This window comes from Artemia sp. Qi Xiang Cuo, chromosome 1 (assembly GCF_049724085.1).
Source record: "Artemia sp. Qi Xiang Cuo chromosome 1, ASM4972408v1, whole genome shotgun sequence".
Classification (NCBI taxonomy): Eukaryota; Metazoa; Arthropoda; class Branchiopoda; order Anostraca; family Artemiidae; genus Artemia; species Artemia sp. Qi Xiang Cuo.
Window position 1 is genome coordinate 85,965,615 of NC_142794.1, and position 125,542 is coordinate 86,091,156.

At 34.1% G+C, this 125,542-nt stretch overlaps 3 protein-coding genes across 3 annotated transcripts; 2 read left to right on the forward strand and 1 right to left on the reverse strand.

Moving 5' to 3' along the window:
- The first annotated feature begins 6,205 nt into the window (after nucleotides 1-6,205).
- Nucleotides 6,206-27,533, forward strand: LOC148956854 (actin, muscle). The gene is made up of 7 exons (XM_089087585.1): nucleotides 6,206-6,331; nucleotides 11,837-11,981; nucleotides 16,432-16,671; nucleotides 19,118-19,256; nucleotides 20,679-20,914; nucleotides 23,154-23,316; nucleotides 26,909-27,533. The coding sequence occupies exons 2-7, from the start codon at nucleotides 11,856-11,858 to the stop codon at nucleotides 27,133-27,135; spliced, it is 1,131 nt and encodes a 376-aa protein (XP_088943711.1). The 5' UTR covers nucleotides 6,206-6,331; nucleotides 11,837-11,855; the 3' UTR covers nucleotides 27,136-27,533.
- A 5,026-nt stretch (nucleotides 27,534-32,559) lies between these two features.
- LOC148956855 (uncharacterized) lies at nucleotides 32,560-91,617 on the reverse strand. Its single transcript, XM_089096582.1, has 6 exons — nucleotides 91,556-91,617; nucleotides 67,052-67,231; nucleotides 61,130-61,238; nucleotides 57,584-57,703; nucleotides 53,095-53,344; nucleotides 32,560-35,111 (listed from the first exon to the last, which is right to left on the reverse strand). The coding sequence occupies exons 2-6, from the start codon at nucleotides 67,195-67,197 to the stop codon at nucleotides 33,940-33,942; spliced, it is 1,797 nt and encodes a 598-aa protein (XP_088952708.1). The 5' UTR covers nucleotides 67,198-67,231; nucleotides 91,556-91,617; the 3' UTR covers nucleotides 32,560-33,939.
- A 7,002-nt stretch (nucleotides 91,618-98,619) lies between these two features.
- Nucleotides 98,620-119,143, forward strand: MED27 (mediator complex subunit 27). Its single transcript, XM_089096595.1, has 4 exons — nucleotides 98,620-98,822; nucleotides 110,246-110,615; nucleotides 115,061-115,288; nucleotides 118,237-119,143. The coding sequence occupies exons 1-4, from the start codon at nucleotides 98,626-98,628 to the stop codon at nucleotides 118,369-118,371; spliced, it is 930 nt and encodes a 309-aa protein (XP_088952721.1). The 5' UTR covers nucleotides 98,620-98,625; the 3' UTR covers nucleotides 118,372-119,143.
- Nucleotides 119,144-125,542: the final 6,399 nt, after the last annotated feature.

Below are 125,542 nucleotides of genomic sequence, written 5' to 3' on the forward strand. Positions count from 1 at the left end.
AAATAAATGCCTGGTCATTAAGGCTCATGCAAATAGTCAAATTAAAAAAAAAAAGGATATGAGTGTCTGGGAAAGCGAATGGAAGCAGGAAGAAAAAGATGAAATAACAGTCTCTGCTGCTGAATTAAAAATTTGCTGCCTGGGTTGCAGCCGAAGACTCTTTGGTTGCAAGTTATTGGCTGAAGACCATTTTGAAAATTGAATACTCTATAACCAGTTATAAGAAAGTTTTGAAGACTCATCAACAGTTCTATAGGTCAAAATGAACCGTACGAAATTGACTGAAATGTTTAAAAATGTCGTAAGAGATCATGGAGAGGGAACATTATTATTCCGTTTCATGAACAATACATTTTTTTATCATTACCAACGAAAGTACTGATAGGTCAGATGTAAAGTCGTTAGTTGTTTTTGTGAAGTATGTGGTTTCACACAATACAATAAAGATGGTAATTTTGTCTTTATTAGAAGTCGACAGCAATTGCAAAAACGGCTGTTGACAAGTTACTTTTATATATTCTAAGTTTGCTAGAAAAATATAACTGGACTTGGAATAGAGAATTTTTTCATGAACATGAGACATGAAAAAAGGCTTGCTACCTGCCTTTCCCGGGGACAATTTGGAAACGTTTGTGCTTGGCTGCACTTTCCTCAAGGCTGCATTGTGTGATTCTGCCACAGGCAGGCATTTGTGATGTGGAAACTTTTGTGAGGAAATTAATTTACTTCATCAGTGCAAGTCCTAAGAGATAGCTAGAACTGAAAATTTTCTAAGAATTCTGCATGATTACTAAAAAGTGGTTTTTCCCAATAAGCGGTATTTTCTGCCATTAATGCCAAGACACTGCCACTAATTGTCGGCTTGAAGAGTGGACTGCGCTGCACTTACATTTGGCCGACCTGTCTCTGAGATCCTCTAAACATTCAACCAGGCATGAGGCAACGAAGCTTCTAAGTGCCTTGAATAGGGATAAATACCCAAGAATAGGGATAAATACTAATTTACACTTGGAAACCCTGTGAGGAGAAGAAAGACAGAATTGGGTTCAAGCCATTTAGAAAGGTATTTCTACTATCCAATTTTAACATGCAAATCAAGTCACCATCTAGAACAGTCACCATCAAAGATCACCATCTAGTAATGTCTAGGGTTAATTTAAAGATGACATTTCGGAAGGGTAGCTACCTCTCGGGGAGTTATGATGCTGGTAGACTCCAGGATGAGAATTTGAGAGAAACTTTCCAGGAACAGTTGAATGCTAAACTTGAGATTTTAAAATTTGACAATGTGGAAGATGACTGGAATAATTTTTTAAAAAACGATTTGTGAAGTTGCTGATGGCGTCATAGGGAAGAAAGTTAGGACTGCAGCTAGGAATATTAGTGAAAAAGCTTTATGTTTAATAGAGAGGAGAAGGGGCTTGTACGGGAATTATCTGAGTGATAGATCATATGAAAACAAAAGTAATGTAAAGAAAGTAGAGAAAGAATTAAAATATGAACTAAGGAAGTGTGAAGTGGAGGCCATGGATAAAATTGCCGAGGATCTGGAAGATATAGCTAGACGGCATAATAGTAAAATATTGTACTGACATGTTAATAAATTGAGAGGGAGTAGTCAATCCGGACTTTTCCTAGTTAAAGATAGGAATAGGGCCACAATTAGTGGTAAGGGAAGAGTCAAATAGTGATTGATAGAATATTTTGAGAATATGCTAACCCAAGATTCAGTAGCAGGAAAAGATATAGACGAAAATTAAAAAGTTTGTGATACCTTGGATATGAAGGAAGATTTGTTTTGTGAGGAAGAATTAGCACCAGTACTAAAAGGGATTAAAAAATAATAAAGCTCCAGGTGCTGATAGTGTGATAAATGAGTTTCTTAAATATAGTGGCTCTGAGGTTAGAAATAAGTTACTGAAGATTATGAATATGATTTTTGAAAGAGGGGAAGTACCTAACGATTTTAGTAAAACCTTAACAAAACCACTGTATAAGAAAGGTGATAAGAGTGAGTGTGGTAATTATCGAAGCATTAGTCTAGTCTCTGTAGGTAGCAAATTACTTAGTAATATGATAATTTTAAGGCTGAGAGATGATGTAGACAAAGTTTTAAGAGAAGAACAGTGCGGTTTTAGAAAAGATGGAGGATGTGTCGACCACATTTTCACTCTTAGGCTAACAATTGAGAAGGGCCTGAGTTGTCAAACACCTTTGGTCCTCATTTTTAGAGATTATGAGCAAGCGTTCGATTCTGTTCATAGAAGAGCTTTAGCAAAGGTCTTATCCTTGTATGGTATTGATTAAAAAAAACTTTTTCCACAAAATAAGTTTTTCAAAAAAAAAGTGAGGCACCCCATTAAACCAAAAATGAGCAAAAATAAAATCAAATAATCTACCAAGCCTGAAACTACCACAAATCAGCATCGATAAATAAATGAAACCCAAAACCAACGGAAATTATAATAAATAACCGATTCAAACTCAAAACGAGCAGAAATTAACATGAGTAGTGCTCAAAACCCCTATGCCATCCCAAGGCCAGAACATAATTTGCACTTTATTGAAAAAATATAAATGTTTTTACTTTTATAACTTTAATAAATCAAATAATATTAACATTTTGATTACTAAATATCAGTATATGTATATTAAACTGACAATGCACATCCATTTGTATTTTTTTCAGTGAAGTACAAATTATGTTCTCGAAGTTTCTACAACAACTCCTTCGATACGAAGTGCCCTGGTCTGAGACCAAGAACCAAAAGAAAAATAATGCATTATCCCAACATCGCTCTTTACTTATGCAGAGCTATTGCGCCTCTGATAACGGACAAATACATTAAAGTGATTAGTGCTATGTATAAGAATAACACTGCTGCGGTTAAGGTAGGAAATGAGGTTAGTAGCTGGTTTTGTATGAAACCAGGAGTTAAGCAGGTTTGTGTTCTATCCCCCTTTATATGGATCATTTTGGAGGAATTTGTCTTAAGGAGCATAGGAAAGGCAATGGGAGACGACGGAATCAAACGGGGAGAAAAAATTTTCCTGGACCTAGATTATGGACTTAGATTTAGCATCCTAGATGAAAGTGTGATCAAAATAAATGAGCTTTTAGAGGTTTTGCGAGTTCAGGGTGCTAGAATATGTTTGAAAATTAATGTTAAGAAGACTAAGTCACTAAGGCTAGGAATAAGTGAAGAAGTAAAGGTGACGCTGGGTAACGAAAAGATTGATCAGGTGGGCAGCTTAACTTACCTTGGTGGTATTATTAGTAAAGACAGTGGGAGCAGTGAAGATATTAAAAATAGAATAGCCAAGGCTCAGGGTGTTAAAAAAGTTTGGAAGAATAAGAAGATAAGTCTGCAAATTTTGATTATAATATTAGAAGCTACAGTGTTGCAAATTGTTGCAAATCGAGGTAGATACAATAGAAAGTCTGTTGCTAAATTATATTCTGTTTTTACAGATCACTCGGTTTTGTTTCTGTCTGGAATTTACCCTATTTTTCACCAAAAAGACATCAGATCAGTTCTTTCATATTATTTCCAGTTTTCCTGCTTTCTATTGTATCTGCCTCCATGGTATAGAAATCGGACTCTCATGTCTGTTTACGGTCTTCCGGATATTGGGTCGAGGCTTACGAACCTTGCCGGGAAACTACCCCAGTCTACATATAAGTATCTGCCAGCCCACAGTGGCGTTACTCGTTTGCTAGCTTTTGTTCTTTTTTTGTTGTTTGAAGTGTTGTTAAATTTGTTTGTTTTGTATATTTTTTTTACTTTTTTCCGCAATAGTAATTTAAATTCGTTGTATTAATGAACATGTAATATTAAAACATTTCAAATATCAATGTCAATGATGCTCCATTAAGTTCTGGTCAATTCTATTTAGTCTTGATGTGTCTTTTGTCATAAATATAGATATATTTTTTTGTTGTATCTTGAATGTTTTTCTTTTCTTTGGTTACTCTGCTCTTGTGAAGTTTTTAAGTTTTATGTACTCATGTATGTAGTGTATTATATAATTTTTTGGTCATACTCCACAATTACCATTTTTGTATATGATTTGGGCTAAAAATAAATTATTATTATTATTATAGTGTTCACTGTGGTCATTCTGAAGCATAGGCGCTCCGAAAAGCGGAGGAAGATTTGCTAGATGTTTTCCAGGAAAATTGCCTACGGATTGTTCTAGGTACCCGGTTGACTGATCGAATCTTAAACAGCAGAGTCTTAAACGGATCTTTAAACGAAAAATGTGGTTAAGTCCCACTTTCTAGGGCTATAAGAAAAGAAAGGTTGAGATGGCTAGGGCACATTCTGCGGATGAAGGATGACAGATTGCTGAAGATTCTCCTTTTCGACCAACCGTCTAGGGCTAAACGGAAAGCAGGCCATCCTCGTCTGGGGTGGGAGGACGTCATATAGAAAGATTTAAGGGAAATAGGAACTTCCTGGGAGGGTGTAAAAAGGAGGCGTTGAATAGAAAGGGACGGAGGAGGAGCGTGCGTAGCTGTGTTAGCCTCAGGTGGCTTGGTGCTACGGTGAGTTGTTAGTAGTAGTAGTAGTAGTAGTGGTTAATAGAAAAAAATGATGTTTTGTGGCAAAAACTCGCAGAAACGCCACTTTGTAGGGGTTAGTTATGTTGGTGGGACAGGACTTTATTGTAAGGGTTTTTAACCATGAAAACCTGATAGGGCATCTCAGAATTTACCTTTTCAAGGATTTTAAGTTTGGTTGCACAAACTGGCAAAAGACGTCATTTTCCTGAGGAAGGATCCCTTTTGTTACTTAAAGATCCCTCCCAACAGCCTACGGCCAATGGTTCAACATTGTCACCCCTGAGGGAAAAGAGAAGAAAAAAAGACACGTCAATGTTTCCCATGCAAAAACAGATTTTCCTTAATGTTGAATGTGGAGAGCTGTATGGGTCCTGTGACGATTTTCCTGGCCATGGCATTCCAATCGGTATTCTTTTATTTTATTCGGCGCCATTTTTAGGCTTCTGGGAAAAGATTTTTGTTCAGGAGGGAGGGGGTATTTTTTTCAGGTGGAGGGGTTACAAAACGAATAAAAATTTGTTTATACACATTCTGCTACTTTTTTAAAAATCAGAGAAAAATTTTGGGAAGGGGAGTTGAAAATCAGTGGCCTCCCCTCTGGATACGGCCTTGGCTCTATGCTTTTTTCCGAAACTCCTATAAATTTGTTTTCGCAATACCATTTTATTACTAAGGTCAATCGAAATAATGGTTATCATTCATGAATAAGCTACAAATGAAAATTCGTCTTTTTTTTATGAAGATTCAAAGTTTGGTTTACTATGGGGTATAGTTTGCTCTTTACTTTGTTCCAGATGTTGGTGGAACCATAATGGAAGGTAAAGTAAACACTCATGAGACTATGAAACAGTTTATGAAGGATTTATGTTAATGACAAGCAATTGGCTAAAATTTAGAACATAATTAAAAACATTAATCAATTAACAGGATTATTTTACTTAGACCTGAGGAAACTGGAGAGGGTCAAATTTTTTGGGTTTTATTTGGCGTCAAATCAAACTTTTTGAGAGAACTTTCACCGGATGTTTTGAAAGCTTATGCGACTAAACTTGAGAAAAAAATATACGAAAGTACCTACAGTAATGTTTGAAAAATAAAATATTGTTCGATAACCAAAAAATTGGGTTTCTGGTGCCAAGTCGTGATTTCTTATTGTCTTGATTTCTACTTAATCATGCACAATTTTTTTTCTTTTTTTACAAAGGTTAAATCTCTTGATTTCTACTTATTGTCTTGGTTTCTACTTAAACATCCACAAAAAAAAATTATAGAAAGGTTAAACTCTTTTGATTTCTATTTAAACATTGACAAAAATATATACAAAAGGTAAGAATTTCTTATCATTAAATAAATATATAATCCAATGTATGCAGTTGAAATTCGCTGTCTTTCCATGCCCGACGATCCCTTTAAATTAAATTTGTGTTAGTTCTGGAGTAATTTAAGTAAACACTTTTCTTTTTTCAATGGAGGATCCAGATGATTAAGATTTATCCTTAAAACTCAAATATTCAAGAAACATGTTTCACTTCTATTTGTACTGGCCGCCAATTCAACCCTCAGCTGTAAACAGTTCCGTATTTGGCTCTGTTTTTTCTCCCATACGTTCCGCGCAAAGAGCCAAGAAGGACCTCTAAATTAGGCGGTCAATTGGAATCTATTTCCGTCTTCTCCATCGGAGGATAGATATAGAGACCGGAACGTTGGGGTTTTCTAGCAGTGTGTGTTCGGATTCTCAATCGTTTAGAGGTTTTTGTGTCTTAGGTGTGTACTGAAAAGTGTCAGTTTTGGATATTGTGCTTGGAAGCTCTGGATGTAAAATCATTGCATAAACCATACCAAGATAAACTAAGCAAAATATTGATTATTAGTAATGATAAAGAACCAATGATATAGAACTATTTTTATTTGGGATATTGATAAATAACCTTAATGAATAGTTTCATCAAGGCTGTATCCTGGGAGGGGTGGAGGGTTCCCCCCCCCCGAAATGTTTGTCCGGCTCGAAAAACGTTACAAAAAAATGAAAATAAAAAATTTTGAAGCGTTTTTTAAAGTTGTTTTGTAAAAAAGAAGAGCAAAAATCCTTTTTTAACCTCCCCCCAACCCAAAAAATCCTGAATATGGCCGAGTTTCAAGTAATTACCTCTAAAAAATTATAGACATAGAACTATAGGTGCTATTTAAAAAAAAGATAAACACAAAAATGTATTAAATTTGCGAATATTCCTTCTTCAGAGAAATATTAAAGTATCACATTTCATTTGATATCATAAAATACAATTTCTTGATTCTAAATCTTAATTCTAAAACTAAATTTAATTAACTGACTTCAACCTTGTGTAAAAAGCAAAAATTTTGCAGTAGGGGCACAAAATGTAGAAATGTAGGCATAAAAAAAAAGTTATATAGCCTACATTTTTGTTATGTTTTTTGACAGTCAGACAGAAATATCGAGGTAGGGGGTCAAACCCCCTACCCCTGGATATATCCCTGCTTTTATCATTTTTGAGAAAACTTCGCTTTACTTTACGCCTCCCTTTCCCCTAAGGTGCAAATCTATAGCAAAATTCATATATTTCCCATTCCTTTTACCGTTTCTTGATTTCGTCGAGGTTTGTTCTTTGCCGTTAAATATGTTTGAACACAAGAGTGACGCAATCAAGAAACTGAAAAATGCATGGCAAATATTTAATTTGGGCTATATATTTACACATTAGGGACAGAGAGTTGTTTGTAAAGTAAATTGAAGTGTTTTTATTAATGATATAAGGGAGTATTTAAGGATTTTTAAAAGTTGTTTTCAGAATTGTATAATTGCTTAATTGTATATAATGCTTCCAGCCTTGGAAGCAATAACCAGTGGTAAATAAAAACGGATGAGGTCTGTTAGAAACCGAAATCGAAAGTTTTAGTATCCTTTCGAAGCAAGAGTTCTTTTTAAGCATAATTAATGCTTAAAAAGAATTTTCAAGGGGAGAGGAATCGGCCTAAAAGTATCGGCTTAACACTGACAAGGTGTCTGAACTAAAGAGTATGTTCTTTAAGTTCTTACGCTAATTATGTCTTCATATCAATAGCATTTAGCTTTTGATTAATTTAATTACATGTCAAAAAAAAAAATTTGTATTTGAAACCAAGGATCTATAAATCCAAAGTTTAAACTTCAAAAATTGTTTATAAAGAAGAAATAAGCATTTATTTCTAAATAGCTGTGAATTATAAATAGAAAAATGTAATTGGGTATATTTAAATAGCCTCTTTCTCTTTTCCATTTTCCTTTTTCAAAATAACTGGGTAATTGGCTGATATTGTCCTAAAGTAATTCTTTAAAATTCACTTGAGTTTCATCATTTTTTGAGGTTTTGTAAAATGTAATTCATAATTTGTAATTTTTAGTGAGTTACTAGCTTTTTTTCTTGTAGAATTTTTTGCCCCTATTCCCCGTCTAGATTTTGAAAAGAACTGTTTTATTATTTTAATTGAAATAATTGCTCCTGTATTTTTGTCGGGGAAAAATTACTACCATTGCCACCCGCCCTATATTCAGGAAGAAGACGTTTGATCTGGATTTGTGCCCTCCCCCCGCCCGCCCTGTCTCCCAGAAAACTTTCAGACCAAGTTTTAACAAAGTTTTTATTTATTTACAAAATTGTTTTCAAATTACTAATTAATTAATAAATTATATCTTAATTATTTTTTAGTTATTTAATTATTACTAATTTAATTTAACTATGTTGACCATTACTATTTAATTATTTTCATTTTTTAATTTATTTCTATTTTATTCATTGATTGATAATTTATTGATTATTTTCATTTATTAACTGCAGCCTTTACTTCATCTTAATAAAAATAAAACTTCAAAAATTACACTATTATTATAACACTATTATAATTAAACTATTAGATTGTTTATTTAAAATTTCGTGCCCCAAAAATTTCTGCACCCGGGGAAAACACCCCCTCTGTCCCTCGTCTAGAACGACCTCTGAACAGCCAGGTTACAATGCTGGAAAAGTTATTGAAGGAGAAAGTGGAGGTTTTTTTTTCTTTACAGCTAGTATTTGTAATTGTGAAGTTCAAGCAAGAGATATTTTCGTAAATTGCAAACCCTGCTTCCACTGAGTACGTGTTTATTCAGCGCCGAACTGACGCTTGAATAGGAGGGTGTTTTATGTTTGTTTTTTTTCCTTCTGTCTTAAACTTTGTAACAAAGTTAATGGGCGAACAAACGAAATATAGAAAGAACGACATTCCTTAAAGTCTTGCAATCGTCTTCTGCAACGGGAAGGGCTGTATCCAAAATTTTGATGTTGAGGGGGGTGGGATCTTTTGGAGGGGAGATTTACAACAAAAAACCTTAAAAAACCGCATCGATACTTAGCTTATATGCATTTTTGTAACGTTTTTACAAGTCACACAGATACTTCCCTTTAATGGGCACATAAGGTTTAAACACCCTGCAGCCCCCCCCCCCTAATATGGCCTTGGCACATAAGATTTAAACACCCTGCACCCCCTCCCTAATATGGCCTTGACAAAAGGTATTTGGAAAAAACAGTCTATTTTATTATATAAACGTAAGTAAAAGTTGATGACGCACTACGCAAATTGAGTAAACTATTTCAACACAGATCTTTAAATATGCAAAACTATCCACTTATATTTGCGTTTTTTTGCAGAATGAAAAGCAAATATAATATTTTGAAAAAAAACGTTAAAATAAGTTACTTTTGCATCCGGTTGCATGCAGCTATGGGCTTAACCGCAGCTATGTTTGCTATTTCTTCTGAATCACTCGACCATGAATATCTCTGGATTGCATTTCAGAACTGTTCACCATGAATGACAAAAAATCCCTATTTTTTTTTGGTTTGAATTAAAATCACGCAAAGCCACAATCAATATATAATGCCTTCGATTTATAAATGCATTGTAAGAAAGAAAATAACGTATTTTCTAAAATTTGTTGAAAGTATAAAAAAATTATGTAGAAGAAAAAAATATTACCGTATCCATGTTGATTAACTTACTGATTAAATTAAGCAACAAATTAATAATTAGATAGATCGTTAGACATAGATAAACACATACCACAATGTGTACATGGTGCCTTGCAGAACGAAATAATTTTTCAAGGCCTAAGGAAGAAAATAACCATATTTCATAAAATTTTGCAAAAATAAAACAAAACCTTTTCTAAAACAGAAAAAAATATCTTTGTGCTTGAATGATTAATTATAAATTAACTAAGTAAAAACATTAATTAGAGAAATGATTAATTAAATATATAAAGGTAATAATTTCATTAGTAGTACTTAAGGGTTAAGCAATTTAATTTAACTGAAAAGAGAATTTCTGCTAAAACCAAAAAAAGCATGACAATGCATGGGGTCAAAGGCAAGGCTATGTCGAGAGGAAAAAGGTCAGGGTTTGGCCCCTCACCTGAAATTTTGTCTGAACTGTAAAAACGTATCAAAAAGGCACACAAACAATTTTTTAAGGTTTTTTGTAACCCCCACCCCGACAAAAGCCTCCCCCATGAACAAAAATTCCTGGATATGCCCTTGGTCAAAGACACCAAATACTTCCGATAAAATGATTGCTAGGTAGGATCACTTATTGAGTACAAATAGTTTCAATCCCACTTGGATTGAAACTATGACCTGGAATACTTTACAGCGACATTCCTGCATTAATTTGCAGGCTGCATTTTCTTTTTAGTAATCATTTTTTCTTTTCTCAAAGGGAGAGAAGAGAAGTTACTGTCGATCCGCCAGTTCTAATTACACCATATAGCTTAAAAAGGAAAGTAAACAGGATAGGCTTCGATTCTAATGATTCGCGCAGAACTATAAAAAAGGCATACTTTATCAATTCATTTCACGGCTAAATACTTATTCTGGAGATCAGAAATCTTTACAATCGTTCAATTTCTTGTAGTTCTAACATAGAGCTTCAATAAGAATAGAAATTTACTCTTTATTATAATAAATTGTAATTTATTTGTAATTCCAACAATTTTATTTATAATAAAAATATACTACTATTTTAGTATTTATAATAAAAGCAAAATCTGTTTCACACTAAATATTCGTAACTAGCTCTTGATTTGACAAATAGGGCTGTTGGAATTCATTATAAGTCATGACCGTGGCCCATCAAGCATGGCCAGAACGCATTAATTTGCAGGCTGCATTTTCTTTTTAGTAATCATTTTTTCTAATCATTTTTTCTAATCATTTTTTAGTAATCATTTTTTCTGGTGATCGTTTGTTCACTTATTTGTTTGAAAAACAATAACAGCCTAATTAAAGAAAAACTACAAATCATACAAAGGTGATACTAAAGAATCCCGATTTGGCACTTTTCTATAGGTCATAAACGTGAACAAGCTACAAAAAAAAGATATATGAAATTGGCATAGAAAGTTAAAATAGTTCTGAAATTAAAATGAAAAATATTCTAATTAATATTTTAATAGTATTCTACCGTAGGTTTCTGCTTGCTTGTATCATTCAGCCTAGTTTGAAGTCCACATGTCATTATGCCTAAAATAAAATGACGAATTTGGCATTTCAAAATAATTTAGATGTTTGGAAACTTCCCCTTAGTATCTTCTTATCTTGTTGCAGATGACTATTTACTTAATAGTAGTGAGGGTGGGGGGTTTAGTCATAACTGAAATAGCTTAAAAATTAATAATGTTTCCCTGGTAAGTCTTAATCCTTCTGTCGTGTGCCGTATACAAAGAGGAGCATTTACTTCATAGAAGATAAAGGGGAGGGACTGTCATGCCTGGGATTCCCTGAGCTAGTGTATAGAGGGGTATTTATTTCAGAGAGGGTAGCGGGAGGAACAATTACGAATTGATTAGAAACAGAACAAAAAGCTGATTTAGAAATCTAAAAAATCTCCAAGCAGGTCTGTATCACCAGGTGTTATATGAGTAGAGTATTTACTTCTTAGAAGGTAAAAAACTCTTTAAAGAAAAGATTAAGAAGGTCCCTGGAAGATACATTTTTTACAATATAGCGATAATATAGTATATAGTGTCAATAAAGGCTTTTCAACTTGCGATTTCAACGTTCTGCTTCTGCAACATAATAGTGTGAAGTCAACTAAAAGAAAAACATAGACAATGTCATGTGTTGACTTGTTTTAGTATGTCTCTGAAATTGACAACACAAAATTATTTCGCCGGGACTCTAACTGAGAGATGCTTATATTTATTTTATTGTATTAATTATTAATATTCTCTTCTAGAAACAAAACATAATCCAAGATGTGTGACGATGATGTTGCGGCATTGGTAGTTGACAATGGCTCTGGTATGTGCAAAGCAGGTTTCGCTGGGGATGACGCCCCACGTGCCGTCTTTCCATCAATAGTCGGCCGTCCCCGCCACCAGGTGCTTTAAGTTAATATATGTGCATGTAATTTTTTTTTTGTCACAAACTGAACCGACGTTTTTGAAGTTTTTGCAATAGCGTTGACAAAAGTTTCTACTGGCTTATTCAGAGGGACACACTTTTCATTAAAAACCCTAAAGTTTGGAAAAAACCGTTCATGCGTACTTATCTTAGGCAGAATTAAAAAAAAAAACCGGTTATATCTTCTCAAAAGAAATTTTTTAGCTAATAGACGACTTTGTATTTTTGCCGAGCAGCTGACAATGCCTTAAGGGATTTATCTTTCTTTTTCGAGTTTACAATGCTCTTTCAATCAATCAGTCATTTATTACCCACAACTACAAGACAAGTAGTACAAGTTGATCATAAACATAGTAATAAAAAACAAAAACAAAAAAGAACTCAACAAACACTAGCAACTCAATTAAACTAAGAAAAGAACTAAAAGACCGTGGTAAGGGCCAAATTTACAAAAAGCATCTGCAGAAAGATTTTTGTGTAGGTCACCGAGCTTTCGAGTTACATCCGTAACATAGAAATTTTTAACTAGATACCGATTTCTAGTCCATGGCGGCAGAGAAAGAAGAAATTTGAAATATGTAATTTTAATCTTTTTTAAATCCTTTAGCTTAAGAACAGAATGAACACCCGAAAAATAAAGCACAGAATGATCAGAAAAAGTCTAGAATAATCGCCCAAGAACTCTTCCGTTATATTTTCCACGGTTTGCTACAATTTTTGAATAACTGAACTGAATTTTTCTTACTGAATCAGCAACAATCTGTTTACGAAAGAGAGCTAGAGAATTAGAAACAGTAATACCAAGCCACCGAAAGGAAGAGACAGAAAATTCATTACATACCAGAGGAGTAGACGAAGACAGATTATAAGATAAGAATTCAAACTCAATACAGTTAAGAAGCATATCTGCAAATTTGTCGTCTTTGGGACATACCTTTAAAGAATTTAATCTGGTTAGATTCTTTCAAATTAAATTATGCGTTGTTCATTTTCATAGGTGGTGAATAATTATTCTTATTGTTTAGAAAATAATTTTCTTTTAAATATTAAGTTTAACAATTCAAGAAATTCTCAAAAAGAATATTATCCGTCCTAATTGAAGTTATGACTATTTTGTTTACATTTTACACATAAAGTTTATTTGAAAATCAGTCTTATTGACAATGCCTAATGTTGATTTGAATCCCAAAACGAGATTTTTTTGTGCCTTACCAGCATTTCAACTTAAGTTTTGCCCTCTCTTGGTAAGATTTTTCTTTCTTTTTTCTTTTCTTCAGTTCAATAGATCGAATGTTTCAACTTAAGACAGACATTTTGCTAGAGTTACGTAATTGAGACTAAGTAAATTGAGACTAAGATGAAAAGTAAATTTCCTAAAAAGAACAAAAAACATGCCAAAATACGAAACTTTCACTACCTATTTTTTTAACAAGATTAAACCATCTTTAAGCCATATCCTAGCTTACTGAATGGATAGTTCTACAACCAATGAATCGAATAATAGACCTATCATGGCCTTCTCATGTAAGTTAGAGCTGTAGGGTTGTCAAAAGATCAAATGCCTCATGGGGATCATGCCCCTTAAAAACTGAAACAATCAGGGTGTAAACCTCTGTTTAGTTCTTTATTTGTATGCCCTTTTTATATTAGCAGATGTAACGATTTACGTAAATTTGAAGATAGTCAGTAAACGAGCAAATATCACTAGGGGAAAACCTCCAAGTGACATTTGAGTGACCCATATAAGTACTTACGACATCATCTTACGCTAAATACTGGCCACATATTGAAGAGCTATTTCGCCCGCTACCAAATTGCTTGTGATATTGAGCTGCAAATACTGCAAAAGACTGATTAATAAGACATCGAAAGTTTACGAGCTATTGAACTTTCTTCTATTCAAAGCGCCTTCTTGAGAAACACTTTCTTTTAAATGAAAATTTTAAAATAGGCTGTTACACAATGCCTAATATGGATTTCCTCGCGATAGCTGCTACCTACTAATTCAAATTTCTACAACTGAGAGTCTCCGATTGATTTCTACCTTCACTTAGCCATTCTACGTTTGGTGTTTTTTTTTTACCTGATTTTATACAGTCGACGTTTGATCTACATTTGACAGCTTTCAACCAAAATTTAACATTTTGAATTCGATAATCGAAAATTAATTCTCAATTGTCACTCCATTTGACGCTAGTGATTTAATTGAGACCAACTGAAAGTGGATTTAAGACAGACTACCTTTCGTAAGTGATTTAACACGGTTAAACAACCTAGTAAATTTTATTAGACCTTTGTTGTTAGAAGTGAAGTTTATTGCCCAAAATCTAGCGTCCGTAGTTACAGAACGGTGTTTTAAACCACTATTTAAATTTTTGGAGTAATTAAAACAGTGGAGGATAAATTGCATATTTCCACCTCTTTTATTTGACTGAAATGATCCTGATTTCGATCAAGATGAATTTTATGATTACCTTCAAAAGATCAAGACATGGGCCTCAACAAAACCCTCCAACTCCCCCGAGCACCACCGCAATTAATCCTCCAATAGAACAGCCTCAACAGTCCTAAGTAATTTGATCGCTAATTGACCCTCTTTCAGTAATAACGCCACTCACAAAGCCAGAAAGCAGAAAAATAATTGAGTTTGTTTCGCAGTTACAGAAATTTCAGTTGTTGCTAAATTGATCTGATTCAAGAGCTTTACAGACCGCGTTACTTTTGGCCCATGGTTTGTTTCGCCCCTTTTTTGACGATCTGGATCCCTCCGCTGCCACCACTCTGTAAACCTCTGTTTAGTTCTTTATTTGTATGCCTTTTTATATTGGCAGATGTAACGGTTTACGTAAATTCGAAGATAGTCAGTAAACGTTGGTATATGGTCTTTATTAAACAACGTGAGAAAACAAACACAGAGAAAATAAGGTAGCACAAGAACAACTAGCTAAGACGAAAGCGAAAGATGGACTGACTTTAGAGGTGTACCAAGAGTATACCTTTCCTGGAACGGAAGTTCCAGTTGGTTGTTCGACCATGCCTGGGAACGAACCCTTTCCCACGACTAGCCTTAGTCCCAAAAACCCCTCCTGGACCCAGCTCTCGTGGACATATACATGGCCAAATCTCTAAGAAACGAGACACCAGGAAAATCCTTCTCGAATTTATTTCCCAAATACTTTACAAGGGTGTCTATTCGCAAACATTTAAGGAGGGGGCGGTGAGTATTTTCTTATTGTTTGTAAAGACGATACAAAAAATGCCTTGAGAGGGGGAATTTTCTAAAAGCTTTGTACAAGGAAAATTACAAAACAATTTTTTTATAAATCTAGGGACACCCCCCCCCCACAATTGGCATCCATGAAAATAGTGCAAAACCCCATTAACACAAATCTTTATATTTATTCAGCCACGGTGTAAATTGAATGATTTTCAGGCTTAAACATATAAATATGACGCAAACATATTTTCTGGCTTCAAAATAAAGCTAGAAAAAAAAATATTATTGCCAGATTTGGTGAGAACAGAATCTTTGTCTAGTGTTCTAATTTAGAAGAAGTATTACCAGCATTGAATATAAAAAACAAATAATGACCGAAGGTTCTGCCCTTCATATAACAGGATATAACCCTCAGCGTAGATATGGTCTAGATTATTATTAACTAGGAATGATAAGACCCGTTTTCAAAACCATGGTCTCAAGAATTTCCTCTTTGAGCTTCTTGATAATAATTTTCGGATATCGTCGGTGTTAAAGGTTTTAAGACCTTAGGCGTGACAGCAACGATGTATAATGCTTCATTTCATAGCATTAATTTTTATTTCTGCCACTAGCCATTGGATACACTTTCGTTAAACCCCAGTAAAAAGATAACTAAAAAGCCCGAAGAAATGAAGGGTATTGAATTAAAGAATGTCCCCATTAACACATTTAAATTCCTTACTAATTAGCTCGAATTACCCTACGTTCTTAGCACTGATTGTAAACAGCGAATTTGCTAAGAATCCGTCGTTAAACATAAACTAGTAAAAATTGCAATAACACAAAGGGTATTATTGCGAAGGCGTCCGAAGAGGGATGTGCATGCTGAAATATTTAAGCTCTTGAGGGGGCATAACAGTGAATACAGTGATGAAAACCACATCTATGAAAGGTTAATTATCGTTTGCCTTCAATAGATGAGGTTTTGAGGTTTACTTGAGGGCGGCCATAAAATGTATCGGAAGATCGAGGCTTCTTGGGTACATACTCTTGCTATGAGTTGTTTCTTCCCCTTTTCTTCTTAAAAATACGCTCCCAAAAATATGTTCTTGTCACTTCTTACAAACTAAGTCCCCTAACCCCTTGTATGTAAAAATCATGTTTTTAAATAATATAGCTATTAATATAGTTAAACCAAGTTACAATTGAATTAACTAATTTTTCCGCAGGGTGTCATGGTTGGAATGGGTCAAAAAGACAGCTATGTAGGAGATGAAGCCCAAAGCAAAAGAGGTATCCTTACATTAAAATATCCTATTGAACACGGTATCATCACCAACTGGGATGACATGGAAAAGATTTGGCATCATACCTTTTACAATGAACTCCGTGTTGCACCAGAAGAGCACCCCATCCTCTTAACTGAAGCTCCACTCAACCCAAAGGCCAACCGTGAAAAAATGACCCAGGTAAATACCAAACAAAAACCTAGATTTTCTTTTGATACTTTTTAAATGATAAAATCTTGAACGGAAGTATCAACTTTTGAATTATTTGAGATGATAGCTCCCCCATCTTTTCAAGTTTTCTTTTATATCGTCTTGACATGAAGTTGTAGTGTACAAAAATATCTATTGATAGATAGGGGATCCAGTGTTAGGTGGATTTGATACCATAAAGGATTACCCTACCTTGTCAATTATAAACTTTTTTATTCTCTGTGACCTAACAACCTTGATTGAACGGTCTTGTCAAAACTTGATGAGCTAGGATAAGAGATCCGAATAAATGACAGAAAAGCCAATACCTATTTTCCCAAATACCTATATTCAGTTTTAATGAAACTTGTATTGTTAGAACGTAGAAATTTTTGTCTTTTCAATTAAATGTAGCAGAATTTTCTTTTTAAAGTTCGGGAAAAGATAGTCTCTAAATACCTGGTAGGAAAACGCAAAAATTCAGAACAAAGGAAATAACATTTTAACAATTTGGCAGCTTCGAGAGTTCTCCGTAGTGCTACCCACCGTGATTGAAGACCTTTACAACACAGGTGGCATAAAATATCATTGTGTTTTCAACCAAATTTCATAGTCAAAACCCAGATTTTCAATAGCTCTCAATGGTGGCAAGCCCCCTGGGAAAATTCACTATTGGGCCCTTTTTCTTTGAGACAATCAGCCGACACTTCGGCTCGCAAAATGATTTTAAGGTATCACAACCTCTTAAAGTTCATTGACGCCATTTTCAACCTATTCAAAGTACAGATACCGTAGGATGACTGAAACTAGGCATTTTCAGCGGATTCGTCAATTAGATTTTAGTTCTGAAACTGGCAAAGAGCTTATAATAGTAAACTGGCGGTAGAGAACGATCAAAGTTATGAATTACAGACTTCCAACTAAATTTCTGAAGAAACGGTCTCCAAACCTTCAATTGAAATGTTTCCGTACAAAAACAAATAAATTAAGATTTCATCTTCTTCCTCTAGTAGGGTTTTAGGTTATTTTTTCCCACAAAAGCGATTCATAATTTTGCTCGTTATAACAGGAAGTAAAAGAAACAAGTCAGCTTGTACTTAAAAAGATTAGCTTTATAATTGGACAAATTCTTGCTAAATAATACCAAGCATGGACACAACGGATGGGATGGTTGCGATCACCTATTCCAAACGCATTTTTTTAAGAATCCTTCTGATCTTTTCCTGAAATAGAAATAATAAAGCAATTATTATTTTATTAGATTCACCTCATTATCGGACATATTCTTGCTAAACAGTACTTCTTTTTATTTTAATTTCGCAAGGGAAAAAATATTTTTCATAATCCCAAACTGAGCCCTAAATATAAATTTAAATAGGCCTTTAGTTATAAATTGACCTTTGTTTTGAAATCTGGTTTTGTTGCAACAGTTTTCATTTTTCATCTATAGCTTTTCAATCCGAATTGGAGGGGAAAAAACTCTACATTCATTTTTTCTCTACAACAGTGTTGAGGAAAAAATCTCTACACTATTGGTGCATGTCCTTCCTTAGTTCTAAATTATTTCACGTTTTAGTTCTAGGCGAATAAAAAGCATTATGGGGTGTTACAGTTTTCTTGTTACAGTTACAGTTTGTTGCACTCATTCAGTGGCGTAATTTCGTCAAAATCCTGGAGGGGGGGGGGGTCAAATTTGGAGTCAATTTTACCAAATCAAGTGAAAATGACATTGAGAACTGAAAAATGAGCCACAAATTACCATAAAGGTAGGGGCGTCGTTTGGGGGAGGCAAGGGGGCAGTTCCCCCCAATAATGTGGAAAAAAATTATTATGTATCCCATGTCCCTTGAATATCTGGATATGGACCCCTCTTTCCCCCCCCCCCAATAAAATTCTGGAGATTCGCCCGTGCATAAAGGCAAAGACATACTAAAGAAAACTGACCTGTTTCTGTGGATACTTGAATTATACAGGCTTATCTTAGTTCTGACAAGATTTTTTCAGCAGAAATAAAATTTTGGATGGGGGGGGACTGAATTCTGGGGTTGGGGAACTGATAGGGGCCTTCCAACCCCCCCCCCCTTCTGCCCCATAGCAAATTACGCCCCTGCACTCATTGTTTGTAACAGTTAACAGGAGCATTATCTCTTTATAGTACTTACTCCCACTCTTTTTACTACCAATCATATATTTTTCCAAATATATTTGTTAATTAATGATATTGTTTTGCTTTGGAATAAAAATTCTCTTTGATTTTTAGAAAAAAAATATGTATAATTGTCTCATGAATCTATGTTTATGTATGTACAATTGTTACACATACTCGACAAAAAAAAAGGAAAAGAAAACACTCTCTTTTGTAAAAAAAAAAAAATTGCTTAATCCATACGTATTATAGTTTAGAATATACTCTGAGCAAGTACATTTCTTTTTTTAGATCATGTTTGAGACATTCAACAGCCCAGCTATGTATGTCGCCATTCAAGCTGTACTGTCCCTCTATGCTTCTGGTCGTACCACTGGTATCGTCCTTGATTCTGGAGATGGCGTCTCCCACACCGTACCCATCTATGAAGGCAAGAATCGCAATTTTCTTTTTAACTAAAATATAAAACATATCCAGTGTACACTAAAAGTTACCAAGTGGTACAAATAAATATTTAACCAATTTTAGCTTTTTTTTTCATTTGCAGATACACATTTAAGCTGAATTACTAGTAAACAAACCTTGACTTTGGATGTAGAGGGTGCAGGACCAGAAATCTATAATAGCCCTCTGGAAAACCATAAATACGTGAAAGTATTTTAAGGAATTTTTCAAAAAAATTTTTGTTAAAGCCAAAAAATGAGACATTTTCCAGAAAAAGCCACTGCACAACCCTTTACAAAGGGGGGCGTAAACAACACCCCCAAACCGACCCCTCGATATATTCATTTGGGATCAATGGAGATAGTATGAGGAGTGGAAAATCTGTTTTAATATATTTCCAACAATGTTCCAGCTCTTAGTGTTTGATAAAATGCAGGTATTTCCATAGCTAAGAAATAACTTGAGAATTTTAGTGTACAGTTTCAAATCCTTAAGTATGATATTTTCAATATGCTTCTTATACGTTTAAATATATATATATATATATATATATATATATATATATATATATATATATATATATATATATATATATATATATATATATATATATATATATATATATATATATATATATATATATATATATATATATATATATATATATATATATATATATATATATATATATATATATATATATATATATATATATATATATATACCTCTATATATAATTACCGTCCCTTCAAAATGTCAATCAGATTAGAGCTCATACTTATATTTGCAAGTTTACTTTAACGTCGATTATTTCAAAGTATTTGGAAAGACAAAAATGATGAAATAAACATTGGCTGAAGATTTTACTGTCATTTATACAACGACAATAAAATTTCTTTTCATTGCTTTACACTAGAATAAAAACAATAATGTTATTGTTATTCACAAAAAAATAATGCTAAGCTGAAAAAGGCTACAGTTGTTTCTTTCTTAGTACTGAAAATAACAATCTTTTTTTTTCATTTCAGTCGAAAATAAAATACAAATTTTAGTAAGACTGGCATAATTAAAATATCTTAGTCCACCAAATTATGCACTATTACAATGAAAGTTGGCTATATACAAATGTGGTATTCGCAACACGTTCATAATTTTCTACTCTAAAAGGTTGTTTTATGTCAGTTTAACCTAACACACTTAGATAAAATTTGAAATAGAGCCCGATTTCACTTGGCATTGTCAGTGTTGCAGAAAAGACTTGCTCTGTAAGATTAAATAACGTAAAAAAAAGTCTTAACTTTGCTAATGTGGAAATTTCTACGGCATAGTGTTAAAACACCAAAAGGACCTAGTCCCGGCAGGCTTTTCCACTGTTGGCATACGTACAAATTAACCCTTTTCATTTCAGGTTATGCCCTTCCCCATGCCATTCTCCGTCTCGACTTGGCTGGTCGTGACTTGACCGATTACTTGATGAAAATCTTGACTGAACGTGGCTACTCATTTACCACCACAGCCGAACGTGAAATTGTCAGAGATATCAAAGAGAAGCTGTGCTATGTAGCCCTTGACTTCGAACAGGAAATGGCAACTGCAGCTGCCTCCACTTCATTGGAAAAATCCTATGAACTTCCTGACGGCCAGGTAAGCAAGTTTTACTTCATTTTGAAATTTAGCCTAACTTTGAATATAATATAGCAAACATCATCTCTGTTGTAAATTGTTCCCACTAGTATCAAGGGCTTAGATTAAGTTTTGCTCCAGATATGATTGCGTATTAATATAGAAGAACAATCATGATATTAATTTCCTATAGTCTTAAAGATCTCTATAAATGCTTCTCATTCAAATTTAACGATACTTGTGTTTCAGAATTTATTCTTAAGGAATGGTGACAGAAAGTAAAACTTTAGCGTAAAGAGTTGGGGATGAGGAAGGAGCAGCCCCTTTCATGTACGGGATAATTTCTGTTCGTTTTAAGTTTTATTGTTGCTGCTTACTTTCGGTTTAAAAAATTTTAATTTCAGGTAGTTTTTCAAAGAATGGTCGAAAATCCCCCCCCCCCTGTGTAAAGTTTCGCCTGGAAAATCCTCCCTGAAAACTTCCCTCCCCAGGAAAATTCTTTCGGTATAAAATTCTCCTCAGAAATTCCCGACATAAAAATCCAGTTCTTTTTATATATTAATCATTAGCCAAATTCCTTTTTTTTAAGTTTGGTTCATTTTCCTTTTCTTTTCCAAATTCCTTTTCTCCAAGGATCATTGGTTCGAAATGATTGCTCCTGGGGTAAACAGAAAAAACAACAACAACAACGCGCACAAAAACAAGAAACCTCTACAACAAAGTTCTCTGATACGCTCAACTTGAAGGTGTGGTTTTCATTACGATCGTTTGACTTGTTGAGAATGTTTCCCGCCTCCCTTTTCGAAAATCAGGCAAGTTTTCTCAAGCTTGTAGCTTTTGATACGTAAAATTAAACGTAATGAACGTAATATATTTAGAATTTAATGAACGTAATATATTTAGAATCGACATAAGAATCCAGTTCTTTTTTTATATATTAATTATTAGCCAATTTCCTTTTTTAATGTTTGATTCCTTTTCTTTTCCAAATTCCTTTTCTCCAAGGATCATTGGCTCGAAATGATCGCTCCTGAGGTAAACAGAAAAAACAACAACAAATAAAGGCGCACAAAAACCAGAAACCTCTACATCAAAGTTCTCTGATACGCTGAATTTGAAGGTGTTGTTTTCATTACGATCATTTGACTTGTTGAGGGTGTTTCCCCCCTCCCTTTTCGAAAATCAGGCAAATATTCTCAGGCTCGTAGCTTTTGATAAGTAAAATTAAACTTAATGAACGTAATATATTTAGAATCAACATAAAAATCCAGTTCTTTTGATATATAAATTATTAGCATAATTCCTTTTCTTAAAGTTTCGCTTGCTATTAGGCCGAGTCGTGGATTAAATAAATTTATTTAAAACCACCCCATTTATACGATGCAGTTTAAGAAAACGTTAAAAATTCGCATTATTTTGTTTTTTAAAGCTTTCAGTACAATTCAAAGGATTTTTTATTTGTCGCCATATTTTTCTATTCAATTTGTACACATAAAAACTGATTTTAATCATGGTGATAGCTATGGCCTCATTCATAAAGAGATTTTGCTATCACCAAATCTTACTTAGCACTAATTTGAGCAAATCTGAATAATTTTTGCCATAATTTGCCTGCAGATAAAAGTGAGGTCAAGAGACATATTATTCAAAAATCGGTAATATTTCTTGAAAATCTAGCATCAAAGTTATTTAATGACCATTCGCTTAGTATACTCTTAAACCATCTTAATTGGTAAAGAAGCTTGTCTTAATTGGAGATTAAGGGTAATAATCATTCTTCATTTTTGGCAGTAACGTTAATAAAGTGAATAGCGCTAATATTGATAAAGTAGAAAAACACTTCATTTTTCGTACTGATCTTCATATTTGCCTGAACTGAAACAAAATCCAAATCAGCTAAGCATAAATCTTCCAAGCCACAAAATATTGCTGTTACCTTATAACCATTTTTAAGAGTCTTAATTGCTCTTAGCTGCAGTATTTGTTTGTTCTTAATTGACTAATAACGGTGATAAGCATTCTTCACTTATAATTAATAGCGTGATTGAAGTATATGATTTGTGTTTATGCCCCCTATGGTGTAGTATCCTTATGGCCTTTATTACACCATAATTACACCTTATTACACCACACGGGGATTTTCTTCGACTAAAGATCGAGCGTGTTTCTTGCTTTCTTTAAAGAGGTGATGGGTTTGCCATCTGAAACATCAGAACATACCCTATTTATGGGCAAATTAAGCAAGATTTTCCTTTTCTAGGTTATCACTATTGGTAATGAGCGTTTCCGTTGCCCAGAAGCTCTTTTCCAACCATCTTTCTTGGGTATGGAGTCATGTGGCATTCATGAGACGGTCTACAACTCCATCATGAAGTGTGATGTTGACATCAGAAAAGACTTGTATGCCAACACTGTTCTTTCAGGTAAGCATTAAGGTTAAATACTTGGTTATCGTTGTTAGTAAACCAGTCTTTTTCATTAAAAATTACTTTTATAATAATGATCAAAAATAAACATATGACTAATTAGAAAAGAGAGTATAAAATACCAAAGATAACGGGTATCCCAAACTAAAATAATAAAAAACACACTAAAAAAGATAGTAAACTATCTACTTATAAGAATAATTAATTACTTCTAAGCCAAAAAACTGTCTTGCAAGTGTCAAAGTAAAATGCTTAGGAGCCCCCAAGTGTCTTTTTAAGACCCTAACTGCAAAAATGCAAAATTTATGGGCATGCGTGTGCGTTTATAACTTTCTTTTTAGTTCTTTTTCGTTTTTTTGCCCGGGATAATTTTGTCGAAACGAATGTCAGACAATCTTGGGAGGTGTCTCAACCAAACAAAAATAACGAGTTGTAATGCAGGTTTTAAGAACCAAAGAGATAGGAGAACAACTAAGCCCCATTCCGAACCTTTTATTTGGCCCTTTAACCTATCATATTTATTCCTGACTTGACGACTTAGCCGAGCGACCAGAAATATCAATAACCAGAAATATAAAAGTAAATTAACCAAAAAAGTAACCCACCAATTGAAAAAAATTCTATGGACAGTAAGTCCATCAGAATTCGATATTAGATTCTCTTTTATGACTATTTAAGAAAAAAACTGAGTGCGCCTGTTGGTTGTTGGTCAGCAACCGACAAAAAGAAATCAAAACACAGCCATTCATTAAACAAAGCTCATAAGGTAATTCCACTTTAATTCAAAGTATTTCAGCCTCTACAAATCTACAGCTTTAGAAAAAAATTCCAAGTTACGAAAAAAAGATAACCACTTCCGCTGATCATCAAACCAAAAGCTAATTGTAAATTGAATTGTAATTAATGATTACACTAATTAATTTGTTTCTTACAATTAATAAATTCTAAATTAATTGTAAAATTAAAAAATTGATTAAAAAGTTCATAGAACTTCAATATCAATCGAGAAATTGAGATATAGAAAAACAAAAGATGAAGTAGGACAGGTGAACAATAAATAACCAAAACAAGGGGGAGGTCGTCGTGGGAAGGAAAGCAGCATTTACTTGATGATGCCTTATTAGAGAAATGAAGCTTCCCTGGTGATGTTCAATGGGGCAAAGACTGGGGAGCAATTTAGATTTCTGAAGAGAACAATCGGTAATAATCCAATAAATTGGAGAAAGTAATTATGAAGAGTAATAATAAAGCAAAAAAGCAACAATCAATTCGGTAAGTATAAACCAATACTGCCAATGGACACAATGCTTCTGGTCCACTTTTCTGCACTGCGCCAGGTCATAAAATGTGAGGTGAGCTCCAAAACCAATTATCAGAAATGCTGATTACCACTTTTACCACCTTTATCCAAAAAATGAAATACAACAAAAAACAAATTCCACCTCTTATATGCACACAATAAACAAAATATTTTAAAATATTAGTTCTTTTTGTACTTATAATATAAAAATTTAACCAAATCTTTTCATTATTTTGTATTTGAAAGGCAAAAACATAATAAATCGACAATCATTGTTAATGACAGCTTTCTTTTGGACAGCACCCTTAGAATCTAAAATACTTATAATGTATAAAATAAGCTACCATTTAATCCCTTCTTCATATATAGTAAAACGAATTCTTTGTAATTATGTTTTCCTTATGTCTTACGACAGAAATAATAAAAAACATTGAATCATTGTTAACAGTAAATTGGCTAGAGAACCCAAACATAATGCTTTCACGTCTTTAGTTGGTTGTGCTTAATTCCGTACAAGATTTATGCATTTTGTCCTTAATTTTGAAGATTGTAAGAAAATTGTTTCATAGCATTTATTGAAGTTATTTATTGGTATTTTTCTATTCCATTGTCTCTATGGTTGCTGGTCACCAACAAACCACAAACCATTTTAGTGAAAAACCTTTATATCACAAAAATCACAAAAATCACAAATATCACATATATCACAAAAATTCAAAATTGAAAATTCTTCATTTGTTTTATGTCTAGGAAAGAAAAATGACTGTCCCCGCCATATATTGCGTTTAATGTTGAAGCTAGGATTTATAATCCTGTCTAAAGTAGCCTCTAATCAAAATGTTTATTATACAAACAATTATAAGGAGTTTATTATATAAGCATAAGGAAATTATTTATAAGGCTAATACTGAATAGTGAATCTTGTTCATTACTAATTGCAGCTCCAATGATGGGGGATTCTAAAACTACGTAAAAAGTGAAACAATTTTAAAAGCATAAAACAAGAGGCAACTGTATTGATATTTAAAACAAGATTTGCAAGGGAATCAAATTTCTTATATTTTTTTATATATACCATAAGTGAAGTATTTAAATTTATGTCCGCAAATTAGTTCCGAAGTTAACCGCTATATGTGCGGTTATGAGCAGTGCATTTAACGAACTAGGAAACGAACACAGAACTCAATCTCACCGATAGCATTTATTTCTGCTGCAACGTACTTCGCTGGCGAAAAAATTGACCTTCTTAATTGTGAAATGTTAAACAAATGGGAAACAAGATTAACACTAAATTTAATATTTAAATTGAATTTGCGCTTCAATATAGTTAGTAAATGAAAAGCTTAGGTCACTTACGAGAGTGAAAATCTGCATCCCGAGACAAGTTGGAACCTCCAACAAAAACTGGATGGTTGAGCCTAAAAGCCTAAAAAGTTTAACTTTAGGTCAAAGAAAAAATTAATCTTTTTCGTTTGATAAAAAAATGTAAATATTATGTAATTCGATTTACTTCACTTTTATATAGAATAGTAAATTCACAATCGGTTTGAAGAACTTGTACTTCCTCTTCGAAAAATAATGGACTTAAACATCAGTTTCTTCGGGAGGTTTCGAGCCCCCTTCTCCTATTTGAATTCATAAAAACGTCTTCATGATAGGTAGTCTTGTTCGAACTTATTTTTATGGCTCTTAAGTTACAAGTAAATTGCAGCGTGAGAATGAAGCAAAAACTGCAAAGCAATTCTCCACAAACAAAATTCTATAATCATTTACCGCCAAGGGCGTCTCTTCAAGAGAATGTGGGTGGTGGAATTATATCTATCCCAATACAGCAGGAAGTGTAATTTTTCCAATTAGAATGCCGATTATGTTTTATTGTCAAAGAAAATATCAAGAACATACTGTTTGTAGGGGAGGGGGTATTAAGTAAGGGGTTAATTTTCTCCCCCCTTCTCTAAATATAGATCCTCTGATACCAGCCCGCATGAATAATAAAGTTATGTGTACTCTTCTCTCAATACGGAGTTACAAATCAGTTTTTAAGCTTACCTTTATGCAGATTAAGCCCCATCGGGTATAAGAATCAAAGTACTCATCTTCGCTTCTCCAAACCAAATTCTGGGGCAAAACGCAATTTAATAGAGCTGAGCATGTGCGGTTTGCTGAGCAAACCGCAAACAGAGCTGAGCAAAAACGGTTTTGCTCTCAAAACCGTTTTTAGTGCGAAAGTACAAACCTTAAAATAATCAAAGATAATACAAAAATCTTTATGAACTATTTTTCTTCTAGGTGGTACCACAATGTACCCAGGTATTGCTGACAGAATGCAAAAAGAAATTACCGCTCTCGCCCCGTCTACCATCAAGATTAAGATCATTGCCCCACCTGAGCGTAAATACTCCGTTTGGATCGGTGGCTCCATCTTGGCTTCTCTTTCCACCTTCCAACAGATGTGGATCTCCAAACAGGAATACGACGAATCCGGGCCGGGGATTGTTCACCGCAAATGTTTCTAAACGTCTTATTATATATTGTATCCTTTACTTTTACGCTTTTTCCATCAAAAGCGTAATTAGTGAAGTGAGATCCGGACTCTATTCAAAAATGGGATAAATGTTTTATTGGTTATTTTCAGTTGTCTAAGAGGATTGGAAGCGGTGTTGACATAGTCGCCAGATGTAGCTGAGTGGGAGTATTAGAGCACCATACGCCCTTTTTGGACACGGTGCATAGACGATGCCGTTTCTATTCAACTTTGATTGTTTATGTTTTTGTGTTTGTATGTTGAGTGAAATTAATTTTGGACTATTACATAAGACACACTGCCGAATAAGAAATGAATGAGCTAATGATGAAACTAACCGTTATTTATTTGGAATTAAGAATATCCGTAATAAAAGTTTCTATAGCAATGCATTTTTTGAATATCAGATTTAATAGCTTGGTAATTTTTAGTTCAGAGTCCTGACTAGGCACTTGAGTGCAGGCAAGTTCACACCTAAATCTTGTAAAACCAAAACAAGAGAAGGGCTTAAATAGTTCACAAGCCCCACGATTGCCTAGACTTGTTCTCATACCCAGGGCAGTGACAATGCAATCTGACTGTTCGATTTGTTTGAGGGGAAACTTACACACCCATATATGTCTTGACAATATCTTGAATTTGTTTTGTAATGAGGAAAAAATCTATATGCAGTCATTGACAGTAACAGGCCCCAAACTAGCAAAAAGGGTAACATGGGTAAAAAATTCGAAAGTTTCAAATTTAAAAACGTATGGCAGCAGACACATTAAGACAGTGTAATTTTCCTTTGAAGGTTTAGTTGTCTCCGGGAATCAATAGATTCTTAATATTTCAACGGGCGAAAAGCGTAGTCAAATTTAACTATTTAGTTCTCCTTGCTTCGTGGAGCGCGACAACACTGCCAAGAATGTGGTAGTACCTGGAAAAATTTCTGGTAGTACCTAAAAATAGCATAATTTGCTTTCATCAAGACCTTATTGGTGATGGAAGTATCAGATCAGAAATCAGAAAAAAAAACTACCAATAGTCAAAAGGAGTCGACTTGGATTTCAGGTGCTCTTTTTCAAAATAAGAAGTTTTTCAGACCGGAAAATTTAGAGAAATCCAGGTTTTCAAATATGAATAGGCCTAAGATAGATAAAGAGGGGGGGGATTTTACATTTTCTGTCCTTGGCACTTAAAGGTGTTTGATTCAGAATCGCTCAAGAGCTTTTCTGTTCATGGAAGTAAAGAGCTAAATCCAAACTAAAACAAACAAAAATTACTGTTTCATATCTTATGCAACGTAAAATCTTACAGCTAACACATGATATTTCCCTATATTTATGGAATTTTGAAAAGATAACACAAACAGAAGAAAATAAGATTTCTGTAAAGTATACATAATACACTTTAATAACTTTTTTTTCTTTACAATAGAAAATCAAGTAGTTTAGTATGTTGGGATTAATTTAGTACTTGTTGATTTAAATTTTGTGTAAAAATCAGAAGTGTAAGTATTTGGATAGAGTTGGGATTATAGACTAGCCTCAGATATTCGCATCGTAAATAAAAAACTCTAGAACTTGATTTTAAAAGACACTAAAGTGCACTTCAATAACTAAAACTAGCATTACTAGTTGATATTACAATAAGACTGGTGTGTATACTTATTTGAGGCAGTCATGTAGATAAACGGAAGGTAACCAGCAAAGCAATAGTTATTCCGCTTTTTAGGTTTTAGCCATCTACCTACATTCAAAACTTAGATTTACAAGTTATTTTTGAAACTTTTTGGGCATAAAAAATGAACTTCACGAAAATAACTTTGTCTAACTTAGAAACGGGTCAACGTCAGTTTCTGTTAAAATAGGCACTAGGTTTCACATCGTATCTTTCTGACACTACCCCACAATATGTGTAACTTTTGCCATATAGAGGAGAATGCCGTAGGGTTTATTATCGCCCTTATCTTTGATAAGGTGCAGATAGAAATTCAATTGTTTATGACATATCTCTCTTAAGTTACATCCTTTTTTTGTTTGTTTTTTTGTTTTTTTTTAAAGCCCTCAGTCACTTAGAGTATAGCGGCAGGAAAATTTGCACAAAACTGTCTTAAGTTCGAGTTCCTGGTTTTACTACACAATCTTTCTCAATTTCATGCATTTTTGCTCTACCGAAAAACGGCATAATTTCGGCCTCAAGGGGAAAGAGGCTGCCCTTTATCAGGCACATAGATATAGAGGGAATCAAATTTATCAAAGCAGAAACAACCCGCGAGAAGTATACAAAAACAATAAGAAAAATATCTCGGTATCCACATCTACAGTATCTTTCCTTTACTTCAATAATGGGTGTTCAGAAAACCCACTTCTGTATATCTCCTAGAAAATAATAGAGCCAATTGGACAAAACTTTCAGGAATTAGCTCCAATTTTTTGTGGCACTGTTATATTCTGGGTTTAGAAGAATTGCTAGAACTTCCATTCAAAACAAGCTCATCTTGATTACTTGCGACCTCTCTGGGAAAGAGAAAAGAAAACACAACGGTTACACTACCCATGCTGAAATACGATTTTCCACCTCCCCAAGATGAGGAGGTGCAAGTCATCAGTATAGGGCCTTAAACCACAAAAACAGAAATCAATTTTGGCATCGACAAAATGTGTATTTTTGGACATTTGGCCTATTGCAGCCAAAGTCAATGTTTTATAGCCCAAAAGGGCAAACAAAGGGGCATTGTTGAGGTCTGATATCCTTCGTTGCCTAGAAAGGGCACTAGATATAATTATTTGCGTGTAAATGAGCCCTTCCCGATATTTTGTAACCACATTATTGGATACAATAATCCCTGGGAAAAACAATAAACCCATTGCTGCCCATGTGCAACATGCGATTTTCCTGTGTTGATAAAGATGGGGGACTATAAATTCACAATGGAAGATGTTGTCAGCGGTTATTTCAGTGGTGAGCTATAATTTCGATTGAACGTTAATTTTGAGGATTTTCAAGCTCATTATATTAATTTTTCAAACATTCCTTTCTCATAGTAATAAACTACTGTTCTCTTCAATCTGAATGTTTTTTAATTTGAAATTTACTGTTCTATTTACTTACCGATTTTAAATTATGTCTACTATATACTTAGACTTAAATCGGGACTTCCATGCCTGAAATAAAAAATGGAATGAAGAGATATTAACCCCTCCAAGTCTAGCAGTATCGGGTTTGAATCCGGAAAAAATATTGTACCCCCCACCCCCATACAGAACAAAAAAATACGACATTATTAAATCTCTTATGACTTTCTAACTTTCTACAAAGGTGTTCATGAGTAAAATAAATATCGAAAAAAAGAAAGAAAAAAATATTATAGGGTCTTACTTTTCAAAGGATCGAAGACAGGCACATAATATTACTATGAGGTTTTAATACGGGTTTATTTTTATTTCAAAAAACTTGCATTTCGGAAAAGGTTTTCTCAAGTACATTTTATTAGTTAATAGCAGTTTTATTATTGCTCTTTGTAACTGAAGAATTAAAATGTTGGATTGCAATTTAATTTTTGAACAAAAATTGAATATTCAGCCAAAAATTGTCTTTGATCCATAACCATTTTGTGCAATAAATCTTTAATAAAAGTATTACTATAAAATTCCGAATGGATAGGGATATTTATTTATGTTGATTTAAGAACCTATGCAATTTTTGGTCATCTATCCAAAAATTCATCTGCAGGAAAATGAAAAAACTAAGATGCAAAATTGAAAATAATGAATAATTGAAAATAGTAGCGAAAAAATCAAATTTTTGGGGAAACTCAATTTTTCTAATTGTTATTCTCCCACTCAGTCAAAATATTGTGACGAATTGTGCTTAAATTCACAAATGTTGGCGCTAATTAATTAGATAAGAGTTTCTAAATGTTCACTACATTTCAAGTGTTGCTTACTTCTATTGGCATTTACTTTATTTACTTTGTTGACCCTGTGTTGACATAAATAAAATTTCTTTTATTAAAAATATTTTGGCTTTTATTCAAATATGAAGTCTTTTATTTAATGATTGCCTTTTATTTCAAAGATGGTCAACATATTTTTGTTCTAGTTTATACATTCTTGGAAATCTTAAACTATTTGCTATTTGACCCTTTCCATATTTTCCGAAGTAAGTAACTTTTCTGCTATACAACTCTGACAAAAGGAAAGCATGTCTTAATTTCAAAACAATCAAAAAGTTGGCATATTTCTAAATTATATCAAAATATACAAATATTGGCAATACTTAATACCATCAAAATCAAATTATATTTTTAAAATATATGGGGGGGGGGGTTTATTGTCTTCAATGAAAAAATAAAAAAAGCTTGTCTCTTTATGGCTGACAATGCTGTACCTAAAATAAGGATTTACATGGATGAAATCCATTATAATGTATTATAGGGCTGAAATGGTAATTGGTATATGGTATATTAGCACAACATGTTTAAAAGAGACTTGCCTAGCAATATGCTTAAAATAAGCATTATATGGCTGAAAGAAGCAAGCCTAGCATTAATCTCTCAATGAGTTATACAGGAGCAATAGGTGGCTGAAATGGTATAGCCTAATATTATGCTCTATATAAGCACTATATAACTGAAAGGGTAAGGCCTACTAAATGTTTGAAAGAACAGTCCGTTGTATTATGCTTAAAATAAGCACTATATGGCTGAAAGAGACATGCCCAGCATTAATCTCTGAACGAGTTATGCAGGAGCAGTATGTGGCTGAAATGGTAAGGCCGAACATTATTCTTTATATGAGCCCTATACGAATGAAAGGATTAGGCCTACTACATGTTTGAAAGAACTGTTCATAGTATTACGCTTAGTATAAGCACTAGATGGCTGAAAGAGTTATGCCTGTCTTATTACTTAATATGAGCATCAGACCGTATTAATAAGCAGCAAACTGCTGAGAGAAGTAGGCCTATCACTAGGCTTTCTATGAGCACTACGTTAATATTATACCTGACAAATTTATTAGACCTAAGGGTGGTTAGTAGAAATCTCGAAAGACAAAATGCAATACCAAAGAATTTAATCTTGAAAACCGATTTATTCTTTTGTCTAAAGCGGCGTTCACATGCATGTCTAGCTAGAATCCCATGTCTAGACACGTGTCTAGCCAAACTTTAATGTCTAGGCAATGACCGTTCTTAATTAAAATTCGGTGCTTAGCTAGACAAGGCGCTTGGCTATACTTTGAGTTCTAGACTCTAGAATTCAATTTCTAGGATTTTTGATTACAGCCAATTAGAATGTGTCAAGTACCACTATTTTCATCATCTATGTTTACATTTTCAAACTAAAATTTAATTTTTTTTTCTCATTAATTGGTTTTTTTTTTCATTTTTGGCAAATATGCAACCCTGACATAAAAGTGAACCACACTAAGGCAATTGTTTGGCTTATCTTATCCATTATCTTGTGACAGTAAAAATAGGGATTACAATTTTGAAAGTTTTGCCCGCATAAGCTCTCTTGATCGGCTAGAAATGACAACTGTAATCTATTTGAAACTAAATTTGTATTTTTAGCTAAGCACCGAATTATACTTGTGAACGGTCGTTGCCTAGACATTAAGTCCGGCTAGACACGTGTCTAGACGTGGGATTCTAGCTAGACACGCATGTGAACGCCACTTAAGATGATCTGTAGGATATGAACAGTTCAAGGAACGGGATCCCATATTTAAGGGTATATCTAGAGAGCGTTATTACACCCTAACTCAAATGAATTGACAGCTAAATTATATAATATTTGAATTTACTTGTTATAACCTGTTTGAACTGTTTAAAAATATAAATATCAGTTTCAATACAAATTTTGATAATATGAATGAAAATACAGATAAAGTAAAACCTATATAATAGAATGTACACTCACAAAACTGGGTCAAAGCCAAAAGTGTCCATTATCTCCTAAAGCTTGAATAAAAAGTTCTTCTTCCGCTAAAATTTATTTAATCAAGCAAGCCCAGAATAACATTTTATGCTTGTGTTAATAAAAATCATCATAATTGCAATAATAATCGTTTTGAAAAATTTACCAGTTTTTTTTACAGCAACAATAATAATTAGAACTATATAATTATACAACAATAATTATAAGTGAATCTTAGGCTTCTTGATAAAACAGAATTTCAGTGAGTTAACTGGAATAAAAAAGGCCTATTTTTCCTTACATCTTCTTTTCAAAAAACGCATTTCTAAATAACTTAAATAATATAATAATTATCGCTTAGCGTCTTGAATACAGATTCTTTTAAAGCCAAGTGCGAAACCTTAAGTTTTGACTGCATGCTTCTAAATATATAAATTTAAGCAAAACAACAATAAATCCAGATGTCCAAATAAAAAGAAATTATTCAAAATAGCCATTAACTACTCGTTAACAATACGGCTGCAATAATTAAAAGGACAGAATAAGCCATTTTGGCCAAAAATGAATTCTGCATGTGTCGATGGTAAACTCGGCACAATGAAACGAACGGTGCCGTCAGAATCTTCCTAACTCGTACTGTTACGAAAATATAAAGAGACATAGGCCAATAAGAGGCGTATGTCTCTTTTGTCAGGTCTTGTTCAATTCAGAATGACAGAAGAGCATTATCTTATGGTGTTATAACATGTGGACCAGGCATTTGTCTCTTTTTTTGTCAAGGAAAAAAAAGAAGTACGCCATAAAATGGAATAATTTGATATACAACCATACATACATGAACGATACAAAAAGTACATAGGAAACAATATCTGAAGTAAAATAAAAAACGAATCATGTAGCACAACGGTTTAAGTGAGTATTCATATCACGTGCAAGTATCTGTTCAGCACAAACAGGACATGGATAAAACGTTTCATTTTCATCTGATAGCACTACCACATCCCATAATTCTTCTGTATCATCTGCAAAATCACCCATAATTTCAATCTCATCCTTTTCATCCTCTTTAATACATAAATCTAAATGAGCATTAATCACATTTTCTAATATTGACTGGTTACACACTGGGCATGAAACTTTACTTTCACAGATGGCAGTGTCCGGTTGAATTGATATTTGTTTTCCTAATCCTGTGGCCTCATTTTCATCATCACTTTCAGAGTCAAGGATATATATTTTCCTCTTTCTCTTTATTTCACTGGCTCCTTGTTTGCTATTATTAAATTTTACAAGGTGCCCATTCTCATTTTTAACTTCCGACTTGTTGTCGTTCTCAATGCTAATCTCCATATCTGAAAAACTACTCTTTCTGTTGAAGTCCGTTCCCTTTGTTACTACATCTCGTTTAGAATTTTTCAAACTAGAGTTTTTCTTAATATTTTCCTCTGACTTATTCTTTTCAAGTTTTTTAGGATATTTATTCACATTTTTTGTTTCTGAATAATCCCTGTTTTCAAGACTTCCCCAATCTGTGTCACTACTCTTTCTTTTAACTACGTCTCCCCTTGTCACTAAGTCTGTTTTCAGATTATTCAATCCAGGAGTATGTTTATTAGTTTTTTCTGGTTTGTACTCTCTCCGTTTTTGAGGACCTCCATCAGTCCCTATCCTTTCATGGATACTATTCTTTTTCACATCCCCCTTTGGAACGAAACTGCCGCTCTTCGTCTCATCTCCGCTCTTCTGAATTCCTTCATCCTGTTTAAGACAACCTACCCTAGAAGTACTGCTCAACTCTTTTAACAGCCTAGACACTCCTGTGTGAGCGCCACCTAACACATGACCTTGGCCGTTGGGTGTTTTCTTCTCATTGGCATCCATTTTTATTTTGGCACTACCTCCTGCTTCTAAATTATTAGGAGTGTCAGCTTTCTTTTGAGGACTTGATGGACTGGATTTAGGAAAGGAGGTTGATTTTTTACCATTCAAATCTTTACTAGTATCATTCTTGCTGGGAGAAAAGAAATTTCGAATATCGATAGTTGTCTCTGTTTTCTGAGAGCCTGAAATAGATACACACAAAATCAATAAGCAAGAAAATATGATTACGATTAAGCATTTTTTTTTCAATTTGCAAGTCCTCCAAGGGCATATCCAGGATTTTGTTTTGTATGTCTGTGTGCGTGTGTGTGTGTGTGGGGGGGGGGGGTACAAAAAAGTCTTTCAAAACAGCATCAGAAATCTGTTTATATGCATTTTTTTACGTTTTTACTAGTTGGACAATATGATTTCGAAATAGGGGTCATGCCTGAATCAGCTAGAAATGGCAATTTTTTCTCATTAATCAGTTTTTTTTTCTTTTTATAGACGCGTTTTTTTATTTTTGGTTACTATTGGCCGTAGTTCTTTCGTTACTAGGTTCCAGCTACCGCTGCAACTATGGTATATAATTTTTGTCAAAAGATCCATGTGTTTTGGCATCTTATATATGAGATATTAAACAGCTCGCTATGTTGTTCCAGTTCCCTGCTAGCGATGCAAAAAAAAAAAAATAAATAGAAAAAAAACGGCAGAAAAAAGAGGATGCATTACTCCTATCAATGAAAAGAAGTGATTTACCTTGTTATTCAAGGTGGGGGGCTGTTTGTTTCCTGTATAGGGTTTTCGACAATGGTGATCCCAACAGAGTAGTTCGCTTAAATCTCACGCCATCTCTGAGGGGTTTCCAGATTCTTTTTTAAAATTCATTTAATTTTTTTAACAGTATTTTACTATTAGAATTAATCAAAATAATAGTAACCATTCATGAATCAGCAACAAATAGTAATTTTTCTAACAAGTCATTATTTTTAACACGTTTTTCAATTCTCAATTATTATGGGCTGTACTTCGTTCTTTACTAGGTTACAGCTATTGCTGTCGCTATGAGCCTCCCCTTCTAAGTCTAGGCACTTATCCCTCCTCCCCTCCCCCCAAATCAGTTTTTGGGTATTTGTTGGTTAGGCAGATGCTTTCTATTTTGCTTTTTGGTTTGTAAATTGAATTAATTTCATTTGAATTGCTAAGTTGACAATGATGTCTTTTTGTGATAAAAAATAGTGTAACCATTATTTTTGAAATAGATATCAGCCAAAGATAATATCAGAAATAGATATCAACCAAAGATAATATCAGAAATAGATATCAGCCAAAGATAATATCAGAAATAGATATCAGCCAAATATAATATCAGAAATAGATATCAGCCAAAGATAAATTCATCGAAATATGGTTTTACTCAAGATTCTTCCAAGATCAATGAGAGTCCTCTGGTATTCTGAACAATTCAGCTTGTACTATCATCATTTGACGAAGTCGTAAAAATTTGTTTTATATTGTTGTCAAATAATTTATACATTTTTTACCCAGAATCTGTCCTAAGAGTTTTCCACATTTCTGTTTCGAATTATTTACTAAACATTAGAGCGTCAAATATGTTCATTGAATCAGCATAAAAACAATCTTTTAGGCTATTCGTTATAGCTGCATACCGAAAACTGTATTCAAGTGAAGGGGAAGCAGACCACGTCATTTATCATAAAAAACAGAGTGCGACAAAGGTGTGATGCGACCCCAGAATTGTTTCATTGTGTCATAGATGACGTTATGACTCGAACAACTGATCCATTATCCTTTGGTCTCCAATTTGAGATCGACTCCTGAACGACATCAACTTTACAGACGACCTTGCTCTCGATACTAACTCCAAACAACAGCTGACAGATACTATTGATGTCCTGCAGGAATGAGCTGCAAAACTCGGGTTTAAAGTAAACTGCCAAAAACTAAAAATAATGGCTGTCAAAACGCCAAATCTAGTAAGCCTCCCGCAATTAATTACAGTTTGTGAAGCCCATACTAAAGTTGTCGTTAAATTTACCTATCTTGGCTTCGTGATTTTGAACAATGGCTCCGTGGACGCGGAACCGGGTAGCCGAATCGTGAAAGCTTGCTCTGTCGTCGGAAGACTCTATGCCGTTTCGAAACCGCCCAATATTTCTAGGCGCATGAAGATACGCATATATAACTCCTCCGTGAGCTCAGTCCTACCCCACGCGGCTAAGACATCGCCCTCTTATTCACGAAATTGAACATGATAGACGACTGCCAGACGAATCAACTCCGTCGAATCGAGGGACTCCGATGGGATGGTTTTATGAGTAACGAAAGGCTTACTTACTCACCAGGCCCTTACTCACCATATGTCATTCTCAACTCAAATTGCCCGGGGAACTATCAGATGGTTTGGGCATCTCCTTCCGATTCCACCGGCAGCCCCTCCTAAAATTATAAACAAATTCAACCCCACATCCTATGGTTGGTCGCGCCCGAGAGGTAAACCTCAAACCAGTTTCTCAGCCTGGCCGATATTACTGCTGACAAGGCCCCCCTAATAGCAACAGATAGGTACACCTAGAGGATCAAAGTTGCTGCACTCTCTACACCACAAATCATGTGGCAGGAGCCTTAAGTTAAGTCTCATACTGTAAACGTTTGATTTTGCCGCCAAATCTGGCTTAATTATGTTACAAAGTCGATTTTCCAAATTTTCTTGTTTTATCCCCATTTTGTTTTTGTTTTGAGGGCTAAAAAAGAAATTTTCTTGGCCCTAAAATTACTCCCAATCTTTCGAGTTATGTCTTTAAATTTTATAATAACAGAAATTTGCGTTAATTCAGCCCTACCCCTTACCCATTTCGGTAGAATTGGGAGTCCTCTAGTCTTTTAGACTAGCCGAAGTTACATTTCGATAACTGGTATCTAGAAGTACTCTCAATTTTTTACACGACAAGTTTTTTTTTCTCTTTTTGTTATACACAGATAAATTACGATTAAAAAAGTTTTTTTTTCCTTTTTGATATATAATATAGTAGCCTCCTTTTTTCAAGTCTATCTTACTACCTTCTTTTTGTGTATGCGCATTTGATAGAAAAATCTTGGTTTCATAACGTCACGAGGTTCTTAACCTGACGCTACAATTGACACTACATCGCAAATAGTCAGCTGTGGCTAATACATCTCCTCATGGGTGTCGACAGGGGGGGGGCATGCCTCCCTGGAAATTCAGGACTATAATTTTATTATTAGGAAACCAAAGGAAAGAGAGCAGAATGGGGAAAACCATGGTAAAAATGTGTGTTGCCCCATTGTTTGGCTGCCTGCCATAAATATAAGCCCTTATTTGTGACTGAGTGACCCCTTTCCAGTTTTCCATAAAAAAATTTTTTATATGTGATTTGGTTGGAGTAACAAAAAAAATCAAATTTTTCATATTAATGAATGGTAAGTAAATAACAATCCTTGTCAATAGCAAAAGTAAAAGAGCCTAATTATTGATAAAAATTAAATAAAATAATCAACTTTTTATAGTGATCCTAAATATGTATTTGTTTATTAGCAATTAGTGCAGTTATAAGTACACAAGAAAGTTCGTATAATCATAGAAAACACAAGGAAAACAGCTTAATAAGGGGTAAGTAAATAGATTTCGGTAAAAATATGTCGTCAACATTTGCTTGCATTGCAAGAGTACCCATGAGCTGATATATGAAGACACTATCATCAGAAATGTTTCTCCTGAATGTAATGCTGGGAATTTCTGTATGTTACCCGTGAACAGATACGTTTTTTGTGTTTTATTGTCATTTTTTCCCAGGAGTGATTTTATTTATCTAGTTGTCAATTTGAAAAAGATTTATTTTTTTACAGTTATGAAGTATGAAGGTGTCAAATATATTGATTTTTGTATTCAAAATTAAATTAAAAATATTGAAAAGTGAAAATTTTATTTGATTTTCTTAATTTTAGTTTTATTGTTTTACTTTGAACAAACTACTTTGATAGTGCGTTACTTTTTACAAACAACTGAGTCTAAAGGCATTAAATATTTTGGAGATTTGATAACCAAGTTCAAAACTGTCGATATTGTTAAAAACTATCAGTTCAACGGTTCGGCATTGCTAAGTAAAACTGAATGCTGGGAGCCTATATCTTAGTTTTTGTAAGTAGGCTATTGTTTTCCGTATTTTTTTATTACTTATTTTTTTCATTTTTAAATAATTTCTACAAGTTTTTTCAACTGAAAGTAAGGAACAAAATTACAACTTAAAACGAACAGAAATTATTACGTATATAAGAGGGGTTGCCTCCTTCTCAACACCTCGCTCTTCACGCTACAGTTTTCGGCACTTTAAAAAAAAGATACTTATTGCTCAAGTTTTAATGCTGCTCCTTACTTTCAGTGGAAAAAACTTATTTTTTTCTTTAATTTCTGATAGTTTTCAAATAACACCAGGATATCTCGCTCTACCTTCACGGAACATTCCTCCTCGCTACAAAAATATCCTCTGGAAAATTCCATCCTGGCGAAACTTTACCCCGGACAATTACCCTTAACATCTCCACGCGTAAAATTGAATAAAAAAAAGCGAATTTCTTATAGGAATTTTGGCAAATTCACCCAGTGTAAAATTTCCCTAGAAAAGTTTGCCCCCTGGAAACTTCCCTCTCCATAGAAAAAATTCTCCCCGTGAAAAATCCTCCCATTAAAAATTCATCCTCCGATCCCTACTCGAAAAATGTATGCATACTTCACATTAGAATATTTGCAGATGAAAAATTTAAGATTGAACGTTGAAAAGAGTAAAGTTGTTATTTTTAAAAAAAGGAAAGCAAGTGGCGAAGATAATTGTAGATTTAAATTTAATAATGAGGAACTGAATGTAAGTAAAAGAATAAACTATTTATGATTTGTTTTATCGAAAAAGGGAAGTTTAAAGAGTCATGTTGATGAAATAATTAATAGAGGTAAAGTTGCCATGTCTATAATTTTTACAAATCCGACGATAATGGGAATTAAAAACTTAAAAATGCGTCAAAGAATATTTAATACAAAAATGTTACCAGTATTAAAATATAGAGCAGAGATTTGGGGCGGAGAAGCAGTACAACATTTGGAGTCTCTCGAGCTCCAGTATTATAAAAGACTGTTTGAATTACATCAGACAACTCATTCACAGATTCTGAAAGGTGATATGGGCCTGTTTTCGTTAAAATCACGTAGGTCTATCTTGATGCTTAGATATTGGTGGAAATTCTTTAGGGTTAATGAAGCTGTACTAGTAAGAGCTGCTTATTATCAGATGTTGGGTTATGGTTCATAACAGTCGTGGCCGTCCTAAAGTAAGTCAGTATTAGAAAGATTAGAAATGCGTTACATATGGGAGGATAGTCTTGGCTCCCGTTATCTACCGACAAATTTAGTTACCCAGGTACGATTTATCTTAGAAGGTCAAGAAATTCAGTATTGGCAAGGGCTGGTTTTAAATTCTACTACATTGAATCATTATACTGAAGTGAAACCTAGTTTTGGAGAGGAAGTTAATTGTTAGTTTAGTTTACCGACTTTGATCTTGTGTCAATGGATTCAGCTTAGGACAAGATGACTTCCGATTCAGAGCAGGCACAAAATGTTTAACAAGGGGATATTACATCCTGATTGTCATCCGTTGCTTCATCTGTTTACACAGGAAGCAAAATAGATGGATCATTTTCTCCGAAAGTGCCCGGTGCTCTCTGATTTAAGGGGAAATTACTTACATGGGATTGTTTTGCTGCTTCCTAAAATTTTACAAAGTAGTAATCCAACAACAATATTTCGTATTGGTGCGTACATAGAGAAGGGATTAGAAAGAAGGAAAAGTTTTTACAATTAATTATTATTAATTATATGGAATTAAACTTATTTTCTCTATAATTTACCATAAGGTATTTTTCGCTATGTATCATGTTAATGTGTGTTTCGTAATTTGTTCTGTTGGTGATTTCTTTATTTTTCATAAATTTTTGTGTGTATATGTCTCTTGGGATTTGGAAATACACGATCTATCTATCTATCTATATCTATCATTAACAAATACTATAGGTAAAAAATGGGCAAATTTTATAACTTACAAACCTTTACCCAGGGACTGTAGGGGGTCATTTTATCTCCAAGACATAGTTATTGGGTCTTTCAACTATGCTGAACAAAATAGCTATCTTAAAATTTTGATCGGACGATTTTGGGAAAAAAGTGGCGGGGGGCCTAGTTGCCCTCCATTTTTTTGTCACTTAAAAAAGCACTTTTCATTTCCGTTAGAATGGGTCCTCTCCCGACGTTCTAGTCCCACTGGGTCGATGCGATCACCCCTTGGGAAAAAACAACAAATAAACACGCATCCGTGATCTGTCTTCTGGCAAAAATAACAAAATTCTGAATTTTTGCAGATATGAGCTTGAAAACTCTACAGTAGGGTTCTATGATACGCTAAATCTGATGGTGTGATTTTCATTAAAATTATATGACGTCTAGGGGGTCTTTTCCCCTTTTTTCAACAATCGGATAAATATTATCAGGCTCGTAGCTTATGATGGGTAAGACTAAACTTAATGAATCTTATATATTTCGAATCAGCATAACAAGTAAAGTCTTTGATATACCTATTGATATCGAAATTCCGTTTTTTAGAGTTTTGATTACTATTGAGCTTGGTCACTCTTTACTTACAGTTCGTTACTACGAACTGTTTGATTACCCATCAAAATCTAAACAGAGATCATTGAAATATTGATCGTTGTTCCTGCGTTACCAAAAATATTGTATTCATAAATCTTTACAGTATCATGAAATGTAATTAAACAAATATACAGGGGTTTCAACTAAAGTAAGAAGCCAGTTTAAAACTTAAAGCAAATTGAAATTACTCTGTATATAAGGGAAACAGCCCCCTCTCAACACCATGCTCATTAAAAAAAAGTTTTTTAATGCTTTGAAAAATCTTTTTTTCCAATTGTAAATTTTCTTTAAAAATTCGGACAAAAGCCAATAAAGAATAAGGAGCCAAGGAGGAGACAACTCCCCTCATATACAGAATAATCTGTTCAAACAGGTTTCAAATCTGTTCCTTGCCTTCACTTTAAAAGATCCTTTTTTAAAATTTAATTTCTGATTGTTTTCCAAATCATACCTAGGCCTAACCAAGATATAATTTGAGGTACCAGTCCCTTAAATCCCTGGTTCATTGCTTTTAAAATGTGTAAATCAATAATTGTACTTTGATTAGTACCATTCTACGTTTAAATTTGCAATTTCAATTTTGGATAGAACTTGAATATAGTTAAAAAATCGGCGATGAATAGCAATTTTGATAAAAGGTCCTTATTAATATTACTACTAAAGAATTTCGGTTGGGTGAAAAGCAGTATTATTTTTGCATGGATGGAAATTCTGTGAGACTTTTGATCTTCTACAGAACTGAAGCCATCACAACCTCAACAATAGTGTTTTCTTATCGATCAATACATTACATACATTTGTTTAAATACATTGAAGCACTTCATATAAAGAGCAAAACAAAAATACTACCATTTAAAATTGCTGAAAAGTTCCTAGCAGTATTTGCCACCCCAAAGAAACTTCCTAGCGGGGTTGATGATGGCCTGCCGTGCCTTTTTCACCTCTGCGCTGGTAGATATGGGAATGTAACATTTTAGCTATATAGAGAAACATTTTAAGTAATTCCTACTCCCCCATACCTCTTTAAACATTTATCTGAAGCCTCATGAAGAGGAAGCAGTTTGTCCAGTAATATGCACTTTTTAGGAATTTATCGTACCCCCACATAAAAAATGACTCATCCCCCCTCATTATAGCTGATACGCACTTACAGATCACCAAACGTAGCTTAACCTCATTACCAATAAAGCGAATCGACTTGGTTGAATCCAGTACTGCCACCGTGTGGCATTACTTCTTTTCTTAACTGGGAAGCCTAAAATATAGTTTTTGCTACTTTTAAATCAATTAGCTTCTCAAAATAATAAATTGATTGCAAAATTCGTCCTTTTCGGGGTAAAGTTGTAGTTTGGTGCCCTAAAATAGCAAGAAAACAAGACTTTCCCTGACCCAATCTGTATGGTCACTTCAAAAAGAGCTTTAAATTGAAGTTTGAATGAGCTCCCTCCCAATTATCTTGGACCTTCGGTTTGATACAATCACCCCTGGGAAATTTTTTACTGGCGCCCTTGTCCTCGACCCTACCCTTTTTTTGAGCTTTAATCCCTCCGATAAAAAATATGAAATCCTTCGAATTCAAACCCAACGTAGTTGGCAGCTTTGCAAAATCTAATAATCAGTGAAAATCTACTGCACGAGATAACGAACCAAAAGGTCATGAAGAAAAAGCAATAGTGAATAAAAAAAAAGAAAATAAGGATTGAAGAATCATAAAAGGTGGTGGAGAAGATTAAAGAAATATGTTAGACTACAGTCACCTCCTGTTACTCTAAAAATAGACATCGCCTAGTATATCAATCCCCCCATAGTTTTTTTTAAATCCTGACCCTTCCCAGCCCATTGCCCCGCCTTAATTTTGAACTGTCAAATGAGCTGCCAAAAAGCATGATTTTGGGTAACCTATCATCCTTCATCCATACAAAAATACCTGACTTTATTATTGTTTATTTAATTATAGGCTTTTATAAAGGGATCACTCTAATTTCTCATTGAGCTCACTGTTTGATATAGGGTTGTTCAAACAAGCCCTATAAGCATCTCTAATTAATTCCTCTGAAAAACATCTAATCTGATAGGGAATACCAGCAATGTTATTAACATGTCACTGCCTGGCTGATCCCACTTTAGTAAGTTTATTACTTACGTAATTAAAATTCAATAAATTACTAATATAAATTAATTACATTTATATTAAACAATTTAATAGTTAAATTATAAATAGTTTAGATCAATTAAATATTTTTAGTAATTAAAACTATTTTATTACTTTATTACTATAAGTTTATTAATTAATTAGTAAGTTTACTTACTAATCTTACTGCCAAGCCCACTTTTGTTCTTCTTGCTTTTCTCTCCGTATCCTTCGGGCTCTTTAACCTTAATAAACACCCCTGAGCAATTTGTTCTATGTTGTTCCCACCAGATGTCATTTGGCCCAGGAGCTCGGTTCATGGATCGTTTCACAAAACCATAAAATGGTGGATGTTTAGTACAGGTTCCGGTGCAACGCCACCAATGCTGCTTATAGAGATTCACCTCTGCATGAAAGCTGTGATAAATCTAAAAAAGAAATAGAAAATAAACTACATTGAAAATTCGGTACGGCAAGTTTGGTGCTACAAATCTCTGTTTTATAAAAAGAAAAAAATGAATCATGAGTTCTCCCACCCTTATTATAACTATTGAAAAATATAAAATACACACATTCACTTGAAATGCTTCAGCAAATAGAATCAACGCTGTTACTCAACGAGCATCTTAGTTTCCACGATTTGCTGGACCACAGGTGGGGAATTCTCCCCCGGAGGGTATAAGACAGGCAGAAAACCTTACCAAGTCTTACCAAATCAGTAGAAACATCGTCTCTTTGGGGTTTTAAGATTTATGTAGATTAGAATACTTTTAATTTTTTTTTTTTTTACAAGTGAAGTTTTGAACATATACCTAATTGATTATAAGGATTGAAACAACCATCATCAATAACCCACTGAGTTTTGTTGAAAGATGATATATATATTATCTAAATGCTGTAAACCTGAATTTTACAAAAAATAAAAATCATGAGCCCTTCGACCTTTATTATGACTATTTAAAAAATAAAGAATGCATGCATTAATTTGCTTGAAAGGCCTAAGCAGAGACCATTGACATTTTTTAGGAAGCATAGAACCTAAGATTTGATCTTAGGAAAGGAGGGGTTAGCTGATAATTTAAATTTTTCTTAATACGGGGAGCAAGGCTTCAAACTAATCTTTGGAAAAGGAGAAATATCTTTACCACATCTCTGTAATATATTTATATATCATATCTTATAAGAATATTTACCCTTATTCTTCAGCCATCAGTGGGCGGACAAGTGCTGTTACACGAAAATTTGAATTACGGGCATTTGGATAATATTGTATAGGCCCTTTCGCTGACAAATTCAGACATTTCGAACTGTACTTACTAGGAGTTTCAGAAACTCTTAGCCTAGGGGTGGGAAACATAAAATTAGTTCTAAGTAAATTTATTTACTTAGAACGGAAGGATAAGGTACATAGACAGGGAGTAGGACCCATGATGAATAATGAAACTGCTAAGTCTTGCTTAGGTTGGGATGGTATTAATAATAGAATGCTAGTCGCTCATTTTATGACTTAAAAGTGCAGGGTATCAGCCCTAGTAGTATATGCCCCTGTAGACCTGACTGACAGAGATACTAGTGACTCAGATGAATTTTGCTTACAGTTACAGGAGCAAACAGACAGGGTCCCAGGTAGAATTATGATGTTTGTACAGCGAGATTTTAGTACATGGGAGCCCTAGGAGATTTTTTACAGGGAGCCCTAGTAGTACATGCACCTATAGAATCAGCTGACGGAGATTGCAGTGGCTCAGATGAATTTCACTTACAGGTACAGGAACAAATAAACAGGATCCCAGGTAGAAATATGTCAATTTTATCAGGAGATTTTACTGCCTAGGTTGGTAAAAATAGGAATAGATTGTATCCTAGCTAAGGTAAATTTGGAGTAGGAAAAGATAACAGTAATGGTTACAGACTACACCAATTTTGTAGGTATAACAATCTAGTTATGGTCAAAACAGTATTTGGTAATAAAATGGTCTATAACTTAACAGGGTATTCACAAGATGATAAGACATCTAACCTTAATGATTATGTTATCGTAAACCGAAGACTGGCAGGATCAATACAAGATACTAGGGTATATAGGAGTGCAGGTTATGAAGTTAAAAGTAAAGATCACCATCTGGTAGTGACTAGGGTTAATTTAAAGCTGAAATTTAGGAAGGATAACTACCATCCGGGAAGCTATAGCGTTGGTAGACGGAATGAGCTGCAAAACTCGGGTTTAAAGTAAACTGCCAAAAACTAAAAATAATGGCTGTCAAAACGCCAAATCTAGTAAGCCTCCCGCAATTAATTACAGTTTGTGAAGCCCATACTAAAGTTGTCGTTAAATTTACCTATCTTGGCTTCGTGATTTTGAACAATGGCTCCGTGGACGCGGAACCGGGTAGCCGAATCGTGAAAGCTTGCTCTGTCGTCGGAAGACTCTATGCCGTTTCGAAACCGCCCAATATTTCTAGGCGCATGAAGATACGCATATATAACTCCTCCGTGAGCTCAGTCCTACCCCACGCGGCTAAGACATCGCCCTCTTATTCACGAAATTGAACATGATAGACGACTGCCAGACGAATCAACTCCGTCGAATCGAGGGACTCCGATGGGATGGTTTTATGAGTAACGAAAGGCTTACTTACTCACCAGGCCCTTACTCACCATATGTCATTCTCAACTCAAATTGCCCGGGGAACTATCAGATGGTTTGGGCATCTCCTTCCGATTCCACCGGCAGCCCCTCCTAAAATTATAAACAAATTCAACCCCACATCCTATGGTTGGTCGCGCCCGAGAGGTAAACCTCAAACCAGTTTCTCAGCCTGGCCGATATTACTGCTGACAAGGCCCCCCTAATAGCAACAGATAGGTACACCTAGAGGATCAAAGTTGCTGCACTCTCTACACCACAAATCATGTGGCAGGAGCCTTAAGTTAAGTCTCATACTGTAAACGTTTGATTTTGCCGCCAAATCTGGCTTAATTATGTTACAAAGTCGATTTTCCAAATTTTCTTGTTTTATCCCCATTTTGTTTTTGTTTTGAGGGCTAAAAAAGAAATTTTCTTGGCCCTAAAATTACTCCCAATCTTTCGAGTTATGTCTTTAAATTTTATAATAACAGAAATTTGCGTTAATTCAGCCCTACCCCTTACCCATTTCGGTAGAATTGGGAGTCCTCTAGTCTTTTAGACTAGCCGAAGTTACATTTCGATAACTGGTATCTAGAAGTACTCTCAATTTGTTACACGACAATTTTTTTTTTCTATTTTTGTTATACACAGATAAATTACGATTAAAAAATTTTTTTTTTCCTTTTTTATATATAATAGAGTAGCCTCCTTTTTTCAAGTCTATCTTACTACCTTCTTTTTGTGTATGCGCATTTGATAGAAAAATCTTGGTTTCATAACGTCACGAGGTTCTTAACCTGATGCTACAATTGACACTACATCGCAAAGAGTCAGCTGTGGCTAATACATCTCCTCATGGGTGTCGACAGGGGGGGGGGCATGCCTCCCTGGAAATTCAGGACTATAATTTTATTATTAGGAAACCAAAGGAAAGAGAGCAGAATGGGGAAAACCATGGTAAAAATGTGTGTTGCCCCATTGTTTGGCTGCCTGCCATAAATATAAGCCCTTATTTGTGACTGAGTGACCCCTTTCCAGTTTTCCATAAAAATTTTTTTTATATGTGATTTGGTTGGAGTAACAAAAAAAATCAAATTTTTCATATTAATGAATGGTAAGTAAATAACAATCCTTGTCAATAGCAAAAGTAAAAGAGCCTAATTATTGATAAAAATTAAATAAAATAATCAACTTTTTATAGTGATCCTAAATATGTATTTGTTTATTAGCAATTAGTGCAGTTATAAGTACACAAGAAAGTTCGTATAATCATAGAAAACACAAGGAAAACAGCTTAATAAGGGGTAAGTAAATAGATTTCGGTAAAAATATGTCGTCAACATTTGCTTGCATTGCAAGAGTACCCATGAGCTGATATATGAAGACACTATCATCAGAAATGTTTCTCCTGAATGTAATGCTGGGAATTTCTGTATGTTACCCGTGAACAGATACGTTTTTTGTGTTTTATTGTCATTTTTTCCCAGGAGTCATCGTTTTTATCTATTTGTCACTTTGAGAACGACTTATTTTTTAACAGTTGTGAAGTATGAAGGTGCCAAATATATTGTTTTTTGCATTCAAAATTAAATTAAAATATTTAAAAGTGAAAATTTTATTTGATTTTCTTAATTTTAGTTTTATTGTTTTACTTTGAACAAACTACTTTGATAGTGCGTTACTTTTTACAAACAACTGAGTCTAAAGGCATTAAATATTTTGGAGATTTGATAACCAAGTTCAAAACTGTCGATATTGTTAAAAACTATCAGTTCAACGGTTCGGCATTGCTAAGTAAAACTGAATGCTGGGAGCCTATATCTTAGTTTTTGTAAGTAGGCTATTGTTTTCCGTATTTTTTTATTACTTATTTTTTTCATTTTTAAATAATTTCTACAAGTTTTTTCAACTGAAAGTAAGGAACAAAATTACAACTTAAAACGAACAGAAATTATTACGTATATAAGAGGGGTTGCCTCCTTCTCAACACCTCGCTCTTCACGCTACAGTTTTCGGCACTTTAAAAAAAAAGATACTTATTGCTCAAGTTTTAATGCTGCTCCTTACTTTCAGTGGAAAAAACTTATTTTTTTCTTTAATTTCTGATAGTTTTCAAATAACACCAGGATATCTCGCTCTACCTTCACGGAACATTCCTCCTCGCTACAAAAATATCCTCTGGAAAATTCCATCCTGGCGAAACTTTACCCCGGACAATTACCCTTAACATCTCCACGCGTAAAATTGAATAAAAAAAAGCGAATTTCTTATAGGAATTTTGGCAAATTCACCCAGTGTAAAATTTCCCTAGAAAAGTTTGCCCCCTGGAAACTTCCCTCTCCATAGAAAAAATTCTCCCCGTGAAAAATCCTCCCATTAAAAAATTCATCCTCCCATCCCTACCCGAAAAATGTATGCATACTTCACATTAGAATATTTGTAGATGAAAAAATTAAGATTGAACGTTGAAAAGAGTAAAGTTGTTATTTTTAAAAAAGGAAAGCAAGTGGCGAAGATAATTGTATATTTAAATTTAATAATAAGGAACTGAATGTAAGTAAAAGAATAAACTATTCATGATTTGTTTTATCGAAAAATGGAAGTTTAAAGAGTCATGTTGATGAACTAATTAATAGAGGTAAAGTTGCCATGTCTACAATTTTTAGAAATCCGACGATAATGGGAATTAAAAACCTAAAAATGCATAAAAGAATATTTAATACAAAAAAGTTACCAGTAATAGAATATGGAGCAGAGATTTGGGGTGGAGAAGCAGTGGAGCAGTTGGAGTCCCTTCAGCTCCAGTATTATATAAGACTGTTTGAATTACGTTATACAACTCATTCACAGATTCTCAAAGATTATATGGGCCTGTTTTCGTTAAAATCACGTAGGTCTATCTTGATGCTTAGATTTTGGTTGAAGCTCATTAGGTGTAATGAAGATAGACTAGTAAGAGCTCCTTACTATCAGATCTTGGGTTATGGCTCGTAAACGTTGTGGCCATCCCAAAGTAGGTCATTACTAGAAAAAGTAGGGATGCCTTACTTATGGAATGACGGTCTTGGTTCCCGTTATCTACCAACAAATTTAGTTACCCAGGTCCGATATATCTTAGAAGGTCAAGAAATTCAGTATTGGCAAGGGCTGGTTTTAAATTCTGCTACATTGAATCATTATAATCAGGTTAAACCCAGTTTCGGAGAGGAAATTTATTTTAAATTCAATTTACCGGCTATGCTTTTAAGTCAATGGATTCAGCTTAGGGCGAATGCCTTACAATCCAGAGCAGGCAAATAGTGTTCGACAGGGGGATAGTACATCCTGATGGTCGTTATGTGTGTCCTCTTTGTAGGGATGAGGACGAAGATTTGGACCATTTTCTCCGAAAGTGGGCGGTGCTCTCTGATTTAAGGGGAAATTACTTGCATGGGATTGTTTTGCTGCTTCCTAAAATTTTACAAAGTAGTAATCCAACAACAATATTTCGTATTGGTGAGCACATAGAGAATGGATTAGAAAGAAGGAAAAGTTTTTACAATTAATTATTATTAATTATATGGAATTAAACTTATTTTCTCGATAAACTACCAGAAGGTATTTTTCGCTATGTATCATGTTAATGTGTGTTTCGTAATTTGTTCTGTTGTGATTTCTTTATTTTTCATAAATTTTTGTGTGTATATGGCTCTTGGGCTTTTGAAATACACGATCTATCTATCTATCTATATCTATCATTAACAAATACTATAGGTAAAAAATGGGCAAATTTTATAACTTAAAAACCTTTCCCCGGGGTCTGTAGGGGGTCATTTTATCTCCAAGACATAGTTATTGGGCCTTTCAACTATGCTGAACAAAAAAGCTATCTCAAAATTTTGATCGGACGATTTTGGGAAAAAAGTGGCGGGGGGCCTAGTTGCCCTCCATTTTTTTGTCACTTAAAAAAGCACTTTTCATTTCCGTTAGAATGGGTCCTCTCCCGACGTTCTAGTCCCACTGGGTCGATGCGATCACCCCTTGGGAAAAAACAACAAATAAACACGCATCCGTGTCTTCTGGCAAAAATAACAAAATTCTGAATTTTTGCAGATATGAGCTTGAAAACTCTACAGTAGGGTTCTATGATACGCTAAATCTGATGGTGTGATTTTCATTAAAATTATATGACGTCTAGGGGGTCTTTTCCCCTTTTTTCAACAATCGGATAAATATTATCAGGCTCGTAGCTTATGATGGGTAAGACTAAACTTAATGAATCTTATATATTTCGAATCAGCATAACAAGTAAAGTCTTTGATATACCTATTGATATCGAAATTCCGTTTTTTAGAGTTTTGATTACTATTGAGCTTGGTCGCCCTTTACTTACAGTTTGTTACCACGAACCGTTTGATTACCCATCAAATTCTAAACATTGATCATTGAAATATTGATCGTTGTTCCTGCGTTACCAAAAATATTGTATTCATAAATCTTTACAGTATCATGAAATGTAATTAAACAAATATACAGGGGTTTCAACTAAAGTAAGAAGCCAGTTTAAAACTTAAAGCAAATTGAAATTACTCTGTATATAAGGGAAACAGCCCCCTCTCAACACCATGCTCATTAAAAAAAAGTTTTTTAATGCTTTGAAAAATCTTTTTTTCCAATTGTAAATTTTCTTTAAAAATTCGGACAAAAGCCAATAAAGAATAAGGAGCCAAGGAGGAGACAACTCCCCTCATATACAGAATAATCTGTTCAAACAGGTTTCAAATCTGTTCCTTGCCTTCACTTTAAAAGATCCTTTTTTAAAATTTAATTTCTGATTGTTTTCCAAATCATACCTAGGCCTAACCAAGATATAATTTGAGGTACCAGTCCCTTAAATCCCTGGTTCATTGCTTTTAAAATGTGTAAATCAATAATTGTACTTTGATTAGTACCATTCTACGTTTAAATTTGCAATTTCAATTTTGGATAGAACTTGAATATAGTTAAAAAATCGGCGATGAATAGCAATTTTGATAAAAGGTTATTATTAATATTACTACTAAAGAATTTCGGTTGGGTGAAAAGCAGTATTATTTTTGCATGGATGGAAATTCTGTGAGACTTTTGATCTTCTACAGAACTGAAGCCATCACAACCTCAACAATAGTGTTTTCTTATCGATCAATACATTACATACATTTGTTTAAATACATTGAAGCACTTCATATAAAGAGCAAAACAAAAATACTACCATTTAAAATTGCTGAAAAGTTCCTAGCAGTATTTGCCACCCCAAAGAAACTTCCTAGCGGGGTTGATGATGGCCTGCCTTGCCTTTTTCACCTCTGCGCTGGTAGATATGGGAATATAACATTTTAGCTGTATAGAGAAACATTTTAATTAATTCCTACTCCCCCATACCTCTTTAAACATTTATCTGAAGCCTCATGAAGAGGAAGCAGTTTGTCCATTAATATGCACTTTTTAGGAATTTACCGTACCCCCACATAAACAATGACTCATCCCCCCTCATTATAGCTGATACGCAATTACAGATCACCAAACGTAGCTTAACCTCATTACCAATAAAGCGAATCGACTTGGTTGAATCCAGTACTGCCACCGTGTGGCATTACTTCTTTTCTTAACTGGGAAGCCTAAAATATAGTTTTTGCTACTTTTAAATCAATTAGCTTCTCAAAATAATAAATTGATTGCAAATTCATCCTCTTTGGGGTAAAGTTGTAATTTGATACCTAAAGATGCCAAGAAAGCAAGACATTCCCCAGGCCATGTATGTATGGCCCATTAAAAAACAGCTTAAAATGCATATTTGAATAAGCTACCTCCCAATTTTCTTTGACCTTCGGTTTGATACAATCACCCCTGGGAAATTTTTTACTGGCGCCCTTGTCCTCGACCCTACCCTTTTTTTGAGCTTTAATCCCTCCGATAAAAAATATGAAATCCTTCGAATTCAAACCCAACGTAGTTGGCAGCTTTGCAAAATCTAATAATCAGTGAAAATCTACTGCACGAGATAACGAACCAAAATGTCATGAAGAAAAAGCAATAGTGAATAAAAAAAAAGAAAATAAGGATTGAAGAATCATAAAAGGTGGTGGAGAAGATTAAAGAAATATGTTAGACTACAGTCACCTCCTGTTACTCTAAAAATAGACATCGCCTAGTATATCAATCCCCCCATAGTTTTTTTTAAATCCTGACCCTTCCCAGCCCATTGCCCCGCCTTAATTTTGAACTGTCAAATGAGCTGCCAAAAAGCATGATTTTGGGTAACCTATCATCCTTCATCCATACAAAAATACCTGACTTTATTATTGTTTATTTAATTATAGGCTTTTATAAAGGGATCACTCTAATTTCTCATTGAGCTCACTGTTTGATATAGGGTTGTTCAAACAAGCCCTATAAGCATCTCTAATTAATTCCTCTGAAAAACATCTAATCTGATAGGGAATACCAGCAATGTTATTAACATGTCACTGCCTGGCTGATCCCACTTTAGTAAGTTTATTACTTACGAAATTAAAATTCAATAAATTACTAATATAAATTAATTACATTTATATTAAACAATTTAATAGTTAAATAATAAATAGTTTAGATCAATTAAATATTTTTAGTAATTAAAACTATTTTATTACTTTATTACTATAAGTTTATTAATTAATTAGTAAGTTTACTTACTAATCTTACTGCCAAGCCCACTTTTGTTCTTCTTGCTTTTCTCTCCGTATCCTTCGGGCTCTTTAACCTTAATAAACACCCCTGAGCAATTTGTTCTATGTTGTTCCCACCAGATGTCATTTGGCCCAGGAGCTCGGTTCATGGATCGTTTCACAAAACCATAAAATGGTGGATGTTTAGTACAGGTTCCGGTGCAACGCCACCAATGCTGCTTATAGAGATTCACCTCTGCATGAAAGCTGTGATAAATCTAAAAAAGAAATAGAAAATAAACTACATTGAAAATTCGGTACGGCAAGTTTGGTGCTACAAATCTCTGTTTTATAAAAAGAAAAAAATGAATCATGAGTTCTGCCTTATTATAACTATTGAAAAATATAAAATACACACATTCACTTGAAATGCTTCAGCAAATAGAATCAACGCTGTTACTCAACGAGCATCTTAGTTTCCACGATTTGCTGGACCACAGGTGGGGAATTCTCCCCCGGAGGGTATAAGACTGGCAGAAAACCTTACCAAGTCTTACCAAATCAGTATAAACATCGTCTCTTTGGGGAGTTAATATTTATGTAGATTAGAATACTTTTCATTTTTTTTTTACAAGTGAAGTTTTGAAAATATACCTAATTGATTATAAGGATTGAAACAACCATCATCAATAACCCACTGAGTTTTGTTGAAAGATGATATATATATTATCTAAATGCTGTAAACCTGAATTTTACAAAAAATAAAAATAAAAATCATGAGCCCTTCGACCTTTATTATGACTATTTAAAAAATAAGAATGCATGCATTAATTTGCTTGAAAGGCCTAAGCAGAGACCATTGACATTTTTGGGAAGCATAGAACCTAAGATTTGATCTTAGGAAAGGAGGGGTTAGCTGATAATTTAAATGTTTCTTAATACGGGGAGCAAGGCTTCAAACTAATCTTTGGAAAAGGAGAAATATCTTTACCACATCTCTGTAATATATTTATATATCATATCTTATAAGAATATTTACCCTCATTCTTCAGCCATCAGTGGGCGGACAAGTGCTGTTACACGAAAATTTGAATTACGGGCATTTGGATAATATCGTATAGGCCCTTTCGCTGACAAATTCAGACATTTCGAACTGTACTTACTAGGAGTTTCAGAAACTCTTAGCCCAGGGGTGGGAAACATAGAATTAGTTCTAAGTAAATTTATTTACTTAGAACGGAAGGATAAGGTACATAGACAGGGAGTAGGACCCATGATGAATAAGGAAACTGCTAAGTCTTGCTTAGGTTGGGATGGTATTAATAATAGAATGCTAGTCGCTCATTTTATGACTTAAAAGTGCAGGGTATCAGCCCTAGTAGTATATGCCCCTGTAGACCTGACTGACAGAGATACTAGTGACTCAGATGAATTTTGCTTACAGTTACAGGAGCAAACAGACAGGGTCCCAGGTAGAATTATGATGTTTGTACAGCGAGATTTTAGTACATGGGAGCCCTAGGAGATTTTTTACAGGGAGCCCTAGTAGTACATGCACCTATAGAATCAGCTGACGGAGATTGCAGTGGCTCAGGTGAATTTCACTAACAGGTACAGGAACAAATAAACAGGATCCCAGGTAGAAATATGTCAATTTTATCAGGAGATTTTACTGCCTAGGTTGGTAAAAATAGGAATAGATTGTATCCTAGCTAAGGTAAATTTAGAGTAGGAAAAGATAACAGTAATGGTTACAGACTACAGCAATTTTGTAGGTATAACAATCTAGTTATGGTCAAAACAGTATTTGGTAATAAAATGGTCTATAACTTAACAGGGTATTCACAAGATGATAAGACAGCTAACCTTAATGATTATGTTATCGTAAACCGAAGACTGGCAGGATCAATACAAGATACTAGGGTATATAGGAGTGCAGGTTATGAAGTTAAAAGTAAAGATCACCATCTGGTAGTGACTAGGGTTAATTTAAAGCTGAAATTTAGGAAGGATAACTACCATCCGGGAAGCTATAGCGTTGGTAGACTCCAGGATGAGAATTTGAGAGAAATTCCCCAAGAGCCGTTAGAAATTATACTGGAGAGTTTAAAATTTGACAATGTCGAAGATGAATGGAATAATCTTAGAAAAATAGTTTGTGAAGTAGCTGATGGTGTCTTACGGCAGAAAATTAGAAACGCAGCTAGGAATATTAGTGAAAATACTTTAAGTCTAATAGAGAGAAGAAGGAGCTTGTACAAGAATTATTTGAGTAATGGATCATGTAAAAAGAAGAGGAATCTAAAGAAAGTAAAGAAAACACTAAAATATGAACTAGGGGGGGGGTGTAAAGAGGAGGTCATGAGTAAAATTGCCGAAGATCTAGAAGATGAAAAAAGACAGGATAATAGAAAAATATTGTACTGGCCAGTTAATAAATTGAGAGGGAATAATCAGTATAGCCTTGTCTAAGTTAAAGATAGGAACTAGCACAATTAATGATAAGGAAAGAGTTAAACAAAGATCGGTAGAACATTTTGAGAATGTGCTAAACTGGGATAAAGTCACAGTAAAGACAAAGAAAAGAATGAAAGATAAGCAATACTTTGGATGTGAAGGAAGATTTATTTTGGGAGGAAGAATTAGTGACAGTACTAAAAGCATTAAGAAATAATAAGGCCCCAGGTGCTGACTGTGTGGTAAATGAGTTTCTTAAATATTACGGTTATAAGGTTAAAAATAAGTTACTGAAGATTATGAATATGGTTTATGAAAAAGGGAAAGTACCAAGCAATGTTAGGAAAACTTTAATTAAACCTCTCAATAAGAAAGGTGATAAGAGTGAGTTTGGTAATTATAGAGGCATTAGCTCGGTTTCTGTAGGTAGTTAATTATTTAGCATGATGATATACTTTAGACTTAGAGATGATGTAGACAAAGTTATAAGAGAATAACAGTGCGGTTTTAGAAAGGGTAGACGATTTATCGACCAAATTTTCACTCTTAGATTAATAATTGAGAAGTGCCTGAGTCATCTAACACCTTTAGTTCTCAGTTTTATAGATTATGAGCAAGGGTTTGGTTCAACTGATAGAAGAACTTTAGTGAAGGCCTTATCCTTATATAGTATACCAGACAAATACATTAAAGTGATTAGTGCTATGTACGAGAATAACATTGCTACGGTTAATAACATTGCTAGGAAATGAGGTTAGTAGTTGGTTTCATATGAAATCAATAGTTAAGCAGATTTGCGTTCTATACCCATTTATATGGACCATTTCGATAGAGTTTGTCCTAATGAGCAAAGCAAATGCAATGGGAGAACACGGAATCAAATGGAGAATTAGAAATCTCCTAGACTTAGATGATGATGATGATCTAAGTATCCTAGATGCAAGTGTTAGTAATATGAATGAGTTTTTAGAGGTTTTGAGAGTTCAAAGTACAAGAATAGGTTGGAAAATTTATGTTAAGAAGACTAAGTCGTTAAGACCATTAATAAGTGATAGAGACGAGGTGATTTTGGGTTACGAGAAGATCTATCAAGTGGACAGCTTCACTTACCGAAGTAGTATTAGTAGCAAAAACGGTAGGTGCAGTGAAGATATAAAAAGTAGAATAGCCAAGGCCTAGGGTGTTATTATTTCCCAGTTGAAAGGAGTTTGGAAGAATAGGAAGACAAGTCTGCGAAGCAAGATTAGAATATTGGAAGTTACAGTGATGAAAGTAGTATGGTATGGTAAGTATGGTTCTGAAGCGTGGGCGCTCCAAAACACAGAGAAAGATTTGCTAAATGTTTGCCAGGGAAATTACCTACTGATTGTTTTGGGAAACCAACTGACTGACCGTATCTCAAACAGTAGGCTGTACGAAAAGTGCGGTTCAATGCCGCTTTCTAGGGCTATAATGAGAGAGGTTGAGATGGCTAAGGCACATTCTGCGGATAAACGACGACAGATTACCAAAGATCGTCCTAGTTGGCCAACCAACGAAATTCAGGTCGTCCCCGGATGGGATGGGACGATGTCATAAAGAAGGATTTAAGGGAAATGGCAACTTCCTTGGAGGATGTGCGGAGGGAGACTTTGAATAGATTGGGATGGAGGAGGAGAGTGCGCAGCATTGTTGGCCTCAGGCGGCTTTATGCTGCAGTGAGTTGTTAGTAGTAGCAGTAGTAGTAATATATAATTATATCTGTTATGTTTATTTTTTATATGATTATTTATTTTCATTTTCGTTAGTTTTAGTTTAATTATTAATTAGTTTATTAATTGACTGCAATCTCTGTTCTTTTAAACTATGAGCTATGATAGGTCTATATTCATGCCTAACTTAGGTTTTAATATGGATGTTTATATTTCTTTGGAAAACGTCTCTTAAGGAAAGATTGCTTTTTAATTGATTTCAGTAAATTAAAAAACTCTTTTCTTTTTAGATTTTGTCTTTTGACTATCTTCAAATTTCAATCCATTTTCGAACTGAAGAATTGACAGTCTCAATAAATAACAAATTACCGTAATTTTGGTTCCTGACAGTGAATTGATCCTATGCATATGCTTCTGGAATTCTGGGCCATGTCCTTCCCTATCTCGATTGTTTTGGGTTACAAAAAGGTAGGCGTGAATCATTTCATGCTGAAAATAAATATCCAAATTATCAAAAACAACAGACAGTACACAGGCTTCAATACTCTGTAAAACTGGCCAATATAAATGTTACCCAAAGACAATCTGATGGACTACAACTAAAAAATCCAGCGATTCAACGAATTTTCCTTGTTTTTACTGGCTAAAGTTTTACTCAGGATAATTTTTCTTACGCAGGCCTATTTGTATTTCCAAAAATAAGGGATAATACTATTGGCTTAGAAATATTCAACACTGATGTAAACCAAGAAAATCAAAGTACAAAGAATTACACTTTAAAAATAAATAATAGAAGATTAATGTCTATTTTTCTCTTTTGTCCGTTTTTGAGCAATAGATCTACAAATTTGAACTAATTTTACTATAACTTCAGCAAACAGATTTGGGCCTCCTGAGCGAATAATTAGGGTGGGTAATCACTACACAAAGGCCTATGCGCACAATGGTGTACAAAAGCATGTTCCCTTGGCATGTCAGCTGAGGACTAGGAAAAATTGTGATCATTCAAAAAAAGGTATTGCAGATAATCTTTAAAAAATATTAAGTCCCATACTCTCTTCAATTAAAAAGCTAGGTTTGAGACAAAAGTAGAGAAAAAATTGGTCGTGTCTCTGTTTCGCGAAAAATGTAGTTCTGAACCATAACATTAAAAATATCTTCCCAAAACAGATTCCACCCTCAGAATTCTTCAAGCCCATGTCGTTTTTAGTCTATTACTTACCTTAAGATAAAAAAAATATACTTGTCTCCTACATAATTGAAAAGATTAATAGCAAATCATCTCATTTTTCAAATTTTGCTGTCGTCACAATTTCCACGTTTTTTTCTTCCTTTTTTTGTCTTTGGCGCTTCTGAATTTTCTTTGTAAGAATTTTCATTTCATGGCGACTTTATCACAATTTACGTCACAACATTTGATTTTTTTTTCTTTCTTTTTGACTATGTGTCCTAATTCCAATTGTTTGTGTCCTGGTTCCAATGAGTTTTTCTTTATATAGTTTTTGTGTCCCTAAAAACTGCCACATTTTATTTGTCATTACCTTCATGCGACAGATTTATTTTATTTCACCTATCTTAAATCTTATCTTACCTATGAGCAGTTTGATAAGTTTAACAGTAGACCATAGTAGCAAATTTACAGAAATTATAACGCTACACATCCCAATTAAGCGTAAAAAGTGACTTCAGTGACTCCAGTCAATTCAATTCAATTCGGTTTATTCAAATAAAAATAAAACATAACACCAATTACCACAATAAAAAAAAATTGAAAATGAAGAATAGAGAAAAAAAGGATAAGAAGAAGAAGTGAAAAAGAAAAAAGAAAGAGAAAACGTGGGTAATTCAGCAAAGTGAATAAAATTTTATATAATTTAAAGAAAATTTAGAGAAATCATTGCAATATCTTGACCTTTACTTCAACCGTAATTATCAAATCTTAATTGATGAAAAAATAAATGTCATTAAAAAAAAAAAAAAAACAACATTACAACAAGTATGAACAAAAGTGAACAATAGCATCACAAACAAATATCTGCCATTCAAAACAAACAATAAAAGTCCATCTTCTGGCTTTAAAATGCTACATAGCACAAAATACAATCAAATGAAAATTAATACAAAAACAAATGAAACTTATTGAAGCTTCTTGGGAATGAGAAAAATCCTCATAAATCCATCGATGAAGAACTGTTTCACCCAGAGGATGCCCTTTTTTCTTTATTTTTTTTCAAATAATTATTTCGCAGGGCTGAAAATAGTGTGCTCTGAATTAGAATTCATGCACATCCCTGTGCTTACCTTTCTAATTATTACAATAATTGTAAATAATTGCACAGCAGAATTCAATTTAATAGTTTTATTCCAGCTAAAGGACTATAACAAATAACAAAAAAGAAACAAAAAAGAAAAAATCACCGAAAGCAAGCAAACTACGTAAAATGGACTAGCTGTAATCATGATGCTCATTTTGCCATATTGGCAATGAAAAGCATGTTACCTTTATTGCCATATTGGTATCTTTTGCCATTTTGGCAATATTTTTGGCCAATATTTTATTGTCATATTTGCAACGCAATGTCGCAACAAGCTCAATATCTGATGCCAATAGACAGATTTAGCTCATTAGAAGACACTCATATTGATGCATGGACACCAAGACCATCAAATTTTCGAAAACATAGTACACTGGATCTACATTAGCAGTTTCCAACTATTGTAACAAATATATCACAGCAATGGAAAAAAAAACTTTAAAAAAACCTTTAAAGAAAACTATCAAGCATTTTTTAACTATTCTATTCTGTTAAAAAGTTCTAGTTGGCCTACCCCCTCAAGGAATGCTCAAAGATCTTTTTATTCCTAGAAATACACAGAGGCTTGTATTTGCTCTAGAAAGATCCAGGAAACTTAAAAGCACCAACCAATAGAGATAAGTACTTGAAGAACAAGCAGGTGTCAAGGACATCAAAAGAAAAACATTTTTCGGTCCCACGACCCCACCTTATTCATACCTAAAAGCTCCGATTTTCCAAGATTCTTTCTGTGGTTGCTCGAAAAATTTTGAAGTTTTTAAGCCACTAACAAATTTTCGTAAGCGTTGCCATAATGAACAAAGCTTTTTGCCTGTAAAACCATAATACTAACAATCAGTGGATTTCCACATACACCTACACCTTCAAAGGGAAGCTACCCTTCTCGAATTGTTCGGTAATGAATGCTTTAAGTTGATTTATTTCTTTTTTTCATCCAATTTTTCGCTTATTTTTCCCCCATGTTCCGTTTTTTTTTTCTATTTGACCCCAGTCGTTACAAAAGGTGTATAACAGTAAACGGATATTTTTTTTAATTGAAATACTTAAATCACCTCATTATTTTTAGATATGTATAATGTGTAAGCCTCCTCTTACCAACACAAGAATGATAGTCTTTTTCACTAACCTTGGCACTTTGAATGGATGTTCGTAAAACTAGATGCTTGCAGAACAAGAAAAACCTTTTAAAACTTTAAATCACAGTAAACAACCTGGAATTTCACAGATATTATCTACGTGAGGAAAAAACGTTACAAAAAAAGAACGACTAAAATAAATAGGCACTCATTTTTTGCGGTATTAACAAATTGTTTTTTAGAATGAGTAATACAGTCATTTCATCCACTTTTTGAATGTAAAAATTTATGAAACTGTGGGTTGATTTATCTACGCAACCGATTACTGAACTAGTACTGCAACCTCACCACACCAGAGGCGAGACTCATCTCCCATTCCACTCCCTTTGAAGGTCCTGCTTTTTTAACCCCCCCCTTTTTTTAAACTCCCCAGAGACTTTAGGCAATTTTTTAAAAAATTCCATCCCAACCTAGTGTATGATATCAAAGCTTTATCAAATCCAGACAGCCAACCTAATACTTACCAAAAGTGTTTCTACCAAATCCTTTCTTGGTCTGAGCTTTAGAAGAGGAACACTGAGACTTATTGAGCAATATCCAGCTCTTCTCTCATACCTGCACAATCCAGCACACCTAAAATAAGACCAAGTAAGTTTAGTGTGGCAGCTGTCAGCTCCAAACCATCCTTAAGCCACCCTAAAGATGAGTTTCTTGTGGCGAAAAAACATCCTACGTTAATCAATTTCTTTGCATAGGCTATGGCACTACTTGAACGGACCCTTGGGGGAGGCAAGGTTAAAATTAGAAAATTTGTTTATATTAGTGCAATAAACAATTAGATAAAAATGATAAAAAATTTTCATACATACTTTTTTTTTCAAGGATAATTTCTTAGGTTTTCGTTAATTCACTGTTCTTTCTTTTGGAACTTAAAGTTGAACTCAGACCCCAAGCAATTTGTTTGCCGCTTGAAAATTCATTTAATTTTATAAACAATAAATACTTGAACCTGTGAACACATTTCAACTTATTACGCTTGTTGAGCATGTTTCAGTTATAGGTCTCTATATCTTCCATACACAATGCCAAAGCCCATAAGCCCATTCGGCCCCGGGCCGATTCCGCGTTATCTTTATTACTTGAGTTTATACAGTGCTATATTTTATTCAAGGTTTACTTATACTGTCATTAATTAGAATATTCTCTTGTACATATTAATAACTTATCCTTACACTACTTTTTTTTATTGATATATACTCTTGCTATCCTTCACTATTATATCAATGATGTATAGGCTGTTTTCCCTAGATGCAAGGTAATCATATAAGAAGATAATTTCTTAAGTCACATTCGCCTGCCATAATATAAGAAAAGGAAACGATCAAAAATGGAGTTTTTAAGGCCAAACAAGAATACTGAATAAACAAACAAAGCGAATATTTCGAGAGGACAACCACCTCTCTTCTTCAGCGCGAAACGAAATAATGTATTCAAGAAAAGTGCCGAAGGAAAAAACAACAGCAAAACAAACGCGGAAAGTCAATGTGAAAAGAGACCAAAAAACCAATGAAAAAAAACAAAAAGCTTAAAGATGAAGAAAACCCAATAAAAGCCAAAAATTACAAGAATTAAAACAAAATACCTAACAACCATAAAAGCGAGTCATTCGTCTATATCTGTAATTTGCACAAAATCCAAAAAGTTATGAACTGCCATTGACGGATACTAGCGAATAACTGAGAAGTTGAAAGAAAACAATTCATTCACTCAGAAACAAAACAAACCAGCAATTAAATAAGCTGGAGAACTATGACATCTGATTTCTTATTTTACTTATTGCATTTCCTGCAGACAAACTTTGAGATCTAAGGGGTTGTTCACGTGTTTGATTATATGATTGGGAAAGTGGTTCAAGGTTTATTTCAAGGATTAGTAAAGTATCGGCTTCTCTTTTGAGAAAACCGAAATATGACTCATTTGATTTAAATGGTTTGATTTAAGAATAAACGAGTAATATTTCGGTTTTATCAAAATAGAAAACCTAAATATTTCTCTTAAAAAAAAAAAAAAAAAAAAGAAAACCCGATACTTTAGTAATCCTTTAAATAATTATTTTATTTGGGCAGTTCATAATTTTTTGGATTTTGTGCAAATCGCGGATATTGGCGAATGACTCGCTTTTATGGTTGTTAGGTATTTGGTTTTAATTCTTGTAATTTTTGGCTTTTATTGAATTTTATTCATCTTTAAACTTTTTGGTTTTTTTTCATTGGTTTTTTGGTCTCTTTTCGCATTGACTGTCCGCATTTGTTTCTGTTGGTTTTTTCTTCAGCTCTTTCCTTGAATATATTATTTCCTTTTGCGCTTAAGAAGAGAGGTAGTTGTACTCTCAAAATATTCGTTTTGTTTGTTTATTCAGTATTCTCGTTTGACCTTAAAACCCCCATTTTTGATCCTTTCCTTTTCTTATATAATCATATAAGGATGCCCCTTCCAGGAATGGAAAAAGTTCTAAAGTTGCCAGTAGCAGAATTCGACAGAATTCCAAAAGTTGCCAAATCTGCCAACAAATTTCACTAGGCCATGAAAACTGTTAAGTAGCATTGCTACTATGCTACCCCACTTTTTCAACAGCAGACTCCTTCATCCATGCTCATGTTTGTTGCGGCATCAATATAGCTATTTTTCCTTTTTCAAACTTTTTTTTCAAAAACTCAATGCTCTTTTGCGAAATTTTTCATTTTTAGCATTATATTTTTAATGTTTGCAAATTTTGCTAAAATAGCTACCTTCGTGTGCTATGTTAATACACCTGTAGCACACCCTTCCCCCACCTTTTATGTTCTTACCTGTTATAAAATATGAAAGACCTAAACCATCGTTGATACATCAAAATAGATCTTAGGAATAGGTTTTAAGCAAAACGCTTGTTTTTTTCATACCAACTGTTCTAACAAGAATATTCACTAGATAAAGAGCAAGCTCTGCCAGAAGCGTGCTTTCTCATCCCCTCTACGCTATGATCGGTAGCAGGGCCTTTGACTATTGTAAATGTGTCTAATTTGCTCACTCATCAAGTGGGCATTTGGCCCTTGCATGCGTGTTGTCATAGTTTAGCTTATTTTTTAGTGCTAATGAACAGTGCTTACCAGCCATAAAAACTTGACACATATACTACCCTACGAATGATGAATATTACCACTTGTTGTGCTACATTTATGTAAACATTACTAATTTCATTACCCTCCTCCAAGTCATAGCCTGAGGTCAAATTGACCCCCCCCCCCCCTAACACTCTTAGCTTAATGCTCCAAGCTGTTCCAGAGATATCGTATATTCACCATTTTGATAGCCACGAACCAAATTATGCCTTTTAAGTTATATCAATACATAGACATGAATAAATTTTAATTCCAAAAGGGGTTTTATTTATAAAAAAAAAAGTTTAGGTAGATTGGCGATTAAATATTTTTAGCTAAATCCCTAAAACAAAATCTAAATATCCCCCTACCCCTTCCTTTTGCTACATTACATAAAAGTTGTAACTCCTTTTCCCAAGCCATTCCAGAAAAATTATAGAAACAGTATTCTGATAAACTGGGTGCTCATAGTGCCTTATGATATTTTTCACCGTCCACATAATTTCATAGTTCGAAGACTTTAATAAAAGCATTACGGTAAAGGCACCGATGATTCGACAGATCAATTTCGGAACCACTGTCGAAATTTTCCTTCAAAACGGGATAGCTTTGCTTAGCCGTGACTTAGAGCGCCATCTCTTGGAGCCGTCATTATATTTTGACAGTGCGAAACGTGGACACTATATCCGGTACACCCAGATATGAAAAGAACATTCAATTCGTTCAGTTTCCTGTTTTTAACACGAAAGGAGCTCCCGGCAATTTTTCAGCTATGTAATGTTCAAACTGTCATTACTTGGTTATTTATTGCAAGAAAAAGTTGGGATAAGCGCCAATGTGTTGAGATACATCTGAGCTTCTCTGAAATGTAGCCACATTAGCTTTTTCTTGATAAAATTAAATGAAAATGGCGACAGAAATTGCATTGTCGAAACTAGGTTCCAAGTGTCGAAAATTCTTGTTCGATGTAGTGGAATACCAGGCAGACTAAAAATGTTCCTTCATCCACATTCAAGTGTAAATATCGGCTTCTATCAAGGGAATTATTTCTTTGGCGAATATCTCGTAGTAACCTTGTTGAAATTTTCGACAGACAGCAACAGGCCCTGTTAAAATATAGGTGATTTTGTCGAAACTTCACTGAACATGTAAAACCGATGAGAAATAATAGGTGTCGAAATTCCTGGATACTGATGAAACCAAAGGCACCATAGCTGTCAAATTAACGGGTGTTTTCTGCACAACAAGAGATTTTGATGATTATTATTTCTAATAATATTTCAGATGAAAGAACATTTAAACAAAAGTTTTTTTTTTAAACTTTGAAGTTTTACTTACAGACACTGGATTTTTCCATCATCTGAGGAAGTGCTGCTTGGCCTCATACCATGCAGGGGCATAAATTGCTATGGGGCAGGGGGGGGGGGGCAGTTGTCCCCCAGACCTGATTTTACCCCCCCCCCCCCAAATTTTTTTAGATTATACCCTTATTTAGCCTTCATTCGAATAAAAGATGAAAACTATATTAAATACAAAATCTTGTAAAAAATGATACACAGGCCTATGTTTGGGGTAAAACTAAGAATCTGCTAGTTAAACTAAAGTCCGGTCAAACAAACAAACTTCTGAAATTTCTTAAGACCAAATCCCATTTTACTAGACCCTATCCCTTCCGAAATACTAGTGAAACAATTTGTTATACTAAATACTATTTGTATTTAATAATGTGTATTAAAATTTGTTGTGCCGATTTTGTTAGTTTTATTACTTCTACTTTTTGTATAGTCTTTTATACTTTTAAACACTAAGTGAAGTAGAAGAAAATCAGAGAAACAAGAGCATACGTGTCAAATAGACCAGGCTCTGCCCACAAGTACTCCCCAAGTATTTAGACGGGTGTCGAATTGGGTTCCGAATTGCGTTGAAAACAGGTAACTTTTTTGTTGTCGAATTTGTAGGTGAAAATGCTTTAATTTCGGAAAATTGGAGTTTTGTACCCTTTCCAGACAAAACTTCAAACTTCTCATCAAACAGTTAGATTCCTAGATGTTTTTCCTACATACTGAAACCCTTTTCAAACCGAAAGTCTTTAAATTAAGACTTCTAGAGTAGAAAAACTATTTTTTTACAAAAACTGTCAAATCATTGGTTCGACACCCAATACGCGTGTTAAATTGAATTCTGACTTGCATTAAGAACAGGCAACTTTATTGTTTCGTTAAATTTGTTGGAGAAGATACTCTAATTTTGGAAAATCGAAGTTGTTTACCCTTCCCAGATAAAACTTGAAACTTCCCCTCAAAGAGTTAGATTCCTAGATGGTTTTCTTATACACTGAAACCCTTTTCAAACCAAAAGTCTTTAAATTAGGACTTATGGAGTAGAAAAACTAGTTTTTTAAAAAAACTGTCAAATCATCGGTACCTTTACCCTAGTTAATCACCAATAAAGTCCTTGGGCAGAATTCATAAGAAAGCTTTATCAAAAACTTACCAAAGGGTTAATATTTTTAGAAATGAAAGAAAGAAGGAGAAGAGAATTGATACAAGATTTTCAATATTTCAATTTTCGTTGCTATACAGAATGCATCCTCTTTAAGACTACATACTTGCTACTTATTTGATATGAAAGACATTGCAATCATACCAGCACAAAAGACGAAGACCAGGTAACCTCCTCCTTGACCAACCTCCTTGAGGTTGGTCCAAAAAGCCCACTCTGGAAATTAAAACATGTTGACCTAATACAATTTTTTTTTACCCAGATTCAGACCTATACACACTTCTTATTTTTAGTATTTTGTCTTTGCACTTTAAGTACATGTTAGTTCTTTGATTTTTAAATAGGATTTGTAAATGCGCAGCTATAAAAAAACTGACTCAAGTCTAGGGTAAATATTTGTTTTTCAGACAATGATTCCTATAATATTTAACCAAACTCACGTAGCAAGTCAAAGAAGATGAACAGAAGAAAGATTTAAGTAGTTCTTGATATTATAACCTCTAATATTAACTAAAAAGGTGCAGTTTTCACCTCACAATTCTAAAATCTTAATTAATAAAACTTAATATTTGACTGCCAACTTTTGACTAAATTTCTGTAAGCCCATACATTGTCCATGCTACGGTTATGTTATTTTTACTAATGCTACCTTAAAACAAATTTTGGCTGCAGTCCAAATTAGTAGCACTTGCATTCTATATGTAATTGTATTGAGATGGGACTTTTTACCCCTCTCTTATCCTAAAAGTCTCCAATAGACCCCTCCAAAGTAAACAACAACAATAAAATTGTGAAACAGCTTACAGAGTCATCCTTGAACTCCATTTTACTTCCACAGATAGCAATTTATCCCAAAAAAACTGCTTATTGAATTGTGCAAACAGTGCATATATGTCAGGGTTTGGGTCAATTAACTCCCAGTCCAAACTAACCAAATTCATGCTTTCCATTCAGGATCTGGCTTGCTTAAATAGACATTTTCTTCTGGAAAAAAATATAATCAGAAATATAACAAAATAATAGACAATATTCATTTACAACTGTCATTTATTATTACCATTCAATGACTTTGATGGAAAATAACCATCATAAGCAAAAAACCAAATTCACATTTTTAGTTGCAGGAAAAGAAAGACCCTCAAATTAAAAATGAAATTTAATTTTGAAAAATTAAAAGTAAAATAGTCCACTTAAAAGTCTGTCTTTCTATTCAAAAGTTAATTAGCTAGAGGCCAAAAATTCACTTTTTAAACAATAATGAAAAAAGACTGTCAACTGAAAGCATAAAGTAACATTAAAACTTAAAATGCACAAAAAGTATTCTCTTCAACCCTCTTTAACTCTTTACACCGAAATTTGACATGTGCTTTACTGAAAGTATTTTTGAATGCAACATGTATACCAAGTGGGTAATTGCATGGAATTTATTTAAAAGATACTATTCAAACTATTTTAATAAAAAAAAAATAATTTATTATAGTGGTGGCATATCAATAAGCCCTTTCTTTCTTGAGGCTTGTGAAAATTACTTTATATACTATTCTGATTGGCCTTATGTTTGGTCCTTTGTACTTCAAGTATTAAGGTCAAAATGTCAAGCCTAAGCAGGTGTAATTTTCTGTTTGAATGACCTTGATCCCAGTATTCTAAGACCATTTTAACTTTTTTGTAGATAGGTACTTGAAATCTCTCCACTAGGGTTCTTAGATATGCTAAATTTTACAGTTTAGTTTTAATTGATATTGTTCTCACCTTTGCTATTTCCCATAATATACTATAATTTTTTTTAGAGGGTCATCACTTTTGATATGGAGCCTTAAACTTGATAAATTGTATATCTTTAGTATTACCATAGAAAGTACAATCTTTTCATTTGACAAGCCACAGGGCTTACTTTTCTCAGCAATAATACATAAATCAACTTGACTGCTGTTTTTAGCTGAGGAATGTGGGCTCACTTTGCCATTTCCATGTATATGAAAATTATTTGAACTCTTGATGTTTTGTAAAAATTGTTGGTTGAAATATATACCTGGAAATGTAACATGAGGGAAAAAAAACAAATGAAAAAAAACTGTCCTTTTTTGGTTCATTTGCAAAAAAATTTGAAGTCAATGTTCTTTTATCCTCATGGATATTCATCCTTGAATGCAAAAATTCACACAGATAGACGTACTAAAAAATCACAAGTAGATAGTAATATGATTTGAAAAGCAAGAGTTCATCAACTTTCTAAGTTCCTTTTGTCCCTACTTTCTGAAAGTTTCATTTATAGAAAGTTGCTGCTACACTCTCAAGTAAAAAAATGAGCATTTAATGAAATTTAGAGCCTACCTGCAAAATCTTAAGTAGATAGTAATATGATTTGAAAAGCAAGAGGTCATCAACTTCCTAATTTCCTTTTGTCCCTACTTTTTGAATGTTTCGTTTAAAGAAAGTTGCTGCTAGACTCTCAAGTAAAAAAAATGAGCATTTAGTGAAATTTTAGAGCCTACCTGCAAAATAACAAGTAGATAGTAATATGATTTGAAAAGCAAGAGGTCGTCAACTTCCTAATTTTCTTTTGTCCCTACTTTCTGAATGTTTCATTTATAGAAAGTTGCTGCTAGACTCTCAAGTAAAAGAAATGAGCATTTAATGAAATTTTAGAGCCTACCTGCAAAAAGTCAATGTCTTAGTGAAATTTTGTAGCACATACTGCAATCATTCTTGTATTTGATACAATTATGTTTCCTTTAGGCTATCTATATCTCAGTACAGTGAGCCTGGAATATGCAAAAGTCTTGCTACATTAAATTCCTTCTTCTATGAAATTAATACCATATTTAAAGGACAAGATATTCAAAAGAAAAAAATGTTCCTATTGTTGCAGAATATTATTACAAAAATTTTTATATTACAATTTCTTTTTAATTAAAAAAAAGAAGTTCTAAATAAAATTAAAGTTGGCATGTAGCATAAGAGATTCTTGTTTCTTTGAAACATAAGTAAAAAACTTGCCAAAAATTTAGTTAAAAATGGACAAAATTTGCAAGTAGCTTTGGAACAAGCATTGGTTTTGGTAATGGCTAGTCTTCATCAGGTATAGAATATGCACTCATAATCTTAATTCTCTTCTGAGCTATGAAAATACAGCCATAATTTGGAGTTTTATTGCACCAAGTACCAATCCTTGCTTGAGCAAAAAATATGTTTTCAAAAATATGATTTTAGTATCCTTGTGAAACTCAAAGGTCATCTTTTTTAATATACCAAAAAAATACAAAAATGGATGCAAAAATATTCAAAAAATATAAAAAAAAATTCCCAAAACTACCAGGCAGATAATCACTCTAACTAGATTTTGAAAATCAATTTTTTAGGAAAAGATTTCCCCTCCTCAGGTAGATTTTGAAAAAAAAATGTTTTAAATCTTCCTGCAAAAAAAAATTACCTCTCTCCACCCGTGAATTCTTATAAACTGGCACCCAGGGTCAATCAAGAAAAAGAAAATGCAATCAAACTATTTTTGTCAACACAGCTGAGGAACACTGGGTTTGCAATTGGCAGGTTGATCAAACATTTTGTTTATAGGGGTCCCCTGTCAAAATTTTTTCTAGTGGGTAAACCATTTGGTGTCAAAAGAACTACTTCATCTTGTTACACATTGTCCAAATCTGCACAACTCCCTTCTGAGTTTCAAAGATTTTCTATTATGAGTGCTGGTTTTCTGTATCTATAAATTCTACACAATAATGCTTCCACCTTATGATTCACCCCAGATACAATATTCAACACCTGATGATGAATTTTCTATTTGATAGCTAGCACTAATCTACTACTTGTATTCTATCCTTTCTAATTATGTAAAAATCTTTCATTGTACATGAAATTCATTAGCCTAGGCTATATATTTCATTATAGGCTACATTACGTTTTTGTTTCATATTTGCAAGACAAGGCGACTTGATTATCAAATCTATCAAGAATCTGAACTCCCTTATTTTTTGGCTAGAAATTAGAAGGAGCTGTGTAGTGACGTTTTGCTGCTTTAGTGTTTTCCTCAAGGAGGGTGGAGTAAATAAAACTTTTAGTTTGTTTTCTCAAGTCATGAGATAATTCAAGATTTGGAAAGTTAAAAATATCCTCCCCTTCTTTAGCATTGGCATTACCTAGATCTATGATTTCATACTGGCTAGGGGAAGAGGTGGGTTATTTTCTTCTATTGTAGGCGGGCTAGATATATGGCATTATCTAGATCTAGGCATTACCTATGTAGGCGGGCTAAGCATTACCTAGATCTATGATTTCATACAGGCTAGGGAAAGAGGTGGGTGATTTTCTTCTATTGTTCTTCTATTCAAATTTGATGTAGAAACTGTAGCAATGTGCTTGTCTTGAGAGTGTGGTGAGATACAAATTTGGTGGTGACTGCACCTATTGTGGGGGGCCAGAGTTGAGATACGAGGTGACTGTATTGATGCCCTACCTTGAGGAACCTGTATTAGTTTAGGTGATATGTAGCATCATGAAATCCAGATGTGTCTTGCCCTGTTATGTGTAAATATAAAATCTGCCCTGTTATGCACAACTCAAGGTAATTAATGTTACTGTAAATCTTGGGATATTGGGTAAAATTGTAGACAAGCTACTTTTTTGTTATCTTGGACAGAGGTTAGGCTAGGAAAATGAAAGTTTTAGTAATGAATCCAGGGACCAAAACATAGTCTTGGAAGGTATTGCCAAGCTTTTATGTTAACCTCTTCTGATTTCTAAGTCTTTTTTCTCTGATTTTAGTTTTGAAAATGCAATTCCTGTTATTTGAGTAGCCTAGAAATTTAAGCCACATCAATGGTATTTTTTCTAGATTTAGAAAATGTATTTTTGTAGATCTTTGAAACCTCAAAAATTGGGATCAAGCAAAGTTGTGAAGCAGAAAATACTTTTTTGAACTTCATTTAAGAAGATCTATTTTATAAGGTTTCACTTTTATAACAGAAAGATTGGTAAACACACACACACACACGTGTGTGTCCATTGATTTTGAATTGAAGCTATCAAGTATTTTGCAGTAGGTTGCATCAAGACATGGCTAATTGTAGAAAGAGACAGGCCAAGACAGATAGTCCAAGTGACTGAAACTTACTTACTTAAGGCTCCTACTGGTGGTCCAGCATAGAGAGAGATGAGACTCTTTGCCTCCATTCCAAACGGTCCTGAGCAAGCGTGACTGCTTCTTGGAGATCAGTACCAATCATGGAGAAGTACTGGGTAAGGCTGTCCCTCCATCTGAACCAAGGTCTTCCATGGGGGTGCTTCCAGCCATGTTGAGAAGGATCAAAATTGAAAAGTATGCTGGCAGATGCTTCTTCTGGCATGTGAATTAAGTGGCCAAACCACCGTAGAGTTCTTATGGCGAGCTGACGAGAGTTGGGGTTCTGATACATCAGTGTCAGCAATCGGGTGTTTGAGACGAAGTTGTACCACTTGATCCCTTCGATTTGTCTTAAGAAGTGTTGTAGATCTGCATTTTTGTTTTTTGGCTATTATTGGGCTTTGACCACAAGAAACAGCATAATCAAGCCATAATAGACACGGCTTTCGCGATGCGAGACTGGACTTCCATTTCAATTGAGCTGTTATCCAAGACAACAGATCCAAGGTAAGTAAGAGACTTGACAATTTTGATAGTGAGCCCTAAAACGTTGAATGATGGTGAGTTGGCAGAATTTCCTGCCAGGTCAATGATCATTATTTTTGTTTTCTGCCAGCTAATATGTAGTCCCACTTTCAAGGCTTCTTCCAACAGTGTATTGAGAGCTGCCTCAAGTTTAACTGCAGAAGCGGATATCAGGGCAATATCATCTACAAAGTCGCAATTGGCTAGGACTCTAGCGCCATATTTCAGTCAGAATTGGAGCCGATTCGTTGTTCGATCCATGACATAATCAATCACCACGTTGAAAAGTTCAGGAGCAGCAACACAGCCTTGCCTTACACCAGTATCTATCTCGAATAGCGGGCTTTGTCGACCATTAGCCTGGACGGAGCTTTTTGTACCAGTTTAGAGTGCCTTGAACAGTTGGCAATATTTATCAGGGAGTCCCGTTCGTTTTAGTTTCAGCCAAAGGGACTCATGGTCAATCGACTCAAAAGCTGCTTTAAAGTCAACAAATGCAATTTATTGTGTGTGCAGGAACTCGCGGGCTTTCTCAATGACCTGTTGCATAGTGTATATCTGCTCAGTCATGGATCTGTTGGGCATGAAACCTGCTCGCTGAATCTGGTGGCACTTACGAATGGACTGGATACTCTTATCAAGCAATGTCATGGTGAATAGTTTGCCAGGCACTGACAGGAGGGTGATTCCTCTGTAATTTGAGCAATCGCTATGGCTCCCTTTTCGCTTCCACAGAGGAAGAATTATCTCTTCCTTCCATTCTTCAGGTATCAATTTGGTTGACCAGACAAGGGAGAACAGCATGTGCAGCCAAAGTAGCATTGCCAGTCCTCCCAGCTTTAGCAGCTTGATGATCCTGCAGGTTCCTGGTGCCTTGTTATTCTTCATTCTCCACAGGGCATTTTGTATCTCTTCTACCGGGGGAGGATCAGGCTCTGGTAGATTTGTATATGTTGTGTGCTGAGTGGATGTAGTTAGGTTGGGGTCAACAACAATTCTTTTGACATTTAATAGCTTTGCAAAGTGCTCCCTCCATCAATCAAGTTGTGTGTTTTCATCTTTGAGCATTTCACCAGAGCCAGTTTTAACTGCACCTATCTTTGGTGATTTCCCGTCACTAAGATCTCTGACAAGCTTGAAAAGTGACATGATATCACCTTTTCATGACACATCTTCTAGCTCTTCAGCTTTTTTATCAACAAATTGTTGTTTATCATGGTGACTAATATTGTTTCTAATCCTGTTTAGCTGTGTGTAGGAGGGCATATCTCTGGCCAACCGCACTTTCTGGCACTGTTCATTGATTTGCAGTGATTCTTGTGATAGCCAGGGCTTCTTTGAATACATAATACAACCAATGGTATTACTGGCAACCTCTAGTACACCCATTTTATAAGTCTGCCAGGACGTGTTGGGGTCAACAAGTGCATCCAGGCATTCAAACCTGTTCTGAATTTCAACTGAGTACTTTTGGTGGAATGCCTCAATTTTTAGTTTCTGGGTGTCTAATTTTGGCTGGTGCTGTTCTGAAAGCTGGCAACTAATTGATGGTCTGTATTCCCTATCTCAGTACCACAATATGTTCTACAATTTGTAAGTGATGAGCGCCATCTTCGGTTGACTATGATATAGTCAATCATTTTCCATGTTTGCCCATTGTTGCTATACCATGTTGGCTTATAGATGTCTTTCCTGTGAAACAGGGTGCTGGCAATGACCAATTCGTGCATAGCACACAGCTGGAGGAGTCTGGTTCCATTGTCATTCAATGAGTCAGGGGTAACCAGTCCAACTATAGATTTAAAAGCTCCACTGGGGTTTCATACAGTTGCATTGAAATCACCCACCACAGCCAAAACATTGTGAGGGGAAATCCATGATAGAGTAGATGTCAGAGCTGAGTAGAAATTGTCTTTTTCAACCTCTGGGGAGACATTCATTGGTGCATAGCACACAATAACTGACATTTTCCCATGCTTGTTATTGAAGTGAGCAGTGAGTAGTCTATCTGATATTGGGTTGTGGGATATGAGTCATTTCTTTGCCTTCTTATTTAGGAGCAGGCCTATACTGCTGCTTCTACTGGAGGTTTGCCCTGACCAAATCATCCTGTGACCTGTACTGGCAGTTTCTTCATTGCCTGTTCCTGTCAAATGTGTTTCTGTCATTCCAAGTATGTCAATCCCACATCTTAACATCTCCAACCCTAGAAGGTCTTTGGATCCTGGCTTATTCATGGTTAGAACATTCCAGGCGGCTATTCTCAATCCACCTTGGTCAGCAAGGTTCAAAGGATGTCCAGGGGTGTGCTGAGGTTGTAATAAATTAAAACCAATAAGATCCGAGGCTTGAGTTTCATTTCTTTCCATTGGAATTATTTTCAGGAGGAGGGTCACAAGCCCAACCATCCCTATGCCTGGGTTCTGATTAAGAAACCCTGGGGTGGGCTCCACCTGCACCCATGAGGTTGGGGCAGCCCTATTCAGAGTGATTTGTTAGGGGTTTAAGCCCCATATCCAGTAGCACGTGGTCCTCTACAGACTGAAGTATGTCCTGGGAAGGCATTTTGAAGTACCTTCCTCTACTCTTTCTCTCTGTAGATGGCAGTGACCATTAAAAATCTTTGTGTTATGAGAGGGAAATTTGTAAAACAGATTTTCTGCTTAATTGAAGGACAATAAAACTGTTTTCATCTTCACAGCTCTTCTCAATCCCAATTTAAGAGGTTTCAAACATCTCCAAATGCATTTCCTAGATTTACAGTAAAAAAAAACATTGATATGGCTTAAAATTCTACTCAAATAACAGGAATTACTTTTCCAGAATTAAAGCCTGAGAAAAAGGAACTAATAACTAAAAATTAAGTAAAATGTAGTTTGGTCAAAATTTCAAGTAGGCAAATTTCAAAGACATAGATATCAGAAGAGGGTTAACATGGAAGCTTGACAATACCTTCCCAGAGTATGTTTTTGGTTATGGATTCATTACAGAAAGTTTCATTTTCCTAACCTAAACCTCTTTTCAAGATAGCAAGAAGTAGCTAAACTAAATTTTACCCAAAGATTTTTAAAGTTCATCAAAGGTCAGGGTCCTCTAGAGGGAGAAGGAATGGATATAGGTTCTTTGGTAAATATTTTGCTGTTCATATTATTGACTTACAAATAAAGTGAACATATCACTTGATGCCTTTTTTTTATGCTCTTTAAAAATATAATAATCATTTTTGCTGCAAATGAATTTTACCTCTACCTCTACAGATTCCAATTCAGGGTTATGCAACAGATTCCAATTAATTATTGCAAAATAGGGGGTTGGGGGTAAAGTTTATGCTTACCATTTGCATCATAAATAAACTTTACCCTTGCTTCCCTAATATACAAATATATACCCTAAATTGGTATATATGGGAGTGGGGTAAAATCCATTTGTGACAATCCAAAAGTGATTACTATATTTGGAATGAGCAAACATTTGAGGTACCTGTGCAAGAAGTCAAGTTTGGTTAATGCTAACGAAATAAAACAAAATATGATGAAAATATAACAGTTTAGAAACAAATTTGGGCTATATATGTGCATATTAGGGGGGGGGGGTAAAGCATAGCATATATTAAATATATAACCTAACCTAGGTACCTTTTTCCACCTTAAACACCAAAAAACAATAGTTTAAATATTGTAAATGCAATGACAAACCACAGTTACTATCCAATTCTCTATTGACAGATACCCATTTGACTTGTTTCCTTTAGCACCTTCCCTATACAATATATCATGCAGGTACCAGCTATTTGGAAAGTACCAGACATTTCCTAAATTTTGAAAGAAAAAAAAACATTGATATGGCTTAAAATTCTACTCAAATAACAGGAATTGTATTTTTGGAAAGAAAGCCAGAGATAACTGAAAATTGAGGTAAAATTTTGTTTTGTCAAAATTTCAGTAGGCTAGGTGTAGATAGACCTGTCATGTAGGCAAGTTTTAGGACCCACTAGATGGAAAAGGCATGGAGGTAGGTACTTCAAAATACCTTCCCCAGACATAGGCCTACTTTAGCCTGTAACCCCATCCCTGAAAATTTCATTTTCCTAACCTAAGCCCAAGATAGCCAAAAGTAGCTACAGTAGAATTTTAGGTAAAGTTCTAGACAAGCTACTTTTGCTATCTTGGAAAAGGGTTAGGTTAAAAAACTGAAAATGTCATGGATGAATCCACAGACTAAAGTAGGCCATGTCCTTGGAAGGTAGCCTATTTTGAAGAATTGGTAAATACTTTGCTTTTCATACCCTATTATTGACTTTGAAATAAAATGAATGGTAAAATGCACTTTAGCCACTTTTGGCTATCTTGGAAATCAGTTGGGTTAAGAAAATGAAACTTTCGGGGATGCATCTACAGATTAAGGTAGGCCTAAAATATGTCCAGGGAAGGTATTTTGAAGTACCTACCTCCACTCCTTCACCCTCTAGAGGGTCCTGACCTTTAAAAATTTGGGTAAATATTTACCAAATCATATTATTGAGTTACAACTAAAGTGAATATACAACTTGATGCCTTTTTTATGCTCTTTACAAATATAATAATCATTTTTGTTAGAAATGAATTTTAGCCCCCACCCCTATATCACAGTTTATAGACAGTAAGCTTATCGCAGATCATTTCTGGTCTTTGGTCTCGGTGCGAACAACAAGCTCCTCCCACTTATTTCTGCCTTAGCGGATTAGTCTGTTGTCGTCAATCACTGAGAAATGGTTACCAAGTGCATTATTCATAATTGCAAAAGCAGAAAAAAACTTTTTCCACTTTTGCCAAGTGGTTTGCAAGTGTCCCATCTCACAGGTATGAATTAATTTATATACAAATTATGACTTAATCTATTATTTACATGGACTCAACTGATCGGCCGATGTAGGATTTTATAAAAAAGGGGGTGGGGGGGTTGATGAAATTTGTGAAAATAAGGAAATTTTTCTTCTTCTAATAACTGGTGGAGTAGGTGTGATGGTTTCAGGATTTTTTTAGGGGGAGGCCAAAATAGGTTGATCCGACAAACTTACATTAGGAGCAAGTTTAATTAATGAAAACTTGCGTTAATTAGGTAAATTACACTACTTTAGACTACTTTATGGGGGTAACACTTGCCCCCCCTCTGGATCCGCAACTGGATAGTTTATCATTTTTTTTTCACGTTGTGATATTTATTTTCTCAGATTGTACTTCCTGTGATATTTGAAAAATCTAGTTACCTGTTTTGGTGGAGAGCCTAGATAAAACTAGTTTTGTTTTCAATCAATGTTTTCATATGAAATGGGCAGACCTTTCCTGAACTTTAAACAATAAACACCTCTGTTTGAAAATCTTTGCACTTTCTGAATTTAGATAGTGATAAGGGTTCCCTTTAGATAGCAATAAGGGTTCCCATGTAATTTCCCTTTGAGAAAAAATTGATAAAACTTTTAAAACTGAAACATCAATGCAAAGCACCAAACATCATAATCAAATGTCATCGCTTTATGGCATTGTTCAAATAAAACTTATTTTTTACTTGATTATCGTCGTAAATTTATTCCTTGTCTTTCTTTCCATTCTTAAACCAATGTTATATTTACCTTTTGCATTATTACAGCCCACTATATATACATTCATATAAATTTATTTGCAGTGTTACCGCCATACCAATTATTCTCCTTTCCTTTTTTATTCTTTAATAATAATTTCTGGTCTTTTTGAGTTTGAATTATTGTAGGCTTCTATTTCTATTGATCTTAAGTTTAATATGGCCTTTACTTTTCTTTAAAAAAAACTTTCTTTTTCGTAAAGTTTTCGTAGTATATATATATATATATATATATATATATATATATATATATATATATATATATATATATATATATATATATATATATATATATATATATATATATATATATATATATATATATATATATATATATATATATATATATATATATATTATATATATATATATATATATATATATATATATATATATATATATATATATATATATATATATATATATATATATATATATATATATATATATATATATATATATATATATATATATATATATATATATATATATATATATATATATATATATATATATATATGCGTGTACAAACAGCTCCTCTCATTTGATCTGCCATCAGAGGTCCAATTACCCTGGAACACGTATATTGACAGAAACTTTCTCAAAATGCCTTTGAAACCAACTTGAGACTTTGAAACCTATTTTTAATTCCTAAAAACATCTAATAATAACATTACACTACTAACTACCAGTTTTCATGTATGTATTGGAATAAATTAATTTAAAATTAGTTTCTTCAAAATTAGTGTTCCAATGTTGAAGTCAAGTTTCGTGTCCAAGAGAAATCTAACTTGTCTACCCGTGAAAAGATCTGATACTGCCTATGTTTATATCTGCCAAAACGTTCTCCAGAGCACTCGCACCCCGGTCTGGGTTTTTATAATGGGTGAGATAGAGAATGATCATACTGCTAATTATATAAACTGTGCCCTATATATACCAATTCAGGGTCTATATTTGCACATTAGGGGGATGGGGGGAAAGTTTAAACTTACCTCTCATCTAGGTTATAAAACCTCTTTTCGGGAAAGTCCACTTTTCTTTGGCATTCCAGAAAAACAGCAATGGGTTTTTGGACCACCCCTTTTTACTACAACATGAAGCAGTGTGAGAGCAGTAACAAGAATCCTGCCTTCTTGGTCAATTTTCACCAATGATTTGTCAGCATAATTTGAAAATGTGGTGTCTGTTTTGAAAAGCAATTGAAAAGAAAAATTATATTTAAACATTTGTGATTGATAGAATAAATATCAAGCAATAAAAGTTATATTTCTCTAATCAGAAGGAAATCAGGTTTCTGTTCATATATGAATAAAACTGAAACACTAAAAGTATATATGCACCAAAATAGATTAATTGGTATTTCCAAAAAGAGGTCCCTGCAGGTAAGTAAATAAGCTAATAGTTTCTACTGGTTGATCTTAAATAATTTGAATAACAACCATATTGATGCATTGTTTAGACTTGTAGCTATTCATTAATATACCCAATCCTTCTCAATTTCTCTGTGGTAACAAGATGAGAGGGTTTTAGTTTTACATAATTTTGCTCAATTGGATACTGTTTTTTTTTACCCTAAATCAGAAATAAAATTACCCCCACCCCCATAATGTGCAAATATATACCCTTAATTGGTATATATAGAGGTGAGGGCTAAAATTCATTTCCAACAAAAATGATTAATATATTTGTAAAGAGCATATTATTGAGTTACAACTAAAGTGAATATACAACTTGATGCCTTTTTTTTATGCTGTTTACAAATATAATAATCATTTTTTTTAGTAATGAATTTTAGCTCCCACCCCTATATATACCAATTCAGGGTATATATTTGCACATTAGGGGGATGGGGGGAAAGTTTAAACTTACCTCTCATCTAGGTTATAAGACCTCTTTTCGGGAAAGTCCACTTTCCTTTGGCATTCCAGAAAAATAGCAATGGGTTTTTGGACAACCCCTTTTTACTACAGCATGATGCAGTGTGAGAGCAGTAACAAGAATCCTGCCTTCTTGATCAAATTTTCACCAATGATTTGTCAGCATAAATTGAAAATGTGGTGTCTGTTTTGAAAAGAAAAATTATATTTAAACATTTGTGATTGATAGAATAAATATCAAGCAATAAAAGTTATATTTCTCTAATCAGAGGGAAATCAGATTTCTGTTCATATATGAATAAAACTGAAACACTAAAAGGATATATACACCAAAATAGATTAATTGGTATTTCCAAAAAGAGGTCCCTGCAGGTAAGTAAATAAACTAATAGTTTCAAGTGGTTGATCTTAAATAATCTGAATAATAACCATATTGATGCATAGCTTAGACTTTTAGCTATTCATTAATATACCCAATCCTTCTCAATTTCTCTGTGGTAACAAGATGTGAGGGTTTTAGTTTTACATAATTTTGCTCAATTGGATACTGGTTTTTTACCCTACATCAGAAATAAAATTACCCCCACCCCCATAATGTGCAAATATATACCCTTAATTGGTATATATAGAGGTGAGGGCTAAAATTTATTTCCAACAAAAATGATTATTATATTCGTAAAGAGCATGAAAAAAGGAATTGAGTGGTTTATTCACTATAGTTGTAACTCAATAATATGATTTGGGAAATATTTACCAAAATTTGTTTGTTATAAAAGTGAATCCTTGCAAAATAGATCTTCTGCTTAAATGAAATACAACAAAATTTTTTTCAGCTTCACAACTTTGCTCTATCCCAATTTATAAGACATACTTTAGCCTGTAGGCCCATCCCTGAAAGTTTCATTTTCCTAACCTAACCCCTTTCCAAGATAACCAAAAGTAGATAATGTGGAATTTTACCAAAATGAGCATACCACCCAATGCCTTTTTGGTAAAATTCGGTAAAATTCTACTTTAGTTACTTTTGGCTATCTTGGAAAGGAGTTGGGTTAGGAAAATGAAACTTTCAGGGATGGATGTACATGCTAAGGTTTGTCCCGGGAAGGTACTTTGAAGTACCTACCTCCACTCATCCCCCCTCTATATAATGGTAAATTACTGCACATTACTAGTTGTTTTTAACTCATATTTCATCCTATATTACTATCATAAATATAAATCTCTGCTTACCTTACACAACTTCTGCTTTTAACCTTGTTCATTAAAATATATTCCAAAATCCTATTTAAATCCTAAGCCATTTAATTTTCAACCCATGCTGACTTTCTTTATGGTATATGAAACCAGGTTTGTTGTGATGTCACACTTGCCTTATCAGACACCTTTACCCTTAAGGTGTCTAACAACTCTGTTGATAAGACCATTTAAACTGCATTAATTAGGGAAAGGATTTCACAAGAGAGATCAGTAAAAATAACCTAATCCTTTTTAGAGGACAAATTATGTCATGGGAAGATGTTTTTGAAATTCCCCTTCCACCCGAACTTAAAATTTTCTAAAATTCTACTTTAGAAGCTTTTAAAATATTTCTAAAGTACTAAAAGATAGAGTACTAAAAACATCAGAATCGACTTCAGAGGACACGTTATATCACGGGAAGAGGTTTTTGAATTCACCCTTCCCCCAAACTCAAAATTTTCTAAAATTCTACTTTAGAAGTTTTTCAAATATTTCTAAAGTACTAAAAGATACAGTGCTAAAAACATCAGAATCGACTTCAGAGGACACATTATATCACAGAAAGATGTTTTTCAAATCCCCCTCCCCCCAAACTCAAAATTTTTCAAAATTCTACTTTAGAAGCTTTTAAAATATTTTAAATATTTCTAAAGCGCTACGACATAGAGCACTACAGACATCAGAATCAACTTTAGAGGACAATTTACGTCATGGGAAGATGTTTTTGAAATCTCCCTTCCCCCCAAACTCAAAATTTTCCAAAATTCTACTTTAGAAGCTTTTTAAATATTTCTAAAGCGCTAAGACATAGAGTGCTAAAAACATCAGAATCGACTTCAGAGGACACGTTATATCACGGGAAGATGTTTTTAAAATCCCCTTCCCCCCAATCTCAAAATTTTCTAAAATTCTGCTTTAGGAGCTTTTTAAATATTTCTAAAGTACTAAAAGATACAGTGCTAAAAACATCAGAATCGACTTCAGAGGACACATTATATCACGGGAAGATGTTTTTGAAATCCCCCCTCCCCCCAAACTCAAATTTTTTCAAAATTCTACTTTAGAAGCTTTTAAAATATTTTAAATATTTCTAAAGCGCTACGACATAGAGCACTACACACATCAGAATCAACTTGAGAGGACAATTTATGTCATGGGAAGATGTTTTTGAAATCTCCCTTCCCCCCAAACTCAAAATTTTCCAAAATTCTACTTTAGGAGCTTTTTAAATATTTCTAAAGCACTAAGACATAGAGTGCTAAAAACATCAGAATCGACTTCAGAGGACACGTTATATCACGGGAAGAGGTTTTTAAAATCACCCTTCCCTCCAATCTCAAAATTTTCTAAAATTCTGCTTTAGGAGCTTTTTAAATATTTCTAAAGCACTAAGACATAGAGTGCTAAAACCATCAGAATCGACTTCAGAGGACACGTTATATCACGGGAAGAGGTTTTTGAAATCACCCTTCCCCCCAAACTCAAAATTTTCTAAAATTCTACTTTAGAAGCTTTTTAAATATTTCTAAAGTACTAAGAGATAAAGTGCTAAAAACAACAGAATCGACTTCAGAGAACACTTTATATCATGGGAAGATGTTGTTGAAATCCCCCCTCCCCCCAAACTCAAAATTGTTCAAAATTCTACTTTAGTAGCTTTTAAAATATTTTTAATATTTCTAAAGCGCTACAACATAGAGCGCTACAGACATCAGAATCAACTTTAGAGGACAATTTATGTCATGGGAAGATGTTTTTGAAGTCTCCCTTCCCCCCAAACTCAAAATTTTCCAAAATTCTACTTTAGAAGCCTTTTAAATATTTCTAAAGCACTAATAGATAGAGCTCTACAAAGAACAGAATCGACTTAAGAGGACAAATTTTGTGAAGGGAAGATGTTTTTGAAATCCCCCGTCCCCCCAAAATAAAAATTTTCAAAAATTCTACTTTAGAAGGTTTTTAAATATTTCTAAAGCACTAATAGATAGAGTGCTAAAATCAACAGAATTAACTTCAGAGGACACGTTATATAGCAGAACGAGGTATTTAAAATCCCCCTTCCCCCCAAACTCAAAATTTCCAAAATTTTACTTTAGAAGCTTTTTTAAATATATCTATAGCACTAATAGATAGAGCGCTACAAATTTCAGAATCGACTTCAGAGGACACATTATATCACGGGAAGAGGTTTTTAAAATCCCCCTTCCCCCTAACTCAAAATTTTCAAAAATTTTATTTTAAAAACTTTTTAAATATTTCTAAATCACTAATAGATAGAGTGCTAAAAACATCAGAATCGACTTCAGAGGACACGTTATATCACGGGAAGATGTTTTTAAAAATCCCCCTTCCCCCCAAATTCAAAATTTTCCAAAATTCTACTTTAGAAGCTTTTTAAATATTTCTAAAGCATTAATAGATAGAGTGCTAAAAACATCAGAATCAACTTCAGAGGACACGTTATATCACGGGAAGAGGTTTTTAAAATCCCCCTTCTCCCCAAACTCAAAAATTTCCAAAATTTTACTTTAGAAGCTTTTTTAAATATTTATAAAGCACTAATAGATAGAGCGCTACAAGTTTCAGAATCGACTTCAGAGGACACATTATATCACGGGAAGAGGGTTTTAAAATCCCCCTTCCCCCCAAACTCAAAAATTTTCCAAAATTGTTACTTTAGAAACTTGTTTAAATTTTTCTAAAGCGCTAAGACATAGAGCGTTACAAACATCATAATCAACTTTAGATGACAATTTATGTCATGGGAAGATGTTTTTGAAATCCCCCTTCCCCCCAAACTCAAAATTTTCCAAAATTGTTACTTTAGAAACTTGTTTAAATATTTCTAAAGCGCTAAGACATAGAGCGTTACAAACATCAGAATCAACTTGGCAATTTCTGTCATGGGAAGATGTTTTTGATATCCCCCTTCCCCCCAAACTCAAAATTTTCCAAAATTGTAAATTTAGAAAATAGTTTAAATATTTCTAAAGCGATAAGACATAGAGCGTTACAAACATCATAATCAACTTTAGAAGACAATTTATGTCATGGGAAGATGTTTTTTAAATCCCCCTTCCCCCCAAACTCTAAATTTTCCAAAATTCTACTTCAGAAGCTTTTTTAAATATTTCTAAATTGCTAAGACATAGAACGCTACAAACATCAGAATCGACTGTACAGGACAATTCATGTCATGGGAAGATGTTTTTGAAATCCCCCTTCCCCCCAAACTCAAAATTTTCCAAAATTTTACTTCAGATGCTTTTTTAAATATTTCTAAAGCGCTAAGACATATAACGCTACAAACATCAGAATCGACTTTAGAAGACAATTTGTGTCATGGGAAGATGTTTTTGAAATCCCCCTTTCCCCCAAACTCAAAATTTTCCAAAATTTTATTTTAAAAGATTTTTAAATATTTCTAAAGCACTAATAGATAGAGAGCTAAAAACATCAGAATCAACTTCAGAGGACACGTTATATCACGGGAAGAGGTTTTAAAAATCCCCCTTCCCCCCAAACTCAAAATTTTCCAAAATTCTACTTTAGCAGCTTTTTAAATATTTGTAAAGCGCTAAGACATAGAGTACTACAAACATCAGAATCGACTTTAGAGGACAATTTATGTTACGGGAAGATATTTTTCATGTCATGGGAAGATGTTTTTGAAATACTCATTACCCATTGAAATTTTGACAAAACAACATTTTACCTTAATTTTCAGTTATCCGTTTCTTTTTCTCTGGCTTTAGTTCTGAAAATGCAATTTCAGTTATTTGAGTAGAATTTTAAGCCATATCAATGTTTTATTTCCAAAATTTAGGAAATGTGTTTGCATATATTTAAAACCTTATAAGTTGGGATTGAGAAAAATTTTGAAGCTGAAAACAATTTTGTTGTACTTCATTTAAACAGAAGATCTATTTTGCAAGGTTCCGTTGCTATAACTCACAAATTTTTAAAGGTTACTCAAAGTTTTAGAAATCCCCCTTACCAGTCATCCCATTCCCCCTTCATACTCTAACATCTGGTTGATAATTTGAAATTTGAAAAGCCTTATTTTCCACGGGGGTATTTTTTTGGGGGGAGGGGGATTTTCCGTGAGGGTATTTCCCGTAGGGAGGGGGGGGTATTTTCTGCGGGGAGGTATTTTCCGGGGGGATTTTCCGGCGGGTATTTGCCAAGAACCACAAATTTGATGGTATGAGTTTTATTAAAATCTTTTACTTTTAGGGGTTGTTTCCCTTTTACGAAACTTAGACAAATTTTTAGACTGGCAATTTATCAACCAGATTTTAGAGTATTATTCCGGTGCAACACGTTGCAACGAAATGGTCAGCTTAGATTAGTATAAGCAGGGGCACCGCGAGCAGGTTGCTGACCACCGCCCCCACCCACCCCCTCCCCCAGCTATCAAACCTCCTTTCAACTAACCTTTGCACTCTCGAAAGAAAATTTCTATATAATTTCCAACATTTTTTACATATTTTAAATCGCGGATGTAAAAAAGAAAAGCAAAATTTTTCAACATATTAAGCTATTTGAATATGTTTTATGTGGTTACTCAACTCAAAATGTTAAGGAGTTTCCAAAAAATATAATCAAAACGAATATAGATTATTTGGTACTTGTGCATTATAAATAACCCACCACTATAGACTGTACAAGGAAACCAGACAAACGGGTATTTGTAGACAAATGGATCGCAAAGCGTGATTTCTTATTGTGTTTACAATATTTAAACTGTTGTTTTTTTGGGTTTAGGGAGGGAAAAAGGTACCTGGGTTAGGTTATGTATTTAATATAAGCTATGATTTACCCCCCACCCCCTAATGTGCACATAAATATAAAAAATATGTTTCTAAACTATAATAAATTCAACATATTAAATTTTATTTCATTAAAAGTAACCAAAATAAACTTATTTAGTGTATAGTTGTGGATTATTTATAATGCACAAGTACCGAATAACCTATAGTCAAATATTTACTTCTGCCCCCTCTCTCCCTCTCCCTATTTACACTTTAATAACGTCTCGTAGCTTCAAGAATGAAGATTGCTACACTAAACTATTTGGACAAAAACATTTGAATTGCTTTAAGAACAAATGGGGTTAGATACTGTAAATTGTCAAATTTTCTGTTACAACGTTTTAAACATTAATTAGTAAATAATACCCATAAAAAACAAATTAGTTGGGGTTATAAAGCTCCGATATATATTTCATGAAATGGTGCATTCTCGAGGAGATTGAATATTTTTTTTTTAAATAGTGCTCTGCCAGATATCCTTCCATATGTTCTTCTCTTCTGCCATATCTGGGTATATTGTCTTGAACGTCACGCCAGTGTCTTTCGATGTTTTGTGTGTGAGCACCTGTTGCAGGCTCAACAAAATTTATACTGTGGTTGACGCGTAAATGCTGATAGCCCTGGCTAGCCAGGCAATCATAGGCCCTCCAACAGTTGCTGATAATTGTTGTCCCTGGCAGGATTCGCTTTTAAATAATTCCCAACAACATGGCACTACTTCTATCCGGCACAGAAACCATGAATGAATTACCAGTTCCTTGCTCTATTCCACCAAATACCCATTTACCCTTGACAATCCGACCACTATTATATTTACGCTTCCCAAAATGGGCTTCATCTATCTCAACAATGACTCCTTCTCCTCCCAAAGGAGCGAAGTTTGAATGACATATGTATATACAAACCTCTCTGCAGAACTGGCTCCAATCCACAAAGGTTTGTTTACAACAAGTAACATTGTTGATCATGAAATCCTCCCTTGGAGGCGGTATTTGAAGCCAAATCATCAAAAAACGGAAATTTTCTAGCTCAGAAAGGTATGAACGAGCCATCCATGTTTTGTCATAGATCAATTTTGAAAAATTACACTTTACCTGAGAATATTCACGGCCACCTCGGATAGGTATAAGCCTAGACTTCTGGCAACGGAACGATTTTCTATATTTTACGCAAATCTGGCCACAAATATCACAATTCCTGCTTCTCAATAACATGCCATGGTTATAATACAACTCTAAGACTGCCTCAACAGTAGAAAATTGAACGATACCACCACAGAAATTTATTTCACAAAAATTGCAAGACATATCTCAATAATTGTCATTTAAAGACTGAAGCTGTAACTTCTAATATCTATTGCGGCTTTAATTAATTGTTTCATTGTTAAATAGCGGGAATAGTCGAACAAAGATAACAGTGAATTGGGTTATAAATATATTGGAAAGATAGGTCAACTCAGTACGGTTTTTTCCTGCATTTGAAATAGTTACTTCTTAACAGATGTAAATATTCTCATCGATTCTGATGTTTTTAGCACTCTATCTATTATTGCTTTAGAAATATTTTAAAAGCTTCTAAAGTAGCATTTTGGAAAATTTTGAGTTTGGGGGGAAGGGTGATTTCAAAAACCTCTTCCCGTGATATAACGTGTCCTCTGAAGTCGATTCTGATGTTTTTAGCACTCTATCTCTTAGTGCTTTAGAAATATTTTAAAATCTTCTAAAGTAAAAATTTGGAAAATATTGAGTTTGGGGGGAAAGGGGATTTTAAATAACTTTTCCCGTGATATAACATGTCTTCTGAAGTCGATTCTGATGTTTTTAGCACTCTATCTAGTAGTGCTTTAGAAATATTTTAAAAGCTTCTAAAATAAAATTTTGGAAAATTTTGAGTTTGGGGGGAAGAGGGATTTGAAAAACCTCTTCCCATCACATAAATTGTCCTCTGAAGTCGATTCCGATATTTGTAGCGCTCTATGTCTTAGCGCTTTAGAAATATTTAAAAAAACTTCTAAAGTAGAATTTTGGAAAATTTTGAGTTTGGGGGGAAGGAAGATTTTCAAAACCTCTTCCCGTAGCACTCTATGTTTTAGCGCTTTAGAAATATTTAAAAAGCTCCTAAAGTAGAATTTTAGAAAATTTTGAGATTGGGGTGAAGGGGGATTTTAAAAACCTCTTCCCGTGATATAACGTGTCCTCTGAAGTCGATTCTGATGTGTTTAGAGCTCTATCTATTATAGCTTTAGAAATATTTAAAAATCTCCTAAAGAAGAATTTTAGAAAATTTTGAGTTTGGGGTGAAGGGGGATTTTAAAAACCTCTTCCCGTGATATAACGTGTCCTCTGATGTCGATTCTGATGTTTTTAGCACTCTATGTCTTAGCGCTTTAGAAATATTAAAAAAGCTTCTAAAGTAGAATTTTGGAAAATTTTGAGTTTGGGTGGAAGGGAGATTTCAAAAACATCTTCCCATGAAATAATTTGTCCTCTAAAGTAGATTCTGATGTCTGTAGCTCTCTATGTAGTAGAGCTTTAGAAATATTTAAAATATTTTAAAAGCTTCTAAAGTAGAATTTTGTAAAATTTTGAGTTTGGGGGGAGGGGGGATTTCAAAAACATCTTCCCATGATATAAAGTGTTCTCTGAAGTCGATTCTGATGTTTTTAGCACTGTATCTTTTAGTACTTTAGAAATATTTTAAAAGCTTCTAAAGTAGAATTTTAGAAAATTTTTAGTTTGGGGGGAAGGGTGATTTCAAAAACCTCTTCCCGTGATATAACGTGTCCTCTGAAGTCGATTCTGATGTTTTTAGCACTCTATGTATTAGTGTTTTAGAAATATTTAAAAAGCTCCTAAAGCAGAATTTTAGAAAATTTTGAGATTGGGGGAAGGGGGTTTTAAAAACCTCTTCCCGTGATATAACGTGTCCTCTGAAGTCGATTCTGATGTTTTTAGTACTCTATGTCTTAGCGCTTTAGAAATATTTAAAAAAGCTTCTAAAGTAGAATTTTGGAAAATTTTGAGTTTGGGGGAAGGGGGATTTAAAACCCTCTTCCCGTGATATAACGTGTCCTCTGAAGTCGATTCTGAAACTTGTAGCGCTCTATCTATTAGTGCTTTAGAAATATTTAAAAAAGCTTCTAAAGTAGAATTTTGGAAAATTTTGAGTTTGGGGGGAAGGGGGATTTTAAAAACCTCTTCCCGTGATATAACGTGTCCTCTGAAGTGGATTCTGATGTTTTTAGCACTCTATCTATTAATGCTTTAGAAATATTTAGAAAGCTTCTAAAGCAGAATTTTGGAAAATTTTGAGATTGGGGGGACGGGGGATTTTAAAACCCTCTTCCCGTGATATAACGTGTCCTCTGAAGTTGATTCTGATGTTTTTAGCACTCTTTCTATTAGTGCTTTAGAAATATTTAAAAAGCTTTTAAAAGAAAATTTTGGAAAATTTTGAGTTAGGGGAGAAGGGGGATTTTAAAACCCTCTTCCTGTGATATAACGTGTCCTCTGAAGTAGATTCTGAAACTTGTAGAGCTCTATCTATTAGTGCTTTAGAAATATTTAAAAAAGCTTCTAAAGTAAAATTTTGAAAATTTTTGAGTTTGGGAGGAAGGGGGATTTTCAAAACCTCTTCCCGTGATATAACATGTCCTCTGAAGTCGATTCTGATGTTTTTAGCACTCTATCTATTAGTGCTTTAGAAATATTTAAAAAGCTTCTAAAATAGAATTTTGGAAAATTTTGAGTTTGGGGGGAAGGGGGATTTTAAAAACCTCTTCCCGTGATATAACGTGTCCTCTGAAGTTGATTCTGATGTTTTTAGTACTCTATGTCTTAGCGCTTTAGAAATAATTAAAAGGCTTCTAATGTAGAATTTTGAAAAATTTTGAGTTTGGAGGGAAGGGGGATTTCAAAAACATCTTCCCATAACATAATTTGTCCTCTAAAGTTGATTCTGATGTTTGTAGCGCTCTATGTCTTAGCGCTTTAGAACTATTTAAAAAAGCTTCGAAATAATATTTTTAAAAAATTTTGAGTTTGGGGGGAAGGGGGATTTCAAAAACATCTTCCCATAACATAATTTATCCTCTGAAGTCGATTCTGATATTTGTAGCGCTCTCGGTCTTAGCGCTTTAGATCTATTTAAAAAACCTTCTAAAGTAGAATTTTGGAAACTTTTGAGTTTGGGGGGAAGGAGGATTTTCAAAACCTCTTCCTGTAGAGTGCTGTGAAAATCCTCCTTTAAGGAGGATTTTCAAAACCTCTTCCCGTAGCACTCTATGTTTTAGCGCTTTAGAAATATTTAAAAAGCTCCTAAAGTAGAATTTTAGAAAATTTTGAGTTTGGGGGGAAGGGGAATTTTAAAAACCTCTTCCCGTGATATAACGTGTCCTCTGAAGTCGATTCTGATGTTTTTAGCACTCTATGTCGTAGCGCTTTAGAAATATTTAAAATATTTTAAAAGCTTCGAAAGTAGAATTTTCAAAATTGTTGAGCTTAGGCCGCTGGGAGAGGTCAAAAACATAGTCCCGTGATACAACGAGTTCCCTGAAGAAGATTATGATGGTTTTAGCAATCTATGTTGTATTACTTTATAAATATTTTAAGATATAATACAGTAGAATTTTTGAAAATTTTATGTTTGGGGGGAAGGGTGATTTCAAAAACATCTTCACATAACATAAATTGTTCTCTGAAGTAGATTATGATGTCCTTAGCTCTCTATGTTGTAGCGCTTTAGAAATATTTAAAATATTTTAAAAGCTTCTAAAGTAGAATTTTGAAAAATTTTGAGTTTTGGGGGAGGGTGGATTTCAAAAACATCTTCCCATGATATAATGTGTCCTCTGAAGTTGATTCTGATGTTTTTAGCACTCTATGTCTTAGCGCTTTAGAAATATTTAAAAAGCTCCTAAAGCAGAATTTTAGAAAATTTTGAGATTGGGGGGAAGGGGGGTTTTAAAAACATCTTCCCGTGATATAATGTGTCCTCTGAAGTCAATTCTGATGTTTTTAGCACTGTATCTTTTAGTACTTTAGAAATATTTTAAAAGCTTCTAAAGTAGAATTTTAGAAAATTTTGAGTTTGGGGGGAAGGGTGATTTCAAAAACCTCTTCCTGTGATATAACGTGTCCTCTGAAGTCAATTCTGATGTTTTTAGTACTCTATCTTTTGGTACTTTAGAAATATTTTAAAAGCTTCTAAAGCAGAATTTTAGAAACTTTTAAGATTGGGTGGAAGGGAAATTTCAAAAACATCTTCCTATGACATAATTTATCCTCTAAAAAGGATTAGGTTATTTTTACTGATCTCTCTTGTGAAATCCTTTCCCTAATTAATACAGTTTAAATGGTCTTATCAACAGAGTTGTTTGGCATATGCCTGCTACCCTTAAGGGTAAGGGTGCCTGATAACGCAAGTGTGACATCACAACAAACCTGGTTTCATATACCATAAAGAAAGTCAGCATGGGTTGAAAATTAAATGGCTTAGGATTTAAATAGGATTTTGGAATATATTTTAATGAACAAGGTTAAAAGCAGAAGTTGTGTAAGGTAAGCAGTGATTCATATTTATGATAGTAATATAGGATGAAATATGAGTTAAAAACAACTAGTAATGTGCAGTAATTTACCATTATATAGAGGGCGGGCTGAGTGGAGGTAGGTACTTCAAAGTACCTTCCCGGGACAAACCTTAGCATGTACATCCATCCCTTAAAGTTTCATTTTCCTAACCCAACTGCTCTCCAAGATAGCCAAAAGTAGCTAAAGTAGAATTTTACTGCCTTTTTTTATGCTGTTTACTAATATAATAATCATTTATTTTGGAATTTATTTTCAGCCCCCCCCCCCCCCCTATATAGGCTATACCTAACCTAACCCAGCCCAACTTAACCCTGAATTGGCATTTATAGAAGGGGGGCTGAAATTCATTTCTAAAAGAAATGCTTGTTATATTCGTAATCAGCATAGAAAAAAGCATCGAATGGTGTATTCACTTTAGTCCTAACTCAATAATATGATTTCGTATATTTTGACCCAACTAAATTTACTACTAGTTGGAACAATTTACCAGCATCACACGTAAAACATACCAATAAACCCAAATAAAATTAAAACAAACTAAACTGCAAATAATAGAAAAAGTGACGCTTTTGCATTTCAAATTATAACTCTACAAACATCAAGACTGCCGAAACGAAGGGTTAAAAACATTAGAAAGATACCTGAACATACAATTTGGGTGGTTAAAAGGCTCTATGAAAGCAATTTGTTTCTTTATAAGATAACTTTCATGGGCTTTTTTTTATTCAGAAAGCCAATAGTTTCAAGTTTCAAAGCTTTCATTCATGAATTCATCGAAGTTTTCATTGATTTTTTTTATTCTTGACCCTGGTAGAAAACTAATCGAGGCTTATTGTATTGAAAAAAGTATTGTAGTGAATATGTGTGTGTTCTCAATATCTCTTTTCCCTGTTCTGTTGGCAGAACTCAGAAATCTGGCTAAAGCCATTTATTATACCATCTTTTCGTATTTTCTAATTAATTGTCAAAATTCAAAGTACAAAAGGGCAAACACGTCTGCCCTATGGAATACCTAAAACACATTTCCAATTCAATAGTTTGCAATAACATTGCCAAATTTAATGAACCTGATATGTTTAGAGCGTTATTTAAGTACAAATTAGCCTATTAAGCACAATGGTTGATGAACTGAAAAGTTAAGAATGGCTATGCCTAGGAAATATTTTGCAGATAAAGCTTGACAGTTTACCAAAGATAATTTTTTCAGTCATCTGTCTAGGGCTTTAAAAAAGCAGGTTGTCTCGTAATAGGAATGAGAGAGGTCACAAAAAAAGATTTTAAACAAATTGATACTGTTTTGGAAGGGAGTAAATAATGAAATTTTGAAAAAATTTAGTAGAGGAGGATCGTGCGAAGTTGTTTTGGATTCATGTGGCTTGGTTCTGCAGTGACTTGTTAATAGTAGCAGCTATGAGTAAATGTGTTATTAGACTTAAGTAATTTCCAAACAACTATCAAACCTGTAAAAAAAGCTAAATTTCAACAGTTGATGTCCATTTCAATTTCAGTAGACATTAAGCAAAACTCTTTTTATTAATCTGCTATTCTTTTACAAGCCTCAGAGAAATGGTTTTCAAAGAATTTTATTAAACTGTACATGGGATGGTTAATAGCATTCTGCAATATAAAATTTGTTTTATCCCTTGTGATTCACACGTAATCATTTGGAATTCTCCACAAACATTTGATAGACACGACAAGTTAAGAGTTCCTGGATCGAAACGAAGATGAATCGGTAATCGGTACCTGCACTACGCAGACCATTGGTTAGTATGCATAAAGGTTTGTGTGTTGTTTGCGCTGAATTCACCCACAATCTATATTTACAAACTTTCCCTTGATTTGAGAAGAAACAAAAAAGGGTATCTATTTCTTAACCTTAATATGATTTAAACACAATCCAAGTTAGGATGACTACGAGTTCGCTCCTGAACTGAACAACAACTATAATACATTTTATAAATAATCAAGATTACCTCATAATTACGCGGGAATAATAATGAACCGATATGACGATTGAGCACGCATAATTCTTAAGTAATGCCAAAAGGGAATAACCAAAGGCTATCTGTATACAGTTAGGAGCTCATAGAAAAAAGGGAATATCGCTAAATTATAACTTCATTCGTCAAGATACAAAAATGACCTTTAAAAACAGAAAACTTGCAGACAAATTGATAACCTTAGGGAACAAAGTTTGTATGAAGACAAGCACCACTTTTCTTATGTTCAAGTGGAGAACGCACATGAAGCTGCTTTGATTAACCAAAGCATATATTCATATAAATTACAAGCCAGATCATTAGAAATAAACGAGTCAATAGCATCCCAGTAAAGACTGAAAATTTTGGCTTGCTTATAGGCTCTTAAGACACAAGGAGGAGCTGGGCCAAATACTTCAAAAAAACCTTCACTAAACCATCCCCAATTTTCTGATTCAATGCGTTGGGCCGAGAGTACAATGCATGGCTGGGATTAAATCAATCGACGGTTCCCTTTTTTTCCTCAAGTTTCTCCGAGTACCCATTTAGAGCTGGGTTAACTCTGGCTGAGCTTACAGAGTCACACCATTTACCCCGTTCCAACAGATTAACCAGAACCACCAGGAATCCCGATCATAAGGCTCTGGAGGCAATCATGAAAGGGAAGAGCACAACATTAGCAGACTAAGCACCCGGAGACTGGTTTATTATGAGTGCTGCAACAGACTCCTGATAGTCTTCATAAATGTTAAAAAGGCTAAAAGTATAATAAGTAGTCTCTTTCAAATGTTTTGACAGACTATTGGAAACACGGGATTATCAACCAAAAAATCATTCTGCGGACGGATGATTTCAGAAACCTAAATTTTACATTCTGTAGATTATTTACAACATTAGTTGAAAAGGGTGACTTTAAAATATAATTCATCTTTCGCATAATAAGATCCTGTGGTATTTAAGTGTTCTTCACAACTGAAACAGGAAGAAACGTTTTAAGGAAGGCAGGAGATTCTTTTTAATAACATGAGTGCTTTTGGAGGCACAGAAGATCTTCTTTTTGAGGTTAAGGTAAAATAGAATATTATAATCCATTTCACGTTGGCTAAGTAGGCCTTTCACATTCGTTTACTTAAGGTCCATAACGTAAGCTGATTACCATTTGGAAACAATTTCAACTTAATATCCGTAACGTAAGTGACACAGAAAACCAAAAGTGACTTGAATAATTTTAATTGAAAATAGATGATTTACAACACTTAAAAAATAGACTTCGTGAAGGCAATGGTCATCCATCTTAGCCAACACAGGTTACTACTAGCATACGCTAGTCCAGTTTTTTACTTTTTGCTCCAATTCTTCCAGGACAAGAGCCAAAATAACAAAGTCTTGGTCATTGCTAGAGCCAAAACAAAATACTGATTCCTTATCTTTTCCAGAACCCTTTTTTTGTTAGACAACAATATAAATCAAATAACTTTCTTCATCTTGGCTTTTAAGAGCTGAATAATGCTTACAAAGACTTATGACACGTAGCTTATGGATGCGTAATTGTGATGGAAAAAATTCCAATGTGAAAGTAATATACCTAAGCTCCAATGGGTAAGCCACTTAGCGTAAGTATAGAGTGGTGATGCGAAATCGGCATTACTATGGTTTATGAGAGGTATGCAATAATGTAATTTTGCTTTTTAGTGGGGGATTATTGTTAGCTGAATAATCCTAGGCCCTTTTATTTTCTAAAGTTAAGCAGCTTTTGCTGATAAGCAGAGGATTGAAACCACTATAATTTGAATTGCTTACCCTCCAATGGGTAAGCCACTTAGCGTAAGTATAGAGTGGTGATGCGAAATCGGCATTACTATGGTTTATGAGAGGTATGCAATAATGTAATTTTGCTTTTTAGTGGGGGATTATTGTTAGCTGAATAATCCTAGGCCCTTTTATTTTCTAAAGTTAAGCAGCTTTTGCTGATAAGCAGAGGATTGAAACCACTATAATTTGAATTCTTTTTACTAAAGCGGCGTTCGCACGGATATCTAACAAAAATCTATGTCTAAACCCATGTCTGCCAGAAGTCAATGTCTATACTCCTACAATTCACAAGTAAATTTTCATGTTTGGCTAATACAAGTTGTAGGTAAGCATCCGAATCTAAACTATAAAACTGTAAATCAAGATTTTCGACTTCAGGCAATCAACATATTTCGAGTTCCACTATTTTTATCATCTGTGTTTACGCTTCCAAATTTAAATTTAGTTTTTGAAGTAGACGAAGGTTATCTATGAGAAGAACATATTATGCACGTGATGAATTATCTCTGCCTATATTTTAAAAGTGACCCAAAACAAATGACTCACATTTTTATTCAATATGGGTGGAGATAAATACATGAAAAAATAAAACTAACATATCCACACACCTCAATTAACAGACCCCATCGCCACGCCGACTTATCAGTGGCACGCTGCCGAGCAAAGATGCGTTGGAGGAAAACACATTTTAGCAGCGCTCCGGCGCGCCGCTGGTATCATAGGCACGGTGATGTGTCACCGATCTATTTATTTGGCATGATCTTTTTTTTCGTGATTTGTTGATTTCGGTTCGGTTTGGCCATAGTTCCACATGTCAGTGATGATAATACTGCCAAGGTTGTATTTTTGGAGACGATGAAGCTTCAGACAAGTCAACTGACCCAGCAACAGTTTACCCTGAGGTATGTACTTTCACAATATTGGATAGTGTGCTAAGTAAATTTATATAAGTCTATCGGTATTGTTCTCTAACCAGAAAATAGGCATAAGAGCTTGTAGACAGAGTAGGGAAAGATCTCTACGTGACACGAAAACCTCTTTGAGTTTTTCTTGTAGAAAACACTATTAAATGTAAAGCTCCGACTAAAACTGCATAAGCTCTTGTGCCAGCATTTGTTGACATTCTAAGTCAATAAAAATTTTACTCTTATCTCATAATGTTGTAATTTGTTTGATAGCGTTTTTAGATGACACTAGTTGGGACCATCATTATATGTTTTATACGCATGACAAAAATGACAAATTCTGAATGTTGCGGAAAATAAAATTGTAAATAAAGTATTATTCATCCAATATAACGAATATTACTGATTGTTTTTTTTGTATTTCTTCTTTTCTTTCATTTTAAATTGGTGCACTCGGATGATGTGCTCTTTTCGATCTTTCAAAAAAGAAATGCATCGGTTTTCATTTGAGGACGACTTTAGCCTATTAGTTCGGTACAACTCCATTTGTTTTCTAACAACTTCCTCTGCCTCTGTGAGAACCACAGGTTCTTCAGATGATGAGTTAAAGTTCCATCAAAGTTCTGTTCAGAGACCGTGGTTAGCTGGTTAGATGGTACCGGCACCTATGAAACTTAAGCACTGGACTAACTACCACCAATGCCCAGCCAAAAACATTAAGAATGGATCTTAAGCCAACTATTTTTCTAGAGCATTTCTTTTAGAGACTTTGAATTTTCTCTTGCAACTCCTATATTTACAATTGAATTTCTTTATTTACAACTGTCGAAACAGAAATTTGGTGGAACTCAACTCTTCATCTGAAGAACTTGTGGATCTTACTGAAACAGAGAAAAGTGCTGGAAAACAAGTTGACTTGTACCTAATTTAATAAGTAAAGCATCAAGAGCTAATACGTTAAAACGAGAGAATTAAAAATCTGGAAAAAATAATGTTGATCCTACAGACTAGCTATTTTCTTTTTAATTAAACGTCAAAACGTCGCTTGTGGTGTTATGAATAGGTTTGAAACTCCTTCCTAATGGTATTAAATAAAAAAACAAGTTTTTTTTTAACTGAAAGTAAGGAGCGACATTATGAAATTAAATAAAAAAAAACAAGTTTTTTTAACTGAAAGTAAGGAGCGACATTAAAACTCAAAAAGAACAGAAATTATTCCGTATATGAAAGGGGCTGTCCCCTCCTCAACGCCTAGCTCTTTACGATAAAGTTTGTTATTGTTTTAAAAAATAAAGTTGTGAGACAAAGTCAAACTTTAGCGTAAAGAGCGAGGCGTTGATGAGGTGAGAGCCCCTTTCATATACGGAATAATTTCTGTTCGTTTTAAGTTTTAATGTCGCTCCTTACTTACAGTTAAAAAAACTTGTTTTTTATTTAATTTCTGAACGTTTTGAATTAATGCAGCTTTGATTTTGACTCACCGTACATGAATAATTAGAATGAAATTTGCATATTCATTTTATTATTTTGGCTAAATGGCTTTCTCAAAATTTTGTTATGACGTAACTTACGAATTAACTTACGTAACGAACTTCATTATTTATATGTTTTTATTTTGCATATTATAGAGCTTACCCCTAGTCACTACCTCGCTCTTTACGCTAAAGTTCTAATACTCTTCGAATCATAAATCCCGGAACCAGACAGATCGGTCAATTAAAGTAGACAGCTATTTTGAAATTACTAAAAGAAACTTTAGCGTAAAGAGCAAGATATTGACTCGGGGGCAAACCCCCTTATACACTTAGTAATTTCTGTTTGTTTTAAGTTTTAATGTTACTCCTTACTTTCAGTTGAAAAAACTTGTTTGTTTTATTTAATTTCTGATCCTTTTTTAAATAAAGCTGGGAAATCCGGCACCCCTTTCATTAAAATGTCCCTTCCCCCACGGAAACATCCTCCATGGATAGATCCTCTCCCGACCATCCCTCCCTACCAGAAACAAACCCTCCTGAAACGTATGTATACTTCCCATTTACCAATAATTTCTGTAAACAATGGGCAAAGTTCATAACTTGTAGCCCCTCCCCCGGGAACTGTTGGGGATTAAGTCATCCTTAAAGACATATTTATTAGATTTTCGACAATGTTGAAAAAAGTGGCTATCTTAAAATTTTGATTGGGTGACTTTGGGACAAAAATGAGCGTGGGAGGGGCTAAAGTTAATTTTTTTGGTCACTTAAAAAAGGCACTAGAACTTTTAGTTTCCGTTCAGATGAGCCTTCTCACGATATTCTAGGACTACTGGATCGATACGATCACCCCTGGGAAAAAAAACAAATAAACACGCATCCGTGATCTTTCTTCTGGCAAAAAATTCCACATTTTGCAGATAAAAGCTTGAAACTTCTATAGTAGGGGTCTCTAATAGGCTGAATCTGATGGTGTGATTTTCATTCAAGTTCTATGACTTTTATAGGCTGTTTCCCCCTTTTTTTGAAAATAAGACAAATTTTCTCAGGCACGTAAGTTTTGATGGGTAAAAGTAAACTTAATGAAACTTATATATTTAAAATCAGCATAAAAATCCAATTCTATTGATATATCTATTGGTATCAAAATTACGGTTTTTAGAGTTTTGGTTACCATTGAGCCGGGTCACTCCTTACTTACAGTTCGTTACCACGAACTGTTTGATAGTTGACGTATCTAAAATGTGTTCAGCTCCTGATGAGGGACGGAATTCTTATAAAACATTCATGTAAACGCCACTTAAAAATTTTGTCAAAATTTCTTGGCTCAACGTGTTTTTTCCGACTATAATTGTTATATTCTTTGGCAATCGTGTATAAGTTCTGCGCAAAGTTTCAAACACAAAAAATGCAGACAGACCATTTGACTGAATTGAATGTTGCTCTTAACTGCGTCAGGAAACTCAGGAATCAAGTTCGTACAGTGTGCTTCCAATTAGAAAATGGACCAGAAGTCGACACTCAAAATGATTTGACGAAAGACAAGGAAGCTCAATATGTAATTGACTTACAGCGATCTCTTGGTGGCGTCCAAACTGCTGTGAGGTTAGTTGAGTTTGTTTTCTGGGAATATCGGTTTCACACGCTAGTTTTTCTAATAACATGAGGATCTAGGTGATGGAGGCCAATTATTCTTGGAAATTCTCAAGTAGCCTAGTCTAGCCTAGGCCAAAGTGAAAATTTCAGAACTGTGTCTATTAGGCCTATCTTGGCTCAGCTATGTCCTGGGAAGGTACCAGGTTATGCAAAGAATCTCATTCTGAAAAGGAGTACACTAAAAGGGTGAAATTTTAGAGTTGTGGCTCTTCAGAAGGATACACTCAAATGCACATAGTCCTCCTGTATAAGGACCAGTTAGGAGTGCTGCCCAAGCCAGGCTTTTGATGCATTTTGTTGGGAATCCTTTGTTTGAGGAGCCTGGGTCTGGTTTTTGGCATGATTGGTTATTTGGTCTGGAATGGGTGTGAGTGGTCTTACTCTGTAAGCTCAACCAGAGTCAACCCAGCTCTAAATGGGTACCTGGGGAAATCTGGAGAGGGTAAGTAGGAAGGGTGTTTGAAAGTACATGATAGCTGACCCCCAACCCTTATTGCATTTCCTGGCTAAAGGGCCTTCAAACAGACATCAACACTGCTGGTTTGGACCTTAAGGGTCAAGTGCCATCATACTTACTACTTTTTACAGTCCTCCTGTGACTCTAGGATAAATAAAAAGAAATATCTTAATCTGCAGCAGTAGCTAGCAACCTAGTTAATGATGATGATAGATTAGAACTGAATAAGAAAAAATGGATGAAAATAGGATAAAACAAGAAATATGATTCACTGAAACCTACTGCATATTATGAAGTAAAAATTCCATCATTTTTTGGGTAAAATTCTAGATTAGCTACTTTTTGCTATCTTTGAAAGAGTTTAGGTCAGCAAAATAAACTTGCTGTAATAAATTCAGGGCCAAAAACATACTCTGAGAAGGTATTGCCAAGCTTCTATGTTAACCATCTTCTGATTTTTAAGTCTTAGGAATTTGACTACTTGACATGTCTAGGCCTATGGCTACCTATTGAACTTTTGCAAAACAACATTTTACCTTTATTTTCAGTTACCAATTTCTTTTTCTCTGGTTTAGTTCTGAAAATGCAATTCCTGTTATTTGAGTAGAATTTTAAGCCATATCAATGTTCTTTTTTTTCTAAATTCAGGAAACATATTTGCAACCAGATCTTTGAAACCTCATTTAATTAGGAGTGAGCAAAGTTATGAAGCTGAAAACAGTATTCTTGTACTTCATTTAAGCAGAAGATCTATTTTACAAGGTTTCACTTTTATAGCACAATGATTTTAAAAGTTCATCAAAAGTCACTGCCCTCTAGAGTGGGAAGGAGCAGAGGTAGGTACTTCAAAATACCTTTCAAAAACATACTTTAGTCTGAAGACCCATCCCTGAAATTTTCCTAACCTAACCCCTTTCCAACATAGCGAAAATGCAGCTAAACTAGAATTTTACTGTTATATTTGCTCAATATTTCTGTTAGCTATTGTTATGCAGAGTTTATGACACAGAAAATTCAGCCTTAAATACAGACATAAGGGAAATGGTAGGATTTGAGAATTTCTTGATAAATTAACTTCATAAATTCAAATGCTTAGTGAATTAAATTATATGTATCTAGAATAAATAATTGCCTTTGGTATATATTACTTAAAGTAATAGATTTATTGATTGAATTGTGAGTTTTTAACTAAATTTTTAACCTTACAACATAGTCTAAAACTATGGACAAGGTGATAAGCTACCTTTTAGAGTCCTATTCAGGGCTTGAAAAGGAATTTCCACTTGATACAATTATTATATTTGGAAAGAACATAAAAAGGAATATCAAGTGAAGTATTCACTTTTTTGTAGCTAAATTATCAAAAAAAATGAAGAGTATACCTCAGATTGCTAATTTTATGTTCTTTTTTTTGTGATTTAAGTTGTGTTTTTGCCAAATCACTCCTGCCTCCTGAATGGTCTTATGTATAGTCCTAGGCCAGATATGGAAAAAGCTCCAAAGCTGCAAGCAGCAGAACTCCAAAAATCAGCCAAATTTCACTAGGCCATGAAAACTGCCAATTAGCATTACTACTATGCCACCCCTCTTTTCCTACAGCAGTTGTAGGCTGTATAAAAATCTTATATAAAGTAAGAGCAGGAACAGTTTATGCTCCTTATCAAGTTAATAGTTGTTGCCCTGACAACACACCCCACCCCCTGATGGACCATATGTGTCCCTAATACCACATTTTTGTTGTTGTTTATATTGTTTGATCTGTTGTAAAACCAGTTAGACATTAAATTAACTTTATATTAAAAGCCTGTAAATTATAAAGCCTATAAACTTTATATATATACTACCTTTGAATGTGAGCAATAATTGTATATTTATTCTGTTTCTCAAAAATAGTTCCATAATTTTTTGGGAAATTATTATCTTGGGATATTTTCATATAAAAAAAAACTATCTAGATAGGTCAGAAGTCTGGGAAAATTTGTTAAAAACCTTAATTCTTTTAAACAAAAGCTGTCAATAACCAAATATCTTTGAATTGACTGCAGTATGAAAATACATTAAATTTCCTAAAGAACAAAAAACTAGTAATTCCAAAAATATTTATATATCTTTAACAAGGGATTACAACAATTCAAAAACCTTAAAAAATAAAACCAGAAGTTTAAAGCTTAGCAGAAATTGCTCTTAGAAATTGTACTTGCTTAATAACCAAATATCTTTGAAAAGATCCAGTATCAAAAGATATTAAATTGTGTAAAGAGCAAAAAACTGGTAATTCTACAAATATTTATATGTATTTTGACAAGTGATTACGACAATTCCAAAACCATAAATAAGAAAACCAAAAGTTTCAAGCTTAGTGGAAATCGTTGTTAGAAATTGGAATTGTTTTAATAATCATATATCTTTGAAAAGACACAGTATTGAGAGACATTAAATTGTGTAAAGACCAAAAAACTGGTAATTGCAAAAATATTTGTACATGCTTTAACAAGGGATAAAAACAGTTCAAAAGCTTTAAAAAAACCGAAAGATTAAAGTTTAGTAGATATCATTGTTAGAAATTGGACTTGCTTTAATAATCAGATGTCTTTGAAAAGACAACAAATTGTCTGTGGTTAGAAGACAAGCAACAATAAGAATCAAACAGTTAGTGGTAACAAACTGTATAGTAAGAGTGACCTGGCTCAATAGTAACTGAAACTCCAATAAATGGAATTTTGATATCAATAGATAATTTTAAATACTTAAGTTTCATAGAGTTTAGTCTTACCCATCAAAACTTACAAGCCTGAGAAAATTTGCCTCATTTTTGAAAAAAGGAGAAAACACCCCTAAAAGTCACATAATCTTAGTGAAAATCACACCATTGGATTCAGCATATCAGAGGACTTTACTGTAGAGGTTTCAAGCTCCTGTTGACAAAAATGTGGAATTTTGTATTTTTTGCCAGAAGAAAGATCACAGATGCATGTTTATTTGTTTGTTTGTTTTTTCCCAGGGGTGATTGTATTACCCAGTGGTCCTATAATGCTGTGAAAGGGCTCATTTGAATGGAAATTACAAGTTCTACTGCCTTTTTTAATTAAAAAACAAAATTTAATCAAATTAAAGAAACTTTTTTTATTAAAGAAGCCTGCTGCATGCCAAGGGCTGGGGTCTGCCAGTGAAGCCGCTTGGCTCCCGGTAGTATATACTATCTTTATATATGAGTAATAGTTGTGTATTAATAGTTGTATTTTTATTCTGTTTCTCAAAAACGGATCCATTTTTTCAGAAAAATTAGCATCTTAGGATATTCTTGCATAAAAAAGCAATCTTGATAGGTCAGAATTCTGAGAAAAATTGTTAAGAGCCTTAATTTTGGTTTTTGCAAATGACATCATATACTATGTTAGTACATCATATGAGCACTTCTTATGACATAATACAAGGCATGTTTTTTAAGTAAGTACCGTTTTGTGATTCCGCCGCCACAGCGCTAAGGTTGTCGTTCTGCGCATGCGCGCTGGTTACCTACATCTCTTGTCTATGCACTGACGCCATTACAGTCTGATTCTTAATTGTATACGTTGTTTACTGAGTGTTTAAGATGCCTCTGACAATCGTGAGTCCTGCCGATTGTGAAGTATGGGCGGTTATACAATTTCTTAGTGCTAAAGGCTTAAAACCAATCAATATTTATTGTGAGATCTGTGAAGTTTACAGACAAAACATTATGAGTGATGGAATGGTAAGGAAATGGGTGAGAGCATTTAAAGATGGCCGCACAAATGTGCATGATGAAGAACAGAGTGGGCGTCCTTTAGTCTTTAATGAAGATTTGGTGCAAAAAGTGGAAGAAAAAGAGAGAGAAAACAGACGCTTTACAATTTCATCAATGTGCGACTGGTTTCCTCAATATTCTCGTAGTGTTTTGTATTGCATTGTGACTGAGAACTTGAATTACCGGAAATTGTGTTCACGTTGGGTTCCAAAAATGTTGACGGATTTGCATAAAACCCAACGCTTAGGCAGTGCATTGACTTTCCATGAGCGATACCCCAATGAAGGTGAAAATTTTTTAGACCAAATTGTTACTGGTGACGAAACATGGGTGGCCTATGTCACACCAGAATTAAAACACCAATCCATGGACTGGCAACATTCATCATCACCCAAAACAGTGAAGTTTAAGCAAACAATTTCTGCCTGGAAAATCATGTGCACAGTTTTTTTGAGACAAAAAAGGAGTATTGCTAGTGGAGTTTCTGCCTCGTAATAAGACAATCAATGCAGCGTCTTATTGTGAGACATTGAACAATCTGCGTTGTGCAATCCAGAACAAAAGACGTGGCAAGTTGAGTAAGCGCATCATTTTGCTGCATGACAATGCCCATCCACATGTGGCTAATCAGACCAAAGATCTCATCAAATCTTTTAAATGGGAAACTCTAGATCATCCTCCATACAGCCCTGATCTGGCGCCCAGCGACTACCATTTGTTCCTGCACTTGAAGAAACACCTGGGTGGTCAGCGTCTTCAAGACGATAATGAAGTCAAAACAGTTGTGATACAGTGGTTAACAAGTCAGGTTGGAGAATTCTATGAGGAGGGTATTCAAAAACTGGTGCCACGTTATGACAAGTGCCTCAATATTCACGGAAATTATGTAGAAAAGTAGATTAAGGTACAGGCTTTCATGTAAAAATTAAATTTATTGCAATATCTTTGCACGTCTTTTTTTAATTCCAAAACGGTACTTACTTAAAAAACAACCCTCGTATATGACATCATATAAATATTTTCTTATATGATCTCATGCACAGCATAAATAAGATTGATGAGTTTCCAATGCAACAGTTATTTATGTAATATAATGTCTGTTGGAAGGTCCAAGAAATGAAAATTTGCAGTTGCAGCTACTATAAATGATGATTCTTAGGAAGCAACACCTTAACTATCAAACATGATAAGATGTGAAAATTGACAACCTGGACTATCAATTGCAACAACACCAATATAGACAGCTAAAGCAAAGGCCCTTGCTAAATTGTCTGAAGTAATCAAAATCCAAAAACGTGTCAAAAATGAAAATGATGAGTAAAGACATGGGTGGTTCAAAGATATGCAAAACAACAATTAGAGCATTTTAAAAATGAAAATGAACAGCAAAGAAATACGCAGTTAGAAGACATAAGGCACTGAACAAGTGAGGGAGTCAAAAATGAAAAGGAAGACCAGCAATTCAATGAAAATCAACCTGGACAGTGAGAATCAAAACATGTCAAAATTGAAAATGATAGTGATGATGATTGGATTTGGCATTTTGACATGGATAAGGTCATCAATGCCAATGCCTACCATACTTTTGTTTTAAAAAAAACAAATGTTCAGCAATATGTATTTCATAATGACAAAAGATAAGCTGAGGTGTAACAAAGTAAACAAATTAAAAATTATAGCAATGGTGATTGGGTTTTGACATGGTTAAGGTTATCAATACCTACCATACTTTTGAAAATCAAAAATATGGACTGGATGAATTGTTGGAAGAAAAAGATGTTTTTGTCCCACAATCTGAACAATTAAAAGAAACAAAGGTTTGGTAATATGTCTTTCATAAAGAGAAAAGACAAGCCAAGGCAAAAGAAAAAGTTTTTTTTTCCCACCACCTGAACAATTTAAAGAAACAAATGTGGTCGCCAATGCCTTCTATTCCTTGCAAAATCAAAAACATGTACTAGATAAATCGTTGGAAGAAAAAGAAGTTTTTGTCCCACCACCTGAATAATTAAAAGAAATAAAGGCTCAGTAATATGTCCTTCATAACAACAAAAGACTAGCCGAGGCAAAAGTTTTAAAGCTCCAATAAAAAAAAATGCAGTTTTACAAGGTCACCACCTCTAATAAGGTCCATTAGGGTGTCATGACATCAAGAAAAGGCTCAGATTGTCTGCGTTTAGAAGACAAGCAACAGTGAGAATATATATATATATATAAGCCTGCCATGTGCCCCATATCTTTGTTAAAAAAACAAAGGTTTTGCAATATGTATTTCATAATGACCAAAGATAAGCCAAGGTGTAACAAACCAAATAAATTGAAAATGATAGTGATGATGATTGGATTTTAGATTTTGACATGGATAAGGTCATCAATACCTACCAACTTTTGAAAATTAAAATATGGACTGGATAAATTGTTGTAAGAAAAAGAAGTTTTTGTCCCACCACCTGAATTGAGAGGGAGTAGTCAACCCGGACTTGGCCCAGTTAAAGATAGGAATGGGGTCGCAATTAGCGATAAGGAAAAAACTAAAGAGAGATGGGCCAAACATTTTGAGAATTTGCTTAACCAAGATAGAGTTGCAGGAAAAAATATAGAGGAAAATGAAAAAGTTTGTGATACCTTGGATGTGAAGGAAGATTTGTTTTGTGAGGAGGAATTAGCAACAGTACTAAAAGGATTAAAGAATAATAGGGCTCCAGGTGCTGATAGGGTGGTAAATGAGTTCCTTAAATATGGTGGCTCTGAGGTTAGAAATAAGTTACTGAAGATGATGAATATGAGTTTTGAAAAATGGGAAGGACCTAACGATTTTAGGAAAACCTTAATTATGCCACTTTATAAGAAAGGTGATAAAAGGGAGTGTGGTAATTATCAAGGCATTAGTCTGGTCTCTGTAAGTAGTATATTACTTAGTAATATGATACGTTTTAGACTGAAAGATGCCGTAGGCAGAATTTTAAGAGAAGAACAGTGCGGGTTGAGAAAAGGTAGAGGATATGTCAACCAAATTTTCACTCTTAGGCTAATAATTGAGAACTGACTGAGTTATTATACACCTTTGGTTCTCAGTTGTATAGATTATGAGTAAGCATTCGATTCTATTGGTGGAAGAGCTTTAGTAAAGGTTTTATCCTTGTAAGGCATACCGGACAAATACATCAAAATGATTAGTGCTATGTACGAGAATAGCACTGCTGCGGTTAAGGTAGGAAATGAGGTTAGCAGCTGGTTTTGTATTAAATCAGGAGTTAAGCAGGGTTGTGTTCTATCCCCCTTTGTATGGATTATTTTGATGGACTTTGTTTTAAGGAGCACAAGAAAGGCAATGGGGAACCACGGAATCAAATGGGGAGGAAAAAGTCTCCTGGACTTGGATTATGCTGATGATTTAAGCATCCTTGATGAAAGTTCGAGCATATTGAATAAAGTTTCAGAGGCTTTCCGAGTTGAGAGTGCTAGAATTTGTTTGAAAATTGAGGTTAGGAAGACTAAATAATTATTTCTAGGAATGAACAAAAAAAAAAAGTTGGTGGTGACTCATAAAAATATTGAGCAGATGGGTAGATTCACTTACATAGGTAGTATTATTATTAAAGATAGTGGGAGCAGTGAGGAAGTGAAAAAAAGAATAACCAAGACTCAGGTTTTTTTTTCACAGTTAAAAAAAAGTCTGGAAGAATGGGAAGATAAGTCTGCAAACCAAGATTAGAATATTAGAAGCTACAGTGATGACAGTGGTCAAATATGGCTCTGAAGCACGGACGCTCCGAAAAGCGGATGAAGATTTCCTAGATGTTTTCCAGAGAAATTGCTTAAGGATTGTTCTGGGTACCCGGCTGACTGACCGTATTTCAAACAATTGGCTATACGAAAAATGTGGTTCAATACCGCTCTCTAGAGCTTTAATGAAAGAAAGGTTGAGGTGGCTAGGGCACGTTGTGCGGATGAAGGATGACAGATTGCCGAAGATTGTTCTGTTCGGCCAACCATCTAGGGCTAAACGGAAAGCAGGTCGTCCCACGTCTGGGGTGGGAGGACGTCATAAAGAAAGATTTAAAGGAAATGGGAACTTCGTGGGCGGGTGTAAAAAGGGAGGCTTTGAATAGATTGGGGTGGAGGAGGAGCGTGGGTAGCTGTGTTGGCCTCAGGCGACTTGGTGCTGCGGTGAGTTGTTAGTAGTAGTAGTAGTAGTACAGAGCAAACAGTGAAGTAGTTTCGATTCACACGTTTTTGGCTTCTGGGGACCTGTAGTTTCTGGCTCTGTTCCCTAGTAGATCTGTAAAGGGGCAAAGAGAAAAATGGAGTTAGACTTGAGTGTTCAAGCAACTTGCCAGTTTTTTTTTTTTTGGGGGGGGGGGGGGTCCCAAGATAAATAACTTTACATTTAGATACATTGAACTTCTGGCCTCGGTCTTCAGACAATCTTTAAAGTAGTTAAGGTTTTCCTGAATAGTTGAGGGTTCTTCATTAACTCTGAATAGCCCTAGTAGCTTACAGTCATCAGCATATAACATCAGAGGATTCATTATGTTTGTTGAACAGTTGTGGATGTGCATACTAAACAATGTAGGCCCCTAGGTGATTCCTTGTAGGACATATCAGATTGCTTCACCGTCTTTTCAGTTTTTTATTGTTACAGTTTTGTTTTATGTTTGTTCTTTAATATAGATTCCAAAATGCAAATTCAACCCATATTTGTTTCCATACCTTTGAATTTGACCTGTCTGCTACTTCAAAACTGAAAGCCAATGTAGAAGTAAAAGGTTCAACAGTATTGTCCCAGTAAATTTCTAGCAACATGGAGCTTCAAGAACCATCAAAGTAGGTAAAATTGTAAAAAAAAACGGTCACCTGCACACAGAATATCTGTATCTAGTATATGTGATGAAACTAAAGAAGTCAATATGTTTTTGTTCAATTTGGACATTAGATATAAACTTTGGTTTCTACCTCTCTTATATTTTCCCTCATACTATTGGCATCTTTGTTACATTTCTAAAGAGTGTGAGGGTATTTTGCCACTGGTATCTTTGAAAATTTATTCCCAAATCAGCTTCAAATTTTGTTTTCTTTTTCTTACTTTTTTCAGTTTTGCTCTTTTAACCATGATTTTGGGTGGATGGGGAAGGTGATTTTGATATTATGGACGAAAAAATCTGCAAAATTGTTGATCTTATGGGACTGAAGCCATCTTCTTCTTACCCCCCCCCCCTCCCCTCCTGTCAACATCCTGTAATGTAGACTTGTTGTATTTCATCATTCTAACAATTGTTTTAATGTTATTTTGTTTCAACTACCAGATTGTTTAAATAAGTGCTTGTCATGGTCATTTATAAAAGAGTGTTGTATTCTGTTGTCTAAAAAAGTTATCTTTTTTTAAATTTCCCGTTTTTTGGAATTGCGTTTTTTAAATTGAATCTTCAAAATATCTAAACAATGAAAATTATTTTTTGCTGGAAATGTGAAATCCAATTACTTTATTTTAAAATGTGAATTAGATTCTTACTCCTTTTTGCAGCAAACACCTTTTTCTACTGAAAAGTCAGCTTTTGGGGAAGACTAAGTATTTTTGGAATTGGCTTGTTTTTATGATGTTTGGTAAGCTTGTGTTTGCACTGTGTTGGGATCTACCTTATTCTTGCTTGCAATGAGGAACTAGCTTGTATTGTAAAAAGAATCATTGTCCTTTTTTTTTCAGATATCCACCACAACAACAGAATGTGCCCCCTAAAAATTTTCAATTTGTTTTACCTTCTCAATAAATTATTCTATGAAAAAGCTGATGCCATATGCTCTAATCAGCTCATCAAGAATAATTGATAATTGAATAATTGAGCCTATTTGGATCAGTTCAAAATTATGGTGTTCTTGACATCAACCAATTTGCAGTATTACAACTTAGAAATGGGCAATTATGTAAACTCCATTTTTTTTACTAGTAAAATTACTATCAAGGTCTATGATGCACAATTGATACCACCCCTGTGTCTGCTAGAACAGAGCTTTCCATGTAAAAGCAAATGCATGGCTCAGTGAAAAAATAAATCTTGGGTGAACAGCATCAGATAGTCCCATCAAGCATAGCTTTAGCTCAAGGACTAGCTTAACACCCTATTTTGGCTCCAGGCAATAAGTGTTCATAAATTTTCCAGAATATGATGCTGCAGTCATAAATCTCATGCTGCTTTCTCCTATAGTGAGTTGTTAGTAGTAGTAATAGAAGTAGTGTGGTGATTATTATTTTTTAATAGTAAAGGCAACTGCTGGTGAATTATTTTGCTCACTATACCTCATATGGAATTGTGGGACTCCGAGTTCATCCTAAGGTGGCTAAGAAACTACGACAATGGAACCAGGGGAGCAAAAAGTGTTTTCGTTTTGATGTCCTTTGGACTCTGAGGATTGGACCGTGGTACGCCTATAAAACAATAATAATAAATAGTTTATTTCAACTCTCTGTACAAGCATGAAATGCCCTTAGGGGGACACTGGAAATTAAATAAAATTAAAGCACTATCAAGAAAAAAAAATTCACAGGAAAAATAACATTTTAGCTACATAGACATTACAATTAAGCTAAACAGTTAAGTGGAAAATCTAAAATATTTGCGCGACGCTTATCTGACCACAAGCTGGTCCACTTTTAAAGAAATATTAAAAACGCCATATCTACTGGAAATGTACAGGTTGCGATTCCAAAGTGCCAACTGCAGAATATATCTGTAAAGACAAAAGAATAGAGATTTAAAGAAGTTTTTAATTGAAATGAAGAAAATGAGGAAAAGTGTAGTGTAGTTCAAGAAGCTTTACAGTTGTTTTATTTTTTGTTTGGCTTAAAGTAATCACTGTTTGTTGTACATTTTTAAAGTTTTTTTTTTCTTATTTTTGATTTAAATATGTGTAGCATGTCAAAGAAAAACATATCATTTTGTTGGATGTTGATTATGCTTTAATCCTTGAAAGCAAATAAACTCTTGGTGAAATCGTTGTTAAATTGATCTAAGAAAAGTGCCAAGTTGTGTTTTACTAAAAATTTAACTGGTGCGGTGCGGTTGGTGCGATTATATTTAACACATTTCTCTTTCGTGATTAGGTTCAGTAGCATTCTGATATATGCTAATTATTTCATTTATCATATTACAGGGATGTAGAACAGTTTGTTAGCACATTATCAGCACCTTTGCAACTTTTTCAACTGGGGAATGTTGGCCAGATAAGCTTAGATGAGAACAAAGAGAGTGCTTCTCTTTATGTAAATACAGCTACCTGGCATAAGTGGGCAGATAAAGTTCACGAATATGCTGGCATAGCGTGGCATATCCTGAATCAAAACAGTCTAAAGAGGTCATATTTTGGAGGTCATTCATATGCTGCACAGAAAAGGAGACGAATGCAGAACCTTGGTTTTCAAGCAAATCCTCAAGTTGACAGTTCAATTTTAAACATTGGCCGAAATCTACCAGAGTTGTCTATTGATCTGTCCCGACCATTTGGGAATAGTGCGGTTTTGCAGGTACATTTTTGTTTGATATGCAGTTTGCGAATGCATTTGTTTGCAATATTTTGTAATAATGGGGATAAATATCCCTCCCCCTCCCTGTTTTCTTTTGAAAATATTAGCTAGACAAAACCCTAGTATTTTTTTTTACTGAAAATGCACTTTTCAAGGTATCAGACCCCCTCGCCTCCTTGAATAATATTCCCATCCTTCCTCTATAGGTTGAGCCTCTGTAGGTCCCTTCAAGAGTACAACTGAATATCAAGAATATTGCTAAAAAACAAATGATGGTTCAAAAGTTACAGCATTTTAAGTTAAAATTGACCAGTAAAATCATATATTTTTGTTCTATGAAATAAGAGTGGCTTATCTCCACTTTCTAATAAGAGCAGAGTTTCGAGGGGTAGAACGAAATAAAGATTTAGATGGCTAGGTCACTTTATAGGAATGAAGGATGATAGATGGCCGGAAATTGTGCTTTTGGCCATCCATCCACGGTTGAAAGAAACACGTCAAATCCTCGATAGGATTTAAAGAGATCGTTAGAGCTTAAAGGAAATTGAAGTTTCATGAGAGCAAGTAAATGTTTGAACGTAGTGGGGTGGACTAGGAGCGTGCGCAGTAGTATTGGCGTCAGGTTGCCTAGAGCTGCAATGGTTCTAGTAGTGGCAGTAGTAGTAAACAAGTATAAATCCATTTGCTCAATCTTGCTGCAATGCAACACCGCCATCTGTGATTATTTTTCTTCTAAGTTTTTACTGACTTACTTATTCCTCATGCTGCGGTGGCGTTGAGAGCGTCGTCAGCCTTCTCCACGTGTGGCGGTCGGCAGCGAGGGCCTATGCATCAGTAAGCAAAATTCCAGCTTGGTCCAGGTAGTTCCCAAGACTATCACTCCACTGGAACTTGGGTCTTTCTCTTGGATGCTTCCAGCCACTACTGGTGGGTTCAAAGTCGTGAAGAATCCGAGCCAGAGTGTTGTCCAAAAGATGTCCAGATCAACGGAATGTCCACTCAGCAACCAGGTGTGACAAAGATGACTGGGATGTCATACTTTGTAGGCGGTCGTTGCTAAGTACTCGAGAGAAATATTAAAAAAATCGGATATAGGAAATAAAACTAGTACAATTTTAGGATACAAAAGTATCTTTAGCACAATTTTAGGATATATCTGCGCACAATAGGTGGTGGATCCCCATTTTATTAGTCCGTGGAGCAGCCTAAAAGGGGAATTTTAGGTATTTTTGTGCTTCATGTAGCACTTGTTTTGCCCGACGTTTAGCAGCCATGTCAAGGTGCAATATTCTCTAATGAATTTGCTACGTTAGAATGGTCTCTTGATCTTCGTAATTCGTTTACTGATGATAGCTTTTCTTGCAGAAGAATGTGGGTATTATAATAGAGCTGACAGAAGATCTGAAATTGGATTATCCCACCAGTCCTCATTTTGTCACAGATTTTTAAAACTACGCGAGTATTTTCTATAAATTAGTTTTAAGCAAGAACATACAATACGATCGAAAAATTTTATTGCTTTGAATCTAAATAAACTTAAATTTTGATTGTAGAAATGAGCGTTCTTTAAACCAAAAAATATTTACTTGTGAGCAGCACTTTTGCTGTCCGTCTTGCACTTATAAAATCAAAGTTTAGTGTAGAGTTTCGTTTGGTTCCACCTCCCTCAGCTATTTACTCATACTATAGGTTTGTATCTTTACCTTTGATGCACACAACAGTTTTGTGCATAAGGAATACAATACACATCGAAACATATGTTCAAATTGATAAAAGTTTCCAAAATAACGTAGCCGTTTTACAGATGTTATAAAAGAGACGCTGAATAATATTATAGCTTATATCCATAATATCCATAATATCCTTAATATCCATACGTATCCATAAGATAGAACACCTTTCAGAGTCCAATTATAGCAAAATTGATAAAAGATGTTCTTCTTCACAGATGTATAGGTCATTAAGAAGTAGGGTAGTAGCCTCCGAAACCTTATCTTGGCGCTGGATTTAAGCCTTTTTTACTTGGTTCAAAAACTGGGGCAGTTCCAATCCATAGTTTTATTTGTCTTCATTAAAGTAAGTTTTTTAGTTACAAAATTTTAGAGCGAATAAAATATTCCATTGAAAATTCCAAATTCTGCATTTGAGAAGTTTGTAATTCAGTGGGAATTTAATTTCATATCACTTTTAATGGTAATTTCTTCGTCTATGCTACGGCCTTAATTAGTCTGCAAGTTATTCTTATTTTATAATACATGGGAAAATTTACTTGGATCAATGGCAATGGTTCGTGCCCATGACAAAAGAAAAAACAAATCCAAAGTGCTGTCATAAACATGATAAAATCTCAAGTGGTCGAGTTCTACACAGAGGTTTTTGTAAGCTTGAGAAAGCTATATAAAGTATTTAAATGTAAAAGTAATTATCTATCAATGCAGTGAAACGGTGTAGTATTAGAAAGTGTTTATCCCTTTTTAGCTATTTCTGAATTGATTTACTTTCCAAATATTAATACGAAATATCTTACTACAAGCTTACTTGAAACCTGTAATTCATTGTCTTTTGTTGTAAAATGATTCTCACAAAATAGTCCTATTTTATGTCCCATAGTGTATATAGCTGTTGTCCAACTTTGCCATAACTCCTTTTTTCTTCTTCTCAACTGTGCTCATTTTCAATCTGTAATATTGCTGTCAAAACCAGCAGTCTTACAATGATATCATTCAGTCAAGGCCATGATATTTTGGATATCATATTATGATGCATATTTGCTGTTTCTAATTATTTTTCAGGGTACAATTAATTTTTCAGGGTAAAATACACCAAGGGTACAATTCCTTTGGCTAGAATTCATTCTTTACATTTAAACCTTGTTACAAACAGGAAGGTATAAGGTAGAGATTTAGGAGGGGGCAGTTTTCTTAGTGATAGTTATTTCTTCAATAAGATCCCTAAGATCCCTTTAGTTTTACCCATCAAAAGTTACCTGAGAAAATTTGCCTTATTTTCGAAAAAAGGGAAAATACCCCCTAAACGTCATAGAATCTTAATGAAAGTCATACCATCAGATTCAACGTGTCATTGAATCTTGCTGTAGAGGTTTCAAGTTCATATCTGCAAAAATGTGCAATTTGGTATTTTTGCCAGAAGAAAGATCGCAGATGTGTGTTTATTTGTTTTTATATATATATATATATATATATATATATATATATATATATATATATATATATATATATACATATATATATCAGCATATAATTTAGTAATGGTTCTAAACTATGTTCAGCGTAAACCTTTGCTTATATATATATATATATATATATATATATATATATATATATATATATATATATATATATATATATATAGAAGCGAAGGTTTACGCTGAACATAGTTTAGAACCATTACTAAATTATATGCTGTATATTTTTAATTACAATCAAAGTTAGAAAAATTTAAATTTTTAACCATCCATAACAGGATAAGGAAAATAAAAGAAGAAGAATGGTGTTGATCGGAAAATAAAGGAAACTTAATAAACCTAAGGAATCAAAAACAAAGATCAAAAAGTAAATACCAATAAAATTGTCAATACTATTTTTAGAATACAGACTATAATATACAAATCTATATGTTATAATAAGATACATTATATCAGGGGTTCCCAACCTTTTTCAAATCCTTTACCCCTTAAAAAAGATTTTCATTCTGGATCACCCCGTATAAAAATTGAAAGAACATTGATTTCAAAACGAACGAGACGCTTAGATATTGACTGCGAAATCTGTTTGCTTTCTCACCATTGCAACTGATAAATCTGCAAATGAGAACGTTACCCTTATTTATTATGTGAGTGAGCAGAACGGGTGATTTTTCGTCTTAATAATTGAATGGTTGTGTGCTAATGTTACCCGATCACAGTGTGAAGGGATGTCCATACTCGCAGTATGCAGTGTGATCGCAGTAATTGTGCAGTGTGATGTGATGCAGTGTGATCACAGTGTGAAGGAATAATAGTGTAACTAAACTGGAAACAGTTGAATATTTCACGGGCAAGAATAGATTCCTCAGACAATGAAAAATCTTTTATTCATGTAAAAATTTAACATAAATTTAATGTTTTTAGGACTGTAACGTAAAAGTAACTTTTTATTTCAAATGTAACAAAAATGTTATGAACGTGGCAATCCAGTCAAGATTACCAAAAATTACCAGCAATGACTCCGACATTACTTGTAATTTTTGCCTGCCCTTCACAGGCTTCCATGTAGGCCTATCCCTGGGAGTACGCATACCACAGTTGAGAAATACATCATTATCTCGTCGAGTAATGCTTGCGAGGGTTGACAGACCAAGTTTACTTATGTATTGCGATTCCAATGAAAGGTAGCTGATTCAAATATTTATTTCTTTTTTTATCATCTTTAATGTCTTTTTTGCAGATAACCATTGGACGAGTTATCAAAGCTGTTGTTATGCTCAAAGGCTTAATGATTGAGTGGGTTCAAATAAAGTCATTTACCGAGGATTTTACTGGAGAAGACGGTAAACTGGACATATGGACAGACTCTAGATACAAAGTTTTTCGGAAGGTTACAGAGCATGCCAACTCTGCCATGCTGCACTTCTCATCTCCAATTTACCCAGAGCTTGGAGTTAAATCTTTTCTGGTAAGCATGTCATGCATTATATGTATTAAGTATGCAGTTAGATCTAACAAATTATTGGTATACAGGGTTGAAGAGGATACAGAATAGGAACAGTTCTAGAATATGCCCAAAAGTCAGCTTAAAAGTGCTAAGGAAATTCAAGTAAAAACATTTTGGTCCCCTCCACTCCCTTTGATGAATCTTAGGTTTATTCATGCCAAAAATGTACAACGGAATAACCGTATTTGAGTGAGGTTCCAACATAAGAACAATAAATAGTTTCATTGGAACGCTAAATCCTTAAGTTGTGGTTGCGGATGCTTAGCAAAAAGGTTGCGGATTTAGTCATTTTAGATACATGATAATTCAACTTATGGTCTCTATCTAAACAGTTGCTGAAGAGCTTTAGAGACTCTTTTTTTTTCATTTCAGAATTTTTTTTTCTTGTCCAGTGAGTGCTCTCAGTTCCGTTGGCTTTGAAGTACCACAGAATAAGAAAATAATAACAATTTTCTGACCTCGTGGACCGTAGTCATACCTGAGAGCCGCGATTTTCTATTAGTTTCTTTTGCTTCTTTCAAAGCTATGAGGTTTTAAGAGCAATACCGCATTTACGTCAGTGTTTCCACGTTGAATGATAGAAATAAATAAGCGAAACTAATAAATTAAATTTGGCAACGCATCGTCCGTAATAATTAAAACATTAGCAACTCACTGATTGCCAAAGGCAAATGCAGTTTTAAAGGAAATCTACACGTTCTGATCCTGTTCTGGTGTTCGCTATTTCTAGCCTATCTTTTTTTTTATTATTTGCCCATATTTCTTTTTTTTAATTCGGCTGCCACTACTGCCGAAAACTGGATATCTTTTGGAATTCTGCTACTGGCAGATTCGGAACTTTTTGCATGCCTGGCTGTTGAGATAGCTTACACCTAGTAAAGAACAAACCAGGTGATATAGTTACTAAAATTAAAGATAATACAAGTATTTTTGGAAAAGTTGCTTTTCTAGGGTATAGTGTCATATTTGAAATTTTTAGCTGCCTGATTTTCTGATGTCCGTCTCTTACTTTACAAATTAAGAAAAAGCCGTAGGCTTTTTCCTGTTTGTAATTTATGTTTAATAGATTAAAAAAAAATTATTATTTATATAAGGGATCTGTATAGTTCAATGTAAATTTGGGCATCGAGATCATGATTATAAAGATATTTGTAAAGCTAGTAATCAGGGTTGCAGCGGTAGCCAGCAATCTAGTAAGAGATTATCACGTCCCATAGCAAATATAATAAAAAACGAGGTCTTGCAAGTAGTTATTTAAAGAATTATTTTATAAGACAAACTATAGTCAATTATAATCAAAGTATTTAACTAAATGATTACATACATGATACAACACAAGCTTATCTTCCCACTAGATCCGGGTTCCAGCGGTAGCTATCAACCTAGTAAGAGACTATCGCGTCAAATACTAAGAAATACAATAGCTTATAACCGCTAAAAGTACTCTCAGATCAAAATAGGAAGTATACTGTTAGAACCGCATTGTCCCAAACCCCTATATATGAAACTTACCGTCCCATCGGTTGAATAACGAGGAAAATCTACTGGCTTGAAAAACAAGAAAACTAGCTGAAACCACGATATTCTGTATTGACAGTATTTTTTTTTCTGTTCTTTCTGCTTAGCTAGCAGGGTACTGGAACATCATAGAGAGCTATTTTATTGCTCATTTTAAAGGAAATTCATGTATTTATAGCTCTTGCAATTATTTTTTTAATAGAATCAATTTTTAACGAAAAACTATCTTCTTGTTTGGCACTGGAATAGCAAATGCTATAAATATCCGAATTGGGATGGTAGTGATCAACCTAGTAAAAGACGATCATGTCCCATAATAAGAAATACAACAACCCATAATTCCTAAAAATAGTGTCAGATTAGTGTCGAAAATAGTGTCGAAAGTACACTATTAGAACTGCCTTGTCTGAAGCTCCGATATAGGAAACTTACAGTATCTTGGCTTGAACAACAAAGAAAATATGTCGGCTTGAAAATCTTGCTTACAAAGATCAAAATAGGATTTTGATCAAGTACTGTTGGAATTACTAACCCCTCGTATCCCTTACACAGATACTACGACAGCCCTATCCCGGTGTACAATTGGAGTTTCTAACCCATCGTATCATATACAAAAATACAAGCAGCCAGTATCCCCATAATGCTTACACAAATACAAACGGGTAGTACCCCCATAATGCCTACACAAATACATGCGGTAAGTATACGAAACCCTCGCATCACCTCCATTGATCCGGCCGCAGCCCTACCCCGGTGTACTATTGGAGTTACTAGCACCTTGAATCCTCTCCATACGTTTGAGCACACACATAGGAGTTGCGTAATCATTCATGCTGTATATTTGTTATCCGAGAAAGTCAACATCTTTTTAGCGTCATTCTGATGACTGCTTTATCCAGTTGACACGGGTAATTTCATTGAAAATATTACGTAAAGCTTGCGTAATATTACGCAATATTACATAAAACTTGCTGCAATCCATGAATATTAATGCTACTATTTTTCTTCCAAAAGCAAGAAAAATTTATTACTTTTTTTGAATTACAGAATAGTACCGCATTCATTTCTGGCCTAGCTGATTGAAAACTCCGCAAATTTAATTATTTTAAAGGCCCTCCAAAAAAGGCAATAAATGCTAATCACATATGTAATTTTTGTGGTAGTTTTTTGGTCTTGTCTACTCCCTTAATTAGTTCTTTGTTTGGCGAAAAATTATTTCCTATTTCAGGAAAATCAATCAAAAACTATAGGATCGATTTTTTGCAGGGCTGTCTAAGTTAGCGTCAAGGGAAATTCCATCCCCCTATGCCCTTATTTATAGGTACGCTCACTGTTTTTATTTTTTTCTTCTGTTTTTACCTTTCACTTTATGCTTCTAAGTTTTTTTTCAGGTTTGGCTGCATCATTATACAAAGCTTTTTTCTGACCCCTGTAAGCGGTGTGGGCGTCATTTACAAAACCTATTGCCGCCTACTTGGCGAGATGTTAGAAGCATGGAACCATACCACGAAGAATGTCGATTGTGAATTTCCAGAATCATGTTTATATGTGGTGTATTTTATTTTATTTGTTTACTAAAACTGTCATTTAAGTCAATTGTTCTGCCTGGCGGGCTCCTGTATGTACATGTATATATAATCAATGAAAAAGGATAAACACAAATTCTGCTTAAGGATTTAAGCTTTGTATTAAATACAGACGCAGTATAGTAAAGGAAATTTAAAGAAATAAAGGATAAAAAATATTTATAATCATTTGTAAAGACCCTAGTGTCTTCAAAATGCTTTAGTTAGAAAACAAATAATTATTTTATTATTATTTTTTCTGCACAAATTTAGTTAGAGCTATTTCAAGATTTTCTATTTCAAAGCTATAAAGCTGGGTATATATCAAGGAATGGGGTGGGTAAATCCGCCAAACGTCAAGAAAATACGCTAATTATACAAAATACGGAAAACGCTCTGGTTATCATAAGACTTTAGAGGAGCCTTTTCGCTTAAGTAGGCCCTTTGATTTCAGCTTTTAGCGTCCAAAATGTATATAAGTTAGAAATTGTGTAAAATTAAAAGGCAGCTGTTTACACAAAAAGCTATATTTAATTTTCACCAGTACTTGAAATGTACAGGGGTCTTTGTGCAGACAAGGATGAAATCACTAAGGTAGTTAGTTGGCTAAACCTTTCCTAACTATTTAGAAAAGCTATCAGCAACGACAGTCCCTCGAGATATACAAATGTTGTTTTTGTTGTACTCTTACGAATCTTTACTGTGAACATAAATTAAATTAATGGCTCTTGTTCATGTTTTTCTTTCTTTTCTTGGCATGCTAAGTTAATATTCTCAGATTCCATGAAATACCCTCTTTCTCCATTTTCGATGGTGTTCAGCTTTTCCAAGTGGTAGTGAATAAGTCAGTATAATAAATATACAAAACCATCGTCAGAGGAAGGTTCGAGTATAGAAGGAGAAGTCTTTATTTGTGGGGGGGGGGATACTGAGCGGATTAGATTATGATGTTACACGATGAAGACTTTGGAGAAAGTTATAATACTATAGTAGTTTCATGTAACATAGGTATAAGTGGGATTCATTTCATAACATAAGCTACTTAATATAAGAATGTAAAGTGGGCTTTGATTGGTAACCTAAAAATAATTCACCAATCAGAACGTCTTCCCATCTAAAATTCCTATTATAGGCTACCTTCCCATAGTAGTATGATTTTTGAGGACATGAATATATAACGAGTCAGAGGCACTAGGCTTGAGATTGCTTGTGCAGTGTCTTGACTCTTGTTGATAGTAGAACTGGCGGAATACTATTATGTGATCAGGTTGGGCCCCTGACTACACAAAGCCTCGATTCACACAGGAGGTCACAGGGACTTCTTGCTGTCAGGTTCTAAGCCGGTTTAAGCGCTTTATGTCGACTTGGAAATATGTATGAATCGCTGTCCTGCACTGGTTTGGGTCCCATTGTTTTGTCTGAGACCATAATAATTTCATTGATTAAAAAACTGTGAAATTGCAACTTTGAATGCTGCAACGTTAAAAAACAACTATTGTACTGGCATTTGGACAAACAAACTCTAACATTTGGAACTGGACTTGTTAGGAGGTTCAGAAACTTATATCCCAGGGGTAGGGAACATGAAATTAGGTGTTAAAGAATTAATTTATTTAGGCAGGAATGATGGGATGAATAGGCAGGGAGGAGGGCTCATTATGAATAAGGAAGTTGCTCATTTTACGACTAAAAAGTGCAAGGTAGAACCAACGGATAGGGATTTAAGTTACCAAGATGAGTTTTACTAACAGCCACAGGATACCAGGTAAATAATGTGGTATTTTTATTAGGGTATTTTGATGCCCAGGCTGGTGAAAATTGGGATATACGGTATCCTTTCCTGGGTAAATTTGATGTAGGGAAAGCAAATAGGAACAGTTACAGGCTGCTGCAATTTTTTAGGTATAATAATCTGCTTATAACTAATATAGTTTTTGGTCATAAATGGCCCATAAGTAAGCATGGTACTTATATGATAGTAAGATGGCCATTCTTATTGATTATGTCATTGTAAACGGAAGTCTAATAGGATAGATGCAAGATACTAGTGTATATAGGAGTTTCCTGATTGATGTCAAAGTAAGTATCACCAACGAATAGTGTCTAGGGTTAATCCAAAGCTGAAATTTAGGAATGATAATTACTTTCCAGGAAGTTATGACGTCCATAGACTCAAGGATGAGGATTTAAAAGAAGCTTTCCAGGAACAGTTGAATATTAAACTGCAGAGTTCAAAATTTGACAATGTGGAAGCTGGATGGAATAATTTTAGAAAAAAGTTAGATCTTCGACAAAATAACTTAGGAGCAAGGATTTTTGCTCAGGAGGGGTATTTTTTGGAGGAGGAGGGTACACAAAATTGAACAACGCGTCAAAATTTGTTTATATAAATTTTTACGAGTCGGACAAAAATTTGGGGGGCTCAAAAACCTAGTTCCTCCCCCCCCCCCTAGATACGGCCTTGCTTGATAGGGTATTTATTAACAAAATACTAGCCCCACTTATAATTTAGCATCTGGCGACTTCCATAAAAAGCAGAAAATTTCAAAACAAATGTGAACTTGATATGACTAGTCTTAGGACTAAAACTGAAATTTCACGGTGAATGATAATTATTCGGCCTACATCAGCTTGTGAAATTCTTGGCCTGCTAAGCAGACTAGTCGTTCATAACAAAATGAACATTTTGTTGTAGACAGGAGAGTTAATCAAGATTTTGTCCTGGAGACAAGAGAGCCCAGAAACACCACTGAACCACACCGAATCAGCAAGTTTACTTGTTATTTGAAGCTTACATCTGCCATAAAGTTTATTTTTGCATAAGGAGTTCTTTTTATCAATTACTGAGTTTCCAGTTTTCCCTACACTGTTTCAAGGTGTATATCTTTTAAAAGCCAATAGAGTGTAAGGACCGGGCAGAGCTAAGGTTGAAGAACCATGAGTAAATATAGTGATGTTTTGGTTTGATTCTGATTCCCCTCTTTTTAGTACGAGCTAAAAGTAGTACGAACTAAAACAGTAATAAAAAATAACCAAAATACTAAAAATGAAAATGCATGGACTACTTCTGCCTTAGTTCTCTACCTTAGTTCTGCCCCAGGAAGAAGGATTATTAATGCCAGGTGACGCGGCAATGCCTGATTTTTGCCAAAACTACAAGTGAATTGAGTTATCAGGATATTCGCTTGCCTATTCCAGATCGAGAAGTATTTTACTTAATAAATTCAGTTAATCTGAGCCTGGGTTCAAAGAGCTTCGTTTTCAGACAACAAATATCAGCTTCCATGTTTATCAGTTTTATGTTGTTGTTTTTTCTAAAAAAAAAAACAATATTTTTATAAAACTCTTGTTACATGACTTCTTAACTCATATTAACCATAAAGTGATAGTAGATACTGATTGTAAAGTAAAAAGACTTATAAAGACACTCTTTTAGTAAATGAGGTTTTTTTGTAGCAAGATCTTAATTTGATTTTTTAAAAACACACGGAACTTTTAATAAACCATAATAATTTCATTGATTTAGAAACTATGAAAATTGCAACTTTAAATGCTGCAACGTTGAAAAAACAGCTATTGTACTGGTATTTTGACAAACAAACTCAGACATTTGGAACTGGACTTGTTAGGGGTAAAAAAAAAAAAGTAGTTCAGAAACTTATATCCCAGAGATAGGAAACATGAAATTAGGTGACGAAGAATTTATTTACATAGGCAGGAAGGATGAGTTGCATAGGCAGGGAGTAGGGCTCATTAGGAATAAGGAAGTTGCAAAGCCTTGCTTATTTTGGGAAGGTATTAATAATAGGATGCCGGTTGCTCATTTTACGACTAAAAAGTGCAAGGTAGAACCAGGAGATGGCAATTTAAGTTACTAAGATGAGTTTTACTAACAGCCACAGGTATAGATAAACAGGATCCCAGATAAATAATGGGGTATTTTGATCCCCAGGTTGGTGAAAATTAAGATACATGGTGTCCTTTCCTGGGTAAATTTGATGCAGGGAAAACAAATAGGAACGGTAACAGGCTGCGCCAATTTTATTGCTATAATAATCTGCTTATGACTAATATAGTTTTTAGTCATAAAATGGCCCATAAGTTAACTTAGTACTTACATAATAGTAAGACGGTCAATTTTATTATGTTATTGTAAACCGAAGACTAACAGGATAGATGCAAGATACTAGTGTATATAGGAGTTTTATGATTGATGTTTAAAGTAAGCATCACCAACGAATAGTATCTAGGGTTAATCCAAAGCTGAAAGTTAGGAAGGGTAACTACTTTCCGGGAAGTTATTACGTCTATAGACTCAAGGCTGAGGATTTGAGTGAAGCTTTCCAGGAACGGTTGAATATTAAACTAGAGAGTTCAAAATTTGAGAATATGGAAGATGGATGGAGTAATTTAAGGAAAATAGTTTTTAAAGTAGTTAGAAGCGCAGCTAGGAATATCAGCATAAATACTTTAATTTTTGTCGAGAAAAGTAGGGGTTTGTACAAGGGGTTTACACATTAGGAAATTGGTTTTTAACTAACCAAAAAAAAGTAACTCAGTAAGTACTTGAAACAGAATCTTAAATGAAAGAGCATACATAATTTACAAGGAAAAATACTGAAAATAGTTTTGGTTGTATCGATTCACTACGCCTTAAAATGGGACTGAAATTTGTTTTGCCTCTGGTAGGCTTGAAAATTTCAAGTTTAATTGATTGGGACAAGGAAAACTAATAAAATAAAATAAAGAAATACTTTTGGTTTGTTGATTTGTGATATTAATTATTTGTTCTTTTATTGTTACGACTACAAGTATTTTTTATAGTTGGCTTTGATGTGCATTTAATTAAACTAGCACACACAACAAAATAGAACTTGATTAGATACTTTTGACCAAATTTTGGATTAAATCCTTTTTTGTCCGTTAAAAACATGGATAATGTCTCCTTGAAAATTACCCTTGTAAGCCATTTTGACCTATGGAAGCCTTATTCATAGAAAAAACTCGAAAAAGGCTGTTTATTCCAAGAATAGACCCAGAACTTTTGTTTATCACCTAACACATTAATACTTTTTCTTAACTTGTTTACTTGACTTTGAATGTTTTTAATTGTTCGAAACCCAAGGCGCATAAAATCTGGTTCTTATATCTTGACTGTTGAATCAGCTTGAATATGGCATCCATAAGTTTTTTGTTCTGGTGAAACTCTGTGTGGAAAACAAATTTGAAACTAATTCTGGTTGCAATATCTCTTAACACCCTAAAATGGGCCCAAAGTTTCTTTCGTATCTGGGCTTTTGGCTTACAGGACCTTTTAGATATGAATTAACGCAAATTATTTAGAAGATTGGTGGCATTAACATGTAACAAATAAAACTTGGCAAATATTTTTTTAGTGGGGGGGGGGGGTGGTTTATACGTATGGGGAATGCGGATAAAGACAAGAGGAGTTGAAAGCCTTTAAAAACATTGCCGAAATATATTTAAGAACAAAAACTATTTGAAAAATTAAAATATTAAAATTAATATTAAAAAATTAAATATTAAAAAAAATTAAAATTAAAATCAAATATACTCGTCAAGCCAAAAAAGACCCAAACTTGATTTGTCCCAAATTGGCTGGCAACTTACTGACTATGTACACTAGCTACCACATAAACATACGGGTAAAAAGAATAATAGAAAAAAGTGGGTTATATTGATCCGGGAAAACCTAGTATGAGCCAATTTTTTTTCTGATCGCCATGAACTTTTTTGGTAAATTAAAGTCAACTAAGGGTACTTTAAAAACAACAAACATTGAAAAAAATATGATTTTATTATTTCCTAAAGCAAAAAATCAAATTGTTTTGTATGTTGATCTGCTTTAAAGCATAAAGTAACCTTTTGAAATGAACTTGACAAGAGGAGAAAAGATACTTTCAAGTTTCTAAAAAAAATTTCAATCAAAATCTAAGGACCAGGAGAACCTCAATTAAAAAAAAGTAATGAGACAGATCTGGTTGAAAACTTTTTCGGTTAAGACAATGAAGTACAACTCTTTTTAACATTGATTTTACCATTCAAATAAAATATAGAAAAATGACAAAAAGGACATAAACAAACAAAAAAACAAAATCTGACATAAAATCTTCTGTAAAAAATGGTAATTTAAGACACGTATATATTCAAGCCTGTCTATAAGATTGGTGTCAAGACTGTTTTAGTTTTGTAGAAGATACATAGTTCCGAAGCTATTTTAAAAAATATAATTAGAAATTTGTTGCCCAAAGCTGATGTTAACTGTAAACTTTGACCAAATATTTAAATTTTGTCCAATATTTATTTCCAATCCTTTGTTTTGAATGCCAAGAGGAAAATAAAAACTTCTTTTTCAGAGATCATTCTAATATTAACCAGCACCTTTCCACGTAAATTATGACCCAGCAAGCCTTCTCCATAATAGCTGATGCAAAATTATAATTTAGTGTGCATAATATTTTTCAAACATCATTTGAATCGAATTAATCAAATGAAACTTTAACATAAATAATATATACCAACCGTTTATTTTGTGTAAACTGTGCAAGTTCTTAAGAGAGAATGCACCGCCATGTAGTATCACTGCATCAGAAGCTGGGAAAATCGATGCCTAGTTTCTTGCTAATTTGAAGTCGATCATATATCTCAGTACTTTCAACTAAAAGTAACTGAGCACTCTCTAGGGAATTTTGTTTTTTACAACAAAGTGACCAAAAGCGCCACTTTGCTCCATCACACTGATTTGGCTGCTTAGTGTGTGCACTTGAACTCTCATGTCTGTTGGAACGAGCCTTTTCCTAATTGTCCAGCTATTACATACAATTAAATACAATACAATTAAATAAGTATTACATACAATTTTAAAGACAATATTGAAAATGAACTACTGAAAAACAGTTAATAACTACATACACTTCACAAAAACAACTAATGTGACAAAAGATTTTTTTTTCTGAAAACCGATCACAGGAAGACCTAGTATATAATTCTCCAGAGGCTTATCAACTTTTGAAAGACTGTACGTTGATAGTAGCAACTGTTTCTGTCGGTAGTGCGTTCTGAGTCTTTCAAACACGTTATCAGGAGAGTTGTCTTTCTCTATGAATATGCT

Bases quoted from the DNA above. Each gene is read 5' to 3' on its own strand.
- LOC148956854 (XM_089087585.1), top strand. From the start codon at position 11,856: ATGTGTGACGATGATGTTGCGGCATTGGTAGTTGACAATGGCTCTGGT. The intron at 19,257-20,678 runs GCAAGAATCGCA...TTTTCATTTCAG, and splicing joins CACCGTACCCATCTATGAAG to GTTATGCCCTTCCCCATGCC. The intron at 23,317-26,908 runs GTAAGCATTAAG...TTTTTCTTCTAG, and splicing joins TGCCAACACTGTTCTTTCAG to GTGGTACCACAATGTACCCA.
- LOC148956855 (XM_089096582.1), bottom strand. From the start codon at position 67,197: ATGGAAAGCATGAATTTGGTTAGTTTGGACTGGGAGTTAATTGACCCA. The intron at 57,704-61,129 runs GTAAGTATTAGG...ATTTATTTTCAG, and splicing joins ATTTGGTAGAAACACTTTTG to CATGAAATGATTCACGCCTA. The intron at 53,345-57,583 runs GTAATTTGTTAT...TTTCTTTTTTAG, and splicing joins TGTCAGGAACCAAAATTACG to ATTTATCACAGCTTTCATGC.
- MED27 (XM_089096595.1), top strand. From the start codon at position 98,626: ATGCAGACAGACCATTTGACTGAATTGAATGTTGCTCTTAACTGCGTC. The intron at 110,616-115,060 runs GTACATTTTTGT...TCTTTTTTGCAG, and splicing joins GGAATAGTGCGGTTTTGCAG to ATAACCATTGGACGAGTTAT. The intron at 115,289-118,236 runs GTAAGCATGTCA...GTTTTTTTTCAG, and splicing joins TTGGAGTTAAATCTTTTCTG to GTTTGGCTGCATCATTATAC.